Consider the following 118,815-nt stretch of genomic DNA (forward strand, 5'->3'; position numbering starts at 1 on the left):
TTTATTAAGTCTACGTAAAGTTATTGTTTAGTAGACTTTAGTTGAAGTCTACACTAATGGAAAATTTTCATATCTAAAAGTGTGCATTTAGAAAATTTGAAAATACTTTGTTCTGGAAAATATTTCAAAAATGGTTTTTTGTCATCCTTGTAACAAAGCAAAAAGATAATGTATGAATCTATAAATTTAGTTCATTATAAACACAAAATATCTTATAATGAATATATGGAAAGCTTACATTTTTGGGAAGATGATTTGAAAACATTGGAAAAGAATACCTGCAAAATAAAATAAAATTATGAAAAATAAGATAAAAATTAAAATCATATTTGATTAACTTCTAATGAAATATGCTTAAAAGTCAAGGCTAGTAGACTTCGTTTGAAGTCTACCAGCCGTAAGTTTTAGGTAGATTTCAAATGAAGTCTACTCTATAAAAAAAAATAGATCTGAAAAATAAATACACTAAAAATATGAAATAAGTTTAAATCTAAAAAACTTTTAAAAATATGATTTAGTAGACAAAATAGTTATAAATTAAAGACATATTAATATGAATTTTAATATGTAACTTTATTTGAATATAAATACTAGAACACATATTTTAAATCTATAGATGTAAACCTTACATTTCTAGGAGGAGAAGAGAACAACTATGGAAGAAAATACCTGCAAAATAAGATAAAATTATTAAAAAACATAGAAAAAAAATTAAAGTCATATTTTTGTAGACTTCCAATGAAGTATGCTTAAACTTTGTGGTTTAGTAAACTTCATATGAAGTCTGCAAGCTTTAGTAAACTTCTTTAGAAGTCTACACTGTCTGATAATTTTCAGATCTGAAAAAATCTATATATTTTGAAATGTGAAAATAATTTTAAATCTGAAAATACTTTACATAATAGAATTTATAAGGTAAACTAGTAGCAAATTAATGTAGAGAGCTTGATCTATAAATTTATTTGAATATAAACATATAAATACATATTTAAAATCTATTAATCTAAAACTTACATTTTTAGAGGAGATGATGAAATCCATGAGTGATAATACCTACCAAAAAAAAAAAATATTGTGAGAAATAAACATAAAAATACACATTTAAAATCTATAGATCTAAAACTTACATTTTTTAAAGGAGAAGATGAAAACCATGAATCATAATATCTAAAATGACAAGATAATATTGTGAGAAAGACTTGAGAAAATTTTAGAGAGAAAGAAGATAATGAGAGAGATTTGGAAACAATTGAGAGAATTTTAGAGAGAAGAGAGAAAGTTTTAGAGAGAAGGGAGAGAGTTTTAAAAACTTGTGCAGCCACTTTAGAGAGAGATTGTATAAATTTTCTTTATATAGGGAGACACAAATGTAACTAGGTTAAAATTTACGATACTGTAGACTTCGTTTGAAGTCTACTAAAATTAAAATTTTGGAGTAGATCTTACTATAACATAGTAGACCTTTTTGGAAGTCTACTATAATAATTTAATTATTGTTATTTATTCTTTATTATTTTAGTAATTTTAATATATGATTTATTAAATTTATTTCTTTATTTTTTAATAGTTATAGTATATAATTTCACTTTTTTATTCGTAAGGAACTTAACTTAGTTTAAATATAATGATTTTTTGTAAAACAAATTGAAAAATATAGACTGAAAAAGACGTCTTCAGATAAATAGACTTTATTGTAGGTCTACGAAACCCTAAACCACAAATCTCAAACCCTAAATGTTTTGCTTGATAATCAAAAAGTCTCATTTATACAAAATATAAACTACTAAACATTAGTATGCAGATTTAAGTTAATAAAACAAAAAAAAAACAAAATCTAAAATCTAACCCTATGAAATCAACTACTAAAAAACATAACATGTTAGAACCTTTTGTTTCTAAACTATGAACATAGTCTAACACATGATAACTAAATTAGTATATATTCTTCAAAATTGTTCGATTATATGATATTTTAATTTATTTACTTCATATTATCCATTATATTGATGATTAGTTAAAAATATGACAATAATTATTTTTATACATTTTCAAAATTAAATTATTAGATCAAATTAGAGTGTAGACTACAAGACAAGTCTATAAAGTAGACTTCGTAGGAAGTCTATATATATGTAGACTTCTTTTATTACATGTAGACTTGCAAAGGATAGAAACGTAAAATACATTTCTGTTTTTTGTTTGGTCATAAGGGTTAAATAGTACTTTCATTACTCCTTTAGGTTGGTTTTGCATTTGACTGAAAGTGGGGTATACTTTTACATTTGACTTGAATATTTGGGTTAGTTTTAGCAAATGTCCCTTATTATTGCCTACACAATCCACTTATATCTATCCAAAATTCAATTAAATACTTTTATATACCAGTTTGTTTTAAAACACGTACACAATTGATTTATATTATTTCTTGGTTTAGTGTTGTGAGCAGAATAAAATCCAACCTTTCCAAAATTCAATTGACTACTTTTGTTTGTATAGCAAATTTGTAAAATATACCACAAAAAAAATCGATCCATTAGTATCTAATCAATTATACTCTCTTTTTTTTATATCCAAAATATATTGAAAATGTAAATTTTGTTACTTAATTTAAAAGATATTTTTGGTCCACCAAATCTAAACTAATAAATTCGTAGCGCAATTAAATCACGTAACATTTACCAAAACAATCCTATTTTTAAAGCAATCATTATACTAAAAGGATTACAATCTTACTTAAAATATTCTGTTATCAAAAAATGCAAACCACGTCTAATTTAGCAAAGAAAACAAGTATATTGTTACCTCAAGATTCAAATCCGATAAAAGTATCTCACATTAGTCCTTTCAAATCACGTTTGACTTACCTAAATAACGAATATACTGTTTTTATACAATATGCAAGTTATATTTTATGTTGTATACAGAAAAATATTTATAATGAAAATATAATTATCCGCTGAGATTAGTTGAATGATTAGGTGGGTTTATGACAATGGTACATATAAAGCCCAAGAAAATTATATATTCTATTACAAAAAATAAATCAATTAACATATTTTATCTCATATAATTAAAATATAATATATCATATAATACTTATTTATTTATTATTAAGCGCCAAAATATAAATTTGGCATAAATAATGAATTATTATAATAAATAATATATAAACAAAACAAATAAATAATAACTCAACATTCAGAGATTAGATATCTTATTTTATTTCCAACACATTATATACATAATAAACAACTAAAACAAATAACAATTAAAAAACTAATAAAATTGATGCATATGAATTATAAAATCATATTAAATATTTGTAAATCGTAAAAATGTATACAATGAAAAAATATTGAATTATAAATTTTTTAATAAAATCTGTGCGGGCGCGCGGATCATGGTACCTTTTCATTAGTTTAGATTATTACTGTTTAATTATTATTTTAAAATATACTTTAAATATAAAAGTTATAGTATAATTTAATAAAACACCCACAATTGGCAATCTTAATACTCAAATATTTTTAATAATGTTTAATGAAATAGAAAAGTTGTTCCAAAACCTATACAAAACAAACTGAACAAAATACGTCAATCTCAAAACTCTATAACTATGAAACTGTATCATGAATTTTTATCATATAATCATTTAGAACATAGATCCGCACGGACGCGCGGGTCCAAATTCTAGTTTATTCATTAGTACAATATACTAGGATAAGACCTGCGCCTTGTGCAGGGTAAATTTATATGAAAATTATTAAAAAAATATCGTATAGGAAAATAAAATTTATATTCTTGATCGAATAAATATTTTTAGCCTTTAAGCAATTTTTTTAAAAAAATTTTGTTAATTACATAATTTGTTTTTTGATGAGTTGATCCAAGTTTTTAAAATATTTTAGGTCAAAAAATCACTTATCGCATAAGAACCTAACGTTTAGGCCGAAAAATCTCAGGCCTACTATTTGGTTACAATGAAACTATGGTAGTTGATTTTGTATCATGATTTAAAAATATAAAAGTTAATTATGGTTATAAGAAGTTTACGTTCACATGTCAGTCCTATCTATCTTTAATATTTTTCTCATTTTTGTGTCACTTTTTTCATTTTGGTTATTACTCGATATAAATATTGATTTTTGAGTTTATTCTTATTTTGTTATTTTTTTTTTGATCCGAGATTTAGAAAATATTTAAGATTTAAAATTATTAAAGAGATATATACTTAAGTTAAGATGTGCGCCTTGATCAGAATAAATATTTTATATTTATTAATTATTTTATGTTTTTCTGCATATTATGAAATAATAAAATAATAATTATATATTAAATAAATAAAAAATCAGTTACAATTAGGTAATAAATTGGTGTACGCATATAAATCAAACAACTGCTATTGTTTATTCGCAATCATTTTATGGTAAATAAATCAAATTAATCAATCTTATTTATCGTATATGATATATAATTAAATTTAAATGATATTAACATAGATATATATATATATATATATAGTATACTTTTAATATGGATATTAATGAAGTTTCTACTCATATTATTTTATGATTATTTGCACATTTGTATAACAAAATTTTACACCAACGATTTTTTTTAATGTAGAATGTTTAATGGTTTCAATAGTTTATAATTATTAAAGAACAATTTATATTCCAAAACTAAAATATTATCTTTTCAATATATGTTCAACACAGATATCAAAATATAAGTATGTATTTTCAAAATTAAAATATTATCTTTTCACTTGATTAGCAACTAAAAAGTTCAATTCTTCTAGTAATCGTCATTAACTGCAACTAAAGGCATTAATTGTATTTTTCCTTAACTACCGAAAATATCATATCAACTTATGGCTTGCTCTCAAAGTTTATAATGTAGTAAATACAATATTTCTAAACTTAATTAAGCCGAACTTGTGTATCAAGAAATTATATTCGATATATAAGCACTTATATTAGGTTACCTTAACTAACTAAAATATCATATCAACCTATGTCTTGCTCCCAAATTTTTCAAAGTAGTAAATACTATATTTCCATATTAATTAGTCGACCTACAGAAGTTATAAGATGCGCACCGAAGATAACTTTGGTCTTATACCGATTTGATTATTTAATTGTTTATAGTACGGTTCAATTGAAATCAAAATGCAAAATGGAACTATGATTTACAATAAAAAGAAGTTAAACTTTTTCGGTTTTCCAGTTAAGTTCAAATATGACCAGCTTGTGATTTGGTTACGTTTGGCTGTCAATTGATACATAAGCTATAAGACCATTGCTACACATTGTAATGCTATACGACTAAATACACAATTTCTAAATTTTTTCATAGAAATTAACATGTTCAGCAACAGTCTTTATATAATTTACTCACATTCGTCAATACTCATTCTACAAATATATGATGCTATGTATGATGATGTTGAATTTTAAAAAATTGCTGCTAATACTAAGATAACTAAGGAGACGTAGAACAAACTATTAGTTTTGCATACAGAGTAACTTGATGGAATAATTGACTGACACAATGCGTTACTTTTTTGACATATTGTAAGACACTATGTTTAGTACAATTTAATTTATCTCCAGGTCCTGGTTGTTCTTATTGTTAGAGGTCCCCAACAGCAAACAAAGCTCCAAAAAAAAGATCTATATACACGATCTATATACACGATGAAGTTTATTACTCGATGATTTTAGGTGGACAATCATATTACACAACATATCAAAACGACATACGATGGGTTCTTTTTTAACATACTCGGATTTTGCTTAAACCCCTTTAAAACGACAGCCCATTTAAAAACGATAGATCAATATTCATGTTACTGTTGCATAATGTATTTCTCTAGGGAGTTTAATTTTAAACTATGCTATTCCTAAATGCTTTATAATTTTGCCACGTCAGCCTTTAGGAAGCTTTAAACATTGCCACATAGGATGGGGTCATTTTTTAATTATTACAAACTTAAGGTTATAACTATTTAAAAGATTCTCAATTAATATATAAGGGATGTTTATTCATTAGCTTTTATTAACCGACATCAATCCACGCAAATCTAGAGTGGATCCGACATAACTTTCTTGCATATCTTTTGTGAGGTGTTGAATTTCTTAATTCAGAATTTATCTTTCTAATGATGGTACTATGCATAACTCCAAAAACGGAAAAGGAATTATTGACTTTGACTCCTTTATAACTTTTTTTAGAATTCCACCAAAATTGTCAAAGAAAGCTTTACAAAATGCTTAAACTGTCATATAAATATTTAAAGGGTGTCTGAACCACTTGATATTCTCCACTAATTAATGTGCTTTGTTCTAAATATCTAAGGATCAAGTAAGTCGGCAGATTAATCACGTTCAGTCGATTAACTTTTATTAACTGTGAGGATGATTAGTTAGAATGTAACTACAAAAATTATGTATAATTTAGTTAACACGATTTTTTTGATGCTGATATATTTGTTGTAGCTATAAAATTTAAATGAAATTTAAAAATTAAAGATATTGCTACAACAATGTTTTTTTCTACAACTTAAAAATTGCTCTAAATTAAGGTTTTTATCCTCTCTTTTTGAGAACGGCTTTAGGTTTTACAGTTATTTTTGGGATTTCTGATTATACGTTTGAATTGCCAACAAAAAAAAAGATTATATGTTTGAAAGCTAATATGAAATATGATTAGTAATTTAAAGGATGTAAATAAAAATTAAAACTAAGAAAATTTTAATGGGCCAACTAATCAGCCACCATGTCTCGAACTTGCACAAATTATCAGGATGCATATTAAACACCTGTTTTGACGGCTGCAGATAAGTTGGCATATATCAATCCAATTATGAACTTGTAAATTATAACTGCAAACGGCAATGCAGTTTGGATTTATATGAAAACTTAAAATGTGTTTTTTATTTTCTAAGAAACTTGTTCTACAAACGCAAGTAAAAAAGTTATCGTTTGGAAACAAAATGTATCTTTTTGAACGTCACAACCAACCTAAAAACATAGAAACATGTATTAATTAGAAATCATTTCTACCTCATGAATAGCCAGCCTCCTCTGTGAAGTTTACGAATCTTTTGTCCATTATCTTTCTTTATTGTAAGATTAATATATTATTACGAATATATATAAATAGATATTGTATTTTGAACATATAATAATTAGAAGAGGATTCTGAGAACAACAAAGACACATGAAAATGATCAGGTGCACTCGGATACGTCCGTATTAAAGCATTGATTTCTTTTAAAAGACAATATTCTTGGTGGAAAGCTTTTTCTTTGCCGCTTGCCATTACAAGGATGCTTTAAATTATTGTTTTGTACAAAAATCATGGGTTAGTGCTACTTGATTTAGTAATGCTAAGTATTATTATATGCATAACCCAATGTCCAACAAAGTGCTAGACAATAGTGTAAACCGGTTATGAATATATAATATAATAGTTTTTTTTTGCCAAATATAGAATGTAATAGTTGGTAGACAATCATAGATTAGTGTTAGGAATTATGAATGTCAGAAAGAAAGAAAATTAATTTTAGGAAATCTATACTTGTTATCTATTTTGATATATATATTTAAACCAAAAAAAGATACATATATATATATATATATAATAGCAGAAAAATTATTCGTATATACATCAAATCTATATACATCGTCTATGTGTCATTACGTTTGAACGTGAGCGTATTCATGCAGTACGTGGTTGAAAGCTGAATGGAAGATCTGCCTCAGACTGATCTCAGTCTCCCATGAGCGTTTTTCATATTTTTATTAAATTAATAAATCGTTTTAATAATTCTTTTTTTTTTTTGAAGATAATCGTTTTAATAATTCGAGAACTACATAAGAGTACATATGTCATTATATAATAAATGGGCCCTATAATAAATGGGTAAATATTATAAGTAATCGGAGACTAAGTGTCGATGATTTTTTTTTTGACTAAGTGTCGATGATTTTTTTTTGTGACTAAGTGTCGTTGATACTAACAAAAAATATATAAAATGCGCATAGTATTTCTCTTTGAAAGTCCAAATCTTACTTCGAATTCTATATATCTATATATGTTTCTCTTTTACATACAATAATTGCGCGTTGTCAATGAAATGATCATATTGACATTATTTTATTGGAAGATTTAATATATATGAAATGACTTTGCAATGGTTGTTGGATGATTTTCTCTTGTCCTGCAGTGGTTGTTGGATGATGTGATACTACAGTGCCAACAGTTTATAAAAATAAAATTAAATAAATATTTTGGACTGATTATAGATAAGTATTTTCATGGGGTATTCCTGGAGGATGGATAAGGCATTATCTTTGTACGAAAAACTTCCAAAAATACCTTTTTAGTTTGATTTTTTTTTAAATCTTTGGAGAACAATTTGCTGAATTATCATTCAAGAATCAACATACTTTCAGTAAATTATTTGAAAGGATTTATGAAGTACATACGTTCGCTGCTTCAGTCAAGTGAAAGGTATTATTATATAGGCTATTAGCACAACAACAAACAGGTGGATATAATTAGTGTTTTAGGGGTACCTGAACAGCGATAGGAGTTGTCTTAGATGTGTTGGTCCAGTAGAATCGATTAATCATCTTCTTTTTGAATGTCTTCCAGCTTTGCAGGTTTGGGCTTTATCGAACTATATGTCTCTTCCGGGTTACTTCCCGAGTACATCTATATACCAAAACATGAACTTTTTGTTTTGGAAGAGATCTTTCAACTGAAACCACAATTTGATACCTTCCCATGAATCTGCTGGTACATTTGGAAGGCGAGGAACGACAAACTCTTTAATAGAAAAGTCGTATCCTCGATTAACACTCTCCAACATGCGTCTCTTGAGGCAGAATGTTGGAAGAAGGCTAGCGAAAAAGAGGAAGAAAATGAGGATCATGACAATTCTCCTACTATAGAGTTTGAGACAGTGCTCCATTGGATACCTCGAATCCCTACCTATCAAATTGAAGCATCATGAATCAATAATGGCACTGTCAGTGGCTTAGGATGGAGTCTTAAGGATCAAATGAGCTTAAAACACTTCGGATTACGGGCGTATAACAGGGGCCTCTCAGCTTTACATGCTGAGATGGAAGGGTTACTTGGAGTAGCCTCATGTATGAGAGACAAAAGGATCACTTCGGTACGGTTCGAAATGGACTTCTCGTACTTAGTGGACATGACTACAAACCCGATGGACTGGCCAGCATTCGCGACAGAAATCGAAGAGTTCCAGAGGTTACATGATGACTTCGAAGATGTGAGAGTGTTTCATATTCCTCGGAGTCGGAATAGCCGAGCAGGTGTGTTAGCAAAAAAATGCAAGGACCAGAAGCTATATTTTCTCCCATATAGATCAGACCCGGACAGATGGAGATATTCTTTGGAGAATCGGCTTGTTTGTCCTTCATTTGATCTAGTATAAATGGGTAAACGATAAAAAAGAAATAAAAAAATTAGTGTTTTAGGGGCTAAAGATTGAAGACAATCTTTCATAGTCTCTTGAATCCTTCTCTGCGATACCAATGATTCGAGCCTGATCTCCAGCCAATTGATCAGGATAAGGTACGTGCTCAAGTTGCAGTCGACAAATCGTTCAGCCTCAGTGCTTAATTGCTTATGATGTAGGCTAGTAGGCTAGTAGCCTTACTTGACGTGGGCCTGTGTTACTTAGGTTCATTAGCATAAACTGACTCGTTAGTAGAATCCGGCCCGAAGATTTAAGGTTTGGACTATGACCAGAAACGCTTTCTTCCTAAAAGCCTGATTAGCTCTCTCTCTCTCTCTCTCTCTTTTAATGATAAACGTGATCAGCTTCTTTCCGTCGGATTTGTATTTATATAAGACGAATTTTATACAAAAAGATTCCTTTCGCAAAGTTGTCATAATAAAATGTGTAGATAGGCATATATTAATACTATAAAGACTCATAGAACACCCAATAGAAACCAACATGGATCAAGAAGCTCTTCTCGTTGGAAAAGCTACGGACCAGCACCCGGAAAAACGCACTGTTTCGACCATTTCGTGTATTCTTGGTATAGTCTCGTCTCGTATATGTATCTATATACATATACATGTTTCTTTGTAGGATATATATATACATAAATTTTGTTAAACGTGTTTGGATAGCAAGTCAGGCTTTGGAGAAACTTGCGTATTACGGATTAGTACCGAACATGATACTTTACTTGACGGTGGAGTACGGCATGGGAACGACGGAAGCGGCCAACATCCTCTTCCTCTGGTCTGCCGCCACCAACTTCTTCCCTCTTATCGGAGCTTTCATCGCTGATTCATACACGGGTCGTTTTCCTCTTATCGGATTTGGATCCTCCACTAGCCTTCTGGTACATATTTTACAAATTACGAAAACCACAATAAGTTGATTTAATTCGTTCTTTCCTCCTCTTTCTTAGTCTTTAATTTTTATTCTCAAAGTATATTTCAAAAAAAAAATATTTGACCAATGAGTTTTAGAGTATTCACGGCTTGTTTATCTTCTTTTTTACTCCGTGCAGTCATATTTAACTAGTATTACAGTGACTTATAGTTGAGTTACATATTCAGTTTTGTAATCATGCAAGTAAGTGTTTTTTTTCCTCCATTTTTCCGTCACTGTACAAGAAATTAACTAATGATATGAATTAACGTTTGATGTAACTCCATCTTTTTGTCAACAATGTAGCTTCTGTTTTTTTTTTTGACAATGTAGATTCTGTTTAAAATTCCTCGTTTTCTAATAAAATTCAATAAAGTTGTCACGTAACTATTCTACAATAAAAGGTACTAGATTTTGACCCGCACGCCCGTGCGGGTCTATTTTTTTTAAAAAAAATATGATGATATTTGCTTCTTATGTCACTATTTAGGGTTGAGTAAAAAACTTGAATTCGAAGATTCAAACCGATCTTAATCCGAATAAGTAGTACTAAATCCGAACCAGAATTGATTAAATATCTGAATTATTCAAAATTTTGGTATTTGAATAATTGAAACCTAATCCGATCCGAACCGAATTATTTTGGGTATCCAAAATAGATTTATATACTTATATATATGATACTTTTAAGTTCGCATAAATGCTTGAAAATATATACACATAATTAAACGTAAATATCTTAAATAGTTAAAAAAATACTCAAAACTCTAAAAATACTTAAATAATTATTAATTCTCTATCCAAATATTTAAACCAAACCTATTTAAATTGGTTATCCAAATTAGAACCAAATCTTCAAAGATCTGAACTGAACACGAAATCCCAAAAAGACCCGAAAACGAATCCGAACGTCCACCCCTAATCACTATTATATATATCCTATATGTGTTATCATAGGTTACAAAATATGTGTTATCATATAACTAATCGTATTTTATACGTACCATCAAATAAGTTTTCTTATAATTAATAATATTTTATACGTACAATCATATAAATAATCACATATTATATTTTAAAACTTAATGTGAAATATAAAACCATAATTTAAGTTGGTGTTTGAAATTGGATTTTGTATTGTATTTTTATTATATATATTTAAAAAAAATTATAATAGTTATTGGAAAATATGTTAGTAAAAATCAAATTTTGAATATATGTATATTTTTGAATGAATTTTTGATATAAATTAATTTTAAATTATTATTTTGATTTGAATATATATATCAAGTAACATAGATCCATTACTTTTTAATATAATGTAATGGACTTTCAATTTTTTTTAATAGCATAAGCCCATTATTGTTTTTTCTAATTTATTGCTATCCATGTTTCCAAACAGTACTATTTTTTAACTACTATTCATATTGCCAAACAATCCCAATGTGTACTTCAACTTTAATAATATAGATTCAATAAAATTGCATCTTGTCATCTCTTATTTTACCACCATATTTTATTTCAAGAGTTTTGTCCTATCTTTTCAATTACTAACAATAAATAATTATCCTAATGATGTAACCATCACTTGCAAAATATATTACAAAGGAGTGAATGACGATTGCATATATGTATTCCATAATGGATACGTAAGTAACTTCTAACTGAACCCTTAATGAATTTTATTCACTTTCCTTATTGTGTAGGGAATGCTTTCATTATGGTTGGCAGCAATGATCCAACCAAAATGCGACAAATCAATAGACGTATGCCAACCAACTACACCATTCCAACTTCTTCTCCTATATTCATTTTTTACCCTCACATCTATCGGTGCCGGCGGCGTTAGGTCCTCCTGCTTAGCCTTCGCCGCCGATCAGCTCCAACTCAACAGCACAACACGTATCTCCACGACAGCACTAGAAACCCTGTTTAACTGGTATTACTTTTCGGTCATGCTCGCTTACTTTCACTCCGAATCGTTGCTCGTCTTCGTTCAGACAAAGTATGGCTGGCAAATCGGTTTTGGAGTCTCTCTCGCTGTCATGGCTCTATCTGTCGCTATGTTCTTTGTGGCTTCTCCGTTTTATGTCAAGTTTAAGTGTGGGCCTAGCCTCGTTTCTGGACTTTTCCAGGTTCTTGTTGCTGCTTTTAGGAACCAACATGTTGATTTAGCATCGGAGGAGCATGTTATATCGTACCATCACGAAACAGGACCTTCATTTTCAATTCCAAGCCAGAAATTGAGGTATATTAGTTTACTATTCAGAAATAGACAACTATTGATACTTTGCGTATAATGTTAAGTACGGTCGAACTTTATTTAGTACTCATAAGTAGAGAATAATGTTATGGTCTAGACTACATATCAACCCCCTGTTAAATGCATCGTTTTGATACACAATACAAATTTTATTGTTGAATTTATCCGACTTTTTTTTCTAAAATATTTTGTAGAGTAAGATATTTTGACAATTCAATACAAAATCTATTAAATTTGATGGTGGTACAGTAATAGTTTTCTTTAAACTTCTTTTTTTCTTTTTTTTTGTTGACTTTTTCACAATTATGTAAAGAAACTCATATTTTTGAATTATTTTTTCTGATTATAGGTATTTGAACAAAGCTTGCGCCACCAGTAACCCAAGGCAAGACCTAACCCTAACAGGAAACTCACAGAACCCATGGAAGCTGTGTACTGTACAACAAGTAGAAGACTTTAAATCTCTAGTCAACGTTCTACCAATCTGGTCAACGGGAATCATCTTGTCACTTGTTACAGCTTGTCAAGCCTCCTTCATAGTTCTTCAAGCCAAGGCCATGGATCGTCGCACTTTCATCAAGGGTTTCGAGATTCCTCCGGGATGTTATGGCGTTTTCATGATCATCTCCTTCGTGGTCTTCCTTGTTATTTACGATATTGTTGTCGTCCCGTTGGTCTCTTGGGCTCTAAGAAAGCCTAGACTGGGAGTTATGGTGAGAATGGGAGCTGGGATTGCAATATCGGTGCTATGCATCTCGACTCTAGCGATAGTGGAGTATGTTAGAAGAAAAAGAGCTGTAAGTCTTCATTATGGTTTATATCTCGCGCGGTTCTATAACACAAACCGATCGGTTTAATCTCGAGATAATGACGGATCTGAAATTTTAGGAATAATAAATTAATTTTTGAGCAAATAATAATAAATATTTATTAATAATTTTTTTTAAGAATATTAAAAAATGATTTGAAAACTTATGTTTTTGTATAAATAATCTTCAAATTTTTTGAGGAGCACAACCAATCTTCTATGTAATGTGCCTATAGATCCGGCCATGTCTCGAGACATTGTAGCTAAGCTGAAATTGAACATCACTCGACTGTTTATTTATTGTGTGGTTGATTCACTAGAGAGAGGAGGGAGGTACGATGTTGTCTGCGATGTGGCTATTACCATACATGCTACTAGGAGGCATTTCGGAAGCACTTATATCGATAGCACAGAACGAGTTCTTCTACTCCGAGCTTCCCAAGTCCATGTCAAGCGTCGCCACCACACTCTCCGGCCTCAACATGGCCGCCGCAAGCCTCGTCTCCTCCTGGATCGTCACCGCAGTAGATACAGCCACCTGCCGGAGCTGGATCACAGAGGATATAAACGAGGGACACTTGGACTATTACTATTGGCTCATGACAGCATTTTCTCTTCTCAATGTTGTGTATTTTGTTTGGTGTAGCAAAGCTTATGGTAAATGTAAAAGTGATACAGATAATTCAATAAATTAGTTATGTAAGTAAATCAAAATAAATTACAGTACGAAATAATTACTAAGATAATTTTTCTCAGCTTAGTTAAATTACAGATATAAACGAGTGGACTATTACTATTGGCTCATGACAGCATTATCTCTTCTCAATGTTGTTTATTTTGTTTTGTGTAGCAAAGCTTATGGTAAATGTAAAAGTGATACAGATAATTCAATAGATTAATTATGTAAGTATCTATCTATCTATAATAATAAAGGAGAGTTTTCTCCCTCATTATGATGCCACCTCACCATTCAGCATAGGGCATTTTAGGACACGTGTCAAGACACTTAAACTTTGCGAACTTCGGTTAATAATGGGCTACAAAACTCAACTCAAGCCCAATCTCAGCCCAAGCTCTAAACACTTTGGATCCGATAACACTGTCTCCCTCTAGAGCGTCGTCTTCTTCGTTCTCCATCCCACCTCCGATCGCAAAAAACATGTATAATGCTTTTGTTTCTCATTGAAGCTACTTCATAACGTCTCTCCATTAAATACACCTGTCCAGCTTTTCCACTACGTCAACTTCAATGAACCCTTTCTCAACTTCCATCGCAAATCCCTAATTCCTAAGACTTTAAATAAGGATGAAGACCTCTCTAATTCTCACTCACTACAAGAAAACACGCCGAATTCCGACGGAGATTCCGACGCACGACACAGCCGTCGGACACTTTGGACGGAATTCTGACCGATTTCCGACGAAAACAAAAAATCTGAAGTCGTCGGAATTCCGTCGGCTAATTCCGACGAATTTCCGAGAAACCAATGGTCGTCGGAATATTCCGACGACTTTTCGACGATATTCCGATAAACAATATAACCGTTGTAGTCGTCGAAAAGTCGTCGGAATATTCCGTCAAATTTCCGACGATATGCCGATGAAAAGATATAACCGTTACGGTCGTCGGTATTCCGTCGGTATTTTCCGACGAATTTCCGACGAACCAAGTGACCGTTGCCGACAAATAAATATGACCGTTTTATAGCCGTTCGAGATTGGAAAATACTGACGGAATTCCGACGGAATGCTTTATATCTGTCGGTATTCCGTCGGAAAGTCGTCGGATGTCCGTAAGCAATTTCATATAAATGCAACCCCTCCTCATTCATCTCATTCACACCTCATTCTCTCTTCTTTCTCTTTAGTCATAACAATTCCGTGAAAATCATGTCTTCAGGAGCTTATTATCGTTCGTGGATGGATAAACCTCATTTGGATCCCAACACTAATTTGCTTACGGAAGAATACGTTCAAGGAATTGGAGAATTCATGAGGCTTGTTCAACAGCAACCGGATGCAAAAAGTGGTATGTTAAGATGTCCCTGCTCTACTTGCAATAATAATAAGGTTATAAAAGAATTTGATGTTTGGACTCATTTGTATATGAAAGGGTTTTCACGTAATTATAAAGTTTGGTACCTTCATGGGGAAACTGGTTATGAATATGGTAGTACTAGCGAACCTCAGCCTGTTAGTGAACTTCAGCCTGATATTAGGTTAGAAAAACCTAGAACGGATATAGATTATGGTGTAGGTACTGAGCAGATGGTACATGATCATTATAGAGGGGAAGAACCAAATCCCGAATCTAGGAGATTTTTTGATATGTTAGATGCAGGAAAACAACCTTTGTATCAAAATTGTAGAGATGGTCATTCAGTCTTATCATCTGCAACTAGATTAATGGGTATTAAGACAGACTATAATTTGGCTGAAGAATGCATGGATGCGATTACTGATTTTGTCAAAGGTATTCTACCTGAGGATAACCTTGCACCGGGTTCATACTACGAGGTTCAGAAACTTGTAGCCGGTCTTCAACTACCGTACGAAGTGATAGATGTATGTATTGACAACTGCATGATCTACTGGAGAGCGGATGAGACACGAAATGTATGCAAATTTTGTGGGAAACCTCGTTATCAGGAGACGAGGGGAAGAGTTCCGATCCCGTTCAAAAGAATGTGGTATTTGCCTTTGACGGAAAGATTGAAGAGGTTGTATCAGTGTGAGCGCATAGCAAAAGCAATGAGATGGCATGCAGAGCATTCCACAAATGGTGAGATTAGACATCCTTCAGATGCGAAGGCTTGGAAACATTTCCAGTCAACATATCCAGAATTTGCGGAAGAGAGAAGAAATGTTTATCTTGGATTATCTACTGATGGTTTCAGCCCGTTTGGAAAGCATGGAAGACAGTATTCTCTATGGCCAGTTATCGTGACCCCGTACAACTTACCACCGAGCTTGTGCATGCGACGAGAGTTTTTGTTTCTCTCAATTCTCGTCCCCGGTCCAGATCATCCTAAAAGATCACTAGATGTGTTTCTTCAACCACTGATATATGAGTTGCAACAACTATGGGCACATGGTTTTGAGACATACGATGTTTCGTGCAAAGAAAACTTTCAGATGTGGGCAGTACTTATGTGGACAATAAGTGACTTTCCAGCATATGGTATGTTATCTGGATGGACAACACATGGGAGGCTATCATGTCCATATTGTCAAGATGACACCGATGCTTTCCAACTAAAGAACGGAAGGAAAACGTGTTGGTTTGACTGTCACAGACGATTTCTTCCACCTGATCATCCATACCGCAGGAGTAAGACTTCGTTTACGAAGAACAAGCAGGTGTTTGATGGTCCACCTGAGGAAGTTAGTGGGGAAAATTTGTTGAAGCAGTTTAGGGATTTTGATGCAGAAAGGACGCCAGATGTAGGTGGACATGAAAACATTCGAGTCAGTGCGGTTGGAGAGCTACATAACTGGCACAAAAAGAGTATTTTCTGGGATCTGCCATATTGGAAGACTCATCTATTGCGGCATAATTTAGATGTCATGCATATTGAGAAGAACTTCTTCGACAATCTGATGAACACAGTCCTTAACATCCAAGGTAAAACGAAGGATAATTTGAAGTCAAGGTTGGATTTAGTCGATATCTGTGATCGTTCTGAACTTCACGTTGATGAGAACGGTACGGCCCCTTTTCCCATTTATCGGCTGGATGGTGCTAGAAAAGAAGAGTTCTTTGATTGGATTACAGATAAAGTGAAATTTCCTGACGGATATGCATCAAATTTGGGGAACTGCGTTGATAGAAGCGAAGGAAAGTTTAGTGGCTTGAAGAGTCATGATTGTCATGTAATTATGCAGCGCCTCCTCCCGTTTGCTTTTTCAGCATTATTGCCACGTAATGTTCATGAAGCAATTGCAGGGATAAGTGTTTTCTTCCGCGACTTATGCAGCAGAGTAGTGACTGAAGAGGGTATTAATAATTTGAAGACAAACGCACCAGTCAGCATGTGCAACCTTGAGAAGATATTTCCTCCATCATTCTTTGATGTAATGGAACATCTTGCTATTCATCTCGCAAGAGAATTGGAACTTGGTGGTCCTGTGCAGTACAGATGGATGTATATTTTTGAGCGTTATATGCATCATCTGAAGAAGATGGTCAAAAATCAAAGCAGGGTGGAAGGATCTATAGTGGCACAGGTGATCAATGAAGAAACTGCAATCTTTGCTGAAAATTATTTTCCACCAGAAGTGCATACAAAACACCGAAGACCTGCTCGGCATGATGACAGAGGGGAGAGAGCAACATATCATGTTACTGTCCCAAGCATGTTCAAGGAAATAGGACGACTTAGCGGAAAATTCACGAAGCGCAGACTTACGGACACTGAGCACGCTCATTTGCAAACATATTTGCTCACCAACTGTGAAGATGTTCTACAATATGAGAGGTAAAAATATTTTTTCATTTACATTGTTAGATTAATATTCAATAAATTTATTTCATATTGATAATATTTTTGTATATAGTGTATATATGGCGGAGTTGCGTATGACTCACAGGCATGCAACAGAAGATGAGCTTCAACAACTTAGAGATAACGGATTTGCTGTGTGGCTTCGTAGTTATGTGAGTCATATATCATATTACCCTATGCAAATGAGTAGTTTAAATTTAATATAAACTAATTAACTTTTCACTCATATATGTTTTTAATTTGTAGGTGAATGATGGTTTGGCCAGAGGTTTTGTGTTCGATGATTGGATACGCGAATTTGTGCAGGGACCAAACTATGTGGTCAAATCATATCCAAAATTTTGTACGCGAGGATATGCATTCACAAGGAAAGGTCATTCTAAGACAACATATGATGCTGGTGTTTCATCTTCTTCCGGTGACGATGTCTACTACGGCAACATAAAAGAAATATTGGAAATCCAATTTCCTGGAATGGTCGGTATAGTGCGACGAATTACCGAGGACATGTGTTTTTAAAAAGTCCTCGGTAATTCGTCGCAATATACCGACGACATTACGACGAACTCTGTTAGTTCGTCGGGATGTCGTCGGTATATTGCGACGAATTACCGAGGACATGTGTTTTTAAAACATTTCCAACATAAAAATCTATAAATTTATATGCCAAAACTATGAAAATAATACATAATAAGTGTTTAGTATAGTATTAGATCGGAACCGTTCAAATATAACAATTCATAAAAATATTTATGTATGCATATCACATGTTTTCATAACATCTCATCTTAACACTCATATACTTATACAATCACATTCATCTAATCTTACACTACAAAAAATGTTGTTGTATAAATTCGTGTTATCAAAACATTTCTACTGTTAAATCTTTATGAAAATACTATATATATTATCAAAGATTTGGATTTTGCTTTTAGAAACTTGTAACCAACCCTTAAACACTAAGTCGTCAGTATTCCGTCGGAACGAGTCGTCAGTATTCCGTCGGAATATACTGACGAACTTAATTCCGTCGGAATTGTAATTTACCCGGGAAAACCAAACCGCGTGAAATTTTCGCGGACCGCCAATTGATATATATTTAATGATACCGACGGAATACTGACGAACCCGTGTCCGTCGGAATTGTTAAATATAATTACTCATCTTCTTCCTTCTTCGTTATTTCCGCCTGCGGCTCTCTCTCAATTCTCTCCGCGATTTCTCTCCCTTTCACGGCGATTCCGGCCGTTCTCGAGCCCCCATCACCGGTGGCCCCCATTCCGGCCCCCAATCATCTTCTCAACCCTCATATCTCTTCCCCAAACCCCAAATCATGTAAGAATCATCCCAACCTTGTTTTATCCCAATTTTTTAGGGTTTTGGAAGTTAGATCTCGGATTTTAGGTTGTTTGATTGAAGATTTTAGGATTGAATGGATAGTTTAGGATATATAAGTTAGGATTGTTGTTTGGATTGTTGTTTAAGTTTTTTTTTTGAATTATTTTGTGTTTTTGTTAAAATTCAAAACGTTTTCCTGTTTTTAAAACGTTTTTTGATTTTTAAAAACGTTTTTCAAGTTTCCAATAATAAACTATGTATAATAAAACGTTTTTAAAAAATTTTAAAAATATTTAACAACATTTTTCTATAATTATAAAAATTTATAATTTTGTATACATATATATATATAAATCATGTATAATAAAAAATTTTAAAATTTTAATAATTTTTTACAAATTTCCAGTAATAAACTATGTATAATAAAACGTTTTTTAAAAATTTTAAAAATATTTAACAACATTTTTCTATAATTATAAAAATTTATAATTTTGTATACATATATATATATATATATATAAATCATGTATAATAAAAATTTTTAAAATTTTAATAATTTTTTACAAATTTCCAGTAATAAACTATGTATAATAAAACGTTTTTTAAAAATTTTAAAAATATTTAACAACATTTTTCTGTAAATATATAAATGAAAACATTAAAAATAGAAATGGTTTGAAAAGATTTTTGATAAATTAATTTTTTTTTAGGTCCGAGGATGTACCCCGCCCCGCAGCCCGTCTTCGACGTAGTTCGGTGAGCAGTTCCCGTGCATCGGGATCGTCTCACGAACAAAACTCGGTTCCCGCATATATTCCCGCTCCAGCTCCCGCTGCCCCTCCCGCTGCTGCTCAACAGGATCCGGGGGTCATGCCAGTTGATCTATTGGTTCAACAACCAGGTCGAGAGCATCTCCCGGTTCTCCATCCCAACCCACGACGAGGACATAGCACTTGGTTAGTATTTTTTTTAATTTGTAGTATTATGTTTTTTTCCATTAATTAACTTGTTAACTAACTTGTATTTTTTTTAAAGGTTCACCAAGTCGAAAAATGGCATTAGCAGGAGCATCAACCAGATGATGTACTCCATGCTTCGTTTTGGATATTCAAAGTGGAGTGTGATTCCTTTCGAAGAACGAGAGTTGTGGTTTCGTCAGTTTGCGGTAAACTCTTCATTTTTTTAAAGTATTTACATTTTTTAAAATATATTTACTTATTAAATTATGTTTGTTTTGTAGCAAGAGTTCAACTGGCACTCCGATCTCACGGAAACAGTCCGTAAGAAATTCAACGAAAAAGCCATGGACTCTTATACGAAGCAGATAAACGCGTGGAAGACAGTTTGGCAGAAGAACAAGAGGCCACGGTTCATCAACGGGACGGTGTGGGAGCAGTTGATAGCTCATTGGGAGAAGGAAGAAACTGCAGAGACGTCTTCTAGGAACTCCAAGAACCGGAAGAGCGATCGTGGCGGGAAAGGTATGTATGTGCACAACCTCGGCGCTTGCTCTATGTCTACTAAGGAAGATGAACTTGTAAGTTTTTTTTAATTATTTATCTTTATATTTTTTAAATAAATATTTTATATATTCCTTGGCTAATAATGGCGGTTTTTTAGATCGAAGAAAATGACGGTAATCCCGTTGATCGTCTCCAACTCATTAAGGTGGCTCACACTAACAAGAAGACAGGTCAAATTCAGGATCCCGTGATCAAAGGTGTCGTTGATTTGGTGGAAGCTGAAATAGCAACTCAATCTCAGCCTCTCTCTGATGACGGCGATTCTACGGGAGCTTCAACCAACTTGTCCCTATTGCAAATAAATGAGATGGTTGAAAAGGTAATTTTTTTTATTAATATATTTTTTTTATAATGTCGATTACTAATTTGTCTATATTTACTAACTTTAAATATTTTTGTAGGCGGTTCCTAAAAGGAAAGGAGGCCGTTTAGTTGGGTTGGCCCGCCGTGCTTCTTCGTATCCGGCGTCTTCTTCGCAAGCTCCGTATGCCGATCCCATGATTCTCGAGGAGCTACATGACAAAGATGAACGGATTGGGGCATTGGAGGAGCAGAACACCACTATCCTTTCGGAGAATGCCACTATCCGTTCGGAGAATGCCACTATCCTTGCTGAGCTGGCATCCCAGAAGAAGTTCAACGCCGAGATAATGCAGAAGCTAGATCGTTTGATGTCTTCGAGTTCTTAGTTTTTTTCAGCTTTTTAAAACTGTCTGAATGTTTTTTTCTTTCGTTTTGCATGAATTTTAAATTTTCTGAATGTTTTTTTTCTATTTCGGTTTGTATGAATTTAAATTCTATAATATTATTAGTTTTAAATTTCAGATTTTATTTATTTATTAATTAATTTTTCATATAAAAAATATATATAAAAATGCAAAATTAATTCGTATTATTAAAATTGACATTTTCCGACGAACTAAGTTCTCGGTAAATACCGACGGAGACTGATTCGTTGGTAAATACCGACGGATTATGATTCGTCGGAAAATACCGACGAATGGTGAGTCGTCGGAATTTACCGACGAATCGTAATCCGTCGGTATTTACCGACGAGTCATACTCCGTCGGTATTTACCGACGAATCAGACTCCGTCGGTATTTACCGAGAACTTAGTTCGTCGGAATCTTCGGAGGATCCGTCTCCGTCGGTATATAGTTTTTCCGATGAACTCTAGTCTCGTGTGTCCGCATCGGAATATTGTCGGAAGTTCGTCAGAATGTCATTTCTCGGTATTCGTCAGAAAGTCGTCGGAAGGTCTGACGAAATTCCGACGAATTCTTTTTTTCCGACGAAATGATACCGACGAACGCCTTCGTCAGAAATGCGTCGGAATAGGCCTTTTCCGACGAACTTCCGACGATTTTGGCCATCAGAATCTCTCTGTTTTCTTGTAGTGACTAATTCAAGATTCAATTATATTCCTTCTTTACAAACAGTACAGCTACAACCATGGCTTCATCCCATATCTTTTTCAGATTTGAAACCTCCTGCGTTTCTGGGAAGCACACCAAGTCAAGAGAGGAGAGCTACTGGGAGTCTACATGCTCATGCTTGATGAATAGGTCAAGCTCTTTCATATACCTTCGATGATAGATAGAATCTGATTTTATTATGTTGCTTCTCTGATATTTGTCAAGCTTCTCATGATTTTTAGTTTAACCCTCATCGCTCCTCCACAGATTTCTTTCAATTCAATATCAACAAGTGTGGTTTACTGATTCTTTAGGAGGAAAAGAAACTGAGGAAAGTGCCGAGGTTCGCTAACGCTTGTGGAGCCATCACGACAACCAAGAAAGGAGCCATTCCAGCTCTTCCTTCAGACAGTGAAGCTCTCAGCTTTATTAAAGACCACCAGAGACGTAGTAACAACCCTTTTAAGTTCAAAAATTGCGCTTCTTATATTGTAGTAATTGCTCATGATTCTTATTTGAGATAAAAAAAAAGATCTCAATGTTGTATCTCTTCTGTTTGTATCCTTCATCTCTTGCTAATAGAAGAATAAAAAGAGTTTGTTCTTTTTTTTTGCCTGAGCTATGTACTTTCCGATTGGTCTGTCTGTTTTGTTTCCACATGTTTCTATGTGAGAAGCTTTAGCACAGAAAGAGCTCCCTCGAGTTGACCTAAAGAAGAGAACATCTTCCGTGTTGGCTACATCAGCTGCCTTAGAAGCTTGCTAATTGGCTCTAGACATGAGAAGATCCTTGGGAGAAATAGACGGAGCCGTTCAAGTGATGCATATCATCACTGCTTGGGTGATCACGTTCAAGTAATCAGCCGTTTTAGCAGAGGAAGCCACCAAAGAAAAAAACATTAAGCAAATCATGGGCAAAGATACATAGAGAGCTATGAGGAGATTAGCAAAGGAATATTACTTTTATTCGAGTTTATAGCAAATTCCTTCTTCTGGGAAGTATATCAACAAACTCAAACAAAAAATCTTATAGAGATATTCAGACATAAAATACTAAAAGTGTAATAAGCTCTCAACATAGCTTACTCAACTTAAACAAAACTAAAGACATGACAATGAATCCAAACATTATCATCCACTAAAACACAAGCAATTCTCATGTGTCACTAATTCCCAACTATTATAAAAATGCAGTCTATATAAATCACCCAACCTCTACAGAAAAAAAAATGATTAAACAAATATAAGTTAAATTAGCAGAAGCCTCATTATATGATTCAATTGGTTTAAAAACTAAGCACCCTAAGAAAAATTTAAAATAAATAGTACAAATATTGTTGCTTAATTAAAATATAAGAATCCTGAATAAAATTATGTTTTATTGCCAGAATTAATTTCTTACCAAAAATCAAATAAGAAAAATATATGAACAAAACTTCATTATAAATGTTTAAATTCAGATTAGTCTCTAAAATAAAATTTCAAATGCCGTTCTTTCTATATACTGTCCACGTTGTACTTAACAATATAAATATATTCTCTAAATAAAACATCAACTTTACTTCATGTTTAAATTCCAACTAAATTAATTTTGTTACGACCTTTTTATTCTACTTTTATTGAATCGATTAATTAAAACCATAATGTTATTCCACTTTGAACTAAGAGACTTAAAAACAAAGTAATACACTACAATCGCTAACTACTATCAAATAGATCCGGAAAATATCATTCTCTTTCAACATATTTTCATTTTCATATTTTTGAACATATTTTCTTTACAAAGACAATAAAATGAATTGTAAATTTTTGTAAAAATAAAATATATGAACCCGGCGCGTAGCGCCGGAATACCACTAGTATCAAAATAAATTACAGTACGAAATAATTAGTAATTACTAAGATAATTTTTCTCAGCTTAATTAAATTACAGAGGATATAAACAAGTGGACTATTACTATTGGCTCATGACAGCATTATCTCTGCTCAATGTTGTTTATTTTGTTTGGTGTAACAAAGCTTATGGTAAATGTAAAAATGACCCAGATAATTACATAAATTAATTTTGTAAGTATCAAAATAAATTAAAGTACGAAATAATAACTCAAGATTTTCTGATTAATTAAGCTTAGGATATTTTGTTCTTAGCCTTAATTAAAATTAAAAGTTAATTCGCTTATATTAAGATTCGACAGAAAAAAACAAAAGAGAAGACTTTAGCTTGCTCCTCCCACGATTTGCTTTTTTTCCAGACCAAAGCTCCCTTCTCTCTCACCAGATCTGTTAAGAAAACTAAACCAGCAAACGCCATGGCTATGGCGCTTAGGTTGTATCTTCTCCTCCTCGTATTCTTATCATCTGCGATTGTATCTTTCTCCCTTTATGAAGATCAAGTCGGCCTCATGGACTGGTAACTCTTCTTAGATTAAACCAATCTGCACCGTTGTCTTATAGTAGTTTAGATCTTATTGTTAGTTAATTAAGTGATAATATGATTTCGATTCGCCAGTGAATTTGAGATGGGATCGGGTAAAGCTACTTGCTTTAGGCTACATATAGATGTTGATTTGTAAAGATATGATTGAAAGAAGTAAACTTTCGTTGAGAATCTCACTCTTGTTTGTATTGCGTAGGCACCAACGTTACATTGGGAAAGTGAAGCACGCAGTGTTCCACACTCAGAAGACTGGGAGAAAGCGTGTTATTGTCTCAACCGAGGAGAATGTTGTTGCCTCACTTGATCTCAGACATGGAGAGATTTGTAAGAATAGTTATTTTGATACTATCCATGTTCAATCTTGGAGTCTCCTTTTCTTACTTTTTTTGTTTGTTTTGGGTTACCTGCAGTTTGGCGACATGTTCTCGGGACAAAGGATGCTATCGATGGAGTTGACATTGCCTTGGGAAAATGTAAAGACTCATGTCTTGATGTACCAAACACTGTGTTTGCTTTCACATTAATGTACCACTGTGTTTGTTTTCTTCAGATGTTATTACCCTTTCATCAGAAGGAAGTATGGTAAGAGCATGGAACCTTCCTGATGGTCAGATGGTGTGGGAAACGTCTCTGCATAGCGCACAGCATTCAAAATCACTCTTATCGGTGCCGGTTAGTAATATAAACCTAGTAGTTCTGTTATCTGTGTCATCATATTACTTTGGTTTCTTGTTTATGAATTAGATCTGTCTTGCAGGTCAATTTGAAGGTTGACAAGGACTACCCTATTCTTGTTTTCGGTGGTGGGTACCTTCATGCTGTTTCTCCTATAGATGGTGAGGTTCTCTGGAAAAAGGATTTCACAGCAGAAGGGTATGATAGCATTCACTTTTTTTTTATTTTATTTAAACGAGATTGCTTCAAGTGCAGACATGCTTACTTTCGATTTGCTTCATGGTGACTCTTACAGGTTTGAAGTTCAAAGGGTTCTTCAACCTCTTGAGAGCAGTATAATTTACGTGCTGGGATTCCTTCACTCATCTGAGGCTATTGTTTACCAGATTGACTCCAAAAGTGGAGAGGTTGTGGCAGAAAAAAGTAAGGCGTTCCCTGGTGGATTCTCTGGCGAAGTTGCATCAGTTTCAAACGATAAGGTCGTTGTTCTTGACTCAACAAGGTCAATCTTGGTCACCATCAGCTTCGTAGATGAAGAGATCAGCTTCCAGAAGACTCTTATCTCAGATCTCGTTGAGGACTCCGGAGAGGCTGAGATTTTATCTCCTCTTCTTAGCAACATGCTCGCTGTAAAAGTAAACAAACGCACTATCTTCGTGCGTGTCGGTGACCAAGGAAAGCTGGAGATGGTAGACTCGTTATCCGACGAAACAGCAATGAGCGATTCGCTTCCAGTTGCAGACGACCAAGTGGCATTTGCCTCGGTTCATCACGAAGGGAGCAAGATTCACCTCACGGTGAAACTCGTGGACGACTTGGATACTGTGTTGCTTAGAGAGAGCATTCAGATGGACCAGCACAGAGGGCGTGTGGATAAAGTTTTTATCAACAACTATATCAAGACGGACAGGAGTAATGGGTTCAGGGCGCTTATCGTGATGGAAGATCACTCGCTCTTGTTGCTGCAACAAGGGGCGATTGTTTGGAGCAGGGAAGAAGGATTGGCTTCGGTTACTGATGTTACGACGGCGGAACTCCCTGTGGAGAAGGATGGTGTTTCAGTGGCGAAAGTGGAACACACTCTCGTTGATTGGCTTAAGGTATGAATGTTCTTGAACCTATGTTTTGGATTTTCTTTACTTACCATGGAGTTGTGGCGCATAAGATAATAATAGTCATGGGCATATTATCTTGAAAACCAAACCGGAACCAAACTGAAAAACCTGAAACCGGACTGAAATTTAGAAAAGCCTGAACGGTTCCTATTTTTCTAAACCCGAAAAACTGAAACTGAACTGAGACGGGTATGAATATTCCAAATATAATTAAAGACTAATTATTTTAACTTTTATATATATAAAATATAATTTATAAATAAAAAATATCAAAAAAAAAACTAATCACCTGAATATTTTTGGGTTTAACTCAGATTTTTGGACTTTAAACCCGAACTATTTCTAATTCAGTTCCACTTTCGGTTTTATAAAAAATAGAAACCCAACCCGAACCCGACATTATCTGAACGGATCGTAAAAATGTCTGGTTCCTAAACAGGTCCTAAACACCCGAATAACCTGAACCGAATGGAAACCCCAAATGCCCAGCACTATAAGCACTATAAGATAAAGCACATTCTTCTTGTTTTCTCACCCTTATCAATTGATCTTTTTTTTGTAGGGGCACATCCTGAAGCTCAAGGGGTCCTTGCTGCTAGCAAGCCCAGAGGATGTGGTAGCAATTCAAGAAATGAGGATGAAGAGCTCTGGGAGGAGCAAACTAACCCGTGACCATAACGGCTTTCGTAAATTATTCATAGCACTTACTCGAGCTGGAAAGCTTTATGCTCTGCACACTGGAGACGGGAGGATTGTCTGGTCTACGCTGCTAAAATCTCCAGCCTGTGCACGCCCTAGCGGTATTAGCTTGTACCAATGGCAGGTCCCTCATCATCACGCCATGGACGAGAATCCCTCAGTTCTTGTAGTTGGCAGATGCGGATCAGATTCAAGTTCCCCCGGTGTGCTTTCATTCGTAGATGTGTACACAGGGAAGGAGATTAGCTCATCAGATATTGGCCACTCCGTTGTTCAAGTTATGCCTCTTCCGTTTACCGATTCAACGGAGCAACGTCTGCATCTGATAGCTGATACCGATGGACATGTTCACTTGTATCCGAAAACCTCAGAGGCTCTCAGCATCTTTCAACGCGAGTTTCAGAATGTGTATTGGTACAATGTGGAGGGTGATGATGGTATTGTCAGAGGACACGGTATGAAGAGCAGTTGCTCTGGTGAGACAGCAGATGAGTACTGCTTTACTACAAGGGAGCTTTGGACTGTTGTGTTTCCTTCGGAATCTGAGAAGATCATTTCAACACTAACCCGAAAACCAAACGAGGTATTAAATATTGGTTTTCTAGTCATCATATGCTTCAGTTTATTAAATGTGTGAGTTGATTGTATGTTTCCAGGTTGTTCATACGCAAGCCAAAGTCAGCACAGACCAAGACGTGTTGTATAAATACGTATCGAGAAACTTGCTGTTTGTGGCCACTGTGTCACCAAAAGGAGCTGGTGAGATTGGTTCGGTTACACCAGAGGAGTCAGCACTTGTAGTATACCTCATTGACACCGTCACTGGGCGTATACTGCACCGTTTGTCACATCAAGGCTGCCAAGGGCCAGTTCATGCTGTAACTTCTCATCTCATATCTTTTTGTAAATAGATTCAATGCAACTTTCTTAACCTTTTAAAAATTGTTTGCAGGTGTTTAGTGAGAATTGGGTTGTTTACCACTACTTCAATCTTCGAGCTCACAAGTACGAGGTTACGGTGGTTGAGATCTATGATCAGTCCCGGGCGGTATGGCTTCATATCCAGAACATTTTATAACTTGATTTGAATGTTCTTTGCTCAACATTGTAAAATTTTTATTTGCAGGAGAACAAAAATGTGTGGAAACTTGTTCTAGGAAAGCACAATCTAACAGCACCAATCTCTTCATACTCAAGACCAGAGATGTTCACAAAGTCGCAGTCATACTTCTTCCCTCAGTCCGTGAAAACCATCGCGGTGACATCAACAGCAAAGGGTATCACTTCAAAGCAGCTTCTCATTGGTACCATCGGTGATCAGGTTTGTAGATTACATATCACATATATATATAATACTTTACGGATTGGAATTGGAAAACTGATAAATATTCCAATGAATGATTTAGATATTGGCACTTGATAAACGGTTTGTGGATCCAAGACGGACACTTAACCCCTCACAAGCTGAGAAAGAAGAAGGAATCATCCCTCTCACGGATTCATTACCCATAATTCCTCAGGTTCACTTATATTTCACAGTCCTTGTTTTTTCGATTGTATCAATTCTTATGCGCTTTTGTTATGTTTCACAGTCATACATCACACACTCCCTCAAAGTAGAAGGTTTAAGAGGCATAGTAACAGCTCCAGCCAAGCTAGAGTCAACAACACACGTCTTTGCCTATGGAGTGGATCTCTTCTACACAAGGCTTGCTCCTTCAAAGACCTACGACTCCCTGACAGACGATTTCAGCTACGCACTTCTTTTGATCACGATTGTGGCTCTCGTTGCAGCCATCTACATCACTTGGGCCCTGTCGGAGAAGAAGGAACTAAGTGAAAAATGGAGGTGATTGGATCCTTCAGAAGTTTTAAACCCTCTCTTTGGCTTTTCACGGTTGGAGAATGTTCATGGAAAAAAAAAATATTGGCTTAACTAAATTCTTAATGTTAGGCTTTGGAAATTGAGTACTTAACATATTCTTGCTTGTGACTTCTGTCACATTAGTCTTGCGTTGAACCTTTTGAAATTTTGAAGTTTATAGATTTGACTCATAATTTTGAAATTGAGTACTTAACATAATATGTTTTTAATGCATACAAAAAAAATAAAATATTTTTGATAAAGAATGAAAAATTTAAACTCACTTTATATTTTAAAACTAAAAAATGAAACAATTTTTTTTGAAAATTCACATGTATTAACGATGGAAGTAGCAATCACAAATTATTTTTTGAGAAAACCAAAAGTTTATAGCTAATGGCCGGACTTTAAATTTTAGACCCAAAATATTTCCAAACCAGGCTAAACCGGATTCAATCTAAGTCCGTTGATATTTGAATCCGGTTTAGCCCGGTTTGGAAATATTTTGGGCCTAAAATTTAAAGTCCGGCCATTGGCTATAAAGCTTTTGTTTTTTTTCGAAAAATAATTTGTGATTGTTACTTCCATCGTTAATACATGTGAATTTTCAAAAAAAAAAATTGTTTCATTTTTTAGTTTTAAAATATAAAGTGAGTTTAAATTTTTTTTCTTTATCAAAAATATTTTATTTTATTTCGTATGCTTTAAAAACATATTATAAACAAACCAAATTTAATAAGATTTAAATAATAAAAATAAATTAAAACTAAATATATAAAAAACAAAATTTATGATAAATTTGGTCAAACGTTTCATATTTTGTCTTTTCAAATAAAAATATGTTGTACATCAAAAAAAACATACATTTGCAAAATTTAAAATGTGACACTTGTAATGATCAAACAATAAAATGCATTAACAACTTTTATATTTTCTTTATTACAGTTTGGAGGAAAATATTAAAATAGCATATCAATACTAATAAAAGTTTTGATTGAAGAATGATAATCTAATAATATAAAAAATTGTTCGGTTCCCTCCTGCAGTGTCCACGTGGAAAATCTTTTTTATTTTAGAGGCGACGCGTGTCTGTCTTCGCAGCACTTCATTTATGTTGTATTTATTTGGGCTTCTAACGGTTAGGCTTATTTTTATTGTTATTTTGGGCTGATGAATTTGTATGTTTAATGCTGCCCGACGGTCCATGAAGGAAAACCCTAACTCATATGAAGGGGAAAAAAATTTGGGGTCGGACACTCCTCTTCCTTGAGATGTGGCTTTTTCTTCAAGTCCCCTCTCCCACTACGTAACATTTAATTTTCTCTACCACTACCTTCTATGAATTTCAGTGATCAATCCTATAAATAGTGACGATAAATTCCCCAAATTTCATTGCCTCACACAATTCCTTCATATTGCTAAAAAAAAAGCGTCTTCACCACAAATAATCATTCACACAATTGCTTCCTGCACAAGAATAAGCTTAAACAGCTGGAATGGTTACTTCCCACCCCACTATCCGATGTGAAAAGGTTGGCTTTCTCATCTTCCCTATTATTTTCCATTTAAAAATTGTGGTCACTGATTATCTTCACCCTATATATTTGGTTAGCTATATGCAACAACGTACAGATTTAGATTCAAGAGTTCTCCCTATAGGAAAAGTTAGAGATGCAGTACTGAACACATAATTTTCCGTTTTTTGTAGGATTGATACGTCTAAAAATCCAAATGAGTTTTTCAGAGAACACCATTTACGAAAATGGAACCCATGGACTGAGTCAATCATATAACGTAACAAAATGTTTTATAGTTATTGGATCTTTTGTTTGAGAGTGAAAATAGATGATGAAAGATGAGATAATGTTGATGTCAAAGAAGTTTAATCCACATCTCTGTTTTTATTTATTCCTTTTGTTCTGTTATCTCTTATCTGTCTCAAATCTAAATCATATTTAAAAAGAGACTGTCTCCTGCTTTTAACTCCTCTCTGTATTGATTTTGTGAATAAACACGTTTACCATTGCTTTCAGGAAGTGTAAGATGATTCCTTACGCTGCTGGTGTCATTGTCCCTCTAGCTTTAACCCTTTTGTTCCGCAACGCTAAGAAAGACGAGAAACGAGGACGTCGGTGGAGAGCCAGGTCATACCGTTAGGAACCACCGGTTCAAAGATCCCGTCTGGGAAGACATCTCCACTCTCCCAGAGCTCTTCGAGATCTCGTGCAAGAACCACAGCTACAGGTTTTCCCTCGGGACCAGGAGGCTGCTCGCTAGAGAGGTCGAGACTAGCGAACACGGGAAAGTGTTTGAGAAACTTCATTTGGTGATTATGAGTGCAAGACATTCGGGCAGCCGCTTGAAGCTGTGTGTAGTTTTGCTTCTGGTTTGGTTCAGATTGGACACAAGTCGGAGGAACGAGTCGCCATTTTTGCGGATATGAGAGAAGAGTGGTTCATTGCGTTACAGGGTTGCTTCAGGCGCAACGTCATTGTGGTTACTATCTATTTATCTTTGGGAGAGGAAGCTCTTTGTCACTCGCTCAATGAGGTTAGCTCTTTGCTTCTCTTCTCTGTTTGGCCATTTAAGTTAATTTAAATGGAATACATTATATTTGACCAAGCTGAGTTATCTTTTTTACATTTCTTTTGCAGATATGTTGATTGTGTTCATGGCAACCCACAAACAAGAAATATAGAGTTACATCGTTTCTTGAAGCTGAATCACCGGTTAAATTTTTTTGTTGTAATGGTAAAGTGGTTGAATTGTAGTCCTAAACAAAAGTATAGATCGGAAACAGAACTAGATGGAGAGATATCTTTGAAGAAGACATTAAGCTTAATGCCTGGCTCCGAACCAGCGTTCAAGAGAGCTGGAGACAATTAAAAATAATTGCGGTGTTCAACAACATGCAAGAAAAAAAACAATTTCTATATGTCTTCATCATCTTTATTGTTTAGTTGAATATTTTTTAGTTCCATAAAATAAAAAAAAATTATTTAAAATATAAAATTAACTACATTGATTTTTTTTAACAATATCATAATTCATTTATAAAAACAAAAAATAAATAAATTAATTTTTTTTGTTAAAAATAAATAAACAAATAGAAAAAAAACAAAGCTATTTACTTAATAAAAAATAAACAAAACCGCGTTTTAAAAGTCATAGATTACATCGAAGGTATTTTCTTTACAGCTATGCAACAACCTTAAAACATTTGGAATATTTGAACTATAAATTACTTAATATACATGTAAGTGTTCATTTATAATAAAAAGAAAAGAAAATAGATTTAGACTATCAAAATTTGAATCAACTATCCTATATCAAACATGAACTGTAACAAAATGCAATCATATAATGCCCAAACCAAACTTGCACATTATAATCATCATAATCAAATTCCCACTCTTGAGAGCTCAAATAAGAGCAACCCACAACTAACCAACCAATCATAGATTCTTAATTATCAAAAAACATACAACAAAAACGATCACCTACACCTCATTCACCCAATGTAATATGTTATACGCTGCAATCTATTAATATACTTACAAACAAGTAAATCAAACATAATTAATCTTAACATACATAATTCTTACACACACCCTAACTTTATGTAAAACCATAAACGCTATTACATACTGTTTTTACAAAAGCTTACATAAAACACACGCAAACAAAAAATACAATTATATAGTTACATACTTCACACATCATGTTTACCAATTTCATTTTACTTACTTCTATTGCAATTTGATCAAACAATCTTTTTACCTTTCCCACTCAACAATTTAGCTAAAAGAATTGATTTCTTCAGTCAGCCTAATAAAATAACTTCGGTACTCTATCAAACGGAAATTATATAGCCGTAAAGGTTTCTCTTATGATCCATGGGTTTAACAAGGTTTCTCTATTGTGTTTGATTTTGATCAATTTAATTTATAATGCTCAAGATTTAAATTTAGAGAAGTGTTAAAAGTATTATAACACTATAAAAATTTCAACTCTGAATCAAATCAGCGATTATACTGAATATGTTGATCACATATCGTTTTTAGTTATATAACTAAAATTTGATGTAGACAACACTGATTGTTTAACATAATCACACTCATAACTAAATGAAAATAAAAGAAAATTTACACACAAATTATATCAATGATAAAAACTAATACATCACATCATACGGGTAGCGCGGACCACCATAGGTAAACAAAATTCTCAACACTCAATTTCTTTCTCTATAACTATGACTTTCAAAATTTCCCATCAAAATCACTTAAATGGTGCAAGTGTGTAAGGCATAAAGTTGTAAGCTAGAAAAAACCAGTGAATATACACACTTTCTTGAAGATTGATTTAAGAAGATAGGCTAAAAAAGTTCATATAAACCCCACTCAATAAGTATTTATATTTAGTTATATCTTTATTAGTCAGTCCGTTTACATTTCCAAATAGTACTTAAGCTATTCGTCTACACAAGAAATATACACACATTGCATTTTTCAATAAATAATATTTGAATTCTTAATAGTAACTAAATATAGAATTCTTAATGGTAACTAAATATCTGACTTTCTTTCAAAAGTGTTGCAACAGTTCTAATAATAACTTTCTCATCTTAAATAAATTGCAACATCATCAAACGACTAATACAAAATCACCACACCATTGTAAACTACTACAAATGGAATTATCTTTTATCATAAGTAATATTTTTGGATCAAAACTCTAAGTGCGAACGTAAAATTAGTTTTTAAACAAGAAGATAAACACTGTTTGGCATAATAAAATTGTTTTTATTATAACTTTCCGCCCGTAGGGCGGACCGACCCTAGTATAAGTTAAAGTATAAAACTTCAGGTTTTCGGATTGGTTCTAGTTCAAATAGATTTATACCTAAAATATCCAAAATTTAAATGGGTATATCCCGAAAGACCCATTTTTTTTTTGAGCTTATAAAACTAAATCTAAACTCAGTAGTATTTAGGACTGAGCAGATTCGGGCTGTGTACTTCGGCTCTACTCGACATGTCTAACCGTATATATATTCCTAGATCCCTTGCATAGTATACATGCCAATGACAGTAGTAATAATAATTATTATATGGTTTAATACGAGTGATAATCTTAGGAAGAGTCCATGTGTAAACGACCTGACAAATTTGGTGCGAAACAATTATTTTTCGTACTATTTAAAGAAGAGACACTTCGCTTCACTTCACTTAATAAGTGCTCCAATCATTTATTCCAGCGATGATGAAAGCAAACCAGAAAGCGAAACCACACGCGCCACCGCGTCCTCTCTTCTCCTGCGGCTTCTTCCGCCGCTGCACACAGTCCGTCCTCAGTCCAACCTCTCCTCACCGTAAGCCGACCACCACCCCTTCCTCCTCTTCGTCCTCATCAACCTCCACCTCTCAAAGCTTCACTCAATGGCGTTTCCCGCATCACGCTGACCAAACTCCATCCACCGTCACTCTTCCTCCCACTCCTCCCCCTCCGCCGCCTCTTCCGGTCGCCACCACTCTCCAAGAAACGTTCCAGATCGCTGAGCTTCACCTCGCATCCGTCTCCCAGTCCGACAAGCTCCTCGCTCTCCAGCTGCTCGAGCGAGTCGTCGTACCCGACCCGCCGTCGGATCCGACTTGTCCTCCGGGTCTCATGCGAGGCCTCGTCTCTTGCCTCCGCAGCAACAGCCTCGTAACCGCCAAATACGTCACCAAGATCCTCCTCGCGCTCTGCCTCGCCGAAGGTAACCGTCACGTGGCGGTCGAGGCGGGAGCCGCTCGAGCGGTGGTGGAAACTGCGGCGGGGCTAGAGATCTCTGCGGTGGAACGCGCCTTAGCTGCGCTTGAGCTCATGTGCACGACGGCGGAAGGTGCGGCGGAGGTTCGTGGCCACGCGATGACGGTGCCGGCCATGGTGGCGGTGATGGCGAGGCTGGCCGGGAGGGGGAGGGAAAACGCCATAAGCATACTTGCGGTTGTATACGGAAGAGGAGGAGTTGACGGCGAAGAGATTGCGGTGGCGCCGGCGGAGGAAGTGGCGAGGGCGGTGGCTCTGGCGCTTGAAGGAGAGTGTACGGCGAGAGGGAGAAGAAAAGGGGCTCACCTGTTGAAGACCCTTGAGGAATATGGACGGTTAGATCTGAGTCAGAATGGGTCATGAGAAAAAATAAAATCTAACGGCTGAGATTATGTCAGATAAAATAATTCTGAAAGCTAGTTTGATGTCACGGGCTTGTTGTTCTTTTGTTAAAGAAGTGTGGGCCTCGGCCTCTGTCTCCCCCTTTCTATGTGCATAATGCATAACTAGACTTTGATCCGCGCGCCTGCGCGGGTGTATATTTTGAAAAATATGTTGATATTTGTTTTTCATGTAATTATTAGGATTTGAAAAAATGAATCTGAGGAACATAACCGATACCGATCCAAAAATATAGTACCAAACCCAAACATAAATTGATTAAATATTCTAATTATTCAAAAAAATTATTTAGAGAACCGAATCTGATCCGAACCGAAGTATTCGGGTACCCTAATTTATATTAAATAGATTTATATACTTATATATATTAATTATTTTTAGATTTAACGTATATAAAACATCAAGAATGATACTTTTAAATTGGTTTAAATACTTGAAAATATATATAGATAGTCAAAAGTAAATATCTGAAATAGTTAAAGTATACTCAAATCACCAAAAATACTTAAAATAATTATTGATTCCATATCCAAAATTTTAAATCAAGCCAATTGATATGTTAAGCTTAGGTATTCTGACATATGTTATTCAAATTTATACGTAATATATTATTTTATTTATACATTTTGAGAAATTTAAAATATATAATGATTTAAAACTTTAAAAATAATTTAAATTAGTTATCCAAACTCGAACCAAACCCGCAAAGATTTGAATCGAACTCAAACCAAAATTTAGAAACATTCTAATAAGGGTGAAATCTTTGACCCCGAAAACCCGAAATACAAACCGATCAGAACCAAACCCGTATGGGTACCCAAAAGCCCATCCCTAGTCATTATTATATATCGTATTTTGTCATCATATAATTAATCATATTTTATATGTACCATCATATAAGTAATCATATAATTAATAGTATTTTATACATACCATCATATAAATAATTACATATATTATATTTTTAAAACTTAGTATGAAATATAAAAACCATAATTTGAGTTGGTATTCAAATTGGGCTTTGTATTGTATTTTTCTTATATATATTGACAATATTTTTTTATAATGGTTATTGAAAAATAGTTTAGTTAAAATCCATTTTTGAATATATGTATATTTTTGAATCAATTTTTGATATAAATCAACTTTGAATTATTATTTTGATTTGAGATATGTATATAAAGTTTAAATTTTGTTAATGGTTAGTTTAGAAAAAAAAAATTTTAGGCAATTAGATTGACCCATTTTGGTATATTTTAAAACTGGCCTAGATAGATAGTTTTTTATAATATGATGAACTTTCAATTTTTTTTAAAAACATAAGCCCATTACTTTTTTTTCTTAATACTACTATCCTTGTTTTCAAACAAATTTTTTTTTTAAAAGACTACAATCCATGTTTCCTAACATTCCAAATTATTTAATAATCCTATTCAAGTCTCCAAACACTCTAATTTTGTACTTGAGTTTTAATAAGATAGATATGAATTGTTTTTCCTAAATAAGTTTTCAACGACGAAATTAAATTACTAGAATTTACTGCTGAATATAAAGTTCCATATTTATTTGGTAGATTATATTAGCAACCAACCGAGTTGTAAATTTCGAACGACCGAATTTTTTTTTTTGCTATGGTTGCTAATACATAATGTATATTGATATCATTATTCGACAAATAAATATGGAACTTCATTTATGTTTTCAAAAAAAAAATGGAACTTCATTTATTCAACATGATCATATATTCGCAACCATATTATAAGTTATATCCTTATATATTGAAATATTATTTTGTTTTTTATATGAAAATTCTAGAATCAACTAAGATAGGTATCTCATATGAATTTTTAAAATATAGTGAAATAAAGATAGTGTAGTTAATTACGTTGAATATATTCAAATTCATGAGGAACTTCTTTAAATAATTTTTTTTATAAACCCAAGCATATAGATTTAAGTTGAGAATCCCATGATAAAACTCTCTGTTGGACATGTTATTATACAAACTGAACATCGTTTTTTGCTTCAAATATCCAGAAAACAAAAAGAAAGCCGACAACATACGTCATTTGGTATTTCCTAGAAATCAGAATTAATATAGACGAATGTATTGTTCAATTAAAAAAGCTAGCTACATACAAACATGACAAGCAACGAATGTATTCTTACGTTAAACTCTAGAACATCCAAACATCTAATTGCCAACAGACGTAATACACTTTAAGTTCTTGTGTTGAGATCTGTCTCAAATATTTTTGCTTTCGCGCAACTAACCATTAAATTCAAGCTTTGTGTCATGCCAAGTAGTTACATAAACCATCGAAATTTAAAATTCGGTCCTACAAAAGCTGGACCGGAATGGATGGAGTTATAAATATTGTTGGCCAAGTAGAACAATAACTTCAGATGGTTTGTTTGGCTTTTACTCCATGATAATGATGGTACCGATCCTATGGAGTCGTAACCAACTAAAATACTATATTGGACTAGTCTAAGAACACCCTTATCAACAAATTTTCTCAACTTGATATACAAAATTCACAATATTAATATAACTTAATATCAATTAGTTGTTTGATTAAAATTTATTATATAAAACAAATTCAAAACATTTATATGTCAACACATGGTAAAAAAAAAATCTCAAGAATATCAAAAAGTGTATTTTTTTTAGATATTTTTCTCTCTTCTCTTCTAATTATTATAAAAAAAAAATTTTTTTGTAATTAGTTAGATACTCATTAAGTACCTCCCATTGGAAGTGGTCTAAATTGCAACACATATTCTTTTTTGCAACACATATTCTTGGTAAGTAATCACCAATGTTAAGGACTTGTAATCATAACACTCACTCAAAATTTTAATTATGCTAGTCTTTTTTTATATTTTATCATCTAATTATGCTAGTCTTAAAGTTATATAATATAATCTCTAGTATAATACATCGGTTATTCTCTCAATGTAATCACGTTATTAGTGTAAGATAAAATATAATAAAATTTATTGATTTCATCTGTTATACCAACATCCATATACAGTAAAACCTCTATAAATTAATAATATTGATATTTTAAAATTTTATTAATTTACAAAAGTTTTTTTATTTAGAATTCTCATTTTAAGATATATTTATTCTAAGATAAGAAAAATATTTGATTTTAATGTATAAAAATTAATTGTTATTTTTTTAAATTTGACATTTATATTAATTTTATTATATTATTTGGTGTATATAATTTTTGAATTATATGTTATACTTTTTTGGGGTAAACTTATATGTTACACTTGTTCTGTACTGATATAATCCTTATTTTTTCTTTTCGAAACATTTACCTTAACTGTGTATTATTATCCTCCCCTTTAATCCATTGTCTCAATCTTCTTACTGTCACCGCTCACAAGTTAGCTTTGTGATCTACACCAATGACCTTCTTAAGGTTACAGTACGCAAACAATTGTAGATATATCAATGCTTAAGTTCAGAGTTTGGTGTGCATCTTCCTTGTCCAGTTGCATTTGATGGAACCAGGGATTACTCTCTCCTCACTCTCGCTTCTAAATTCTTGTTCCCATTCAAGAACCATAATCTATTCTTACCCGCCGCTTCCAACTTTATCATCATCCAAACAATAGAATCAAAAGACCTAAACTATTTCTAATGTTTTTTTCAAAGGTTTTCATGCAAGTATAGAAAGCTGGCAATGTAAAAGAGAACTTCAAGCCGGCTATAACGGCAACATTTTGGTCGACCCAAAAAGACAAATCCAGCGGAATAAATAAATAAGTCTGAAAGATAATCCCAAAATACGAAAAACAAAGCCAACAAGGGTAGCACAATCACTTAAGGTATACGCACACGATGAATGTTTTATGCGTTACCAAACATAATAATAAAAAAAGGATAAGAAATGTGAAAGTTCAAAAATTCAAGAACCGGAGAAACTGGGAAGATTGACTTCACTGGTTTCTGCAGGACTAGGCGTCTCTTTATAGCTCTCTTCCTCCTAGTACCTGTATCACATTTAGAAAAAACACATGTTTTGTTAGAAATGAAGACAAAGATTCTGAGAAAGAGACTGATTGAACTCTGTTCTACTAACTAAACATGATATAAAAGCTCAGTTCTAACTAATTGCAATGAGACAAAACACTACGTAAGGTCAGTTTCCAGCACAAAATAAAAATTGTTTTACTAAGTCATTGATGAACCAAGAAAATTCTAATAAACGATTAGAAAATTACCTGCACAAATCTCTTCCACGTTGTCTGTCTTTAGCCACTTTCTGTAATTGGACCAGCTTGCTCCTCATCAGCCTGCTGAAACTCCGAAATGCGCTCAGGGACATGCAGATCTTCTTGATGTACCAAGTAGATATTCCCTGGCTCTATCTCGCTGATCTCACCAGGGTAACGGCTAACAACGCAGCTAGAGGAACCAGAACTGTTTGCTGCGTACGATGTAGAGGCATTGCTGAAGCTCGCTGCGTTTCTCCTTCGCTGGAATCTGCCTTGGTTACTGATGGTTCTAGAATAAACCGACCTCTCATGACTACATTGAAGCTCAACAAATTGGTTAAACTGGTTAACCGGGTGAACATGTCTCGGAGCGAAACCAAAGTTCCCATGGTGGTCAACGGGAGTGTTTGATCTAAACCGAGGATCCATGCGGCTCATCATCGCTTGGTTCAGCAAGTTGGCCCCATAATAGCTGAGGTTCCGCGGTTCACTGCTCGGTGCTTGTGCAAACATACTCGGATAATCCATGTTGAAAGGAGCAGGAGGACTGAAATGATGTTGATGATACTGTGGTGGTATCATGGATGATGCCCAAACTGGTGGAGAAGGTGCTCCGTAGTGATGAGGAGGTACACGCATTGGCTGATAGGTGGATGGAGATGGATGATGATAAGGACTAGCCATTGGGACATTCCCCATCCATTCGGGGTTGTGTCCAGGAAACAGAATTGAGCTGCGTCGGCGGCTTTCTTGCACCGGAGGAGGCATAACTGAGGAAGAAGCCATGTAAGAGTTCTGCCTTGGTGTGAATATCTCAACAGAGTTCTGGTTTGATCTAATGGGGACACGGTCTTCTTCCCTTGCTGCGTTGGTGTTGTCCTCCAGCGAGGTAACATCCTCATACGTCTCATTGAGATCGAACAAAAAAGGTGTTTTTGGTGGTACCTCTTGAGTGTTCTCCCTTTCATCATGGCTTTGGACCATAACTCCCTTCCCTTTTCTGTCTGAAACAGAAGCATCCTGAAAAGTACGCCAATACCGTTAGGATCCCTGGTCCAATAACTTAATCACAGTAACCATACGTGTGCAATAAGAAACTGATTATAGAGTATGAAAACCTAATCAACTTATAACTGTGGCCAATTAATTGACATGTTTGAGTGTGTTAGACTCATATGTGAAAATACTCATCCCACAAATTGAATATTTAAATTAAAAATAACAGATTTTGAACGGAATTAAAAAAGCAATATAGATGCAAAGTTGGTACCTGCGGCACGGAAGATCGAGCTGCAACTACTGTAGAAGGAGGGGTGTTGTTGCTCCTGCCGAAGTAAATAGCACCCGGTCCACTTCCCAGCCTACTTGTGTTTGGTACAGAAGCATCCTGACAAGTAATTAAACCAATCACGTTACAATCCTAGTCCATTCACTTAATCACAGTAACCATACGTGTGCAATAAAAAAACTGATTATAGAGTATGAAAACATAACAACTAACTGTGGCGAATAAGTTGACATGTGAAAGAAAACTCATCCCAAATACTGAACATTTTAAATTAAAAAGAACAGATTTTATACGGTATTATAAAAGCAATATAGATGCAAAGTTGGTACCTTTTGCGGCACGGAAGATTGAGCTGCAACTACTGTAGAAGGAGGGGTGCTTCTTCGACTGTTGTCGTTTGGTATAGAAGCATCCTGACAAGTAAACCAATCACGTTTATAATCCTAGTCCATTTACTTAATCACAGTAATCATACGTGTGCAAAAAGAAACTGATAAAGAGTATGAGAACCTAATTAACTAACTGTGGCGAATAAGTTGAGATGGGAAAGAAAAGTCATCCTAAAAACTGAATATTTTAAGCTAAAAGAACAGATTTAGAACGGTATTATAAAAGCAATAGATGCAAACTTGCTACCTTTTGCGGCACGGCAACTTGTGTAGAAGAAGGGGTGCTTCTTCGATTGTTGCTGTTGCTGCTGCCGCCGCCGCCGAAGTAAACAGCACCCGGTCCAGTTCCAAGCCCTCTACCTGTGTTTGGTATAGAAGCATCCTGAGAAATAAACCAATGCCGTTATAATCCTGGTCCAGTTACTTAATCACAGTAACCATACGTGTGCAATAATAAAGAGACTGATTACAGAGTATGAAAACCTAATCAACTTATAACTGTGGCTAAGTTGAAATGTGAAAGAAAACTCATATTACTTAAGCTAAAAGAACAGATTTTATACGGTATTAAAAAAACAAAAGATGCAAAGTTGGTACCTTTTGCGGCACTGTAGATTGAGCTGCAGCTACTGTAGAAGGAGGGGTTTGATTGTTACTGCTGCTGCCGCCGCCGAAGTAAGTAGCACCTGATCTAGTTCCCAGTCCTCTACCTGTGTTTGGTATAGAAGCATCCTAACAAGTAAACCAATCACGTTTATAATCCTAGTCCATTTATACTTAATCACATTAACCATACGTGTGCAATAAGAAACTGATTATAGAGAATGAAAAATAATCAACATCTAACCGTAGCGAATAAGTTGACATGTGAAAGAAAACTCATACAACAAACTGAATATTTTAAATTAAAAAGAACAGATTTAGAACGGTATTATAAAAGCAATATCGATGCAAAGTTGGTACCTTTTGCGGCACGGTAGATTGAGCTGCAACTTGTGTTGAAGGAGAGGTGTTTCTTTGATTGGTCCTGTTGCTGCTGCTGCTGCCGAAGTGAATAGCACCCGGTCCAGTTCCCAGCCCTCTACCTGTGTTTGGTATAGAAGGGTTACCAAACACTGGAACATAGCTTGACCTCATACGGTTATTCTCTTGCCTTTCATTAACCGGAGGAGCGTTAGTTTTTCTGACATATCCATCTGAAGCCAACTCATCGTCAAGTGAAGTACCCACTCTTTCCTCAGTTCCCTGATCCCTTGGTGGAGAAGGAACCGTCTCGGTTTCATTCAATGACGGTTGCACACTCGAAGAAGCCTTGTCACTGGGATTCATTGCTGTTGTAGCTCTCTTCTTTTTGGCTATTTTGACCTTCTTAGTTCTCCTAGCCCAAGGATAAAAATCTTCATCCTTCTCGTCATCAACCTCAGGTTCAGGTTCTGTATCAAGCTCGTCTTCAACCTGGAACCTTACGTTCTTCTTCTTACCCTTAATAGGATCTTTGTCAAACTCACTTTCAGTTGATTCAGTACCATGAGCAGATTCAACGGTTTTGGAGGCATTTCCTGAAGCTGCACCAGCTGTGCTTATATTCCTGCTCAGTGTAGTGCTACTCCCAGGTCGGCACTTCCTCTTTTGAACTGTACGCTTACCATTCACTTCAGCGAGTCTCCGCGTGCGAACGTTCCGAGTTCTCGTACTGGGCGCCCCACCGATGAAAAGGCTTCTACTCTCAGACTCCTCAGGCTGCGTGTCTTCAGCACAAGCAGCTATCTCAGTCACGGCCAGCTGCTCCACGTTTGGTTGTTTCTCAGCTCTCTTGTTTCCTATTGGTTCAACCACTGCGTAATTCTTTGTGGTTTTGTTCCGAAGGGCGTATGTTCTAAACGGAGGTGGATGAACTTTCTTGCTAGACCTAGTAACTGCAATGTATTGAGCTTTACAAAATTAGCTTTTTTTTATTATTTTATGCGCACTTTAATTTGTTAGACTAGAGAATGTTAGATTAAAGTTGAAGGAAAAGTAATTTTGAGATGCAAGTTAAAGATCTAATCCTACTGAGATTTGGAAATTAAGGATTTATAATATGTTTAGGAGTTATCTAGATATGTTACCTAATAGGATTAAGAGTTATTACTCTCTATATAAGAAGATGTCAAGTTGTGACACACTTTACAAGAGTTAGATATTGAGAACTATGGTTTTGAGTTATTTTCTTAAGTTAATAATAAGAGAGTCATTCTTATTTCGATCTTTGAATTCTATAATGAAAACTTAATACCTCTCTGATCATCCTTCTGAGATCTTTCGCAGTTTACATCCTCATTCACCACAAGAGCATTATTGTCTGCAAGAAAAAAATGATAATACAAAATGATTGTCTTTTTCATCTGCACACTTTGATATGTTTAGACCAGAGAAATCTTTATACCTGTCTGATCATTCTGCTGAGATCTTTCACAGTTTACATCCTCATTCTCTTCAGCAGCATTATCTGCAAGAGAAAATGATAAAACGAAATAATTCTCTTTTTTCATCTGCACACTTCAATTTGCTAGACCAGATAAAACTTTATACCTCTCTGATCATCCTTCTGAGATCTTTCGCAGTTTACATCTTCATTCTCCGCAACATCATTATCTGCATGAGAAAATGTTAAAACGAAATGATTATCTTTTTTTTATAATCTGCATACTTAAAATCTTTAGACCAGAGAACACTTTGTATACCTCTCTGATCATCCTGCTGAGATCTTTCGCAGTTTACATTCTCATTCTCCACAACAGCATTGTCTGCAAGAGAAAATGATAATACGAAATGATTATCCTTTTTTTATCTTCACAATATAATTTGGTAGACCAGAGAAAAAATTATACCACTTTGACCATCATTCTGGGGTCTTTCGCAGTTAACATCTTCAGTCTCCACAACAGCGTTATCTGCATGCGAAAATATTTAAACGAAATAATTATCTTTTTTTTTCATCTGCATGCATACTTAAATTTTCTAGACCAATAACACTTTATACCTCTCTGATCATCAACCTGGGATCTTTCGCAGTTTATATCCTCATTCACCACAACAGCACTGCCTGCAAGAGAAAATGGTAATACGAAATGATTATGACTGCGTTGAGTTATATAACTAAAGCAAGCAGATTACTGGAAGAATATATTCATGCTGTTATATATATTTCCTATTCTATATATAATATGCTAATTTAGATAAGGATATTTTCCTATAAATATCTAGGGTTAGTCAATCTATTATTGTATAAATACGATTGCATATAAAATCTTAAGGGACAAGTCAGCTTGATATTAATTATACATGGTATCGTAATAACATTGATCTGATTAAATATCTAAATTGTTATTTAACGTTTATGCTTTTTCAAAATTCTTTTGATATTAAAGTAGTTATTTATATTTTTTTTTTTTTTTTTTTTTAGTAGTTATTTATATTGATGTGAGAGTCATGGAAGACCGACTAAGATGATACTGTTGTCCCCAACATATCCATTAGGGATGCACATAAATACTTGAAAACTTGCAATTACCGAATTTAAATAACTTATAACTACTTGGCTTAAACGGATATGCAACATATTTTTAATATTAAATTCAAATATATTGATATCTTTACTATATTCATCGATACTTGTTTCCCAAAACATTATTGATGTGAAAAACTAAAAACATTATTTATGTTAAAAACTGGAAATGTGTTTTTAGATATCGGAGCTATATCAGACAACTCTATTTTTCCATAAAATATCATATGTCGGATTATAGTATTAAAAATAACACATAACCTATCCATAAATATCAGATTGTTATATTCTATTGTATTAAGAAATGTGTGTATAGTTTCCAATTTAGTTAAGGATAATTTCTGATAAGTATCTAGGGTTAGCCAACCTAGTTTCTTTGATAAATATGATTGTTTGTAAAAGCTAAAGGGACATGTTAGTTTGATATCAATTCAACACAGATGCATACCTGCAATATCAATATTCCTTTGTCTCTCTTGATCAATGGCAGTTCGTGAATTCAGTTCGCTTTGACTAGGGATAATCGAAGAGCTGCCATTGAGCCCGTTCGTGCTAATTATACTTGTTGAATTTGATGGCAGTCCAGATTCTAAAAGCAATCATTCACGTGCATAAGTTCAAGCAACCGCATCCAGCTAGTAATAGTATAGAACATATATAAAACCAAATGAGTTTTAAATATACCATTTGTCCCATCAGCATCGATATTTCTGGTGCGGCCCAAGCTAGGCGGCCACCAATGAGGAAGAGAATCGCCTTGTTTGTCTACCAAACTAGCACTCTCCTCTGGAAACGGCCAATATTTTTTAGGCTCCGTTTCTCTCCCGTCAGCAATAAAGTCACTGCATTAATTTAAGAAGAAAAACTCGATATATTCATGTCATCTCATCGTGTATCTTGCTATTATAATTTGCAGTGGTCACATCATATATACATTAACTATCAAAGTAATTGGAAACATAATCATACGCTAACAAGGGAAGTTGAAAATATAAGTTCAATATAGTAGGCTCACCATATGGAGAAACCATCACATTCTACCATACCAATCTCGTTGTTAGCGCCTGTGAGATTTATGACGATTGAGTTGACCTTAGTGGAGGATCTCATTGGTTTGCTTTGAAAAAGATTTTGTCGTAATGGTGATTATAACTTCCACCATTATACGATCTCTCCTCAGAGAGCTGCAAAATAATGCATGATAATATTTATTAGCATCACAAATGAAAAGAATTATATATACAACATGACATAGCTACGCTTGATGATCAAATTGTTGTTGCTTAAAAAGAGACAATGCTTCAAAATCTGTACTTCATATATATATGACCCCCAATATAACTCTAAATTAGTTAAAGAAGCAATATGAATTTACACCACTATGTTCAACAATATTCTATGAATATCCACATGAAATAACATTCATAACCAACATCCAATCACCTTTACAGCTCCATGAAAATAAAATTTAAGACCTTAAGGTCTACATAAAATCAAGAACGAAATTCTTCACTAACATTCTGTGTCATTAAACAAATAAAATCATTCGTGTGAATTTTAGACAGTGAACATTTAACACTCAACATTAACAAGTATTTCAACATCGACATGAAATTAGGGTTTTCATAAAAGTGAACCTCCAAAATCGTTTACATTTTCTACATAACCAGGAAAAGAAAAGTATTATAACGGACCCATTTCAATATAATTATCCAAATCACAAACTCTAACACGGGTCAAGATAATTAGATCTGAGTAATATAGGATTTATATCAAATTATTTAGAACACAGTAACAGATGATAAGACACTTAAGATTAACCACATGCATATGATTAATAAAGATAAACGATCATACAAAAGAAAACAAAGACCCACCAAATACGGGTCAGATCTATATGCACGTGAATAGTCCGTACCTAAAGACAAGAAAAAAACAAAACAAAATAAGAACAACGAGTTAAGGGACGTGTAAACAAACAGTAAGGAGCCCCTAAATGAAAAAAAAAAACATGAAGTCAGCTACGAGTCAAGCTAGATATCATCCCACAAGATCCGAAACCTGAACATATATCCAAGGAATCGTAGATCTATGTTGGAAAACACGAACCTGGTGTAAATCCAACCAGGGATAGCGAGGAATAGATCTACGCGAGATTTAAACTATATATGGATCTTAAGCAGCAAACGAAGAAACACGGTTGGAAGATTGAAGTTTTAAGGACTGATTTGTTTTGGGAGATGAGTAGAATTTGAGTGCGATTTTCGAGAAAACCCTAGCAAAACGTTTTCTAGCGAAACGAGAGAGAGAGAGAGAGGAGGAAGGGGAGACCTTTTCTTCTGTGGCTTATATAGAGAGGCTGTTGAGAAAGAGATAGAGAATCTGTGGCTCTCTTCTTATCTTTGCAATGAGGGGTTTCTGGGTCAGAATGAAAGTTTATTCCAACAAAAGTAATTATTATTAATATAAAATTTCTCATTTTCTTGACTAAAAACAGCTCATCTGTTGAACATTTGGCACTGCCATTCACCATCTGGTCTTCATATTTCTATTAGTCTACGTGCTATTCTATATACTGGGTGCACTCTTTCTATTGTCATAGATGTATATTAAAAAGGAAAGATACATTTCTATCTGTGTAATATTTCTTACCTTTTACTGGAAAAAATCTCAGCATTAATACATATAGCTTTATTAGGGTGTATCCAAAAATTGAATAAGAATAAAAACATACTTATTCTATAAGATTTCATTGCTTTCTTAAAAGGAAACCCAACTCACCTACGTTAGAAAAAAAGCAAGACAATATGCCTACGTTTCTGTGTGATAGGATAGGAAATATAACCCAATGAGAGACCACCACGTAGACTAATCTGCGATTCTGGTCACAACCACTGTTTGCCCCAAAAAACCCTAGGCGCGTGGTGATTAAAACATTTTCTTTACGTGTGTGCACGTAACTTCGACACGTGGACAATAGATATTGGAGGGTGTGTTTCACGCGTAAGGAGAGAGCGTAAAAAGTTGTGACAAGAGCGAAAAATAAAAAGCCCTAAAACGATAATAATATTTAACCTAGATGAGCCGATATCGATGATAATATATAAACCCTATAATCCTCTTTTTTTTGTAAACCCTAAAATATATCTTCGCATTTTCTCATATTTACCACAGTAAAGATCACAAAGATTTGGTTCACATAAAACAGTCTCGTTTTATTTTATTTTATTTTTGTATATGTCAATCTCATTACTATATTATATATGGATATGCATTTTTGTCGTAATTACATATTTGTATTGTATGTAATGTAATATAGAGTTAATTGGTTCCTGCTTTTTTCGGTGCTAGAATCATCACATGGTACGTCAACCTATATAATGGGATAAGTATGATGTAAGCGAATTTTAATAAAATGATGATTAAGATCAACTTTGATCTTCGTTATACTTCTGCATATTCTATATAACAGCAATTAATTGGATGTTGATTCGTTGTTCTCTTGCATGCGTAATTCGTCGATTTAATATTAATCTGCACTTACTGTTACACATAAACGTATATGTTTTACCAACCTATATATATATATATATATTTATATATAGAAGTGACTCGTGAGTATAATCAAGTGAAAATAAACTAACTACTACATCCGGTGAACTTATGATGTATTTTGTCCATTGAAAAATCATATTTTAGATCAGTGATTAGCATCAGACAGTTCTCAATAGGTACTTTAGGATAAGAAAATGAAAAGATTTTTTAAGAAAATGAGAGTCGTCTTTTGCACAAATTTTAACAAATATATGAGAAACTAATTCTACATGTGTCATACTGTAAGTGTTTAATAATTAATTCATAATTCAATTTAATAGAATTTTCTTCTCAATAGTAAAATATATTCTAAAAAACTCATTTGAATTTCTAAACGTTAACTTATAAGAGAAACTTGCAAATGTTTTCGTTGAATTCCAACAACAAAATAGTAAAAAATCATGGATTAATTGTCACAATTTCTTTCTTTGATTTTTTTTTTTATTTCATGAGTAAACGCATGTTTATACATGATTATTTACTATTTATCTTTATTATTTAAAATGTATAAAGATACGATAGACATCTATATATATAAAGTACAGATTCTTTCTCTCCCAAGTGGACAGTCCACGTCGACATCCACGTTATCAATTTGGTCAACGTCTTGATGACACTAGTCTAAGTTGTGCGTTTCATTTAAGTGATTTATAATCTTTTTGTTTGGGCTTAATGGACTTATTCCATTATATTTGGGCTTCCAGTATGTGTTACTTAATATCAGCCTATTAAGAATTCATTCACCGTCTTCGTCGGCAACTTTGAAAAACCCTAATCTCTTACTCTTACTCTTCCCTGAGCCGTGGATCTGAGTAACGGAGTACCGTACTTGAAAAAAAGCCATTATGTATGCATATATAATATATACATACACAATTATGTATTTTTAGAATTCCTAAACTAAAAGCTCCATTGGGATTGCTCTTAGCATCTCGACAACCACAACCATCTTCTCTCCTCTTTTAACTCTTTGGATTAGAGCTAAGCTAATCAACTAGTTTATGCTCGCAGATATACACTTACGGTTCACTATGTTGAGGTGTGTTTGTTCCTAGGCGAAACTCAAATCACGTATAGATCTTGTTTAATTTGGCTATATTCAGGATGGTCAAACATTTAAGTATAAAATCTGTAAAACAATAAATTTCATATATAGCTCTGGATCCATAATCTCATCAATTAAACCAGGCCTCGTTGTTTCAAAAACATTTTTCATAGTTTTTAAATATAACATTTTACAACAAAATAATTTGTTATTAAACCGCAAAATGTAAAACGCCAGACGCATACAAATATATTGATAATTGTTTAGACGCATAATGATAATGCATGTATGTGTGATTTCGTTAAATAGGAATATACTGTTACTAACTAATGATGATATTACTAGGTCGTTGTTATGCATGGTGGCAACGTAAACCCCCTAGCCACGATTATATCGGCTATATATTTCCAATTTTCCATCAAAACATATGGAATATACCTGCGTCTGTTTATCTTTGACTTACTGAAATAAAATGTTCAATACTATACTCATAGCAAAGTTAGTAATTAACGAGAGTCAAAAAAGTGATCGCCTTATATATGTATTTTCTTCGATCATTTCTACAATGTTCAGTTTATTTTCTCACCAAAAAAAATTGTTTTCTTACCGTAACGTCAGTGGTACTAAATAAGGACACTATTTAATTAAAAGTCTCCATATATGGTTTACGTCCAAACTTCTATATATATCTTATATATTTACAAACTAGTGTTTAATTTTTATTCATAACTCGTAATTATCCAAAATCGTTCTCCATGCATGTAAAATGATAACAAACCCCAACCATGAATTGGGACGAGAGAGTTAATATCCGACCTGGAATCGGCCTGTTTGCTCAATCTGGGGTGACTAGAAAGAAGGAATCTTAGGTTTGAATAACCGGTCTAAGGAACAAACGAAAAAACAACTAACTAGAACAACTAATTAGCCGCATAATAGAAATTATGATTAAAAATTGTAGTAGAGACTACAATATATGACTGAATGTAAACTTTATTTGCAAGACAATTGTTTTTTATAAAAAGATTGTTTTGTCGTTTAAATTATATGTGATATATATAATCACTAAACAGTAACATGATATGAATTAAAACACAGCATCGATACATACTTGAGTTCGAATTATATTGGTCGATACAATTTAAAATGCAAGGCGCATTGACCTAAAATAAATGACTAAGTTTGGACTTCGAACCAAAAATACAAAGCAATACAGGCGAATCAGAAAACTATCCAAACTTCTGTTTTGGTCTTTCTACTCTTTCTTAGTAACATTTCAGGGAAAAAAAATCAGGAGACAATATTAAGTCGAACAGCTACATTCATTGGTAAATTAAACTACAGAAAATAAATCTATGACGTATCTGATTAGATTTTTGAGGGAAATGTTTTTATAGAATTGTTTTGAATTTGATGGACTTAATTAGAGTGAGTCATATAATGTAATTTAAGGTGAGTGTAACCCAAACACACATTGTTTCAGTATTAATAATTTTCTGGCTTCTCATACACAAACGCAAAGATACCCTTCGTAATGTAGGAACGGTCGTATATATATTATGATTGACATATTATCTAAATAAATAACTATGATTGACTTCAAAAAATCAATACATAAGAATTTAAGTACTACTTAAACAGTAAAATTAAGTCAAATGAAGTAATTGCAAATATGTTAAAATATGTAAAATCATTAGAAAAACAAGTCACAACAGACAAATATGTTAATAAACGTAGAATTGATGGAAATTTCAATTAGATATCGCAGTAATTAGAAAAGAAATTTCCCGATTCATTACAACATCAAAAGAAGTAATAAATCTGGGATAAATCAGGAAAAAACAAAGAGTAATATTTTTGTTTAATAGAAAGATTAATTGTTGATTAATACAAAGATTATTTTTGATTAATAGTTAGCACATTAAATAGTTTTAAACCCCATCTACAGCCTACATGACAGTTACAGTAGTTCTCTCTTGTTCTTACTTTTTTCAGATTACCGGTCAGGAAGTCCAGACAAGAAGCATATATCAAGTATGTGGTGCTTTTAACTTTGAAAACATATATATATTTTCGGATGAATTATTTTCAAAAATATGCATGTCTAAATAGCCTGATGAGGTTTCGGGGTATACACATTTTTTAATGAATTTTAATTAAAAAAAATATTTTTTCGTAATTTGGGGTCCAATTCTATATAAATTTTTTTTTAAAAAATTAGGGGCTACATTATACACATTTTTTAATGAATTTTAATGTTTCGCGCTTATTGGTCATGTTAGCTTTCCTATGTGTTATACTGGTGACAAGTTCGACACTCCTAGATTTTTTATATTTTTTCTTACTAATCTAATAAATTAATGGGCCAAAAATATTTGTTAGCTGGGGGCCTTATCAAAGTCGAGCTCTATTCTGTTACCAGTCGCACAAATTGAGATATAAGCCTGCAAGTAGAATACAATTCATGGAAATGTGACATAAAGTTGGTATTTACTCCTAGATGCACTGTCTAAGTTCCTTTTCCAAGTATAAAGAACGTGTAGTACAATACTCATTGCAGGCAATATGAATGATGTATATATATACACTATATTGAACACAGAGTGTACGTAAATTCATTCAAGTTGATTCACTAGAAAGAAGAAGAGAATTAGATCCAAGCAGGGACAAGCTCTGTTTATAGAAGATAACCATACATTGTTTATACATGTTCATGTATGTGCATTGAATATTATGTATTTTGAGGAGGTTCTAGCCTTTTTTACCTACATCCCCTTCAAGAGGTAGGATGAGACTTCTTCTGTTACTTGGTAGGAGACTCGCAATCGTTGAAGTCCAGCACTCGACCCTCCGCCTATCAATATGCAAAATGTACAAAACCCAAAGTCAAGTTTCTAGAACCATAGAATCATAATCTCAAAATCTTCAACTTAGAGAGTGAATGAATTGGTACCATTAGAGGATCATTATTCTCTTTATCCAAGTCCTTCATCTTCTTTGCATCATCAGTACTTGGGGAAAGTGAAATTTCCATTGCATTGAATGCTGCGAATGCACTTGTATGCTCGTGTCTCTGTGTAAACATTCCTCTGCTCTCGTAGCTTCTCTCCCCTGGACTGAAAATGTAGCCCATGTCCTGTAAAAAAACAAGCACAAATTTGGCTAAGAAAGTTATGTCTATATATAAATGGGCTAAAAGAGTTTGACATTGCATGTTGATATACCTCGATAGTTATGTCTGTGTCAAACCTTGGACTGGGCAAGAGAGAGTTGACGTAAAACGGAGATTTCCAGGCTGAGGGAGACTCAAGACCTCTCCTGAATGGAGTTCCACAGAATCTGTAAATGAAGGAGAAGCAAACTCATTGTAGCAAGAATATAAAAACAAAAAAAATATATATAGTTAAGGTTGGGGGAATAGAGATGTACATGCTGAAATTCTCATTGTTTGTCTCGTTGTTAGCAAGATGACCCTCGGTGTTTCTGGCTCGAGAAGGCGAGTTAATGACCAAACAAAGACTTGGAGAAGAGTGTTGTTCTTTGTTAGAAGTAGCCATGAGAGTTCTCTGCAAATGATTTCTTGGGGTTGAGACTTGCGTCTTCTCTGCTTTGGTTAATGATTGATCAGGAGGAGACAGAACTTGCTTGTTGGTATTGCTCTCAGAAAGAACACCGGAGAAACTTTCAGCCTGCACAAGTTTTTACCCGTTCACTGTTAAGTAACAATACATACAAAACAAATGATGATTCATATGACATATAAGTTAAAGTGAGAAAGCCTCCCAATTATGTCATGTACTGTTAGATAACACATCAGATTCACAACTAAGCTAACTTCTAAGTTTCATATATGTTCTGCTTAAAATCTGGAGCATGTTCAAATGCTTAAAGGAAAGACCAGACTTACATGTTGAACATTTGCCTCCAAGCAAGTTTGCTGTTGTTTTTCAAGTGATTTACTGACATCCATGGTTTCTTCTGGCATTCTGTGACTAACTAGTGAAGTTCCAGAGATAGATTCTTGACTCTCACTCTCATCAAACATAACATCCAGGCGTGAAAAATCTTTTGCCAGACTAGCTGCTATATCAGTTTCAAGCTTCTTATCACTTCTCTTCTCAGATAGAGGTGTCAGCAAATCACGCGTGCGTTTCCTCAGGATTGACTTTGCACCAACCAACGTCTTTTTCCCAGTGGGAGACTCCCACAGTCTAAGCGGGCTCATGCACGTCATGGTGGACATCAGCAGCTTGCGTATGCCAAGAGGGCTATAATCGTGGACCGGATCGTTGAAAGCAGGTAGGTCCAGGCTTGGAAAGCATAGACTTGATGATGATGCTCCCGTATCCTCATGATGCTGCTCACTCGACATGTTTGTTTCATGCTTAGGAAGACAGGGCTGTGGCTTGACATCTGCCAGAGAAGTAAAATCGTTCACTGGAACCAGCTTTTTGGAATCATTCAAATGATAAGATGGACCTTCATCAACACAAGTAGAGTTTGAAGGATCATTGATGCATATGAAGCTACCATTTTCATCTGTTCTGCAGTTTGGTTCTGCCTCAAAAGGATGACATATCAATCCGGATGACTTCTTGGAATACTTGTCGGGTGTTATGATTAAGGGAGATGGCCGAAGAGTTTCTTTGCCTGAGGCGGGTGTTGCAATGGACGTTGAAGAAGAGCTCTTCATAGGAGATTTTGTAGCTTCTGAAACCTGGCTGTCTGAAGCTGATGCACACAAGCCCTCGTGTGGCTCTTGTGTTGGAGATCTAGAAACACTGACCCCTTCGCTCTCTTGATCAAGGAAAAGAACTCTGCAACATTCCGTTTCAGATGTGTTGGTGTAAGCAGCTACATCTATATTTGACGTGGAGTTTGGAGCCCCTAGAGAGGCTTCCTTCCTCTCCTTGGTGTATGGTATTGGTAACTCTGACATATCATGACTCATCTCCAGTGAAATATCCTGAAAGTCAAATTGGTAATCCTGGCTCGTCGAAGCCGAGACATTATGATCAGGAAACTGTGAACAGTCCTCCATGTCATAAGAGGTTTCTGAGATGGAGACTGAGATATCTTCCAATTCTGGATAATAATACTGAGAGTTTTCACAAGGGTGAAAATGTTGCCCCATGTTCATTAAACCATTTTGATCAGCCACGCTTGAAATCTGACAGTTTTCTATCTCTTGCTCTGCCTGTCCACTTAGGCAGCCACTACCATCCATAGTACTCTGCATAAAATGGGATTGTAACGCGGAGTTTCTATCGTAAGGAGCTAGAGGCATGGCTTGGTACTGATCCAAAAGGCCAGAGGACATATAGGAGTCGAGTTTCTTCTTAACTGAGCTGTGCCAATGGTTTTTAATTCCATTATCTGACCTGTTGATAACATAAGCAATAATAAATATGTATGTTGCTAAGAACAAATAAAGGAATACCAATAAGATGTGTAACTAGTTCCAGATGTGAGTAAAATAGAAGTACCTTCCAGGCAAGAACTTTGTCAACTCTGCCCATCTATTACCGTAGATTTGATGAGCACGAATGAGAACCAGCTCTTCTTCTTGAGTCCAAGCTTCCTTGTTTATGGCAGGATTGAGGTGATTGTGCCACCTGTATCAGTTACGACATCTTTGTTGAATGCTTTCAAGTGCTAATTAGTAAGACACTGTTGCAGCTAGAGAAATAACAGTGTATTAAGCATACCTCTCTCGACATTGCTTTCCAATACGGCCAGGTAAAAATCGAGCAATGGTGGACCACTTCTTGGGCCCATATTTTTGGATTAACTGAACGATCATTTCATCTTCCTACATTCCATCTCAAATGAAAGCAGTAAGCAGTCAGGATTTTTTGGACATTTTATAAAAAAACAAAAGGGTTAAGTACGCAAGATGCGTATGTAAAAGTAGTGAAGAAAAGATATGTCACCTCCTTGGTCCAAGGACCTTTAACAAGTTCAGGATTAAGGACCTTCTGCCACCTGTGGAGGCACTGGACATCAGTTCGATCCTTGAAAAATTCAGCTGGAAGAGAAGGAAAAAAAAAGATCAGACATTCAAACAGACAAGAAGGCCATAGAAGTATGTCAAAAGTAGTGAAAATTTTACCAATCTTCTTCCAGTTTTTCCCTTTAAAACTATGGACAGCTTTTGTCAAAATCTCATCCTGCAAAATATAAATGGTTGGTCAAGGAATCATGAGATATGGAGGAGACTGAAGAAATGCAAGATTTCCAAACGTCACCACTTCTTGTGTATCTATGATTTAATGTATGATCTAAAGAAAATGCACTTAAGCATAAAGAAGAGCTGATTACATTACATGTATGATCAATGATATCATAACCATAGGATTGAACACCATTTGGAAAAAAAGAAAAAAGCTGAAAGAAACATAAAATTGCTCACCTCCTCGGCAGTCCATTGACCTCGAGTAGAACGTCTGGCAGGGCCACTAGTCCTCCTGTAAAATCAACACAAGAGTGTCACGCAACTCAATTCTAAATGACATGAATACGATTTCTTCACCTTGTTCCTAGTCTATTGTCGCAATTTAAGATTCATAAAAAGAAGCATATAATACCCTTGACGCGATTTGGGGTTCCCTTCAGTAACCCCCTGAGGAGGAGGAGGAGGTGGTGTTGAGCTCGTTGTTATTGTACACTCACTTTCCATACCTTCCTTATATGGAAACCCTAGTAGATACGAGGATTAGTCAAACCCAACAGCTCAGGATCTCTCTAATCATCAAGTTCAGAGAACTCACTCCCCCCCACGCGAGCTTCCAATTTGATCAGATCTCGTAAGAAACTAAACCCGAATCTCAGATTAGGACAAATATAAAACTTCACTGTCTGCTCAGACACCGATTGAAAAACAAATGTTTTGAATTAAAAGGAGAGAAAAATCTAAACGGTCGGCAGAGCTTATTTCAAGTTGGGAGTTCGAATTTTCTTCCACAAACCCTACCACACACTCAATTAAACGTTTTTTTTTTCCTTCTTCTTCTTCTTCCTATCAAATCTGAGTAATCTAAGTTAATCTCGGCCGTTCATTTTAAATATTGTCGGCCATGTGTCTCCTCCTATCTTTTTCAAAGTACTCAACGGGCATCTCATTATTTGTTTCTCCTTCTTTGTTTCCCCACCCCCCCCCTTTCTTTTTCCTTTATTTCGAATTTTACCCCCTCAAGATTTAATTTAATACCCATTGATGATTTTCAGTACAGATTGATCTCGTTGATTTCAACGTTGGGGCCACTGTCTGTAATTATTTCAAATCATGTGTTAACGCTGATAGCTGCCTAATCCTTATAAAGATACTAAAATTTCAAAAAAATATATGATAAAATGGCCGTCTAAATATTGGCAATTTGTTGATTAATATGAAAAGCAGGTGTTTATACCTGTGTAAATTAATTTTGGGATCAAAAGAATAAAAAGTAAAAACTATTAGGGTGGTAAAATGATTTTCAACAAACACAGCAAGGTTAGGTAGAGTAAACCATGGTCGCACCAGCTCACTGGCTCACCTGCGTTATATATATCATAATGCTCTCTGTTTTTCTCACGACTCAGATTCAATCCTCTGAAGACTTTTTGAAACAAAAGGGCAATTCATCATCATTATAACTCTTAAGGCTAATAGAAGAACTTGATAAACCTTCTTTGAAGGACAGCACCAGCAGAACGTTACCGACTTGTTTTCTCTGATTTCTTCAGGGATCTTTTACATGAAATCATCTTCGAGCTCTTGAATAGACTTGTTGCTTGAAGCAATGTCTTTGTTGGATGTCATTTTGTCAGTTACCATTAATCCCTTGTAACTCCTCATGTCTGCTTGCCTCTCCTTCTCCAGCCTCTCTATATCTTCACGTTTCTTCTGCAATATCACAAAAAAAAACAACGAGGATTTGAGTCAAATTCCTAATCAGTATACTTTCCACAGATTAAGAAAATGACAAAGGACCAAAACAGAAACTAACCTTCTCCCTCAGGTGTTCTTTCCTCTCAGCTCTTTCAGCAGCATTCACTGCTTCCCTCTCAGCTTCATTATGAAACAACTATACAATTTAATATATTTTAAAGTTACACAAGCTGAAAAGGCTATAGCCACTTAAACGACACTTCATATGCAAGAAAGTTGAACGAACAAGAAGGATGTATGCATGATCGAAGAGTTACCTCTCAGATCAGGGGTTCTCTCAACTTTTGTTTTGTTCAACCTGTTAATTATGTCATTAACTCGCTTCTCCACTCTGATAGTCCGGACCTTAAAGAAACACACAATATCTTTTAGGTACCATGATTCCTTTGCAACCATTCTTAAGCAGTTTTCTTGTATGCACAACAAAAAAAAAATTCCGGAGAGATGAAGAAGCTTACCATCTTTGAATTGTGGAAGCCAACTTGACCAACATCCATGGAGGCAGTCTTCTTCAAGTTGGACCAAGGAGTGTACACAACATCGACGTTGTTCACCTTATTGCCTGACACATAATCCCAGACACACCAGTGGGTAAGAAAACAGTATATACCCTATATGTGCCCTCTAAAACTGAGAAATGGGAATAAAATGATACTCCAAGACTTATGGTTATGTAACTGTCAAGTTCACGACAAGTAGAAAAAGGCTTCAAGGTTATACCTTGAATGGAATTAGCTTTCACAAGCTGAGCACAATCCTCCAGCACACCTACATTAATGTCATCAAAGCCTTGGCCTTTATGCAGCCTCAAGTAAACGTGAGCTGACGACATCTTATCAACGTGAAACCTTCATCAGATACAAAACAAGAATATTATCAAATTAAAAGGTTAAAAAAAATATATTCTTCCAAAATGATTCCCATTTTCACCACATGAATCAATCTACAATATATCATGAAAGGAACCAAGATCGAAATTCGATCAAACCATACTTAAATTAACACCAAAAATAATCAATCATCGAAATAAATAAAGAATATTATCGCTTACCAGACGTCTTCGGGGAAGCCGTACTTGATGAGCTCCTCGTTCTCGAACTTATCGAGCCCCATGAAGATGGTGTAGTCCCCAGCATCTGGTCGTGCCTTGAAGTAGAACACCATCGCTTCGATTGAGACACGAATAGAGATCGAATATAGGGTTTGGGTTTCCCCCTCTCTCTCACTTCCTTATCCTCCCCTACAAGATTCGACAATGAAAGAATCGTAACCACTCGAGATCATACAAAAACGCAAGCAAAAAAAAAGAAACACTTTTTTCTCCGACGTCTGTATAAAAACTAAATTTACAGAAGTAACCTTCATTTTTGTAAGTATAACGAATGAGGCCCAAAACTTTTTTTATTTCATTTATTGAGTCAATTTCACAAGAGACTGGGATTACATTGCAATGTCTCTGGATTCTGTTCGAGATGATTTGTTGTAACAGGGTCAACTGAAGCTGAAAGTTCCACGTCTAAGGATAATAAAGTACCACTCTATAAGTAACCGATAGGGAAGAATCGACATAAAGCAAAGTTAAAGGAGAATTCTTTGCACCACGTGCAAGTTTATCCGTCAAGATGTTTTGTGTTCTTGATATATATCTGATTTGGAACTCGGGAAAGAAAATTTTATTGCGGTTGAATTTATAACATAAAAAATAGTACTAAATTGATACAATCTTAGAAATAGAGTGGCAGAACTGTAAATAAGAAAAATTCTCGCCCAGCCACCACAAAACGATGCGTTTTGCTGTGGATATTTTTCTTCAACCTGCGCCTCCTTCTTCTCACTCATCAGCTTCATCCGTAAGCTCTCTCCTTGAACATCCATGGCTGCTCTCAGAATCTAGAGAGAGAGAGAAAAGAAGCACATACGACTCTGCTGATATAAGAAAGCAAATCAGACATGATCTTATCTCAGCTTCCGAGATTTCATCTCTCCATCTTCACGAAACCCCCTTCCTCCTCTCTCTCTTCTCCCCATTTCAATTTCCTAAACCACCGGTCTAACCCACCGGTTTCACTAGCCAGAACCATTTTCTCCTTCGCGCCCAAATCAAATCTCGCCACCGTCGAGCCCATACCACTCCCGGTGGTCTCGGATTCATCCGATATGGACGAAGCTCCCGTGGAGATTTCGCTCGACAAGCTTTTTATCCCGCCGGAGACGGACATCTCCGGGGACGACCCGTCGAGTCTGACGGCTAGGATTCTGAAGGGCTCGAACATAGTGCTCAGCAGGTACGCGAGGGACGCGCAGGTGGCTCAGGCCGACTACGTGAAGAGCAGTGTGAGGACGGAGGATTGTCCGGCCGATGGGCTGCCGGAGTTTGCGCTGGTCGGGAGATCCAATGTTGGGAAATCTTCGCTGCTCAATTCGTTGGTGAGGAGGAAACGACTTGCCTTGACCTCTAAGAAACCTGGTATGATGAGCTCGTCATGATCATTCTGCTAGTTTGTGATTCTCATATAGAATCCCATTTGTCGATCAAAAAAGTTTTCACCTTTGGCCTGCGTTTTGTATTCTCTAGATTTTGATTTTGTGGGGCTGCTTAGAGTTTAGATATTTTAAGAGGGAAAGTGGGCTTTTCCGGTTGAAATGTCATGTGAGATTAATTGAGTTGTGGTTGAAGGACACAGGGGTATACTCAGTTCGTAGTGTTAGAGTTGGTAAAGAAATTAGGAGAGTTCAGTTTTGTTTGTGTGTAGGATCGACATTGGTTCCTAGTACTTGTGAAGATAAGACTAATGTTTATTAGGGGAAGTGATAGTCATCTAGATCTTCCCAGCTTGCCTTGAGTGGTTAAAAGATGTTATTTGTGGAAGTATTTCAATGGGAAGAATTTCAAGATCAATTAAAAGCTTTTTTTGAGTAAATATTGTCGTATACTCATTCCCTTAGAAGAGTTATTTGCGAGAATTTATTTTCTTTTGCTCCATAGTATCTAAAAATGAAGCTTTCTCTTGGTTATTCAAATCTAAACATAAGCAGACTTTGGTTTTATAGTAACTCTTGGTGGCTTATTCTTCATGTAGGAAAGACGCAATGCATTAATCATTTCCGGATCAACGACAATTGGTACCTGGTAGATTTACCTGGCTACGGGTAAGTTTTAGTTTATATCACACTTCAATCATACTTTCGTTTTGTCTAATAACAGTTACAGTTTCTGTCCTAGAAGTTTCCAAGACGTTAGCTACAGAAAATGAAGTTGATGCATTTGATATTGGCAGGTATGCATCAGCACCGCATGAACTCAAACAAGACTGGAACACATTCACCAAAGACTATTTCCTCAACCGATCAACGTTAGTCTCAGTGTTTTTGCTAGTTGATGCCAGCATTCCTCCAAAGCAAATCGATCTGGACTACGCTAGTTGGCTTGGTCAAAACCAGGTATAAAAAGAAAAGGATAAACCCATTAGTTGTTCAACATGATGAATATATTTTTACTAGTTTTGGCATGTCTTTGTGGAATGATGAATTATTGTTATCTATAATAATCTCAGGTTCCAATGACTATGGTGTTCACGAAATGCGACAAGAGGAAGAAGAAGAAAAACGGAGGGAAGAGACCAGAGGAGAATATAAAGGAGTTCCAAGATTTGATCCAAGGATTCTTTGAGACAACGCCACCATGGATTATGACCAGCAGTGTGACTAATCAAGGTCGGGACGAGATATTGTTGCATATGGCTCAGCTAAGAAACTACTGGCTTAAACACTAAGTACCAGTTTATCTTTTGTAAGAAAGGAGACATATATAATTAAAAAAAACAACAACAAAACAGTGTAGCAGTTCTTTTGCAAGTTTTTTATTAATGCAATGCTAATATTTTCTTTTTGTACTACGTAAAACTGCAATTCGTCAAGTGCTCTTCACTACTTATTTAATTATTAAAAACAATATAGTGTTTATATAAGATAATGTAGCACTGATTAACAACTTGCGGGGATAGCTCAGTTGGGAGAGCGTCAGACTGAAGATCTGAAGGTCGCGTGTTCGATCCACGCTCACCGCAAATTTTTTTTTTTTAATTTCTTAAACCGGTGACGTTTAGCCCATATTAAAAGAAACTCACCTCTTCAGAACTTCTAGGCTTTTGGTTCAAAGTCCATATAACAAGAGCTAAGGATCTCTAAACCCAATTATTATCTATCTATCTATATATTCTATACTATTAAACCGGAATCCCTAAAGATTATGCTCTTAGATTTAGAGATATTTACAATAATATGTTATTACCGTTTAATTAAATAAAAATTGAATATTTTCTATATATTGTATATAGTAAATAATACTTTCCATTTTTTATAATAATAATTCAAGAAAAAGTCCAGATTATAAAATATCTCGCTTAAATGATTAGGATTATCGCCAATATCCGTCTCGATGCTATATGTATACTTGTATACTTAAAGCCATGTTTGTCCAGTTATAGAAATGACATGCTTTTGATCGCCGAATTTAACAGCGTCATCTATTTTAAAAATCCGAAGTCAACTTTCAGTCGCTAGCGTCTATTTCTCTCTCATCGGTGTGCTGCTATGTTTTATTTCTGGTTGTTTGTCGCTGCCGACGCATCTTGTTACCGAACAGAGCTTATATCTAAACAAAACACGTATTTTCTCTAATATTTTTTGAAATAATCAACCAAAAATATACCTGTCATTTCAAACGGCGGATCAAAGTCTAGTAAAATATTAAAACCCCCGACGAAGATAAGACAGACGTATTATGTATCTTCTGTCTGAAAAAAGGCACATCTTACCGGTCGATCAAACCGTTTCAGGTTTACGATTAATCACTCAAAAAAAGGAAATTTTGATTAACCTAATTATTTCGTCACAGCTCTCTTTTAAAAATCATAAGTAGATGAAAAATCCCCAGACAAAAAAAAAGAATAGGCGCTCTCATCGATTTCACGAACTGTGTCTCCTCTACAAAATCGAATACCAAGAGGAGGAGGAGAGATACGATTTGAATTATATATATATTTCTAAAAATTGAGGGAAGGATGAAGTGGCGCAACTGCTGGTGAACGAGAAATTAGGGTTCTTCTGGTTCTCTCTCGGCGATAACCGGAGCCTCTCGCTCTAATCGGACTCAGCTTGCTCTGATTTTCGAGCATTGGTTTATAGGGTTCGATCGTCTTTTCGGAAAGCTACAAACTTTTGATTTTGGCCAGTGAAGTAGGTAAAAGTTTTTTTTTTTATTTGTTCATCTAAGTCTACTTTGTTGATCAATCGTTTTTATTTTTGTTCCTGGACTTGCATGACATTGTTGTTACTATACATTGTGCATTTTCATTCCTTTGGCACATTGTTTCAGTGTATTTGATGGTAGCTTTTGTTTAATGCACATAGTGGATTGACTGATAGAGAGTTGGTTATGCTTAGGTGAGATTCATTGGAATGATTGTTTTGATAACTTTTTAGGTGCCTTCCTTTTTTATGTATCTATTGGTATTAGTATGTAGTGAGCCCGGGACAAGTGTTATGCACCTTGTTTGAGACCATTCTCGGATTGTGAAAATTGTCATTCTTTCGTTGATTAGATGCTACTATCTTACAGCAACAGCATCATATCAGATGAAATAATCTTTCTGTCTTCTAATCATTTCCTTGCAATTCTGATTTAGGTACACTATTCTGCTGCTTGTCCCAGGTTAAGAACTGCTCCTTTAGAGAATGGAAGCAGCAGCAGCAGTAGATGAAGGCTTAGAATTCAAGTGGGGGAAACAGAAGGGAATTGGTGGGAAAAAGAAAGACGTCAGATTCTACGAGTCTTTCACCTTTGACGGTGATGAATACCGTCTTTACGACTGCGTCTTAGTCGCCGATCCCAGTGAACCGGACTCTGATGAACTCTTTGTTGGCAAGATCATAAAAATTTGGGAACACACTAATAAGCGTGCAAAGCACCCGAGGCAAGTCAAGCTTCTCTGGCTCTTTAAACCTTCTGAGATGCCGCCAGGTGTAGTTGAAGGAGTCCCGGATTTGCTTGCAAACGAACTGTTTTTGGCGTCGGGTGAAGGTCCAGGCCTCGCTAGTGTCAACCCATTGGTAAACTGATTTGTCCTTACCTTTCATTCTCCATTATTAAGTGTTGAGCATGATTTGGCTTTTATGAATATTGTTTTATTTGCATTAGATAGTTTGCTATATGTACTGATAGCTGGTGCAGTGAACTAGTAGTAAATTACACATGCATATGTACTGATCAATGTTCAAGAAATCACTAGGCGGTGGTGAGGCTCTTTATAGAGGATTAATGTTTAGGTGGAAGCCTAAACCGGTTTTTTGAATGCCTAAACCGATTTAAAAAAATCCCGATTAACCTACTAGACCGAGTTTTAGAACACTGGTACTGATAAACTTTATTCCACTAGGAAGCAATTTGTGGGAAGTGCTCTGTTCTGTGCCTTTCAAAGGACGAAAGGAATCTACAACCAACAGATGAGGAAATCAAGTCAACAGACTTTGTATTTCGCAGAGCATTTGATGTTGGAAGCTGTAAAGTCTTGGATACAATAGATGATAAAATCTCTGGAGTTGACGGTACCTTTTTGTTTCATCTCATTTTGCTAGCTTATGTATTCTCTTCTGGTGATTAATAGCTATCGTGATTGTTTTATTTACATCATGTGCAGTTAAATTCATCTTTAACAGAGCGGGTAGTACTAGTAAGAAAGAAGCAACTCCTCCTATACTGAAAATTCAATTAGACGTAAATGGAAGTGCAGATAGTTTGACACCAAACGGTCTTTCAGCTTGTGGTTCGGTTCGGAGTACTGAAGATAACTCTAATGAATCTTCTGACTGTAGAGAAAGCAGTTCTGGTCGCAGAGAAGGGAAAGAAAAATTTGCAGATGAAAGTTCTAACAAGGATTCTAGTGTGCAGCAAAGCACTAGTGAACATGCCTCCAGTGAAGCTTCTGGCTCTAGGGGAGATCATTATGACGGCAAAGCTCAAGATAATGAAGTTAGGAAACAATTTACTAAACAAAAATCTATGCCTGCAGAAGAAAGAGATAGCAACAGTTGTGAAGCTTCTGGCTCTAAGAAACTATTTACTAAACAAAACTCTATGCCCGCTGGAGAGAGAGATAGCAATGGATTGGATGAGAGGCCTCAAAAGAAACAGAAACTAGATGGTTCTGCTATAGTATCAAATGGACGCAATACAAACATTTTGCAGCAGAGCGTTAGTTCTGATGGTAAAAGAGATACATGTCTTTTTAAGAGACCTAGAGAGAAAGTGACAGGAGGGGAAAGCCCTCCAGAGAATCTCAAGAAGAAGCGAGATCTTGGGGTGTCAGTTTCTGAAGGAAAAGATGCAAAAACTGGAACTGGGAAAGGTTTATTCAAGAAACCAAGCTTTGATGGTAAGCTATCAAAACGCTCTGAGGAGAAGATAGTGGAAATTGATTACAGAAGAGATTATCAAGTAACTGAAGTGACCCCAAAGCCGGATGCTGTAAGTTTATATTTATTATTATGCGATTCATGTTATATGACCTATTGTAGATTGGTTTGTCACTGGCTGTTTCGTGAGATTTGAGACAAGACTGTGTGTTGAATGTAAAATCTTTAGATGCAAGGATATGGTTTTTTTTTGCAAGAAACCGTGACTAATAGTTGCAGTTTTGTTTTATAGTTTCATTTTGTAGAGTTGTAGTGATGTTCTGTCACTCTTCATATTACTTGTTAACACAGTTTATCTAATCGGTTTTTGTTTCCTTCTTATTAGTCTCAGGTAAACAGCAAATGGTTTCGACCTCTTGTAAGTGTTTCTCTCTTCCTTCCTTTTGCGCACTAGTTCTGTGAATGGTTGTTCTTTGATGTTAATAGGGTGGCCTGGTAGTTCATTTCTATTGAATTGTTTAATAACTTACTCATACGCTAATCAGAAAGCATATGTTTTTCTTGATCGTTTCTGTGCTCGAGAGACTCGATTGTTTCTTTGATATCTGCACCTGTTTTTGCCTGGCCATTTCAGGCTCTTCTAGATAGTCGTCTGGAGGGGTATCAGATTATGTATGTTATATTAGAAATGACATATTGAGATTGAATCTGGACTGAATTTAAAATTTTGTAAACCATGGACAGCCTTGGGAAGAAAGTATGAGGGAGGCAGAGAAGGAAGAGAAACTGGTTCTCCTTCAAAACTTGGATCCTACTTATACATCTGAGGAAGTCCAGGTATTAACGATTCTTCTAAAGAGCTTATGTCATGGAAACCTCTCTTCTCTTTTCCTCTTTATATGTCGCCTAAGAAATTAATGAATTATATATTACAGGATATAGTCTATTCTGCTTTGAATGAGCAATGTACAGCGAGGATGATAGAGCGTACATCAGTCTCTTTTTCTCATATTGGTAAGCTTACCATTTTACTTATGGTTCTCACTTACTATAAATAAAATGAGGAGACGTACTACGGCATCTCACATCGGTTGATGTACAGGTGAAGCTTTGGTCATATTCAATTCAAGACAAGCTGCAGTAAGAGCGATAAGGAGACTTGATGAGGGATGCTTGTTGCTGTCTAATGGGAGGTAAAAATCGCTTAAATCTTTACTGTACCATTGATTGATCTCTTATCATCTCAATGAACGTGATCCTAGCATCAGTATAATACATACATAAGTATCTTAAGATTGAACGTCTTTGAAACCTTATGTTGGTGATGATGCACATAGAATAATCAGCTCTTTTCTGTTTTAATTAACAGGCCCCTTGTTGCTGCGTTCGCAAAGATAAATCCTCCTGGGAAGCCGTCATCATCGTTCTGCGGCCATATCAAACTACAGAAAACGCGACGAGAGACGGTACTCACTGTGTTCACTGCCCATTCAGACACAAGTTGAAATTGCATCATTCCTTTTTAACAAGTTTCTTGTTCATTTGGTTCTTTAAATTTGTTTCCAGAGAGATACAGTGTCTACATCGCGTGGTTCTCAGCCGAACACCCTTGAATTTGAAATGGGAATGGAGTGGCGGTTGCTCCGAGCCAGATCTGACCATGCCCTTGAAACTGTATCTAAGGTATTAGATTTCATTAGACAGTTATTGCACTATTTCTACTAAAAAAAGATCTTATAGACACTTAAGTCTATGGCCGTGGACCATGAACTTATATTAAAGAATAACTAATAAATCTTTTAAATCCTTGTAGCGGCAATTGGAGGAGAGAAAGACGCAGCGGATTAACTTCAAGCCTAAACTCCCTTAGCTTCATACAATGACTTTGTGTTTTCTCAAGACAGTGACTAGAGAATCTTACTATGATACTAGGAAGAATGTGTCTTCTTGCCATCGAATCCACCAACTTGTAAGCACACCTTGATTTCTTGATTTTTATCCAAATGAAAATCTGCGGGAAAAATGATGATTAATGTCATCTTGTTGCTTCTTCTTCTTACCCCGTTGTGTGTAGGATACATGCTGATGCGGCTTCTTTTCTCAATCTGACTACCCCTTGGGTATAGTTTAAGGGAGTTACTTTGAGTTGTAAAATTCAGATTTTTTGGGACTGGTAGGTTTTTCACAAATTCCATGTAAGATTACTCGTGATTAGTTAACTTATTTCATTTGACTAACTTTATTTTGCCGCCTACACATATTTTTGCCAGAATATGGAAAATAGATAGCCTTTGTTGTGGTTCTGCTCTCTCAAGACAAAAATAAAAACACACACTCTTTAAATCAATTTGACCAAAAAAAAAAGAAAAAAAAAAGATAGCCTTTGTTGTGAAAAATAATTGTCTAATTGTAATTCAAAATTTTACTTTTAATAATCAAACTTGGTTCGAAATTGATTCATTGGTTCGCCAGTTTCACGTCTTCTTGCCGGTTTGATTTCTTTGGGTTTTATCATCGACTCAACCGGCTTTGTTTCTGGTTCACGGTTGAATCCGATTTGACTTTCGGTCCAGTTTTAAAAATACTGTTTAAAACATTTTCATCGGTGAGATACTGCTGAAAACATTTGCATTAATGATACTGTTTAAAATGATATACAAACCTCAATATTTGTCATTTACATATTGTGCACTATTTCGAAGGCAAGTTAAAAGTACAATAAATTGAACTCTTGTCAGCCTTTATTTAACTTCAAAATATTAGCAGAATATTGAGTCAAATCTATATTTCAGTGCAAAGTAATATTAAAGGTAAAACGTTGATTTTTGGTGAAGAAAAGAAAGATATGCCTGTGGTGAAAAAGGTTATCACCGACAACACATCATATGAACGTACGTTCTCCACGACGTTCTCAATCCGTTGCCTGTTACATCTCTAGCACCAACCACAAAAGCCTAATCACTCTAATCAGCTAATTTATTTATTTATAACCGATCGTAAAACTAAATATCAAATTAAAATAATAAGGAATTATCAGACACACATCTTACATAACTCGCCTAGCAGTGTTTAAAAAGTGAGTATTATTGAATTTGCGTCCTAATAAAATAAAATATAACAAAAGGAATTTTTCGAAAGCCGTATTAAAGATTTTATTATTAAAAAGAAATTAAAGCTGTGAGCCCAAACGCATCGTTTTAAAACCTGACACGGACGGGTATACGTGTCGCCTTGTAATAGAATAACAGAAGACGACAAGAAAATAAGTGAAATGATCGTTGTAGTAAAACTGTAAAAAAAAAAGGGTGTTAACTATGATTCACAGGTCAGGTTACAGGTTACTCGGGTCCACGCGTCGTAAGGAGGAGTTTCCACGCAGTTAAAAGATCTCGACGGTCAATCGATGATGACGATAGCTGATCTTATTCCTAGCCGTTTCCTTGCAGGCCGGACCGTCAACGTCTTACATGTTTTCTTTTTCCTTTTCTTTTCTTTTCATAGGTTACTATTTTCACATAGCATTATGTCATCACTCTATAAATGCTATGTGATATTCATATTTTCGATTTTGTCTCATTCATTTACAAAAATTAGGACGTTAATTCGAGCATACAATGATATTCTGATGTAAGATGCTTATTAGCATATGATTTAACACAACTCTTAACGAATTTGGGGATCGATAAGTTAGCTCAAATCAATTTAACATATAAGATGAGTAATTTCTTAGGAGGACTTCATTTTGAACAAAATACAATGAATAAATAGAATATTGACTGTAAATGTATGATTTTGTCATCTATATGAAAAATAGGAAATTTGCAGTTTTAGTATTTTACACTTTGTTATGTTAGATTTGGTATACAAATTGACAGTTTAACGCCTGATAATTCTGTAATATTAGTTATGCATGCAACTGCAGTCAATTTTTCTGTTTTATCACCAAATAAAAGTAAATGTACATTGTTACCTAGTGTGATTTTGGTAGGGTAGATGATCATAATATATATGGATCAATGCGGACATGATCCTGATTTTTTGTTCTCATCAATCCAAACTGATTCGATTTTTACGGGAATACCCCACCAGATCAAACCACAAAGTTGTAGCACAACACGCTGATTTAAAGATCTTACATCCTCGTTACACAAATGAATAATCATATATATATATATATATTTATTTACACATTGTTGATGTATTAATGTGTTTTTTTTTTGAAACAGTAAATAATATGTATATACTGATATTAATGAGAGATGTAAATTACATGTATGTAAATATGGCTTATGAAGTTATGTCGAGAATAATTACTATTTGTTTTTTTTGTAACTATAATTACTATTTGTTCTTTCTATGGTTCTGTTGTCTTCTTGCCTGTTGTTTAAATGGATTTCTAGAATTGGCTAGAACTCTCTAATAAATTGTTTTGACCATTACTTCAAATATAAAAGTGTTGTTAGTAAATTCAGCATAAAACTAGAAACAAATGATACCCTTTTGTCTTATAATATTGTTATAGGGTGATTATGTGGCGACAGGGTAATTAAAATGAAGAAAGCAAAATAATTATATGTTACGACACAATGTAGTATAAAGCAAAAGTAGAATACCGAAAGAAAAAGGACAAAAAAATATAATTGCTCTGAAGGGATTCTTTTTAGTTGTATTTAAAACCAACTGTAAATTTCACCATTTCTTGTAGATTCTGACACCATAATAATTATATAATGTCGACATAACTGGGACTTAAGAGAGAGAGAAATAAAAATGACATTAAACGCAAACAAAAATAACCACCACTATAATTATATTTTAACCAGTGAAAAATAGACATGGGAAAAAACATAATTTATATAAAATATTACTATCCATAAAAAGAAAACGAACAAAGAGCATACATCATACCATTAAAAATATACTATAACTTTTTGTTTGGTCGAAATAAAAATATAGTATAACTTTATATGTTAAACAGGCCTATGAAACTTATTTTTTTCAACCTATGAAATTTAATTAACTTGCACTATTTCAAAGATTCATGTATGCAGATAAAAGTGCCTTACAGGCTAAGTATGTAGGAGAATATTGAAGTTTGGAAGGGATAATATTTAGTTAAGGAAATTAACTTACACTTGCTCTATTTGTTACTTCTCAAAATTATTATTTCTTAGAAACCTTGTAAAGTTACCTTAGTTTGAAAACTTTATTAATATTTTAATAATAATCTTAACTATTAATTTTGAAAATTAAAAAATTAAGAGGCGAGCTTTAATCCTACATAGTGACTTTTTTTAATTTTTTTAATTTTAAATATTATTTTAATTTATTATTTCAACACTGCATATTCTATATAAAAACAACTTAACAAAACAATTTTTTTGTCAAATTTGTGATAAACAAGTTTTATTTTTTTTTATAATTATCCGCAAGTTAATATTTTAACTAATTTTTTTATTTTTCAAATAAGTCAAAGCATAAATAATATAAGTTTTGTAGATCGTTAATTTTTTTCAAAAGAGTTTAAATAACTAAATGGTTATAATAATTGTTACATATGTAAAAATAATTAATAAATACTTAAGACATTATGTGAGAAAATATAAAACTTTAAATCAATTTATTATTTACCTAAGCTCTTATAAACAACATATTGAACACTTTACTAATAATCTCTTTCTTTTTCTTACATGCAAAGAGTAGAAAAAAGAACAGGCAAAGCCAAATAAAATAGGCTAAAAGTAAGACAGCCAAATCTGCCAAACCAAAGAATTTCGACAGAGATGTGCTATCATTTTTATTCTGTCACTTCAGCCACTTTTTCCGCCGATTTAATATAAAAAAACACTATTTACATTAATTAAATACTATTTACATTAATTAAATATGATAAGAAAGGTAACTATTTTTTTTGTTGCCAATTTCTTTTATGAGCTACATAGACCCTACATAACTTGCATTTGTGAGAGAACTTAACTTAAAACGTGAGTTCAAGAGAGAGAGAGAGAATCTGAGAAGCTCACTGCTTCGCTGATTTTGAGGAAAGAGAAAGTGAGAGAGAAGAGTACCTCACAAGACTTTGCACAGATATTAGACGAAGACTCCGCATTGTCTTTCTTCTTCAGACACAACACATCCTTGTCAATAGAGTTGAAAGTCCTGATAAAAAAAAACCCAGGTGCCTTTCTTCTTGCTTTTATAGTTTCTTCTCCAGATAGGTGCAATAGAGCTCAAAGTTCTTTCCTTTCTGTGTGTTTTAATATAATCTGTTTGATTTATTCTTTGTTCGATGATCCTTATCCTTTGTTTTGAATGTTCCTTCTCATCTGGGTTCTGTTTCATAAAGTTTGCTTATTGAAAAATCAAAACTTTTTTTAATGTTCAAAAAAAAGATCAAAGCTTTTTGCTTTTTTCCGACATTGTAACCAAACTCTTGTCAAATTGAACCTGTCATTTATCGATTAGTCTCATTGTCCGATCATCATCTGACCCAACACTAACCTCTTGTTTTTTTCCGACACAGATCAATCATGTCTCAACAACCAAACTCCAAGTCCCTCTCAGATTACGAAACAGCTTGGAGCCCAACATCTCCTTTGGAGTTCAGATTGTTTCTAGGGAACCCCTTTGGTGGGTCTTCTTCTCTGAGGTCGATCCCGAGAATGCATCAAAGGAGCTGGGATTCTGGGAAAGTAGGCTTGAGGATTGTGGATTCTCTCGATGATCATCGCACTGATTCCTCGAGGATTCTTCTTCCATCACCTGATAGTAAAAACATGATCTTTGGGTCCTTGATGATGAACCCCTTTACCAAATCTCCTATGCTCAAGGATGATAAGCCTAATGTTGATGGCTCTTGCTCTGGTGCTGTCAACAACAATGATGCTTGTCAACAAGGATCGGTTAGTGAGCCTATTGAGAGTGAAGTTGAGATCTCAGAGGAGGACTATACTTGTGTTATATCACATGGTCCTGAACCCAAAACCACTCATATATACGGGAGTCAGGTTCTGGAGTCGGTAGAGAACGATGGGATGACGAAGAAAGGTTGTTGTGAAGACGAGAAAGAGAGCATTTTTGTTATTGCTCCTCTTGACTTGACAACGATTGCTGATGAGTTACTACCTCCCAGTGACTTCTTGAGGTTCTGCTCCTTCTGTAGTAAGAAGTTGGGTATGGGGAAAGATATATACATGTACAGGTACTCTCTTCTTCTCTTTCACTTAGACATTGGAAGTTAGGTTCTTTACAGTACTTTGTTATCTAGAAATGCAAAATGCTCTTTATAGTGTAGCTAAATAGCAAAATGTGTTGTTTAATTTTGGTGTCTTGGTTTTTGTTTTCAGAGGATACAAAGCGTTTTGCAGTAGCGAGTGCCGTTCAGAGGTGATTCTTCTGGATGAGGAAAGGGAGGAGGAAGAAGATGAAGAAGCTAAGTCTGACTCATCTTCAGACAAGGACCTCTCCAAGAAGAAGAGCAGCGGTGTGATCTTCACCGTTGGCTGAGGTCTAATGCACCCACCATTTCCATGATTGGTTTTGAGTCCATGAAAAAAGGAGGGAAGGTAGAAGAAGCTTGAGCTTGATCATCTGTTTAGAAAAAAAAAAAAGAGCTGCTGGTTTCTCTAAATCAAAGCGGCCATGGATGATCATGTTTTTGTATATTGCTTGTGCTTCTACTACTACCTGACAAAAACATTATATGGTCTCATCTTTCATGGTTTTGGTGGGTGTTTAATGTTTATTGTTATGGATATTTTATAAGTATATGGTTCTCTTATTCAGAGATGACAATCTTAAATTATATATATAAGAAGAGGGTAAAATAAGCCGGTTTTTGTGGCTCCCCCCTTCAGTTATCTCTTGATGTTATACCCAGAGACAAGAGTCAGTGGTCAGTGTATTTAGCAAGTCACATGGAAAGATGAACTATATGAAGAAAGTTTCTCTGTTTTTTTGTGTATATTATATAATTATATCTCTGATTTGTTTTGAGTATATTCCTAGTTCCAAGAGCACATGCATGAAAACTCAAGGCAAGTCATGCAACATTGCAAATATACATCTCTCAATACATTGGGCAGTAAACAAGTTCTTCAAAGTTGGGCTCTTTTAATACAACTTCGATAACTGAGAGTGAGAGAGCTATCAAGATTCTGAACCTCTCCTATCAAATTTAACTACAGTTTCAAAAAAAAAGAAGAAGCAATTTTTGATGAAGAAAAGCTGAAGTACAGGAGATGGAAGTATCACCAAAACCTCCAAGGATCCTTGTATGGAGGAACATAACTATCAGTAGGAGGAAGAAGCCTAAAGGACTCGACTGCTCTTTCTAACACCGGTCCCATCTGCATTTTATACAAACATTCAGATATCTTCACGCTTAAACACAACAGAATAACGGAAAGTAGACGTTAGAGGTTTGGTACCATGTCCCATTGCTTGCCAAGGGTTGAGGCATTTATGGTGTATAAGTACCCTGCAAAGTGTGAGATTCAGGAAAATGTCATGAGCTTATATTAGCGTGTACAGTCTCTCACGAAAAGTTTTGTTTTACCATCCCGTTCAGCAGTTGAAGAAATGTAGTGTCTGTACATCTTTGATGCTTCAGCCTGCCCAAATAACATAACAGTCAGAACATCACTTCAACCCCATTATGTCTTTAAACAAGAAGTATCTACTCAGAAATAGAGAGAGAGGGTTACGATTTTGGTTGGTGATTTGCGGACAAGGTACTCGTAGTACCAGTAAGGCTCCCCATCAATCTGCACATATAAAGCATATGAGGCTCATGCGTTTTATAGCTCCTTTTTAGCTTTGTTATAGAAGATGATACTTACATCAGTAGAATGTGCATCAAGAACAGAGCTCTCTTCTAGACGCTGACTTGAAGTGACACGCTGCAGGAAAGTATACACACATACTCATTAGATTAAAAGTTTGAGAAATAAGAAAATATTGTTATGGTGATGTGTTAGAAGTGGGTTTTACCAGTGCAGATTTATCAGAGAGAACAGAGTCAGCAACGTCTTTGGCAGTCCATGTTTTCTTGTCTTTTGATGTTAGGAAGGTTGAGTTTGGGGGACCTATCTGGATCAAAGAACCGTAAAAGACATCAGGGTAGATAGAGAAGAAAGAGAAGAAGTCTTCTGGAAAGTGGGAAAACACCATAAACTAACCGAAACAGAAATCACTAGGTTGTCGATGAGGTCAAGTCGTTCGGAAACAATCCGTAGACGCGCATCAGCTGAACCATTTGAAACAGATTCAGTCTCAAAACTTTATGCATATAACGTAACTAGAATGGTGGTTACACAGGAAAGGATATGGAGAAAAGCATCAATAAATCAAAGGAAAACACTTACGAGAGAGTGGTGCAGCTGAAGAGTAACGTTCAGGCTTTCTTGATTCAACCCTGCATAATAATCAATGTTAAGTGTGAGACATAACTTGAATTAGGCAGTGAAAGCTTCAAGAAAACCTTGAGCATTACTTGATCAAATGATTCAGTTTATTTTCATGATATACATAAGAATACCATTTGAAGACAAGCTTCTCGGATGGAAGCTCGAGTGGGTAAGCATAAGAATAAGCATTGATTTCATCCACCATGGAACCCATTTTCCCTGCTTCTTCTGCAGCAAGAGTGACTGCAAATAACAGAAACCCAAACGTTATAGCATTCCACAAGATATTTAACATAAGTAATAGCCTAAACACCATAAGAGGTTCTCAAATTACTTCCCTGAACCATTCCCTATTCAACTAACAACTCACTAACAAAACTCTTAGGTAAAAGTAAAAAAATATCAACCCAAGTTTGATAAGATAGTAAAACATAAAAACTTTACCAGGAGAAGAAGACAGTGGCAAGAGCGTAGACAAGGAAGAAGAGAGACCAATCAACACTAAATCCCTACGAGAAATCCCCTCTTTAATGGAAACTGATCTCGTAGAAACACGAGAAGGAGAAATCTTCAGCTCCTTTGTTGGTTCTCCTCCATGATGGTACTTGCTCGAAATGTTGTTGCTCCTCCTGCACCTGAAGAATTGAAAATCACCCAAAAGCTTTCGACCAAGAAGAAGAAGAAGAACCAATGTGGTGAAGATAAATGAATTTTACCTGAAAAGACGATAGCTTGGAGAGGAGAAAGATGGAGAGAGAAGAGCCATGGATATGGAGCTTTACCTTCTTCTTCCTCTAAGCTCATCTATCCACTCTTTGTTTCGATATCATTTCCACATAACCAGACACTAAACCGAAATTTACGATTTTAATTTCCGGTTTGTAAGTCAGTATTAACCGAAAGAGATGACACGTCAGATTCGGCTCTTATCCGGGCCAAGGATAGTGATAATCGTGTGTCCATTCAGAGCCTGGGTACGCATAATACGTGTCTTGACCTCGTCAACGCTAGTTTTTTTTTTTAATTTCTCTCGTAAGCTAGTAATTCTTGGGTTTACCCCCTAGGGTGAACCTCTAGGTTCACCAACCAATAGTGTTTGAATATTTGATATTTGATATCTTTTAAAAAAGGAAACAACATTGAATTTCCAAATAAGATTATCTTTTTAAAATAAAACAATAAAAATACATAAAAATAGTTACAAAAAATAAATAAATAAATATTTTTAAGTCTTCAGCAAAATACTAAACCCTATACCCTAAATCTTAAACCCTAAACCTTAAATTTTGGATAAACTCTAAACGTTTGAAAATCTTAAACCCTAAATCATACATTAAAAACTAAATTTTAATAACACTAAACCCTAAATCCTAATCACTAAACCCTAAACCCTTGGATAAACCCTGAACCCTTGGATAAATCATAAACTGTAAATCAAAAATATTTAAAATTAAACTCTAGAGTTTATGATTTATCCAAGGGTTCAGAGTTTACCCAAGGGTTTAGGGTTTAGTGATTAGGATTTAGGGTTTAGTGTTATTAAAATTTAGTTTTTAATGTATGATTTAGGGTTTAAGATTTTTAAACGTTTAGAGTTTATCCAAAGTTTAAGGTTTAGGGTTTAGGGTTTAAGATTTAGGGTATAGGGTTTAGTATTTTGCTAAAAACTTAAAAATATTTATTTATTTATTTTTTGTAACTATTTTTATGTATTTTTATTGTTTTATTTTAAAAAGATAATCTTATTTGGAAATTCAATGTTGTTTCCTTTTTTAAAAGATATCAAATATCAAATAATCAAACACTATTGGTTGGTGAACCTAGAGGTTCACCTTAGGGGGTGAACCCAAGAATTACTCCTCATTTTCTCTCCTAATGTTTCGTTTATTCTTCTCCTTTTACTTCGATCGTTGACGAGGTCAAGTGTCCATCCCTCTTCCTTCTCCAATCTTGCATATAATAATCACTCTTCTTCCCATCATTTTTTCAAAAAAAAATATTCCTTTGATTGTCATTTGTTTTTTTTTTCATAACTCGTGACCAGGTTCTCTCTAACGTAAGCATTTTGTATTTTCCGTGTTATTATTTGCTATCTGCTGTTTCTTGTTTGTTAGTGGATACCAATTTGAATATAGCAGTATCTTTCTTACCAAGACAAGGAGCAATGAAGCCAGGATCAGGAGCATTTGCGTTGAATCCCCATGCAACGTCATACGTACCACTCTATAAAAGAGTTGATCATCATCATGACATGGACGGTTTGCTGTTTGCCAACCCCACCACACAAGATTTAAGTTTTGAAGACGTTCAAGTGTCGATGCCCAACATTTCATCTGAAGTCGCGTACAAGCTGATAAGGGATGACGATGATTTCGATATGGAGATGGAGATTGACATGGATATTGAATACCTTCTTGTCACATTCTCTGGTCTCTCTCAAGAGTCTATTACTGATGTTTACCTCGCCAATAGTGGTGATCTTGAAGCAACCATTGAGATGCTCAATCAGCTTGAGGTTAGATTCATTACTCATTTCTCGTATTCATTCACTTGCGACGACATCATAGTTTGTCACATTTGTTTATTTTTTTTTAAATCAAGTTTAGTGTAATGATTCTGATTTCTCTTAATCCTCCAGATATACAGCAATGAAGCTCAAGAAAACCTCCCAGAGACTCTGGATATTGGGGTTATGTGTGAATCAGCTGGCCTTCAACTTCAAAATGCTCAACACAAAAGAAGGTAGCTACTGAGGTCGCTGCATCATCATCATCACCATCGGTTATCCCCAGTGCACCTGTATCGGCCTGATTTGAAGAATCATTGGTTGTGCAGTTTATTTTATTTTATTCTTTGTATGAACAACACACCCATAATAAGTACAGTGACTGGGGGTTAACGTTGTGGTATCAATGAACTTGATGGTAATCTTATAGGGTATATGATATGAGAGTGGCTAAGTGAAATGATATAATGTATAGTTTTTTTTTTTTGTGGAATGCAAATATGAGTGATGTGTTGTTTGGCAAATTAGTTTCCTCTTTTGCACCCCACCCCTCCCCTTTGTTTGCAAACTTCATTTCTTATGAATAATATTGATATGTTTGTTTTTGGTATATTACAACTGGAGAATCCTTAGTTTCTTGAGATTATAGCAAAAGAAATGAATAAAAAGATTGATGTATATTTTCAATAAGAAGAAAATTCACCAAAAAAACGCCAACGGTCTTGGTTTCTTGGATATAAGTATATAATGACATCAGAATATTGGATGGAAGTCATGGAACCGGTTATCTTTTTTGGATTGCGATTGCGGTTCGGTTAATGCCAAAAAGGAAAAATCAGGGACGGGCTTTATCAGTGCTTAAATCATTAACGAAACTTAATGGACTGAACTTAGACTAGTCCGGGCTTAAAACGGGCCTTATCAGCCAATCATAACAATCATATTCTTTCAAATTGTCAATAAACAACCTTTTACATGTGATAGATGTGTTCTTGGTGTAACGTAGCGTAGACTCGGCGTGGGCTTTTCCATTGGGCTCAGTATCATAATTATCCCTCCACATCCAGTGAAGAGATCCTGGACAGGGAAGTCAGAGCACATGTAACGCACAGTCGGGTTGCTCACGCAGCGGATCACTGATTTCATATATGTAATATGCTGAAAAACTCTTCAAACTCAATGTTATGAAAGCAGAGGAGATGTAGTTTTCCTTTTATGAAAAAAGCACAAATGTTTTATGAAGTTTTATTTTCGAAGTTGGGACTACTTCGAGGTTTGTATTCTACGATGTCTACAAAACGAAGGTAATGAAGTTTTCCAAAAAGCTAAGGAGAGAGAGAGATTTAGCAAAAACAATAAAAAAAACACTACAATACAGAGAAACACTATTTATCAACAGAGATTTTAAAATCCTCTGTTTCTTGACCCGTTCTGATCATAGTGTTGCCCTGAGACACCATTTAGATTATCCCACCAACCATCTTGAGGCCTGCTTTGATCCTGAAGAACCATCTCGGATCTGAAGCCAGGAGGAGGAGGTGGGGGTGGTGGAAGCTGGTGGTTAGGGACATTTGGCTGCCATTCGGGTATGTCGTCATCATCATTGTCATTATAGCTGCCTGCAGAGTTTCCATACATGTGGATGAGCTTTCTTACTTGATCCAAAGACTTTGATTGAGCCGGTAATGGCTGATGAGAAGAAACTGGCACGACCGAGGAACTGAAGTTAAATTCCGGTAAATCATCATCATCCCTCGAAGCTACAGGACCAAACCCAGGCGGTGCATCATCATCATCATCTTCTTCCACAGCCTTGCCTCCATAACCATGATGATTGTTCCCCATTGATGCAACAACAAGAGGTTTCTCTGTGACATTCCCTCTCTGCTTCTTGTTTTCAGACAAAACAGAGGCTCTGGAGACAGAAGAAGAGTAAGAATGCTGACGTTTCAAACTGGGCTTAACGGGTCGTCTCCACACAACAACACCAAGCAGCCCACTATCCAAAGTTTTGGCTTCATCGAGCTGGTCTTTAGAGATGACTTTTGTCAGCAGATCTAGAGTCTCGCCACGTGTTGGGCAAAGGTAAAGCTCCACGCCTGAGGCTGGCTCTGCGTAGCCAACTCTTTTATCAGCAACGTAGGAATCAACAACCTTAAAACCAAAAGAAAGAAAAAAGTTTTAGACCGTTGTTTCTATTCTCAAATACGTTTGTATGAAACTACAAGTTATATTAAAATAATGATTTGATTTCTTTACCTCAAAAAGGCTGCCACGCTGGCTCTTAGAAATGCCGTCTTTACAAGCCAAGTACATTACCTGCAATGCAAAAAAAAAAAAGATACCCATGAATACATGACAAAGGAAGATCTAACTTTAGAGTTTTCTTTTTGATGTATATATGACTGTGAGGTGGGCAAAAAAAACAAAGTTCATCTGGAAAGTTTTTTGACTATGTGTTTATGTGGAAGGGCTCGAAAGATTATTTGTAAGATTTCCTGATTATTCTATACAATCTCCCACGCAGACACATTAACTCAGATAGAGACACAACAAGAGAGGATCTTGCATCCAAGTTTTTCTGGATGAAATTATACAACATATGACCCAATCAATATCGTTGATTCTCTGCTAAAAACGTGTCGCATTCCTGTGAAATGAACAGTGTGATTGTAATCTCTTTGCTTTCTGGTTTCCATGAAGAGAAGACAGAAGAGTTTTGAGATAAGACAGGAGTATGAGGGTTAAGCACTCTATATATAACAAGCAAAAGGGCTATTACTTCTATTGTTGTTTGAAGCAAGAGATTATAGAGTGTAATGCTACTACAGTGATAACAAAAGGTAGCTTTGTATACCATTAGGGTACGGGATCGAGACTTGGGAAGCTCATGAATAAACTTCCCAAACCCACTCAGCCTAACTCTACCCTTAACTTCCAACATTGCCGGCCACTCGCTCGTGTCTGCTTTCTCACCACTGCCAAAGAAAAACCCAGTCAGAGAATGCTTACTTTCTCACTTCAATTATTTTGGTTAAACCAAATATCAGCAGAACTCAAAGATAGCATATCGTTTGACTGCACTAAAGATTCAAGTCTGAGGATACTCTTAATACAATACGGAACCAACAATAATATTCAAGGTGGGTGTGCACAAGTTCAAGAATAGAAACTGATTCTCAATGTTCAAGGGAATATAATATATACTATCAGCATAAAGAATAAGAAAACAGTATCAAAGAAATAAATTATAGTTTACGTGATAAGAACTAACCTTCTGAAAATTCCAGTGACAGGGACTACAGAAGACATACTCAGTTGCAGTAATCCATGCCATACTTTTTCTCCCTTGACATCAACAGGTGAAAGCGTTTTCTCAAGTCCAGAGACATCATCATCAAGTTTGATACTTGCATCAGATTTTGGAGAAACTTCATCAATCTTCTCGGGGCTCGGTTTAGGAGAATCTTTGTCACTTGGTTCCTTCGGAGATCCTTTAGGAGATTTTGAGTGTGGCCTAACTTCGGAATCACTTTTCTCTGACGCAGACACTTGCATTTCAGAATTACCATGCGGACTTTCAAATGGAGGCTCAGAGTCCAGGGATTCCATGAATTCATCAAGCGATACAATTGGTGGAAGAAACTCAACGTCCTTCAACTCATCATCCATCGCCAAACCTTGCATGGGATCGATCTCTTCAGTTGAAGGAGGAGTATCATGTGATGCTGTTTGATCAGTTTTTGCTGTCTTATCATTGAGAGTGGTTTCGGCAGAATGAGTTTTGGCTTTGGGTCGATGTTTCCTACTTGACGAGATGCCAGCAGAGACATCAACCATGCCACTGTCAACGTGATCAATTTCAACCTGGAACTCACCCTTATGAGTTTTCCTCACCAGACTTCTGACATCAATATCTGTATCCCGCAGGACAACCATCTCTGCCATCTTTTCCGCTTTGGCTTGTCGCCACTCAGAAAGCTCCTTGGAAGCCAGTTCTTCGGCTGTCATTGAACACAACCTCTCAGCAGAGATATCTCCAGACATAACTCTTTCCCTTAGCTCAGGATTGTTCTTATCTTTCAAATTGAATAAGAGGGACCTTCCCTTCTCTCTGTACTTTTTGTTCACACCTCCAAATAGTTTAAACAATTCCATTTCAATTTTAGAAGCCAAAAGTTCTGGATCCTGAAACGACTTTTCAACATCGGTTCCAAAACCATCTGTCTCGCCAAGATCTGAAACATTGTCCAGAACCCATGAGAGTTCATTACCCTGTAAAAGGTCATCGTTCGAAAAAATAATATCTGTAAAAGGAACTTCATCTCGAGGGAAAACCTCGTCAAATTGAGACTTAAGTCCATCAGACTGATTAACATCTTCCATCCTGATGTCGACGGGAATCTCACCGTCCTTCGGCACAGATCTTTCTACATCGGTGGGAAACTCTGATATGGTTCCTTCGCCCATAGGCACACTGAAGCTAGCAGTTGAGGCAGGTTGAAAACTTTGACTACTCTCCGGATTCACCGCAGGAGTTTCTCCACTCTTTACATTTTCTTCCCCTTTCGGAAATTCATCATGTTGCTGAACCAAGGCCAACGCAGCCGCTAATGACTCCCTCATTTTAGACCTCACAGTCTCATTTACATCATGCATCGGTTTCACTGACCCTCGAGGTGGGATCTGCAGTTTCTTGTTTACAACATGGTTCCCAGGTTTCTGGGGAGCAGAGTTCATAACCGACACGCTATTGCCATGCATGAGCGAGTTCAGATGGCTCACAGGTTTCTGGGGAGCAGAGTTCATAACCGACACGTTATTGCTATGCATGAGCGAATTCAGATGGTTCCCAGGTTTCTGGAGAGCAGAGTCCATCATCGTCACGTTCTTGCCGTGCATGAGCGAATTAAGGGTCTTTTGAGAAAGCGCGTTGGTGGGAATATGCAGAATCCCATTGCTTGCTGAGGTCAATGGCTGTAACCACGGTCGACACTGCTTGTTCGGCGCCTCCGATGCAGCACCGCTTAAAGCGGTTTCAGGAGGCGAGCTTCGCTTCCCAGCTAGCTGCATGGACCTGCCTAACTCCGCCATTTCCATCAAAGTTTGATTCTTTATAAGTTTCTTGATCCGCAAAGAGAGCTACAGAGTGGAGATGACTTTACCATTCACCTCAACAGCTGGGGGAGGTTACAAACAACAAAAGGAAGAGTCAATTTCAATATAACAACCAATATTACTCAATGAAATCAGCTGAATCTGATAATCATATGACAAAATCGTAATCGAAAGAGGAGAAAAAAAAATTGAAAATTCGCCCTAGGCAATAAGCTAATACAGAAGATCGATTCGATTGATTCAAAAGCATGCAACATCTGATTCTAATCCAAAAATCAGGATCGCAGCGATATGTAGCTAAACAAAGATCACTGGCCCCCCTAAAAGGTTTCGATTCTAAACAAAATCCATTAACCTCGAAATCAATCGATCTCACATAGATTTGATTTACCTGAATAGGAAAAGTTAGCGGCTCGGATCAACAGGGAGCTTGTAGATGATGAAGAGATTCGGCGGTTGGGAAGAGATAAGAATGAAACCCTAATGAACAAATCCGGATGAGGATGATTATCGGCTTCTTCTTCTTCTTCTTCTTCTTCTTCTTTTACTTGGTGATAAAACTGTGTGCTCCTCCTCGCTCGATGTGGATCACACGGGGGACTATATATTGGGATATTGGGCTTAAGAATAAGGCCCATATTAAATTTGTGAAAAAGGCCTTTAGATTTTACTACCTCTCTCACTCAGGTTGTTTTAGTTTCTCCAAACCAGGGACAAGCATCAGAATATTTGTGGCCTTAAATATCTTTTTGTAAAAGCATATAAAAATTCTGTTATTCTAATATAATTAACTATAGATCTTAAGTTTATTGTTAAACACAAAATATATGTTCTTACTCAAAATAATTACAGCTATGGTTTAAAAAAAAACTAATTACAGCTATTTTTTTTAGCTTTCACAATGTATTTTGCTTCTAGAAAATCGCATGTTAAGGAGAGACGTGAGTTAACTATACCTAAAATAGAAATCCATACAAACACACAGTCCAAATCAATATTATACAAAGATGACATGGATGATTGGTAGTGGCTGATTTTTTAATCCTAGGTGGCATAGTTCAATAGGATAGGCTTGTTATTATTATTCTTATATTTGACTATTTGAATGGTTTGATAGTTACTCAAATAGTACACACAGATTTATATAATATCAAAGTTCCTAAACCACTAAAACATCAAATTATTATCATCATTGATCTGTGTCATATGGGTATCTCTGTATTACACCTTTATTAATCTCGTAAATCCCCAATATATGTAGTAATAAAAAAAGAAGACAACATTTCTTCATCAGTCTTCTCATACAAGAAAATAGATAAGCATGACCTTTCTGTCTTATATAAAAACCCTACACCACAAGACCACAACTACTCTTTCGGTATTAAACCATTTCAGGGTTTACCAACGCTGAGGAGCTTAACATCGTCGATCACAGGACCACACAGCGACGAGAAATCATCACTTCTCATCGCGTAAAACGTGCTGTAAAACATAACCCTAGTGCGGTTAGAAACTGCCACGAACCGCAAAGCAGCACGTTTGAAACCTCCTTTCCCTTTCGACTCATAAGCAACCTTCAAAGTGTCTTTGCCGGCAAACGCCTCGACTATCATCGAGCCTTTGCAAGCATTGTTGGCATCTCCAACCGCAAACGAAAGCACGTAACTCTTCCCGACAATGGTCCTAGCCACCTGAGCGATTGCGCTCTCTTTCCCCGCGACCAGTTCCACGGCTCGACGGCCTTGTGGGACCGAGAAGTGTTCCACGTCAACGTATTTGACGGCCTTGAGGGATTCTATAATCCATGCTGGTAAAGGAGAGTGGTCATCTTCTATGAAGGGAGGAATCAGAACACCGGTTGTTGCATTTGGGATTATGTAGGGACCTTCTTCAAATCCTCCGTTTTTCAATATATTCTCTGTTTCATTTCATAGAAAAAATTCATCAGTTCATTAGTTCTCATGTATTTCTTGTCCAACACATGCGATAGACCACATGCATAGACATATAAGTCCACATATCTATATTCTTGACATATAGTTAAATATATATATATATATATTCTTGACATATAGTTGTAATTAAACATGAAAGATCACATGTTAAGAAAAACATGATAGATCACATTTGATGATTTATGAAAAAGACACTGAGAATAATAACAATAGATATAACGTGACCATATAATAATAAATAAAACACGAACTTACTATTGGTAGGTCTAGGAGGGTATAGAGCCTTGATTGCTACACCATCAATGAGTGGACCACAAGCAGGATGTTCTTCCTCGCCAGGATTATGAATCACGATCTCAGCCACATCACTCTGGGCCTGAAACGCCCAAGCGTATAGGTCCCACCCGTTGCTACTGTACAGCGTCTGAATAGGAATAACGCCCGAGTCAGGTGCAACGGATATGTTGAGCCGTTCGTCTTGAGCACAAGTCCTTGCGGCACTGAAAGTGAGAGAGTAGTACATTCCTTTTGTCACATTAACTCTTTGTTTGATCGATGCCTCGTTGCCTAGCCGGACTGCGAACTTTCCGGCGGGGACTACGAGGAGCATGTCTCCTTGTTTTTGACCGGACTTGATGTATTCTATGAAGCCAGAGAGCTCCCAGTTTGGAATCGCGTTCTTGTTTATCACTCCTGTTCCTTTCAGGTCCGATGGTTTTGGTCCTCGCTCGAATCCGCCGTTTGGTAACATACCTGCGATTTAAAATGACATAATTATCCTCACTTTCAATGAATTTATTACATTTCTTTGGCTTTACTTGTTTTTTTCTTAGAAAACAACTTAATTTTGGTCAAATAAAAACACTATTACATGCAGTTATTATTATTATTTTTTTGGTCAAATTACCTGCAGTTATTATATCCACAAAAATAAACAAAACTGGGATATGCTTTGAAAACGGCAAAGAAATAGATTTTGTAATTGGACCCACTTTATGTACTTGATTTAATATGACCGGAGTCTGTGTGTCAGAAATGGGCAAAAAGGTAAAAGAAACTAAACCGACTTACAAAATTAAAATGTGACAGAGACCTTGCAGAAAGTTAACAAGATCCTTTTCATTGACGCAAACACAGCTAAGCTTTAAAAAAAAACAGATCACTCTATATCAAAGGAAGAAACCAGTAACTAATGATTACCGTCGCGGAAGCAGAAGACGGAGGTGGCGGTGGAGATGAGAAGAACGAAGAGAAACGCGACGCTGCCTCCTTTCATCGTGAACGACCAAAGTAGAAAGACTAGGGAAAAGTAGATGGATGATTTTGATAAAATTATGGGAGATCATGAGAGGAGCTACAATTGCTTATATAGATTTTCAACTTTGAAAATACCACTAGGTTTTACTATAATTTACGGGTTTATGCCACTGATGTGGTTTGCGTATCCACATGGGGCCGTGATTCACTCTTTTGGGATTTTGTCGATATTGCATAAGAGAAGATCAAAGAGGGTTCATGTATGTCTGCTGTCAGATTATTATCATTCCTAAAAATAAAAAAATTGTTCATGCTAAGCATAGCATTAAGCGATTACGAATGTTACGAGTAAAGGCATGTGAGTGTGGACCGAGTCTTCTGCTTCTTTCCCGTGGCGGTTAACGTCCACTTGAGCTGACGTCAAACTTCTCAGGCAGTGACGGATGAAAATACTGTTTTCCATCCATATTTACGGCGGCTTAAACGGCCCACGTGACCTTCCCATGACATTCCAAACCCACCCCGTCATGCTAAATTTCTGAATCACGTGCTAACAACATGCATTTAGCCACGACACTCTCTTAACAAAGAGGAACTTCAAAATGTTAAATCACGTATGACAACATGAGTCTTGTTTTTTTTTTTTTTCAAAAAAAAATACATGAGCTACGATTTTAAAATTAATATTGTCAATTTACATTGAAAAAACAAGAATTTATGTAAGTCGGATCTAAATTTACTCCATAATAGACTAGCTAGTCCATAGACAAGCTGACCGGCCGGCCAATACATAAAATGAAACAATGATAAACGACTCAGTTGAATATACACAGAAAATTTCAGACACTCATCGCTTGTGTAAAAGTTGAAATCGTTACACGTTGAAATAGTATGAAAATGTGTTACTGTTAGAAGATTGAGTCTGTATGATTATCCATTGCATCATCTAAGGAACTATCGCAATCATGTGTCTTGAAAAACTCTCTTAGTATCTAAGAGAAATTAAAAACAAATTATTTGGTATCAAATTATTAACAATATTAGTTGGGAACTTATTTAGGACACACACCACATGGGAAGGTTTTCACTATCTTCATTTCGTAACTATCCTTTTTGGAAACTTATCTGATCCCTTAAACTGCAAAGTCAATAAAAAAGCGAAAAGGCTTGGACTTAGAACTTGCGCTCGTAGAATTATCCAAAGAAGATCAAAGCGGCCTCTTTTTCTCATCAAACTAAGCAAATAAGTCAACAATACCTTGGCAGAGCTAAAGAAAGCAACATAGAAGTTCAGACAAGACACGGTTGTAATCAGGCTGTAAATTAATTAGGATCGGTTCTAAGATTTATAAGGCTTGAAACAATTATAAATAAGAGTTAAATACATTTTTTTTGGAAACAAAATGCTTAATAAATATTTTTTCTTAATTAGTTTAAGGCCAAATGATTATACTTATTAAAATTGAAAGGCAGAGACGAATATTTCATCTTGATATATCTAGAATTGATAGCTATAGCTCATTTGGTATATATGGAAAGCACGAAATGAAAAACTCTATAATGGTCGAGACTTCTCACCAGTGGATACAACAGATCTATCTAGCATTAAAGGAGTGTAATGCCTGGTTCCTGGACAATGAGGAGACCGATCCAGGCGATAGTGTCACAGAATTCATACCAAGGAACCTCCCCAGACCTACCTATATTTACTTGCAGAGTAGATGGATCATGGAACAGTGAAGGAATCATGAGTGGAGTAGGATGAATTTTACAACTCCAAGATGAATTAATAGACTTTCTCTGCCTTCAAGGTTGCCATAAGTTAGTTTCGTCACTACATACCGAGCTAAAGAGTTTAGTATGGACATTGAAATGTTTATCTCGCCATTAGCGCTTCTGCGATTACTTTGTTACTGATTCCCAAGAATAAGTCAAAATGATCACAACACCAGAAGAATAATCAGTTTTTGCAGCTGCACTTAATGAGTTTAAATCTATATGGGCATCCTACCAGAACGGAAAAGTGGTTTATCAACCCAGATCCAATAACACTAAAGCAGACTTCTTTGCAAGGCCGCTTTATTGGATTGGATAGACACTAGAAACTTGTCATTCGCGGATTTGTGCTAAGTATTTTCTCAGTTCTCTTATTGTGATAAAAAAAGCTATGGCTCTGATCGAACATTCCACAAAGGCTACATCGATGAGACCACATTTTCTCCATCGAAAACTCGGAACTGAAATCTCTGTTTCTGTCATGGAATGTCTTACAAGATAGTTCACAGGCTCTAGAAGAGTGGAAGGTAACCACAATCTGATCATTTTCATGCAACTATATATATCTTTTTATTACATTTGTACTTATGTATATGGACTATGGTGAGCACAAACAAACTAAGAGTTGTAGGCAGAAGTTAGGTGTGTTAACGTTTTTTCGTTTGTACATCTTACCTCCAATAAAATCAACATCACTTTCTCAACCTAGTAGGCCACATAAGTCAATTACTATCGAAAAATGAACAAAACGCGTTTAAGTTATTATTTACATAAGTCTCATCATTTGTTTCCCCATATCTGTCTTGCATGGAAACCACATCAAAACTTCCTGTTTAATATTGTGGTTTCTTGTTCTCCTTTCTTTTTGCCTAAGTGAGCAATTGCCAACTAATTTGTTTTAGAAAGATTGATTAATCATTTTCAACCTCTTTATAAGAAAACACTTAAGATGTGTTAAAATCTTGAAACCAAAAGTCTACAAATTAAATCATCTCCAGCAACAATGGGAAATGTTCTAAAGCCTCTTACGGAAGATCCTCTTTCATTTGCTTACGAGCCTCTCCTCAGCTCACCAAGTTGGTTTACATATCTCTGTTTTAAGAGCATTTTTACATATAGTAATAATATTAAAATACGTCGTTCAATATGTATCAAAGTTGATAAAGAAAATGAGGATCTGAGAGTCTTCAGCGTCACGGAACTGAAGAAAGCAACGAACAACTTCAGAAAAGAGAGGGTCGTAGATGAAGAGGATGGCTCTGTTCGAACATTCTACAAGGGCTCCATCGATGACACCTCATCAAGAACTAAAAAAAGAATCTCTGTTTTTGTCATGGAATGTCTTCAAGATAGTTTAGAGGCTATAGAAGCGTGGAAGGTAAGCAAAGTATGACCAGTACTTACACTTGTTTCTATATATATATATATATATACGTGTTGTATATTTATTAAAAGTACATGAGTTGTAGGAAGAGGTGAAGTCTCTAGGAGAACATTCTCATCCAAACATAGTAACATTTTTGGGTTACTGTTGTGAAGATAAAAAATCACTATTGGTATTCGAATACTTGCACCAAGGAACTTTGGATCATCACATTAACGGAAGTTAAGATCTCTTCTAATCAATGCATCCCATTCTATTAATCGGCATAGACAGTTTTTGCTTTATATACAACTTCACGTTTGATGTTTCCCTCAGCAGAGAAAGAGGTCTTGTCATGGGAAACACGGGTTAAGATAGCCATTGGAATAGCTAAAGGTGTTGCATTTCTCCACTCATTCTACAACTCGTCGCTATATTTTGAACTCAGAATGCATAACATTATGCTTGATGAGGTAATGACCTTTTTTTATTTATAACATTTTTCTTCTTTTTGTTAATGATCGTAGAAACTAATAAGTAATACCTAAGCTTGGGAAAAAAGAAGCCTAATACCTAAGTTTTGATCTCATCAGGAATACAATGCAAAACTGTTTTACCTTGAAACAGACAAAAAATGTCTGGAAAATTGCTTGACTATTTATGGACATAGATACATGCCTCATGAATGTCTGGTGTCAGGTACACCAAAATCTTAACTCTTGTTTTAGTGATTCAGATCAATATTTACATTTCCAAATCTTTAGACAATTTGTGTAACGTATGTATGTTGTTTTAAAATGGATACCGATGTTTACGCATTTGGTGTGATTTTGCTTGAGCTTTTTACTTGTTCGAAAGATGAGGACTTGCTTGCGCATTTACTTGCTTTGAGAAATGGAGCAAAAAAGTTGGAGAAGAATAAAAGCTTAGATGTTAGGGAGACTAGACCGTTCTTGTTTACGGAAATAATTGATCCTCGACTTGAGGGTGATTATCCTGTGAATGCGGCAATGCAGATGGGCACACTCATCCAAAGATGTACCAAGTGCTTGCCTACACGACCGTCCATGCAACAAGTTTTAGATGTTCTGAATGATATTGCAGAGATTAACTAGTATCGATATGATTTGTCCTTGTCTTGCTTTAGTTTTGAAAGCTTGAATAAAACAAAAAACTATGTTTTGTTATGCCCGTGGCTGTACACGTTACTGACGATCATTGATTCATTGTCTATGATGCGACTTTGATCTTCTTCCCTTTCTTTTTTTTTGTTCTCCAGTAGAATTAAAACGAATTAATCTAAAGTATAAGTGGTAACTCATCAACAGAGCATAGACAGATCACAAGTTGCCTACATGAGAGAGGTGAATATTCCACAAGAAAAAAGAAAACCCAATAGTCAAATGATAGTAATATGTAAACATATAATATTGTATTTATGCATACTGATATAGCCTGGCCTAGCCCCATCCCACCCATTTAAGAGTCTGACTTTGTTTAAGCTTGGAAATTACGTTTGCATTTTTACTTATTCACGAACGATCTTGTAAAATAATTTATACGAAACTGAGAGTATATGCTATTTGAAAGAATGTTTTGTTTTTTTTTTCTTTTCTGAAATATATGAGGCCGTAGAGGCAGCCTAGCTTTAAAGTTTAAAGGCTTTGACTCGAATTTGTGACCGTTCTTTACTCAGAAAAATCAAAACGACATTTATTTCTCACTAACAAGGCAATAAGTCAAAAACGTATTAAAAATGTAGTAAACGCGGTTTTGCTATTGTTTACGTAAGTCTCAGCATTGTTACTTAAATGGATATACTCGTAATTAGTACTGTGGTTGCTTGTTTTTCTTTGTCTTGTCTAAGTGAGCAAAAGTGTTGAATGCTTTCTCAACCTCTTTATTATAAGACTCCAAAAGAAGATGTGTTCAAGATATGAAATCAAAATCTACAGATCAAACCATCGCCCTTAACAATGGGAAACGGTTTAAAGCCTTGTAAACAACAACATCCTTCGTATCTTTACGAGCCTCTCATCAATACTCCTTTGTTGGGTACTTCTCTCTTTTTTAAATTAACATTTTACTTTTGTTTACTTGTATAAAACAAGTGATGTAAATTTAAATGTATATATATGGAAAGAAGAAGCAGAAAACGAGAATCTGAGAGTCTTCAGCGTCAAGGAACTGAAGAAAGCAACGAAAAAATTCAAAAAAGAGAGGGTCGTAGAAGGGGAGGATACCTATGTTCAAACATTCTACAAGGGTAACATCAATCAGACCACATCTGCACCATCAAAAACTAAAACCAGAATCGATGTTTCTGTCATGGAAGGTCTTCTTTATACTCCACATGGTCTAGAAGAGTGGAAGATAAGCAAAGTATGTCCATTTTCTTTTATACGTGTTGTGCACTTATTAAGTACATGATTGGCAAAAAAAAAAAAAAATTCTATGTGTCGCAGGAAGAAGCTGAGTCTCTAGGAGAGATTTTTCATCCCAACTTGGTTAAACTCTTGGGTTACTGCTCTGAAGATAACAGATCACTCTTGGTTTTCGAATACTTGGGCAAAGAAAGTTTGGAGCATTACATTTTCGAAAGCTAAGATCTCTTCTAAGTGTGACCATTCTATAAATAGGGTATTATATACTTGTACTTTACATACAGTTTCATGTTTCTCTCAACAGAAGAGGAGACATTGTCATGGGACACACGGGTTAAAATAGCCATCGGAATAGCACAAGGTGTTGCATTCCTTCACTCGATCAAGAACAGCCCATTACATCAAGAACTCAGGATGCATAACATTATGCTTGACGAGGTAATCGCTTTTCTTCATCTTGTTTCAGTTTGTTTATGATCTCAGAAGTTAAAACCTATGTTTTGATCTCATCAGCAATACAATGCAAAATTGTTGTACCTTGACTCAAAAAAACAATTTTGGCCAATTGGTTGGACATTTGTGGGAACTATATACATGTCTCTTGAATATCTAGAAGCAGGTACAACATAATCTTAAATTCTGTATTTATAATTCTGATTAACCTTTCATTGTTTAAATCTTAAGACAATTGTGCAAAAATATGTAGCTACTTTGGGAATGGAGACGGATGTATACACATTTGGTGTGATCTTGCTTGAACTCTTTACTGGTTCGAAAGAGATATCAATATATCTGAAACGCTTAAGAACTAGAACTATCTTGTTTGCGGAAATAATTGACCCCAGACTTGGGAGTCATTATCCTGTGAATGCAGCCACAAAGATGGGCAAACTCATCCAAAGATGCACCAAGGATAACTGGAAGAAACGACCGTCAATGCAGCAAGTTTTGGATGTTCTGAATTCTATTTGTAATTCAGTATTAATGCATAGAGATACTAATATTTGAAAATGAAGATAATTAAAAACAAAGTTGCATGTTTTTACCCCCTCTAGCAAATTTTCTGTAATTAAGATTAGCCACACCACAAAACTAAAATATATACTAATATATTCAAAATCATGTTGCAACAAAATATTAATGGAAAAGTCGTAACTATTTTTAGCCACGTTTTGTTTCGTAAAATATTTGTGGCTTTTCTGTCACGATTCAGATATGAATTGCCATGTTTCTCATTTCATAACTATTTTGTGGGTTATAGCCAAAATTTCTACTAGTGTTAAAATCAAATAATTTTACATATTAAAATTTTAAAAGCATACACGAATGTTGGCTATATCTAAAAGTAATACTTCTGATCGAACATTCTACAAAGGCTACATCGTTGAGACAACATTTTCTCCATTGAAAATCAGAACTGGAATCTCTGTTTCTGTCACGGAATATCTTACAAGATAGAAGTTACAAAAAAAATATATATATATATATATATCTTACAAGATAGTTCAAAGGCTCTAGAAGATGGAAGGCAACCACGATCTGTCCATTTTCATGCAACTATATGTATCTTTTAATTACATTTGTACTTATGTATATGGTGAGCACAAAAACTAAGAGTTGCAGGCAAAAGTTAGGTGTGTTTATACGTTTTTCATTTGTAGATCTTTCCCCCAAGAAAATCAACATCACATTCTCAACCTAGTAGGGGTCCATAAGTCAATAACTAACTAAAAATGAACAAAACGCGTTTGCTCATACTGTTTAAGTACATCTCATCATTTCTTCCCATATTTTCCATACATGGATATAATCCTAGTTAATATTTGTGGTTTCTTGTTCTCCTTTCTTTTTGCGTAAGTGAGAAGTTAACTCACCGTAGCGTGATGATTGAATCCTTAGGCAGTCCAGCCAATTTTTTATAACTATTGATTATTTTTTTTCAACCTCTTATAAAAACATAGATAAGATGTGTTAAAATCTTGAAACCAAAAATTTACAGATTAACATCATCTCCATTCTCCATCAACAATGGGAAATGTTCTAAAGCCTCTCACAGAAGATCCTCTTTCATTTGCTTACCATCCTCTCCTCAGCCCACCATGTTCGTGTACATCTCTGTTTTAAAGCTTTTTGTTTTGTTTTGTTTACATATAGTAATAACAAATTAACATCAAAATACTTCATTCAATATGTATAAAGTGGATAAAGAAAACGAGGATCTGAGAGTCTTCAGCGTCACGGAATTGAAAAAAGCAACGAAGAACTTCAAAAAAGACAGCGTCGTACAGGGCGAGGATGGCTCAGTTCGAACATTCTACAAGGGCTCCATCGATGACACCACATCAAGAACTAAAACTAGAATCTCTGTTTCTGTCATGGAATGTGTTCAAGATAGTTTAGAGGCTATAGAGGCGTGGAAGGTAAGCAAAGATTGTCCATTGTTTACACTTGTTTCTATAGGTGTTGTGTACTTACTAAAGTACATATGAGTTTGCAGGAAGAGGTGAAGTCTCTAGGAAAACATTCTCATCCAAACATAGTAAAATTTTTGGGTTATTGTTGTGAAGATAAAAAATCACTATTGGTGTTTGAATACCTGCACAAAGGAACTTTGGATCATCATTTTCAGGGAAGTTAAGATCTCTTCTAATCAATGCATAAATTCTATAAATCGGCATATATATATAGTTTTTGCTTTATAAACAACTTCACGTTTGATGTTCGCCTCAACAGAGAATGAGGTCTTGTCATGGGTTAAGATAGCCATTGGGATAGCACAAGGTGTTGCTTTTCTCCACTCAATCAAGAACTCCTCGCTATATTTGGAACTCAGAAGGCATAACATTATGCTTGACGAGGTTATTTTTATAACATTTTTCTTAATCTTATTTTTTTATGAACTTAATTAGAAACTAATACCTAAGTTTGGATCTCATCAGGAATACAATGCAAAACTGTTTTACCTTGAAACAGACAAAAAATGTCTGGAAAAAGGATTGAGAGTTGTTAGAGGAATTAAATACATGCCTCCTGAAAGGCTAAGGACAGGTGCACCAAAATCTTAACTCTTGTTTTAATGATTCTGATCAATAATTTCATTTTTTCAAATCTTAAGACAATTGTGTAATGTATGTAGGCCGTTTTGAAATGGATTCCGATGTTTTCACATTTGGTATGATCTTGCTTGAACTTTTTACTGGTTTGAAAGGAGCCTTGCTTCCGCCTTTAATTGCTTTGAGAGATGGCTCAAAAAAGTTGGAGGATGAAAGCTTAGATATTAGGACTAGACCTTTCTTGTTTAACGACAGAATTGATCCTCGACTTGAGGGTGATTATCCCGTGACTGCAGCAATGCAGATGGGCACAATCATCCAAAGATGCACCGAGGACAGGCCTACACGACCCTCCATGCAACAAGTTTTGGATGTTCTGAATCATATTGCGGAGATTCATTCGTACAGATATGAGTTCAGTTGTTGTTAAAATATATATATATATATGATTTTAGTCTTTCAGTTGTAAACTCTCTTAAAAGAGATTCGTAGCATATGCTAAAATATGGTTTACCGATTTACGATTTTGCAAAATAATTTATACAAAACTGAAAGTATATGCTAATAAATATGGTTTGTTATTTTTCTTTCTGAAAAAAAAAAAAATATATAAGTAGAAGCATCCTTAGCTTTAAAGTTAGAGGGCTTGGACTTCATTCCGTGACTGTTTGATCTTTCCTCAAGAAAATGAAAACGACAGGCAATAAGTCAAGAACATATTAAAATGGAGTAAACGCGTTTTTGTTATCGTTTACGTGAGTCTCAGCATTATTACTTGAAAATAGATCATATAGTGTGGTTGCTTATTTTTCTTTCTCTTGCCTAAATGAGCAAATGGAGTTTGTGTCAAAGTGTAGTTATTAATTAAAATGGATAAACATAGTGTGGTAGGCTGGTAGCTTGTTTTTTTTGTCTTTGTCTTTTATATTTGTGGAGGCTTTCTCAACCTCTTTATAAACACCCAAAAATAATGTGTTAAAGAATCTGAAAACTGTTCGCGAAAAAAAGAGACGCTCCCAGACACAGTAATCGAGACACCCTTTATGGCTTTCTTTTCTGGCGCCGGTGAAGGCGTTTCTCGCCGGCGCCGGGACTTACCGGCTCACCTATACCTCCTTTTCGTAGCTATGTTCTTTTCATACCTTTTGCTCTGTGTTTCACCGTTCATAAAGCTGTTATTATGCGGTGGAGTGAAGATCCGAAGCTCTACGCGACGGAGACAGATAAAAAGATTCATAGAACCACCTCTATCGGCGTCACTTGCCCTCTGGTTGGTCTTCTCATCAGCGTCGAGTCCGGAAGCTTCCTCCGTTGCTGCTGTTCAATGCGTTTCGGGTAAAAGCCCCGACGTTTTCTTTGCGGGTGACTGTCGTACATCCTTGGGCGTCAGCGCTTCCTCTGTTCAAATTTCGGTGAGGACTCCATATTCTCAAAGAAGCCCTCTCTTCCTGTCTCCGGGAACCGACGAGCTCTTCCATCCACCGTTTGAGACGCCCCTTACTCCATCCGACACCAGATCTGGAAACAGCTCTTGGCTTGATCTGAAGAGTTTCAGAAGCTTCTTATCCCTCTCGTTTCCCACGATGATGATGCCTGCGTTTAGTCTCCTCCGTAGCCTGGTTGGCCGTCGACAGAGCAGTCTCGGTGATAGCTCCTTCAACGGCGGCGGCAAGTTCAGCCTAGGTTACGAGTGCATCTTGGGTCTTTCAGCTGACTTTGGGCCTCATCTACCTTTCTTTGGGGCTTGGCCCACTAAACTTATGGTAAAGGTCAGCCTTTTTACTAGTCAATTAAAAAACAGAGTCGTGGTGAGAGACACGATTATAGTATGTACGGCCTTAAACTGTTTGACTAGATTTGTAAAGATTTTCGGTGGGTTCACCGACGTCTATGATTTATGCGCATTGCCATATATCTACTTCATGAAGAAATTATTGGTGGGTTCACCAAGTCATGTTCCATGTTCGATTCCGTTCCCATACCTCCTTTCTATGAAAGGAGAAGACTTCTCGGTTTCTACGGGTAAGTGTTCCAGCTTTTACACCGTCTTGTTATCTTGTGTAGCGGTCTGTACGGGGCCTGAAGATGCAAGCGAGACTACTTCGGTTTATCTCGTTGGTGAAAACTGGGTTTCAACGTCACTTGTGACTAATTTTCGGCTGTCCGACTTTGTCGTGAAGCTCTTATCGACGCATTCAAGCTTTGCTTTGAATTCGCTGTCATCTTCTCATGAAGACCTATCTATTTTAGCTTTGTTTGCTTATGTAGTTTATGCTTTTAATCAAAGAGGATGTTTGATTCCCTCTGGTTGTACGGTTGTACCCAAAAACATTGAAGTTTAATGAAAGTAAGTCGTGTTCAAAAAAAAAAAAAAAAGAATCTGAAAACTACAAAATCTACAGATTACCCTCAACGATGGGAAACGGTTTAAAATCTTGTAAACAAAAACATACTTCGCCTCTCATCAATACTCCTTTGTTGGGTACATCTCTCTTTTTACTGTTGTTTACATATAGTAAATCTCTAAATATGTGATTCAAGTTTAAATGTGTGTGTGTGTGTGTGTGTATGAAAAGAGGAGGAGGAAGAAGTCGAGAATCTCAGAATCTTCAGTGTCAAGGAACTGAAGAAAGCAACGAATGAATTCAAAATAGAGAGGGTCGTAGAAGGGGAGGATACCTATGTTCAAACATTCTACAAGGGTTACATCAATGAGACCACATCAAAACTTCCTGTTTCTGTCATGGAAGGTCTTGTATATAGTCAAAAGAGTCTAGAAGATTGGAAGATAAGCAAAGTCTGTCCATTTTCTTACACTTGGTTTGTTTTATATACATGTTGTGTTACTACTTATTGTGGGCAAATAAATCTATGAGTTGCAGGAAGAAGCTGAGTCTCTAGGAGATATTTCTCATCCCAACTTGGTCAAACTCTTGGGTTACTGTTGTGAAGATAACAGATCACTCTTGGTTTTCGAGTACTTGCAAAATGAAAGTTTGGAGCATCACATTTACCAAAGTTAATATCTCTTCTAAAAGTGTTCATAACCATAGGTAGTAAAATGTACTTGTGCTTAAATAACATACAGTTTCATGTTTTTCTCTCAAGCAGAAGAGGAGGCACTACGGTGGGGAACACGAGTTAAGATAGCCAGTGGAATAGCACAAGGTGTTGCATTTATCCACTCGATCAAGAACAGCCCATTAAATCAAGAATTCAGATTGCATAACATTTTGCTTGACGAGGTAATCACTTTTTACATTTTTCTTCATCTTGTTTTTGTTTATGATCTTAAGAGAGTAATACTCAAGGTTTGATCACATCAGCAATACAATGCAAAATTGTTATACCTTGACTCAAAAAAGCAAAGTTGGCCAGAAGATTGGACATTTGCGGAAACTATCTACAAGTCTCCTGAAAATATGTTTGCAGGTAGACCAAAATATTAACTCTTTGTGTTTGGTAATTCTGATTAGTCTTTATTGTTCAAAATCTTGAAACAGTTTTTGTGTAATTTATGTAGATATTTTGGGAATGGAGACCGATGTATACATATTTGGTGTAATCTTGCTTGAACTCTTTACTGTGGTTCAAAAGAGATACTAACAAGTCTGAACCACTTCAGAACTACATCATTCTTGTTTACGGAATTAATTGACCCCAGACTTGGGAGTGACTATCCTGTGACTGCAGCCACAAATATGGGCACACTCATCCGAATATGCACCGTGGGTGACTGGAAGAAACGACCGTTAATGCAACAAATTGCGGATGTTCTTAATTCTGTAATGTTTAGAGGTACTTAATATCTGATTAAAAGAGTTGAGAGTTTACTTGACATTGAAGATGAATACAAACAAAGAAGCATGTTTTGTTACTGTTCTAGCAGAGTTTATGTAATAGAGATTAGCCACACAGAAAAACCACAATATAATCTGTCAAGTTAACATCAGAATCGCCTGTAACTTCTTTTCTTCTGTAGTTTTTGTCTGGATCCCTCGAGCTGGCAACTCTGAGGCTGATCTTCTTGCTAAACAAGCTTTAAATCTTGTATCGAGCGGCTTGGCCGTATAACTTTTAAGTTTGAATCAATATTTGAGTTCCAAAAAAAAAAAAAAAATCTGTCAAGTTAAACTATGACAAAGAAGGATGATAACAAAACTAAAAAGTTAGTAATCTTTCATTGAAGATTAGGCATAAAAAAAAAACTAGAATATATATTCTGACATTGTAAATTATTGCAAAGAGAGAAAAACAAAAACAAAACTGGAGCTTATGAGACTATGAAAAGATTAAAAGACTCTCTAGATGTTTTGCTGCGACATTAAGTAAGCCATTGAAGACATGAAGATGACCAAGATTGCTAAGAGAATGTGCTTGATCCCAAGAGCTCCAGCGTCTAATCTCCTTACACTTCCAATATCTGAAGTAGACTCTGTTTCTTCCTCCTCCTACAACATGGTAACAAACATCACTTTCTATTAAAAGAACATAGTCAATAGCAGATACAGATTTTTAGTAGGTAAGAATTGATTTACCTCTTGATCAGTTAGTGAAGTGATGGTAGCTTGAAGTTTACTTTCTTGATGACAAGGAAGAGAACTCTGGTCAGACTTTGGTGAAATGTTTTCACTCTCCGTAAAACCTGTCTTTCCAACCTTCTTCAACTTCACCATCAACACACGGTTCTCTTTTGACAAGTTAGTTATCTGCAAAAACAAAGTCAACTGCATCTAAGCATCTACTATGATGATGAAGCTACTAAGGAACCAAGTTCTGTGAGTTATCATAATGTCTTAATACCTGTTTATGAAGGCGTTCTCGTTCAGAAGCAAGTTGCAAGACCAGTTTCTTCATGATCTTGTTATGCTGTGCAATATCTTTAGCGGTTTGCAACTTTCTTTCCTCAGCTTGCTGTAGATACCTCTCCGCTTCTTTCAATCTCCCTCTACAGAACTTCAGCTCTTCGTTGAGATCTGCGTTAGACTCAGACACAGTGATCAGCTTGTCTTCTGTATAGTCAGCCCTGTTCTCAGCCTTGGAGACTTTCGATTTCAGATCCTCGATCACATCCTCCATGTCAGAGACAGTAGAGTACAACAAACTCTGCTTCTCTTTGCCCGCTTCGAAGGCTGCAACCGCAAGCTCCAGCTGATGATCCAAGTCCCGCAAGTGCTTCTCAAGGGACTCTAACTTCTCCGGAGTGTAGCCTTTCGCTCTGAAACTCCCCAACTCCTCTTCTAGCTTCCGGCATTTGGATTCTGCTTCCTCAGCCCTTGCTAACTTCTCTTTCAGATCCTCGTTGACACGTTCAAGATCCGTTGTCTCATTGAGCTGTTCCTCAAGAGAACTAACTTTTTCACTCAATGTAGAATTCTCAGTGCTCAACAGAATCAGTTTCTCCTCAGCTTCTCTCAAACTCTCTTTCAACCCTTCAGTCTGCGCCATGAGAAAGTCGCCGAGCCTCCCGTTGCTGCTATCAAGCTTGTGCAAAGCAGACTCCTTATCAACGAGCTCAGACTTCAAGTTGGTTTCCCTTTTAAAAGAGCCGCTTAGATTGAACTTGAGAATCTGAAGCTTCCCAGACATCTCCTTTAACATCCCTTTAAAAACTTCAGAGGAGTTCTCCGCCTCAAGCCACCGAGAATACGCGTCTTCGATTACTTCCTCCATGTAGAGAACGTCCTGCTCGGAGGAATAGAGCTTAATCTCTAGCTGGTACTCGGAGTTTCTCGACTCGCTTAGCTTCTTCTCGAGCTCCATCTCCTTGGCTAAAGACTTCTCAAGCATCCTCAAAACGTTTCTCTGCTGATCAGCGGTTTGCATCTTGATCTTAGCGCTTAGATCACCAAACTCTCCATCGGTTTGTGATTCTGCAGCACCCCCTCCAGACCCTAAACAGAACATATGAATATGAGAATATTATAACAAAGAATGATAAATTTTAGTTGATACTTACAGCTTCCAAGTTCATCTGAACCAGAAGATAACTTGTGAAAGCTATTAGATTGCTTCTTCATCTCAACCACTTGGTCCATTAACTGATCCAAAGACTGTTCAGCGTCATGAAACTTCCCCTCCAAATCTCCATCATCTTGAAACGGAGATATCATCGTGACACGTGCGTTTTGAATCTCGTTCTGGAGAAAACCAACGAGAGACTCGACTTCTTTAACCTCTGAGTAGAGAAACGAAGACAAGAGATCGAACTCCAAAGCCTTCTCAGCCAAATCATCATCATCTTCTTCTTCTTTGTTGTGAGAAGCAAAAGACTCGAAGTCGTGTTCCCTGGAGCCGAGTTGCATAGTGAGAAGACTGAGATTCACCAGCTTCTCGGAGACGAAGGCAAAATCCAATTCTACTTTTATCAGAACTTGGCTTGCAGTAGATAGTTCTGGATGATGATGATGATGATTGATGTCTTCTAAAAGGCTTTCCTTTGATGAGCTAGGCTGTGGTACGACGCTGTCGTTGTCATCGACAGAGACTGTTCTATGATGTTCCGTTTCTATTTCCATCTGTGAGAAAGAAAAAAAAGGATCAATCTTTCGTCATGAAATTGAATAATTAAGGTTCCTATTAGATGCAACGATCCTGGGTTCGATTCCTAAGCGAGAAATCAAAGTGAAGTTTCTACAACAGATTTGTTTTACTTTATGCTCCGATTGATTTTGAGAAAGGACACAACGTAAAGGAGAAAACTTACATTTAGAAACGAAGCGACACGAGACGGTTCAGATCAAAAGAAACTTCCTTTTGGGAGGAAATGATCCAGAGAGAGAGGCGAACGTGAGAGAAGATCGAGGAGAGGAACATAAAGGATTCTCTTTTATTGGTTACAGTAATTTTTTTAAAAGCTTTTATTTATTAATCTCTCGGAGTGTGAAAATGAAAATACACGTCTGTTCTATTTTTTGTTGTTACCCAGATTTGGGACATGTAAACACCTCATAGTACATACCTGTCTATATTTCACAAGTGACAACAAAACCAAAATAGATGTATGAAAACCAAACCGCATTGAATTTTATGTCCTTTTAATTTGAAATGCGAAATTATTTTTTCATGTGAAAAAGATCAAAGTTTTGCCAAAAACAAAAAAAAGAAAGATAAGCTATTTTACGTTTTAAATTTCTAATTAATGATGAAGTAATCTATTTATATAAAATAGAGTTTGCTCTCTCCTTAGAGAGCCACCTAAGATTCCAGCTAGATAATTCGAAGCTTTTAGTGTTGACACGTGTCCGGTGGTTACAAAACGCACCATTTCATTTTAAATCGATTCTGATTTGGGCTGTGAAAATTTATTCTTATTTTTGTTTAATGGGCTTATAGCCCTTGCGATATATTCCATTTAATTAACTCCAATACGTGAATCAAAACATCAAAGGTCGACGCTTTCTCGCAATCGTCTTCCTCGATAGAGCTAGGGTTCTCTTTGAATCTCTGATCTCCCTTAGGTGAAACTTCTACTATAAAAATGTATTTGTTCTTCCCAGAGATATCATCCTCAAAATCCTACTATATTAGAAACTTATTCCTTATTCTTATGGCTAACATATCTACCATTCTTGCTGATCTCAAATCTGGATGTTGCTCATCCACGGTGGAGGTGTTGTTCCTCCGGTTTGGGAAGCTAGAAACATTAAACGTGGTGGCGACCTACCAGTAGTAGATATGTTAATTCTGGATTCTAAGGTGATTCTGATTTTTAAATTCATGTTCATCATTTTTTTTTAATAGTTCTCATGTGTTTAAATTCATATATAACAGGATTATGGTTTTAAATCCAGTTTTTTCTGTTTTAAACCATTTTTAGGTCCATTAGATTTCTAGCGTGGTTCAATCGCCCACGATTTGCTAGAGCATTTTATTATCGCACATATTTGTTGATTTTGTTTTGATTTGTTCATCTGTTTCAGGCGACCCTCATGGAAGCTACCGTGGAGTTTAGTCACGGCCAGTCTTCGGTGGGAACCGTCATCCGAGTTGAATCGTCTAGATTTCTTCTCACCGGCTATGTGAATCTGGAAGCATCACAGACTGCAATCGTTGGCATTAGCGCTTTTATTAACTCCTGCACGAATGGGCAAATGAGTCATCTGTAATTTTTTTCCTTAAGATCTAAAAAAACAAGATTGAAGAATCTAAGTTGTAGAGAAGCTTTTTAATTTGGTGTTTGGAGTTTTTTAGAAATTCACAATAATTATTTTGAGATTGATTCTTCTCCTGTTTCATTACATCTCGGTGTTTGCTCATCTTTTCTGCTCTTTTAAACCTGGAACTTTCATTTCACTGCAGTTCTACAACAAATCGTCTGAGTGTTTTTTTTTTACGCTCAAGCATCTTAACCAGAAGTTGTTGGCCATGGATGTGGAGCCTGAGGTGATGTGGCTACCAGTAATAACCCCAAGTTCATGGGAGGTTAGGTAACCTCCTTCATTTGATTCCACAGCCAACTTTTGCAATGCCACTTTCACTTTTCATTGATCTCCTACAACTTGCAGGCTGGCTTTTCCTAAATGCAACTTCTGGCACACATTTATACTTACTTTGAAAAAGAAACAAGTGACAGTGACACCTTCCTAGCCAGGTAGTTTGCTCTAGCTTTAACAATATATTCTTGATTTTATGCTTGAAAACCCACAATATAGACAAATACGGCTGTTTTTTGTAGCTTTGGTAATGGTGAATTAGCCTCTTCCACAAGTTCGATCAAATATAGTGGTGTTAATAAGATAGAAACAGTAACAGTGTCAAAGCTCAACACCTATGTGGTCAACTCTACACCTCAGGTCCATTGCCTATATCTAACCTAATGCTTATCATTTTCACATTCAGTCGTTGTAGACGCCTATTAATACGTTCTACTTCAGGTTGTAGAGTTCTTTATTCCTTAAGAAGGGACTTTTTATTCCTTACCAACATATCAGACCTAAAACCTTAGCAACATACTATTTGTAGGTACCGTGTGGAGATGACCTTCTCGGATGCGACTTACTGGGCTGTGTTTGATGTCTAGGTTAACAAATGTGCATGCGGCGGAAGCGGGAGAGCTCATGGTACGTGTCATCACCCTCATACTGTCGGCTAGAATATAGTGAAACATGAATTACATAATATATATCTATATAAAGATCTATCAATATGCATGGTGCTGGTGTTGGAGACCCTTTAGATGCAGAGGTCCCACGATTTATGCAAGAACTTGTGGGGGAAAACATACGGCCCAGGTGACTGAGTTCAATTTCTCCTCAAAACATCAGACCTTCACTGTTGCACTCATGTTGGAACGCCACCATCGTTTCTCTACAGCAACATTTGATGTTGATACACCCTAAATTCAGTTCATACTTTGCACACCTCTTTATTGACATGAAGCTTTACGTTTTTCTTTATAAAACAGAAAGGCGCAACTATCCTGAAGGTGATATATGCAACTGCTCAGATGGTGAGAAAGCTGCTACTGACCAGATCACTGAAGGTGATGACAACCTCTCAAACCACCCGGGGGTATGGGATGCAACAGCCGCTGCTGAGCAGCCCCACTTCTGGCAGAAGCAATGCAGAGGAACAACTGGTTCCAGCAGGAGGAAACGCACTAAAAAGCACATATCTCCATCAAGTTTTATGATATCTGAACCATGTTCGCTTCTTTCATAAATAATAACGTCTTTCTAATCATTACATTCATGTGTTGGATCTCATATTCACATAGCAAACCACAACACCACAAGAGCAATTATAACATGTCACTAACATATCATTGACAAAACTATACATAATTACAAGTCATATGTATAAGAGAATACAAGTCATATGTATAAGAGATATGCTGCGTAATTAAATAAAATAAATCCCACGTAGCCGTTTTGGTGCAGTAAAGAGGATTTACGTAGTGTAGTTTTTAATTGAAAATGATGTTCAATTTTTTTTTTACATTAACCCTTACTCTTAAGATTTAGTCAGACATATATAGTATGCAGAATCCAGCACTTTATAGCCCAAATAAGTCAAATGAATAACAAAACAAGATCTTTTCAAAAAAAAAAAGAATAACAAAACAAGATCCATTAATCAAACTTAAAAAAAAAAACACAAAATCCATTAATAATCACTCCAACAATATTAAAAATGAACGTTATATTGACCATCTCATAATAAATTGACTTACAAGTCAAAATATAAAACACAATGCTTAAAAATACACATTCATTACCATATTCGACTGACTAAAATTTTAAAATCCAGAAACTTTATTTAAGTCAGATTATAAACATATGAATTATATAATTTACAAAAGAAAATAAACATATGAATTATATCTTAAAGTCAAAAAGGACACACTGTAAAACCACAAAATTTTAGTAAAATATAAATCGCTGATTGATTATCTATGACGATCAATCGATTTTATGGTTCCGAATGGTAACTGATTGCACTGCACCGCACCATACAACTATGAATAATAACAAAAATCTCTCCATATACCTATGTATCTATATATTTCTGTTACTATCAGAACATCAACGCATTTTGGTTCATAGTTGCATATTAACATTCGGAATCTATATACTTTTCTTGCAAATGTCAATATAACACAAACACAAACACAATGAAAAATTGAAAATATATCATCCCGCCCGTAGGGCGGGCCGACCCTAGTTTCTCTATATTCAATAAATTTTCACCTCTCTCACAGTTTCACTGTCAACATTACACATCAGATTATTTCAAGCTCTTCCAGAAAGGTTCTTCAGAATGTATAACTATTTACAATTTTTTTTACTTTTGAAACTTAATAATTACACTCACCATTCACTCTTCAAGAGATAAAAAAAGTCATAAAATGTGTGATGCCTCCATTAAGTCTCTAATCTTCTGGCAGCCAAGGTTAGCTCATGAGGAGCAGTGCTTCACGAGTTCGACCTAATAGACTCAGAGCGGTTGCTGCTATGTGATGTCCCGTTAGCCCCGCAAGTGCAAGCTGCTCGTTAGGCGACGCTTCTTCTATGTACCCATCCGGTAACACAATCGGTCTCCACTGCCATTGGTTAGTCCACACGATAGAAGTTATAAACCAAGTTTATAGAAAGATGAGAACTTTGAATAGATGTGGTTTTGATTTGTGTTTGTGTGTACCTTGATTTTTCCATCGAGCTGGCCATCAAGGGCTATGAACTGAGCCACATGGGATCCAAACCCTCCAACACAGCCTTCTTCGACCGTGATAAGGAATTTGTGGTTCTGACAAAGATCACGCACAAGCTTAATGTCCAGGGGTTTGCAGAATCTTGCATCAGCTACTGTCACGTTCAAACCGAGTTTCGAGAGAAGCGAGTGAGCATTCAGACAGTTCTGAACCATGGCTCCATACCCGAGCAAAGCCACATCTTGACCTTCTAATAGAACTCTTCCTCTTCCGATCTATTCTAATATAATAAAACGGGTTTTTGTGTCAGCATGGCTTGTTTTGAAGAAGATTTGAAGATTAGATTGGAACTTACTTCAATTGGTAATCCAATGGGGACGAGATAGTTCTTGTTGACGATGGCGCCTCTGGGGAACCGGAAACAAACCGGGCGGTCAGTGACGTTAGCTGCAGTTGCAACCATATTCACAAGCTCATCCTCATTGGCTGGAGCCATAGCTATCATGTTTGGTAAGCATGACATGAAAGCTATGTCAAAAGCTCCACACTGCACAGGACCATCGGATCCAACAAGCCCTGCGCTTGTAATAACAAATCTCACCGCCCTTCTCTGCCTATCTACGTCATGGACCACCTAAATCAAACCATCAAAACACACTAAGACACTTTGCTTTTAATAAAAAAAAAACTTTTGGAATGTGAAGAGAGAAAAGTGAAACCTGGTCATAAGCTCTTTGTAGAAAAGCAGAGGGGATAATGCAAAAGGGCTTGAGACCACCAGAAGAAAGACCAGCAGAGAATGTGACAGCGTGCTGTTCAGCCATACCGACATTGAAAAACCTCTCTGGAAACCTCTCCTGAAACGTAACGAGTGATGGATCCATTTCTATTCCTGCGTGGACTACTACAATATCTCTATCCTTCTCGGCTTCCTTCACCAAAGCCTCAGCAAAGCAATCACTGTAAGTGCGTCTATCTGAGACATAAAAGTAGACCGAGTCAAGGTTTGGATCAAGAAACTAATATAAGCAGAGAGAGAGATATATACCTTTGACCACGATGTTTGCGGTTTCTGCATCTCGCTTCTCCTCTGTGATCACATGAACCAATACAGGACCCATCGAATCTAGAGAAGCTACTTCTCGGAGAACACAAACTAGATCTTCAATGTTGTGTCCATCAACAGGACCAATGTAGTACAAACCAAGTTCTTCAAAGAGGGTTGATCCTGTTGGTCCCACCATACCACGTGCATACTCATCCACTTTGGCTGCCCATTCATACATCCCCTTTCCGATTTTCTTTGTCATAGCCTACCAATATCCATAGCAAAAACAAATCATCAATAATTACTATATGTCAAACCATTGTAAAGAAGCTAAGGGTTCATAAGGAGAGTATGGAGAAAGCATACTTTGGCTAGTTCTCTAAATTTTCGAAAGATTTGGCTAGACTGGATTTTGCTCATGAAGCTAGATAGTGCACTGATGGATGCCTTGGATCCATCCGCCATATTTGGATGCAGGGAGTGACGGTTATCATTTAGGATAACAATCATATTAGAGTCCAAGTAACCAGCATTGCTCATTGCCTCATATGCTTGACCTGCAGTGATTGTCACACTGTCTATAACAGCAACAACCCGGTCCCTCTTCCCTTTTATATCACGAGCGACTGCTAAGCCTAAGAAACAGTAACTAAACGTTCAGCACACCAAATGGGTAACTAGCATTCTTAGCTAATAAGCTAACAAAGGGTGATAAATAATAGATTACCGAGCCCAGCAGAGATACTGTTGCAGCCATGGCCGGTCCCAAAAGAATCGTATTCACTCTCCAATCGAGAAGTGACGCTAGAAACACCATTGTTTTGTCTTGATGGTATAGAAGACCAACGTCTTGTCAAGACTTTATGTGCATATGTCTACAAAGGATAAAAAAAAATCTATAACCACCAGAATAAAACAGATTCAACAATCCCCCTGAATCTCAAAACATGGGCCTTACTTGTTCCACAGCATCCCATAATATTTTGTCAACGGGGGCACGAAACACATAATGCAAAGCAAGGGTAAGCTCTATGGCAGCCAAGCTAGGTTTCATAGACTTTCGGGTCTTCCACAGTACAGAGAGAAGCTCAGTACGGATCTCATCAGCTAATACCTTCAACTCCTACAAAAAAAAAGAAACCATCGTCATGAACCTCATCAACAATATGGCATAAGAACATCAAGACTTTACCTTTACAGTCAAATTCTTCAACTGCGATGGAGTCTCAATGCTGTCTAGTAATGGCGTCTCAAGTTTCTCATCAGTATTTGGCAAAGAACATACCCGAGCTCGATTTGAACATTCCTGGATATCAAAAGATACATTAGTAGATTACATCAACGAGAAAATGAAGCAATATACATGACTTGCATGAGGCCCAGATTAAAAGCTTGGCACTTTTGTGAGAGATTAAGAGGAAAATGATCAGACGGGGTCTCTTAAGTCTTAACCTTGTTGTGAGTGGAGGTTGCAGCTGACAAGAAGCTCTTTCTGGAAAAATCAACTTTACATGGAAGCGAGGAGAGGGTAGCATCTGACCTCAGATTAAGATTCCTGTCATCAAATCGAGCTGAGATTCCGGCTTGATAACCAATCGAGGTTGAACCCATGAAGAGAAGAAAGCTTCGTGGATCAAAGTAGGACAATAAAGAAAAATTGAAAAAAAACATACAAGGAATTTTCTACACAATCATTATGCCAATTCGAACGCACAATGCTGAGAAGGGGAAGAAGAAGAAGAACATTTGAGCTGCGTTAAGATATATCTGCTTTGGATAAGCCCATTAGTTTTTTGCTGGGCCTTATTCATCTACGGCTCGTAGTTGTAGTTGGGTATATAATAATGAAGGCTGAGAACGATCGTTAAGCTTACTTTTAATATCCAGACAACAAATCACCATACAGTAGGTAATAATGAAGTGAGATGACTATTGAATTGAGCTTATTTGAAATTGTTGAGACAGAAAAGTCTATTCTTCTTTCTTCGGAACAGTTTCATAATGGTAACCCACATGTTTAATATTCAGCTTTTTGGCACACTCTTGCTGCCGCAGAAGGCCAACTCTGAAACCAATGCAATGTGATCGCTTCCCCATTTCTGTAACAAACCATAGAATGCAAAAAAGAAGAAGTTTATATGTAGCTAAAAAGTGAGGGTAAATAATAAACTTTTCAAGATCATGCATAGGGATTGTACGGGAGTTGGGAAGCCTGGTGTCCACTGCATTGCTTGTTTCGGTATTGGAGCAAGCACACGCACCGTTTGCAGACCTTCCGACCGCCTACCCCCAAAACCACAAATAAACATGGAAAAATCTATTCAAACCCCAAATTTTATGATAATGTAACATAATCTCAAGGCTTGTCAAATATGGGTTTGTTTGGGTTCGAATACTATTACCATATGTAGTCAACTGTCCCCATGAAACATCTGTGATAACTGGTTACTACAGGTTCTCCGTTTTCATCTCTTGTGTTGGCTTTACCCTAACAAAGCAAAAAAAAATTATCCACAGCTTCTTGAAAAAGAGCTTTGGTTTCTCAAGAAAATACAAGTGAAAAGACAAAGGTGTAGGGAGAATATACCACAATACCTCAATTTCCGAATAGGTGCTTTTAAGCTCCAGAGCGTGTTCAACCGTACTTCTTTCGGGGTCACCTGTTGCGGCTGCTATCTCCATTGGGGTCCAAGAGGCTGGATTATAAGTGATTTTCCCATAATCAAATCCTTCAGAACTCGATTTAAGTGAAAGTTCGTCCACAAGTCCCCCTGTTTGACTCAAGTCTTCATTCTTATCGTGTAGCTTAGCCAAAAAAGTTTCCCCATCTTCACCTATGCCTTCTTCTTCTTGCGCGAGTACCTGCTTCGTCCAATGTTAAGTCATCTAGTTTCATCTCGGCTGAAGTGTCAACCTTGGTGGAGAGACTAGATGAATCATTTTGAGCATTGGACACAATTTCTTCAGGAGAATGCTCTGTTGCTGATATAACAGAACTTGCTGAAAGTTTTTCTCTCGAATCATCGTTAGCATTGGAAGTATGTGGAAGTTCTGGATCTGATATGGTTACTGAAGAGAGACCTTCAGCTAACGAGAGATCCCCAGCGTCATCAGGTTGTCCGTTTTGTCCTCCTAGATTACAACCTGAGGACAGATCCTCCCCTGGTAATACTCTTACGGAGCTGGAGGTGGCTTTGTGACCAGCAAGAACAGTATCACCACATGGAAGCTCAGATGTGTTTCTTATGGAGGGGGTTTTTCCAACATCCATGTTGGAGTTATTATCCATACGAGCATTTGCAATCGAATTCGAATCCTGAGGTTGAACTTGACCTTGTGGCGATTTATTATCGGACTGAAACCTAGAAAATTGTAAAGGCATATTAATCATACATAAAGTAAAAAAAAACAGAGCAGATTGCAACCTGCTAGATTCTAGTATAAACATAAAGGATGTTAAATTGCCCAACAAAATGCATACTGATGTTCCAGAACTTGGTGAGTTCATGCTACCTCGTATAAATTTCTGGCCGTGGTGGACGAATTTCAGCAGACTCTTGCCCCGAAACTTTGTTTCTGGCCACACCAGACAAATCCAGCTGCAGAGAGCAGCACAAAATCGAATGTGAACCATGTACGTATCGTTGCAATAGGTGAAGGAATTGCGTTTACCTTGCCCTCCGAAATAAAGTTGTACAAATGACTCTGCAACAGGTAAAAGAATGTTACCATCCATGTCTCAAAGCAAGTGGTTTTCGGTATTTCAACCAATTTAAGGTAAGAATGTCCTATACCTTTGGTGTACAATTGAAATCCCCACATAAGACAACAGGCGCATCATCCCAGAGTTTAGATACAGCATGAGCTCTCTCTAAGAGTGTTCTGACCTATGCAGCAGAGATAAATAAATAGATGGTGACTGACAATGATTAAACAAGCCAAGTTAGGGAAGGGGACGAATTCTCTCAGAAAATCAACATGTTCATAGCTTCTATACAGAGTAAAATCAAAGTATCGAATTGTCGTTTGGCAATAGATGTAGGGAAAGCACCTGACCAAGTTTAAAGTCTCCTCTTTTAGGATTATATAGCACGTGAATATTACAAACGACAACCCGGTGGGAGCAGCTGCAAAAGTAAATGACAGTTCATTTCAAACCAGCCATAAAGTATATATTCCATAACAAAAACCCCATGAAGACGGGGAAAAATATCAGCCACGTTTCCTAGTGAGTAATGAATGGCAATTATCCATCCATAAAATAATATGATAGTTACATTTACAGATATTATTAGGTTACCTTTCAGATGGAGATGCCTCATTTTCTTTGGCATGCGAATTCAGCAGCGCCTACATGAGTAAAGTTTTTAATTTAGGGTAAAGGTACGGAAGTCACTATCAACATAATGAATCCATATTACCTCAAGCACACATATCTGAGCAACATTATCTCTGAGACCAAGCTGATTGAACTGGATGCTTTCCTCCTGAACCAACTTGAACCTAACACAATCACAATGAGAAAACCCAAACCAAATTCCATAATGAATCACACGAAGAAGGATAAGGAAATCAAACCTATTTGATCGCCAAAATATTGCACAACCGTCAACAGCATTACCGGTCCGCATCTACAATTTTGTGCAAAGTAGAGTTATCCTCACATTTAAAACCTCATTCTCAAACCTTTGACACATACCATTTAAAATCTAGTCCAAGAGAGTCAAACTCAGTCAAGACTGTCATCTTTAAACAGAATTAACAAAAATAATCAATGCGGATGATGACATTTCTAAAGAAAGATAGATAGCCCCAAAAAGGTTTTTTCTTTCAAGCAAATTAAGAACTTATAGGTACCTTCCAGATGCCACTATATCCCCGGAGCTTCAACTCTTCCTCTAAGTCCTGAAACTTATCAACTTCCTGATATATTCAAAGTGATATATTAGATTACGATACATATGATGAAAAAGAGAAAAACTTTGTAGTCTCTCTCTCATACATAAACAGTTGCAAGAAGAAACTACATAACCTGGAGGCACATTATATCAGCAGACCATAGGCCAAGCTCGAACACAATCTTGTTCTTCCTCCATCCCCAACTCAACATATTCCTCGGTATGTGAAAGTAAAGATTTCTCCAGTGATCATTCGCAAGGTAATCCGCCAAGATGTTATACGATAGAACAACAAACTTCTCTGCAGGAAAACAAAACATATCAAAATACTGAAGCGAATGAAGTAAAGTGAAGTAACAAGAGATTGATCAAATTCAAAGTTACCGGTGCCAGGAGACGGTGCCGTTTTGGCGTATTCCCATTCACGGTAATCCGAGGGTTTTGACCGTGGCCGTTGACGGAAGCTACGCTGCGGAGGCGGCCGAGACATCTGGTTTTGATAGAACTGAGGGGGAGGAGGGCAAGCTGAATAGCTTTGACCGGACGGCGGATGATTAGGCCGCCATTGAGCTTGAGGAGGCGGCGGCCGAAGCTGGTAGTTCTGATTGAACGGCGGTTGCTGCACCTGGTTGAAACGACGAGGATCGATACTCGAGGAGGGGGCTCCTCTGTTTCCGTGGCGGAATTCGAAATTGGCGTCGTGGACTGACTGAAAATGCGAGTCTCCGGTGACGAACTGGTGTCCTCCCGCGTCGTTGTACGGACGATCGGAGAAGCTTCTCCCGCCTTGGCCGAAACCTTGGCCTCTTGCTCGCCCTCTTCCACCTCCGTACTGCTTCGTCAGGGGAAAAGCAATCTTCCATTAAGCTTAGAAAGGTGAAATTCGCATAAAGAGAAATGGGATGTTGGGAAGTTTACCAGAGGACGACTAGACATGGTGACGAAGGGAGCACAAGCGGTGGTGGCGTTAGAGATTGCAGCGTCGGAGAAAACTTGGACGACTGAACGGGATCGCCGCATCGATCAATCGGTGGAGGGAGTGAGAAAGAGAGCGGCGACGTAAGCTCGAGTGGGGGCGAATGAAAACGGAGACTTAATAGACAATCGTGCCGTTTTATGATTCTAGCTCTACACAGCTTCCTGTTTTTACTGTGAATAAGTGGCACGCAAGCTAAAAGCGATACACATAAATGCTCGGCTTTACTTTTTCTTCTGAAAGACTCAGTGATAAAACAATGTTTTTAGATATGAGACCTCGAAGGTCCAAAACCAAGGCCAATATTAAAAACACCATGAGCAGTAATGAAGATTGAGTAGCTGAGTTAAAACTTCACCAAGCAAAAGGTCCAAAACCAAGGGGTCACTAGGTATAGAGAAAAATCGAAATATATAACTAGGAATCTCTAGCTTTGGGATCAATAAGAAACGTCAAGGTCATCAAAACAAGCAAAACTCGGAAGCATACGCGTCATCATAACATTAAGAATAGACTTGATTTGAACAAACAAACTGGGGAAAATGGCTTTCCTCAAGTCACGTATTGTCATCGGTTGTTGGCTTCAGATTGACAGCATATACATAAAATAGTTTTGTAGAACCAGGTCGCCTCTTAGTTGTTTGTGTGAACGTGCAAGTATACCTCAATCCTCAAACATGTTTTGCTTGGAGCACATACCAAAAGCTGAACGTGCAGAGCAAAAGAAAATAAGTTTCACTTTTGAAAATTATAGACAGACGTCAGCGTTGAAGACACAAACGCAGGAGGGCAAGAAAATGCGTCTGCCGGGAGTCGAACCCGGGTCTATTGCTTGGAAGGCAATTATCCTAACCGTTGGACTACAGACGCTTTTGTTTGTGATGTTCAACTTAGCGATTTAGTCACAATAGTGTTTCTCGATATTCAGTATAGTATCATCCCTTTTGTTCAAGCATGGGCGTTGAGATAAAAAAACACCATAAAGTGAGTATAAAGACTGAGCTGCAATGTTGAAATTTGAAACTTACTCGACTAAGAGGTCCAAAACCAATAGACAACCATGAATCTATAACTTTGAGGTCATCAAAACAAGCAAAACTCAGGAAACAAAAACATGACATTAAGAATAGATTCTTCAAAGAACAAACAAACAGGGAAAGAATGGCTTTCCCCAAGTGGTGTATTGTCATCATTTGCTGGCTTCAGGCTGAGCAAAGGACTTGGTGACAACATAACAGTCTCTTGGCTCTATGTTGATGTAGTAGTCTTGTATGGTATCTGTGATCTCAAACCCAAATTTCTTGTAGAACTTGATCGCATCTTCGTTGTTTGTCTGAACATGCAAGTATATTTCAGACATGTTCTGCTTGGTGCACATGTCCAGAACATGATGCAATAGCTTTGAACCTACACAATGGAAAAACAAGTTTAAAGTGGCATAGATCAATAAAAAAGAGAACTATGGAATCACGCAAGTTTGACATAATATTCCTGTTTTTCTTGGTGTAAATATTCAAGTTAGGCATAGCAGATTAATGACTCACCAATGCCAATGCCGCGGTATGGTGCAAGAACACCAAGTGTCATTATATACACTTTCATGGCTCCGCCTTCTTTCTTCTCCAGCCGACAAGCAATAGCTCCAACACATATGTCACTGTAATAAGCTGAGAGGAAACAAAAATGCACCCTTTAAAAAAACATCAAGGGATTTTTTCATGTCTCGCAAATTGGAGAAAACAATTCAACCCAGAGTACAACACAGTCAAAATATATTGTTAACTAGTGTGTGTCGAATTTAAGATGTTAACAGTATTTGCATATTCTACAAGATATCAGCTAACAAACTGTCTCGTGCAATTCAAGTTGCATATAATTAAGGACTAGTGGGTACCAAAAAAAAATTGCAATCAATAAGCATGAGACTCAGAAAGCGTTCTTCAAAGAGCGACCAAAAATGGATCCAAACAACTAGCGATTCAGCTAGGACATAAAAACATTCACTTGATTGTTCTTCTTACAAAGGTCACGATAAAAATTTTACTTACGAGCAAACAAGAAAAATCAACTATGCACATTAGCACTGAAACAAGAACACAAAGCTCAAACATGTCTGTTTTTAAAATAAAAAAACAAGAGATGCAACTAACTTTTTTATAAAAAACGGTAACAGGAGCAGATCGAATAGCAATGAGATCTATTTATAGAATCTTCTAACTTGTCTACAAAGCCTCTAATCACAGAACAGTTCATAAATCCCCAAAGCAGCTAACTTTTTCCTATCAAAGCAATCCGATCTGACTCAAAATCACATTCCCCAAGTAAAGAAGACGAACCAAGCTTAGTGAACTCGCCGGATGCAATCGCATCAGCGTAGTACTTGTCGTTATAGCGAACCGGGAAGAGAACAGTGTTGAGTTTCTTAAGCTGCATCATGTTTTTGTCTCTGACTCCGTCTAGCGACACGCTGGCTTCACGCCCAGTTCCCATCGCCGTCTTCCTCCTCTCTACACGAACGAACAATCTAGAACTGCGAGATAATAAAGGAGAGATCGATTCGTCGTCTTCGACAAAGAAACAAAGATCGAAAGGCAAGCTTTACCATTGGGCCTCGACTAAGCCCACATAACTCTTAACTTCGGTCTCACCCAGAGGGTTCAAACGATAGCATTAGCGACGGAAGTTGGTGAGATTGGGCCTAGAAAATATTGTGGGCCTACACGAAGCCCATTTGCTATAACCTTCTCTTTCACTTAGAAGGTTCAATCGTTAACATTAGTGAAGCAGAACTATCTGAAAGAAGAAAGTTTGATGAGATGGGGAAGAAGATGAAAGCGATCATCGTTGGAGGAAGTATAGCTGGCGTATCGTGCGCACACTCGCTCACGTTAGCAGGCTGGGATGTACTAGTACTCGAGAAATCTTCCGAACCTCCGGCTCGGAGCCCTACTGGTGCGGGACTCGGACTCGACCCTCAAGCTCGCACAATCATCAAATCATGGCTCTCGCATCCACACCTCTTAGACGAAACCACCTTGCCTCTCTCCATTGATCAGGTAAACAAATAACCAAATTGCAACGGTCGGAATATTGTTTTAAAGTTTAAACCTTCTTTGTGTTGTTGGGTTTATTATAGAATCAAGCAACAGATAGTGAGAAGAAAGTGAGGCGAGTTCTAACGAGAGACGAGAGTTTTGATTTTCGAGCAGCTTATTGGTCAGACATTCACGGTCTTCTGTTTAACGCATTGGATCCGACCATGTTTCTTTGGGGACATAAGTTTCTGTCTTTCGCTATGTCACAAGATGGTTCCACTGTAAAGGTGGAGACTTTAGTTATGGAAACTCAAGAGACTGTTGAGATTCAAGGAGACTTGCTCGTTGCAGCAGATGGGTGTCTCTCTTCTATTCGGAAAACGTTCTTGCCGAACTTTAAACTAAGGTTTGTAATAAAAGTATGATCCTTTATTTTTTCTGATATTTTGTGGACTTGATGTTTTTGTTTTGTTTATGTTTTAGGTACTCTGGTTATTGCGCTTGGAGAGGTGTTTTTGATTTCTCAGGGGATGAGAACTCGGAGACAGTTTCTGGAATCAAGAGGGAGTATCCAGAGCTTGGGAGATGCTTGTATTTCGATCTTGCTATGAATACTCATAGCGTGTTCTATGAGCTTATTAACAAGAAACTCAACTGGATTTGGTATGTTAATCAACCAGAGCCTGAGCTTAAGGTTAATACTAACTCCTTTCTCCTTTTTTTAATTAGACATGTAGTTTTCTTGATTTACTTTGTTGTGATGAATTACAATATCAGAACAACTCGGTTACGCTAAAAGTAAGCCAAGAAATGATCAACAAGATGCATCAAGAAGCAGACACCATCTGGATCCCCGAGCTAGCGAGACTCATGAAAGAAACTAAAGAGCCTTTCCTTAATGTTATCTACGACTGTGACCCTCTAGAGAGGATCTTCTGGGGGAATGTCGTGCTGGTTGGAGATGCAGCTCATCCCACGACCCCTCATGGTCTGAGAAGCACAAACATGTCGGTTCTTGATGCGGAAGTACTAGGCAAATGCTTGGGGGAATGTGGACCTGAGAATCTAAGTTTGGGTCTTGAGGAATATCAGAGGATAAGATTGCCTGTTGTGTCTAAGCAAGTTTTGTATGCAAGGCGTTTGGGGCGTATCAAGCAAGGTCTTGATCCTGACGGAATTGGATTAGAACAGAAACACATGCCATTCTTTTCTGGTGCTCCTCTTGTGTAATGATGTTATTTGGTGCGAGAGATGTTGTATGTTAATGAGTGTGATTATGTATGTTAAAGAGACAGACAGGTACATAATATTGGATACGTCAATGTTGAAACAAACGAAGGATACAAGATTTATAAAACTGAAAGGGTTAAAGCACTTTGATGTATCAGGACAGACCAAATAGAATGAAGCAACAAAGGTGAAGAGACAAAAATCTTTGGTGTCATTTGTGGGAAATGAAAATTTTGTAATCAGAACGAAATTAAAAAAAAAACATTTGCGTCTGCCGGGAGTCGAACCCGGGTCTATTGCTTGGAAGGCAATTATCCTAACCGTTGGACTACAGACGCTTTTGCTTGATAAGTTTCAAATAATGTTAATATTCGTTACATACTTGCGTAATGGTCATAACGAAAACGTCTCTCTCATCTTTGGTATTTTATATGATACTTTTGAGACTTTAATTTTTTTGGGAGATACTATCAAAATGGTTACTAGTTTTAGAAATCTTCATGTATTTTAGGACAGTCTTATATATTACGTACCTTTATTTATTATTCAGAAAAACCAAAACGTTGATGTGATGCATCACACAAAAATACATTAGTTATACTTATACAAGTACGACTATCCAGTTCACATCTTATACTTTTTTTTTTGCAAAGTTACACTATTTCTAGTACAATTAAATTGAAAGGAAAATATTAAATTTGAACTTGGAACATTTTAAAAGGTACAGCTTGAGCCCTTCTTTTGCCTTCGAAAGGAGAAGAATGATCATGTGAACGTAATTACCCTCTAGCCTCAAACATGCGTGTATGTATATATAATGTTTGTTTATATGGGTGGTCATGTAACTATGATGAGACAAATTGAGGGCAGATTCAAGCCTGACAGAAAAAATCCAAAGAGCTCTCTGAGTCGAGAAAAATACAGAAGGCGAAAACTGAAGACAGAGGAAGATACACGACGCTTTGATGGGACCTAAAATCTTTTTGTCTACAGTGTAATATTCATATCTTTGCAATTATCGATAGTATGTACAAACAACACTGCTGATGTTGATTTATCCAAGATCCACAATATTCCTCGTCTAACCAAAGGGACCATCGTTACACCGCGTAGCATGCATAGAGTAGGTTACTAGTAGACGATACACTTGGATCGCTTGTGTTTTTCTTCCAGCTTAGTCATGGAGTCTAGGCTCTATTAAACTGTAAGTTAGGACCATTTTAGTTATCAAATTACAAGGACCATTCTATCATACCAAGCATGCGTCGATAGTGAGTCTACAATTTGTTTGATTTTTAGATTATGTTGTACGTATAACCACATTTGATTTTCGTCCCCAGGTATTAATTTTAAGTTGACAGTGGTTCTTAGTCTATCACTAGTTAATTAATGCACACCTGGACTTTGAAAAGCTTGTGTGCTACAAATTTTGAAATTAGATCGAACACCTGTCCAATAGTTATCTTTATCCAAGGCTATGATTTGTAAATTTGCAACTAGTTTTATTTTAGCACAACATGAATTTTACAGTGACTAAACACACATGCATAATCACTACATTTATTTTCAATAAATAAGAGGTTTTTTTATATAAGGGACTTTTAAAATATTTTTTAAATAATAAAATATATTGGAATCACATAAATATAAGATTTTGTTTTTGAAAAATTACTAACTACAAATTATTACTGAGTCAAAAGGATGAAGTAAATCATATGTATTACGGTATTAGAGAGGTGTGTTGAGTAACGTAAATAAGCATGATACATGAAAAGAAATTGGCATGGTAAAATAATGTTAGTATGAAGGCAATCAATGGCTTACGTTTATAATGATAATCAAGCTTCTTGATTGATTGGAGCACAAGAAAGCATTTTGCTTAATGCAGCCAGGTCGAAGAGTATAATATGTACAGTTTATGTTTCCGTTGAAAAAATACCGTTCGCGTTAATCACGTCTTAATTGTTTGAAATAATATCAGTAACTAATAAGGTCGAACCTTACTCAATGCTCTTAAGTTCAGCATGCACGAAATCGTTGATTTGCCTCTTACAACACTACCATGCGCATGCATTTCTTTAAAAATAATACTTAGTACCATTCTTTGTCGTCATCTCTACCTGAGCGATTCATGGTAATCAGTAACTAAAATGTATAGCAACTAAAGGTACATTATCTGGCTGCAAATCATGAGTAAGAACTGAGATCTAAATGTTTTGGTTTAGTTATAGCGATCTCTTAATCTTACGATTTTGATTCTATCAGCATATTACTATAAAGGCCCCCAAGTAAATTTTGGTTGAAATCTCCTAGTAGCTAGTAATGCATGAATGATATAGCTAGATTAAATGATTCATTATATAAGTTTCTTGGAAAAGGAAGCTTTTGCATAAAGTATGTAATATTTATATATTGCAACATCAGAGGATCATAGGGGAAGTGGAGGTCGGCTGCATTGGTTAACATTTAACGAAGGAGTGGTCTCAGTCATGCGCAACGCAATTACATTTTCCACAAATCTACCTAGTAATTATGTGTTTGGTACAATCCTCATTAATACTTCTTGTATACACCATCTTTCTAGCCATTTAAAAACCAAAGTGTGGAAGTCGTTTTTAATTTTGATTATCTTTCTAGTTCTGGAAATATTTAGTACTTTTTGCAAGTGACTTTTGGATGTTCGTCATACTGTTGATAATACAAAAAAAATAGCGGAAGATCTTACAAGTTATAACTATACACCTTTATTCCTTGTTGCTTAAGATTTAATTAGTTTTGAAAAGGTTAACTTCATTTTCGTTTTTAAAGTGATTCTCCGTGAATAGCAATGATGTAAAAAAGGGTCGGCAGGCCATACCCCATACATAGATGATAGACCTTCGTTAAAGCAAGTAATGTTAGTTATTACATGAGTCTTCTGTTATA

At 35.9% G+C, this 118,815-nt stretch overlaps 21 protein-coding genes, 1 long non-coding RNA gene, 3 other non-coding genes and 1 pseudogene across 41 annotated transcripts; 14 read left to right on the forward strand and 12 right to left on the reverse strand.

The window, feature by feature from the left end:
• The first annotated feature begins 9,985 nt into the window (after positions 1-9,985).
• LOC106370650 (protein NRT1/ PTR FAMILY 1.3-like) lies at positions 9,986-14,206 on the forward strand. Its single transcript, XM_013810648.2, has 5 exons — positions 9,986-10,085; positions 10,180-10,397; positions 12,136-12,677; positions 13,042-13,489; positions 13,821-14,206. The coding sequence occupies exons 1-5, from the start codon at positions 10,001-10,003 to the stop codon at positions 14,193-14,195; spliced, it is 1,668 nt and encodes a 555-aa protein (XP_013666102.2). The 5' UTR covers positions 9,986-10,000; the 3' UTR covers positions 14,196-14,206.
• An 8,088-nt stretch (positions 14,207-22,294) lies between these two features.
• On the forward strand, positions 22,295-22,895 carry LOC106423016. 2 transcript variants are annotated; one of them, XR_001284562.3, is made up of 2 exons: positions 22,295-22,435; positions 22,600-22,895. It is a non-coding gene; the product is annotated as an uncharacterized LOC106423016 (long non-coding RNA). The 2 variants fall into 2 exon arrangements; XR_007317013.1 differs by having other exon boundaries at positions 22,332-22,435; positions 22,553-22,895.
• Positions 22,896-24,460: 1,565 nt separating this feature from the next.
• LOC106372400 (ER membrane protein complex subunit 1) lies at positions 24,461-29,276 on the forward strand. Its single transcript, XM_013812606.3, has 12 exons — positions 24,461-24,694; positions 24,918-25,045; positions 25,132-25,194; positions 25,272-25,393; positions 25,479-25,594; positions 25,692-26,496; positions 27,074-27,793; positions 27,867-28,088; positions 28,163-28,258; positions 28,337-28,531; positions 28,617-28,730; positions 28,803-29,276. Exons 1-12 carry the CDS (start codon positions 24,594-24,596, stop codon positions 29,061-29,063), a joined length of 2,943 nt encoding a protein of 980 aa, XP_013668060.1. The 5' UTR covers positions 24,461-24,593; the 3' UTR covers positions 29,064-29,276.
• Positions 29,277-34,177: 4,901 nt separating this feature from the next.
• Positions 34,178-35,372, forward strand: LOC125579060 (U-box domain-containing protein 25-like). Its single transcript, XM_048742398.1, has one exon. It carries the CDS (start codon positions 34,337-34,339, stop codon positions 35,249-35,251), a length of 915 nt encoding a protein of 304 aa, XP_048598355.1. The 5' UTR covers positions 34,178-34,336; the 3' UTR covers positions 35,252-35,372.
• Positions 35,373-38,960: 3,588 nt separating this feature from the next.
• Positions 38,961-48,418, reverse strand: LOC106369966 (protein EMBRYONIC FLOWER 1-like). Of its 3 annotated transcripts, XM_048742399.1 has the most exons (17): positions 46,860-48,418; positions 46,628-46,668; positions 45,766-45,934; positions 45,435-45,592; positions 45,199-45,339; positions 44,226-44,288; positions 44,074-44,136; positions 43,927-43,989; positions 43,775-43,837; positions 43,629-43,691; positions 43,479-43,544; positions 42,167-43,119; positions 41,451-41,585; positions 41,144-41,227; positions 40,797-40,913; positions 39,533-40,546; positions 38,961-39,301 (listed from the first exon to the last, which is right to left on the reverse strand). In XM_048742399.1, the coding sequence occupies exons 3-16, from the start codon at positions 45,858-45,860 to the stop codon at positions 39,563-39,565; spliced, it is 3,048 nt and encodes a 1,015-aa protein (XP_048598356.1). In that variant the 5' UTR covers positions 45,861-45,934; positions 46,628-46,668; positions 46,860-48,418; the 3' UTR covers positions 38,961-39,301; positions 39,533-39,562. The 3 variants fall into 3 exon arrangements, with proteins under 3 accessions (XP_048598356.1, XP_048598357.1, XP_048598358.1); XM_048742400.1 differs by lacking the exon at positions 46,628-46,668; XM_048742401.1 differs by lacking the exons at positions 43,479-43,544; positions 43,629-43,691.
• Positions 48,419-51,995: 3,577 nt separating this feature from the next.
• LOC106372401 lies at positions 51,996-56,434 on the reverse strand (annotated as a pseudogene).
• Positions 56,435-56,826: 392 nt separating this feature from the next.
• On the reverse strand, positions 56,827-58,628 carry LOC106372402 (coiled-coil domain-containing protein 25). The gene is made up of 6 exons (XM_013812607.3): positions 58,371-58,628; positions 58,040-58,167; positions 57,778-57,881; positions 57,577-57,664; positions 57,378-57,439; positions 56,827-57,274 (listed from the first exon to the last, which is right to left on the reverse strand). Exons 1-6 carry the CDS (start codon positions 58,481-58,483, stop codon positions 57,122-57,124), a joined length of 648 nt encoding a protein of 215 aa, XP_013668061.2. The 5' UTR covers positions 58,484-58,628; the 3' UTR covers positions 56,827-57,121.
• Positions 58,629-59,115: 487 nt separating this feature from the next.
• On the forward strand, positions 59,116-61,206 carry LOC106372403 (GTP-binding protein At2g22870). Its single transcript, XM_013812608.3, has 4 exons — positions 59,116-59,786; positions 60,400-60,469; positions 60,598-60,760; positions 60,874-61,206. Exons 1-4 carry the CDS (start codon positions 59,270-59,272, stop codon positions 61,090-61,092), a joined length of 969 nt encoding a protein of 322 aa, XP_013668062.2. The 5' UTR covers positions 59,116-59,269; the 3' UTR covers positions 61,093-61,206.
• A 107-nt stretch (positions 61,207-61,313) lies between these two features.
• Positions 61,314-61,386, forward strand: TRNAF-GAA. Its single transcript has one exon. It is a non-coding gene; the product is annotated as a tRNA-Phe (tRNA).
• Positions 61,387-62,139: 753 nt separating this feature from the next.
• On the forward strand, positions 62,140-66,974 carry LOC106372404 (protein ANTI-SILENCING 1). 4 transcript variants are annotated; one of them, XR_002654727.2, is made up of 12 exons: positions 62,140-62,561; positions 63,033-63,430; positions 63,757-63,925; positions 64,018-64,844; positions 65,118-65,150; positions 65,477-65,569; positions 65,668-65,746; positions 65,835-65,925; positions 66,102-66,198; positions 66,299-66,415; positions 66,546-66,701; positions 66,807-66,974. XR_002654727.2 is itself a non-coding variant. In XM_022693610.2 (11 exons), the coding sequence occupies exons 2-11, from the start codon at positions 63,056-63,058 to the stop codon at positions 66,600-66,602; spliced, it is 1,938 nt and encodes a 645-aa protein (XP_022549331.2). In that variant the 5' UTR covers positions 62,141-62,561; positions 63,007-63,055; the 3' UTR covers positions 66,603-66,765. The 4 variants fall into 4 exon arrangements, 1 of the variants encoding a protein (XP_022549331.2); XR_002654726.2 differs by having other exon boundaries at positions 62,140-62,557; positions 63,007-63,430; XR_002654725.2 differs by having other exon boundaries at positions 62,142-62,561; positions 63,007-63,430.
• A 3,711-nt stretch (positions 66,975-70,685) lies between these two features.
• Positions 70,686-73,016, forward strand: LOC106372408 (FCS-Like Zinc finger 10). Its single transcript, XM_022693611.2, has 3 exons — positions 70,686-70,910; positions 71,256-71,933; positions 72,079-73,016. The coding sequence occupies exons 2-3, from the start codon at positions 71,263-71,265 to the stop codon at positions 72,236-72,238; spliced, it is 831 nt and encodes a 276-aa protein (XP_022549332.2). The 5' UTR covers positions 70,686-70,910; positions 71,256-71,262; the 3' UTR covers positions 72,239-73,016.
• Positions 72,774-74,995, reverse strand: LOC106372407 (psbP domain-containing protein 5, chloroplastic-like). 2 transcript variants are annotated; one of them, XM_013812612.3, is made up of 11 exons: positions 74,856-74,995; positions 74,584-74,774; positions 74,271-74,382; positions 74,098-74,147; positions 73,912-73,979; positions 73,724-73,822; positions 73,573-73,632; positions 73,438-73,497; positions 73,290-73,344; positions 73,162-73,211; positions 72,774-73,080 (listed from the first exon to the last, which is right to left on the reverse strand). In XM_013812612.3, exons 1-11 carry the CDS (start codon positions 74,903-74,905, stop codon positions 72,982-72,984), a joined length of 894 nt encoding a protein of 297 aa, XP_013668066.2. In that variant the 5' UTR covers positions 74,906-74,995; the 3' UTR covers positions 72,774-72,981. The 2 variants fall into 2 exon arrangements, with proteins under 2 accessions (XP_013668066.2, XP_013668068.2); XM_013812614.3 differs by having other exon boundaries at positions 74,584-74,768; positions 74,856-74,968.
• Positions 74,996-76,034: 1,039 nt separating this feature from the next.
• On the forward strand, positions 76,035-77,195 carry LOC106372409 (polyadenylate-binding protein-interacting protein 5). Its single transcript, XM_013812616.3, has 3 exons — positions 76,035-76,195; positions 76,278-76,654; positions 76,778-77,195. Exons 2-3 carry the CDS (start codon positions 76,304-76,306, stop codon positions 76,883-76,885), a joined length of 459 nt encoding a protein of 152 aa, XP_013668070.2. The 5' UTR covers positions 76,035-76,195; positions 76,278-76,303; the 3' UTR covers positions 76,886-77,195.
• Positions 77,196-77,876: 681 nt separating this feature from the next.
• LOC106424574 lies at positions 77,877-82,358 on the reverse strand. The gene is made up of 5 exons (XM_048742402.1): positions 82,155-82,358; positions 79,920-81,825; positions 79,503-79,623; positions 78,905-78,964; positions 77,877-78,799 (listed from the first exon to the last, which is right to left on the reverse strand). The coding sequence occupies exons 2-5, from the start codon at positions 81,743-81,745 to the stop codon at positions 78,050-78,052; spliced, it is 2,757 nt and encodes a 918-aa protein (XP_048598359.1). The 5' UTR covers positions 81,746-81,825; positions 82,155-82,358; the 3' UTR covers positions 77,877-78,049.
• A 612-nt stretch (positions 82,359-82,970) lies between these two features.
• LOC106370652 lies at positions 82,971-85,070 on the reverse strand. Its single transcript, XM_013810649.3, has 3 exons — positions 84,919-85,070; positions 83,974-84,471; positions 82,971-83,681 (listed from the first exon to the last, which is right to left on the reverse strand). Exons 1-3 carry the CDS (start codon positions 84,992-84,994, stop codon positions 83,155-83,157), a joined length of 1,101 nt encoding a protein of 366 aa, XP_013666103.2. The 5' UTR covers positions 84,995-85,070; the 3' UTR covers positions 82,971-83,154.
• Positions 85,071-86,869: 1,799 nt separating this feature from the next.
• Positions 86,870-94,127, forward strand: LOC106370656 (putative inactive serine/threonine-protein kinase At5g11400). Of its 3 annotated transcripts, none has more exons than XM_013810652.3 (6): positions 92,346-92,605; positions 92,698-92,918; positions 92,996-93,131; positions 93,232-93,356; positions 93,438-93,546; positions 93,635-94,123. In XM_013810652.3, exons 1-6 carry the CDS (start codon positions 92,527-92,529, stop codon positions 93,979-93,981), a joined length of 1,017 nt encoding a protein of 338 aa, XP_013666106.2. In that variant the 5' UTR covers positions 92,346-92,526; the 3' UTR covers positions 93,982-94,123. The 3 variants fall into 3 exon arrangements, with proteins under 3 accessions (XP_048598361.1, XP_013666106.2, XP_013666107.2); XM_013810653.3 differs by having other exon boundaries at positions 92,346-92,599; XM_048742404.1 differs by lacking the exons at positions 92,346-92,605; positions 92,698-92,918 and adding an exon at positions 86,870-88,129 and having other exon boundaries at positions 93,635-94,127.
• LOC106370657 (putative inactive serine/threonine-protein kinase At5g11400) lies at positions 88,920-91,940 on the forward strand. The gene is made up of 6 exons (XM_013810654.3): positions 88,920-90,169; positions 90,258-90,496; positions 90,580-90,715; positions 90,803-90,936; positions 91,012-91,117; positions 91,205-91,940. The coding sequence occupies exons 1-6, from the start codon at positions 90,091-90,093 to the stop codon at positions 91,504-91,506; spliced, it is 996 nt and encodes a 331-aa protein (XP_013666108.1). The 5' UTR covers positions 88,920-90,090; the 3' UTR covers positions 91,507-91,940.
• A 1,803-nt stretch (positions 94,128-95,930) lies between the features above and the next one.
• On the forward strand, positions 95,931-97,428 carry LOC106372411 (putative inactive serine/threonine-protein kinase At5g11400). Its single transcript, XM_013812618.3, is given in 7 exon segments — positions 95,931-96,033; positions 96,128-96,348; positions 96,434-96,569; positions 96,663-96,796; positions 96,878-96,983; positions 97,075-97,136; positions 97,139-97,428. Coding segments are annotated over 7 exon segments (945 nt in total). The 5' UTR covers positions 95,931-95,966; the 3' UTR covers positions 97,358-97,428.
• A 332-nt stretch (positions 97,429-97,760) lies between these two features.
• Positions 97,761-100,487, reverse strand: LOC106372410 (WPP domain-interacting tail-anchored protein 1-like). The gene is made up of 5 exons (XM_013812617.3): positions 100,258-100,487; positions 99,511-100,069; positions 98,355-99,445; positions 98,090-98,260; positions 97,761-98,002 (listed from the first exon to the last, which is right to left on the reverse strand). Exons 2-5 carry the CDS (start codon positions 100,067-100,069, stop codon positions 97,856-97,858), a joined length of 1,968 nt encoding a protein of 655 aa, XP_013668071.2. The 5' UTR covers positions 100,258-100,487; the 3' UTR covers positions 97,761-97,855.
• A 457-nt stretch (positions 100,488-100,944) lies between these two features.
• On the forward strand, positions 100,945-103,258 carry LOC125579061. 7 transcript variants are annotated; one of them, XR_007317017.1, is made up of 8 exons: positions 100,945-101,249; positions 101,474-101,655; positions 101,853-101,980; positions 102,059-102,144; positions 102,229-102,346; positions 102,516-102,613; positions 102,721-102,784; positions 102,958-103,258. XR_007317017.1 is itself a non-coding variant. In XM_048742405.1 (2 exons), the coding sequence occupies exons 1-2, from the start codon at positions 102,730-102,732 to the stop codon at positions 103,212-103,214; spliced, it is 312 nt and encodes a 103-aa protein (XP_048598362.1). In that variant the 5' UTR covers positions 102,620-102,729; the 3' UTR covers positions 103,215-103,258. The 7 variants fall into 7 exon arrangements, 1 of the variants encoding a protein (XP_048598362.1); XR_007317015.1 differs by having other exon boundaries at positions 102,730-102,784; XR_007317014.1 differs by lacking the exon at positions 102,721-102,784.
• A 911-nt stretch (positions 103,259-104,169) lies between these two features.
• LOC106372413 (1-deoxy-D-xylulose-5-phosphate synthase, chloroplastic-like) lies at positions 104,170-107,520 on the reverse strand. Of its 2 annotated transcripts, none has more exons than XR_007317020.1 (10): positions 107,204-107,520; positions 106,944-107,057; positions 106,710-106,874; positions 106,479-106,626; positions 106,118-106,386; positions 105,752-106,016; positions 105,423-105,679; positions 105,059-105,337; positions 104,694-104,983; positions 104,170-104,595 (listed from the first exon to the last, which is right to left on the reverse strand). XR_007317020.1 is itself a non-coding variant. In XM_013812621.3 (10 exons), the coding sequence occupies exons 1-10, from the start codon at positions 107,420-107,422 to the stop codon at positions 104,446-104,448; spliced, it is 2,151 nt and encodes a 716-aa protein (XP_013668075.2). In that variant the 5' UTR covers positions 107,423-107,512; the 3' UTR covers positions 104,170-104,445. The 2 variants fall into 2 exon arrangements, 1 of the variants encoding a protein (XP_013668075.2); XM_013812621.3 differs by having other exon boundaries at positions 104,694-104,978; positions 107,204-107,512.
• Positions 107,521-107,610: 90 nt separating this feature from the next.
• LOC106372412 (carbon catabolite repressor protein 4 homolog 6) lies at positions 107,611-111,795 on the reverse strand. The gene is given in 16 exon segments (XM_013812619.3): positions 107,611-107,850; positions 107,950-108,034; positions 108,154-108,239; positions 108,347-108,614; positions 108,616-109,113; positions 109,265-109,350; positions 109,424-109,456; positions 109,546-109,638; positions 109,803-109,878; positions 110,052-110,101; positions 110,173-110,254; positions 110,330-110,382; positions 110,609-110,674; positions 110,784-110,950; positions 111,034-111,481; positions 111,568-111,795. Coding segments are annotated over 16 exon segments (2,268 nt in total). The 5' UTR covers positions 111,670-111,795; the 3' UTR covers positions 107,611-107,775.
• Positions 111,796-112,423: 628 nt separating this feature from the next.
• TRNAG-UCC lies at positions 112,424-112,495 on the reverse strand. The gene has a single exon. It is a non-coding gene; the product is annotated as a tRNA-Gly (tRNA).
• Positions 112,496-112,610: 115 nt separating this feature from the next.
• Positions 112,611-114,245, reverse strand: LOC106372415 (N-alpha-acetyltransferase 50). The gene is made up of 3 exons (XM_013812623.3): positions 113,962-114,245; positions 113,170-113,292; positions 112,611-113,032 (listed from the first exon to the last, which is right to left on the reverse strand). The coding sequence occupies exons 1-3, from the start codon at positions 114,113-114,115 to the stop codon at positions 112,815-112,817; spliced, it is 495 nt and encodes a 164-aa protein (XP_013668077.1). The 5' UTR covers positions 114,116-114,245; the 3' UTR covers positions 112,611-112,814.
• A 120-nt stretch (positions 114,246-114,365) lies between these two features.
• LOC106372417 (6-hydroxynicotinate 3-monooxygenase) lies at positions 114,366-116,034 on the forward strand. The gene is made up of 4 exons (XM_013812625.3): positions 114,366-114,681; positions 114,762-115,066; positions 115,144-115,354; positions 115,438-116,034. The coding sequence occupies exons 1-4, from the start codon at positions 114,442-114,444 to the stop codon at positions 115,888-115,890; spliced, it is 1,209 nt and encodes a 402-aa protein (XP_013668079.1). The 5' UTR covers positions 114,366-114,441; the 3' UTR covers positions 115,891-116,034.
• Positions 116,035-116,156: 122 nt separating this feature from the next.
• TRNAG-UCC lies at positions 116,157-116,228 on the reverse strand. The gene has a single exon. It is a non-coding gene; the product is annotated as a tRNA-Gly (tRNA).
• Between the last annotated feature and the right edge of the window lie 2,587 nt (positions 116,229-118,815).

This window comes from Brassica napus, chromosome A10, assembly GCF_020379485.1.
Source record: "Brassica napus cultivar Da-Ae chromosome A10, Da-Ae, whole genome shotgun sequence".
Lineage (NCBI taxonomy): Eukaryota > Viridiplantae > Streptophyta > Magnoliopsida > Brassicales > Brassicaceae > Brassica > Brassica napus.

What these genes read in the sequence shown, in the direction of transcription:
- LOC125579061 (XM_048742405.1), top strand. Translation starts at nt 102,730, where the DNA reads ATGCAGAGGTCCCACGATTTATGCAAGAACTTGTGGGGGAAAACATAC. An exon ending in GGGGAAAACATACGGCCCAG is followed by an intron (nt 102,785 to 102,957) that starts GTGACTGAGTTC and finishes TTTATAAAACAG; the next exon opens with AAAGGCGCAACTATCCTGAA.
- LOC106372417 (XM_013812625.3), top strand. Translation starts at nt 114,442, where the DNA reads ATGGGGAAGAAGATGAAAGCGATCATCGTTGGAGGAAGTATAGCTGGC. An exon ending in TGCCTCTCTCCATTGATCAG is followed by an intron (nt 114,682 to 114,761) that starts GTAAACAAATAA and finishes GGTTTATTATAG; the next exon opens with AATCAAGCAACAGATAGTGA. An exon ending in AACCAGAGCCTGAGCTTAAG is followed by an intron (nt 115,355 to 115,437) that starts GTTAATACTAAC and finishes TTACAATATCAG; the next exon opens with AACAACTCGGTTACGCTAAA.
- LOC106372402 (XM_013812607.3), bottom strand. Translation starts at nt 58,483, where the DNA reads ATGGTGTTCTACTTCAAGGCACGACCAGATGCTGGGGACTACACCATC. An exon ending in GAAAGCTAATTCCATTCAAG is followed by an intron (nt 57,882 to 58,039) that starts GTATAACCTTGA and finishes ATTATGTGTCAG; the next exon opens with GCAATAAGGTGAACAACGTC. An exon ending in AAGAACACCTGAGGGAGAAG is followed by an intron (nt 57,275 to 57,377) that starts GTTAGTTTCTGT and finishes GTGATATTGCAG; the next exon opens with AAGAAACGTGAAGATATAGA.
- LOC106370656 (XM_048742404.1), top strand. Translation starts at nt 87,755, where the DNA reads ATGGGAAATGTTCTAAAGCCTCTTACGGAAGATCCTCTTTCATTTGCT. An exon ending in AGGCTATAGAAGCGTGGAAG is followed by an intron (nt 88,130 to 92,995) that starts GTAAGCAAAGTA and finishes ATGAGTTTGCAG; the next exon opens with GAAGAGGTGAAGTCTCTAGG. An exon ending in ATAACATTATGCTTGACGAG is followed by an intron (nt 93,357 to 93,437) that starts GTTATTTTTATA and finishes GGATCTCATCAG; the next exon opens with GAATACAATGCAAAACTGTT.
- LOC106372403 (XM_013812608.3), top strand. Translation starts at nt 59,270, where the DNA reads ATGATCTTATCTCAGCTTCCGAGATTTCATCTCTCCATCTTCACGAAA. An exon ending in CTTGACCTCTAAGAAACCTG is followed by an intron (nt 59,787 to 60,399) that starts GTATGATGAGCT and finishes TTCTTCATGTAG; the next exon opens with GAAAGACGCAATGCATTAAT. An exon ending in GTAGATTTACCTGGCTACGG is followed by an intron (nt 60,470 to 60,597) that starts GTAAGTTTTAGT and finishes TGATATTGGCAG; the next exon opens with GTATGCATCAGCACCGCATG.
- LOC125579060 (XM_048742398.1), top strand. Translation starts at nt 34,337, where the DNA reads ATGATGAAAGCAAACCAGAAAGCGAAACCACACGCGCCACCGCGTCCT.
- LOC106372413 (XM_013812621.3), bottom strand. Translation starts at nt 107,422, where the DNA reads ATGTTTTTTTTCAATTTTTCTTTATTGTCCTACTTTGATCCACGAAGC. An exon ending in TATGGGATGCTGTGGAACAA is followed by an intron (nt 106,627 to 106,709) that starts GTAAGGCCCATG and finishes TATCCTTTGTAG; the next exon opens with ACATATGCACATAAAGTCTT. An exon ending in AATTTAGAGAACTAGCCAAA is followed by an intron (nt 106,017 to 106,117) that starts GTATGCTTTCTC and finishes GGATATTGGTAG; the next exon opens with GCTATGACAAAGAAAATCGG.
- LOC106370652 (XM_013810649.3), bottom strand. Translation starts at nt 84,994, where the DNA reads ATGAAAGGAGGCAGCGTCGCGTTTCTCTTCGTTCTTCTCATCTCCACC. An exon ending in CGTCTTCTGCTTCCGCGACG is followed by an intron (nt 84,472 to 84,918) that starts GTAATCATTAGT and finishes TTTAAATCGCAG; the next exon opens with GTATGTTACCAAACGGCGGA. An exon ending in CCCTCCTAGACCTACCAATA is followed by an intron (nt 83,682 to 83,973) that starts GTAAGTTCGTGT and finishes GAAATGAAACAG; the next exon opens with AGAATATATTGAAAAACGGA.
- LOC106372409 (XM_013812616.3), top strand. Translation starts at nt 76,304, where the DNA reads ATGAAGCCAGGATCAGGAGCATTTGCGTTGAATCCCCATGCAACGTCA. An exon ending in AGATGCTCAATCAGCTTGAG is followed by an intron (nt 76,655 to 76,777) that starts GTTAGATTCATT and finishes TTAATCCTCCAG; the next exon opens with ATATACAGCAATGAAGCTCA.
- LOC106372407 (XM_013812612.3), bottom strand. Translation starts at nt 74,905, where the DNA reads ATGGCTCTTCTCTCTCCATCTTTCTCCTCTCCAAGCTATCGTCTTTTC. An exon ending in GCCACTGTCTTCTTCTCCTG is followed by an intron (nt 74,383 to 74,583) that starts GTAAAGTTTTTA and finishes TGTTATTTGCAG; the next exon opens with TCACTCTTGCTGCAGAAGAA. An exon ending in TCTCTGATAAATCTGCACTG is followed by an intron (nt 73,633 to 73,723) that starts GTAAAACCCACT and finishes ACTTTCCTGCAG; the next exon opens with CGTGTCACTTCAAGTCAGCG.
- LOC106372400 (XM_013812606.3), top strand. Translation starts at nt 24,594, where the DNA reads ATGGCTATGGCGCTTAGGTTGTATCTTCTCCTCCTCGTATTCTTATCA. An exon ending in TAACCCGAAAACCAAACGAG is followed by an intron (nt 27,794 to 27,866) that starts GTATTAAATATT and finishes GTATGTTTCCAG; the next exon opens with GTTGTTCATACGCAAGCCAA. An exon ending in CATTACCCATAATTCCTCAG is followed by an intron (nt 28,731 to 28,802) that starts GTTCACTTATAT and finishes TATGTTTCACAG; the next exon opens with TCATACATCACACACTCCCT.
- LOC106372415 (XM_013812623.3), bottom strand. Translation starts at nt 114,115, where the DNA reads ATGGGAACTGGGCGTGAAGCCAGCGTGTCGCTAGACGGAGTCAGAGAC. An exon ending in CGGCGAGTTCACTAAGCTTG is followed by an intron (nt 113,293 to 113,961) that starts GTTCGTCTTCTT and finishes GTTTCCTCTCAG; the next exon opens with CTTATTACAGTGACATATGT. An exon ending in ATACCGCGGCATTGGCATTG is followed by an intron (nt 113,033 to 113,169) that starts GTGAGTCATTAA and finishes TCCATTGTGTAG; the next exon opens with GTTCAAAGCTATTGCATCAT.
- LOC106424574 (XM_048742402.1), bottom strand. Translation starts at nt 81,745, where the DNA reads ATGGAAATGGCGGAGTTAGGCAGGTCCATGCAGCTAGCTGGGAAGCGA. An exon ending in GTCACTGGAATTTTCAGAAG is followed by an intron (nt 79,624 to 79,919) that starts GTTAGTTCTTAT and finishes TTTCTTTGGCAG; the next exon opens with TGGTGAGAAAGCAGACACGA. An exon ending in CTCGATCCCGTACCCTAATG is followed by an intron (nt 78,965 to 79,502) that starts GTATACAAAGCT and finishes TTTGCATTGCAG; the next exon opens with GTAATGTACTTGGCTTGTAA.
- LOC106369966 (XM_048742400.1), bottom strand. Translation starts at nt 45,860, where the DNA reads ATGAGATCCTCCACTAAGGTCAACTCAATCGTCATAAATCTCACAGGC. An exon ending in TCAGCAGGATGATCAGAGAG is followed by an intron (nt 43,838 to 43,926) that starts GTATACAAAGTG and finishes TTTCTCATGCAG; the next exon opens with ATAATGATGTTGCGGAGAAT. An exon ending in AATCTACCGTGCCGCAAAAG is followed by an intron (nt 41,586 to 42,166) that starts GTACCAACTTTG and finishes TTTATTTCTCAG; the next exon opens with GATGCTTCTATACCAAACAC.
- LOC106372404 (XM_022693610.2), top strand. Translation starts at nt 63,056, where the DNA reads ATGGAAGCAGCAGCAGCAGTAGATGAAGGCTTAGAATTCAAGTGGGGG. An exon ending in GCAAATGGTTTCGACCTCTT is followed by an intron (nt 65,151 to 65,476) that starts GTAAGTGTTTCT and finishes AACCATGGACAG; the next exon opens with CCTTGGGAAGAAAGTATGAG. An exon ending in AGTCTCTTTTTCTCATATTG is followed by an intron (nt 65,747 to 65,834) that starts GTAAGCTTACCA and finishes GTTGATGTACAG; the next exon opens with GTGAAGCTTTGGTCATATTC.
- LOC106370650 (XM_013810648.2), top strand. Translation starts at nt 10,001, where the DNA reads ATGGATCAAGAAGCTCTTCTCGTTGGAAAAGCTACGGACCAGCACCCG. An exon ending in ATTCCAAGCCAGAAATTGAG is followed by an intron (nt 12,678 to 13,041) that starts GTATATTAGTTT and finishes TTCTGATTATAG; the next exon opens with GTATTTGAACAAAGCTTGCG. An exon ending in ATGTTAGAAGAAAAAGAGCT is followed by an intron (nt 13,490 to 13,820) that starts GTAAGTCTTCAT and finishes TTGATTCACTAG; the next exon opens with AGAGAGGAGGGAGGTACGAT.
- LOC106372408 (XM_022693611.2), top strand. Translation starts at nt 71,263, where the DNA reads ATGTCTCAACAACCAAACTCCAAGTCCCTCTCAGATTACGAAACAGCT. An exon ending in AAAGATATATACATGTACAG is followed by an intron (nt 71,934 to 72,078) that starts GTACTCTCTTCT and finishes TTTTGTTTTCAG; the next exon opens with AGGATACAAAGCGTTTTGCA.
- LOC106370657 (XM_013810654.3), top strand. Translation starts at nt 90,091, where the DNA reads ATGGGAAACGGTTTAAAGCCTTGTAAACAACAACATCCTTCGTATCTT. An exon ending in ATAACATTATGCTTGACGAG is followed by an intron (nt 90,937 to 91,011) that starts GTAATCGCTTTT and finishes TGATCTCATCAG; the next exon opens with CAATACAATGCAAAATTGTT. An exon ending in TCTTGAATATCTAGAAGCAG is followed by an intron (nt 91,118 to 91,204) that starts GTACAACATAAT and finishes AAAAATATGTAG; the next exon opens with CTACTTTGGGAATGGAGACG.
- LOC106372410 (XM_013812617.3), bottom strand. Translation starts at nt 100,069, where the DNA reads ATGGAAATAGAAACGGAACATCATAGAACAGTCTCTGTCGATGACAAC. An exon ending in TTCAGATGAACTTGGAAGCT is followed by an intron (nt 99,446 to 99,510) that starts GTAAGTATCAAC and finishes TGTTCTGTTTAG; the next exon opens with GGTCTGGAGGGGGTGCTGCA. An exon ending in CTTCACTAACTGATCAAGAG is followed by an intron (nt 98,003 to 98,089) that starts GTAAATCAATTC and finishes ACCATGTTGTAG; the next exon opens with GAGGAGGAAGAAACAGAGTC.